This window comes from Triticum urartu, chromosome 6A (genome assembly GCF_056163025.1).
Source record: "Triticum urartu cultivar PI428250 chromosome 6A, HENAU_Tu73, whole genome shotgun sequence".
In the NCBI taxonomy this organism is placed as follows: Eukaryota; Viridiplantae; Streptophyta; class Magnoliopsida; order Poales; family Poaceae; genus Triticum; species Triticum urartu.
This window is the reverse complement of record NC_141878.1, coordinates 18206149-18349787: the sequence shown is the minus strand read 5'-3', so window position 1 is coordinate 18349787 and position 143639 is coordinate 18206149. Positions and strand designations below refer to the sequence as shown.

Below are 143639 nucleotides of genomic sequence, written 5' to 3'. Positions count from 1 at the left end.
CTGTTCGGGCGGCGGGGCGCCGGGGCGGTGGCGGGTGGTTGGGGCGACGGGGCGAGGGGCGGTGGGGCCAGGGGGCGGTGGCGGGTGGCGGCGGCGGCGGCGGGTGGTTAGGACGGTGGGGCGACGGGGCGAGGGGAGGTGGGGCAAGGGGGCGGCGAGGGGAGGGGGCGACGGGGCGAGGGGAGGTGGGGCTCGGCATTACTAACAATTTTTTTTTATTTTTTTTCAAAACTACTAATGGCGCACGGTGGGTGTGGTGCGCCATTACTATGTCAACTAGTAATGGCGCACTGTACCACGGTGCGCCATTAGTAACAATTTTTTTAAACTACGAATGGTGCACCACACACCAGGTGCGCCATTAGTAATATATTACTAATGGCGCACCAACACATGGTGCGCCATTAGTATATAGTAATGGCGCACCACATGTCTGGTGCGCCATTAGTGGCCATATCATCTATAGCCCTTTTCCTAGTAGTGATAGTCTGGTTATGCTCCATCTTCCCCACACAAAGTATTTAAATCATGCACAACCCCGATGACAAGCCAAGCAATTGTTTCATACTCTAACTTTTTCAAAACTTTTTCAATCTTCACGCAATACATGAGCGTGAGCCATGGATATAGCACTATAGGTGGAATAGAATGGTGGTTGTGGAGAAGACGAAAAGGAGAAGATAGTCTCACATTAACTAGGCGTATCAACGGGCTATCGAGATGCCCATCAATAGATATCAATGTGAGTGAGTAGGGATTGCCATGCAACGGATGCACTAGAGCTATAAATGTATGAAAGCTCAAAAAAAGAAACTAGTGGGTGTGCATCCAACTTGCTTGCTCACGAAGACCTAGGGCAATTTGAGGAAGCCCATCATTGGAATATACAAGACAAGTTCTATAACGTAAAATTCCCACTAGTATATGAAAGTGACAACATATGAGACTCTCTATATGAAGAACATGGTGCTACTTTGAAGCACAATATATGAGACTTGCTATATCATGGTGCTACTTTGAAGCACAAGTGTGGAAACAAGGATAGTAGCATTGCCCCATTTTATTTATTATTTTTTTGGGCCTTCTTTTTTTATTTGGCCTTTCTCCTTTGTTTGGGACAATGCTCTATTAAATGATGATCATCACACTTCTATTTATTTACAACTCAATGATTACAACTCGATACTAAAACAAAGTATGACTCTATATGAATGCCTCCGGCGGTGTACCGGGATATGCAATGAATCATGAGTGACAAGTATGAAAGAATTATGAACGGTGGCTTTGCCACAAATACTATATCAACTACATGATCATGCTAGGCAATATGACAATGATGAATGTGTCATGATGAACTAGATGGTGGAAAGTTGCATGGCAATATATCTCGAAATGGCTATGGAAATGCCATAATAGGTAGGTATAGTGCTGTTTTGAGGAAGGTATATGGTAGGTGTATGATACCGGCGAAAGTTGCGCGGTATGAGAGAGGCTAGCAAAGGTGGAAGGGTGAGAGTGCGTATAATCCATGGACTCAACATTAGCCATAAAGAACTCATATACTTATTGCAAAAATTTAGAAGTTATCAAAGCAAAGTATTACGCGCATGCTTCTAGGGGGATAGATTAGTAGGAAAAGACCATCGCTCGTCCCCGACCGCCACACATAAGGAAGACAATCAATAAAAAAATCATGCTCCGACTTCATCACATAAAGGTTCACCATACGTGCATGCTACGGGAATCACAAACTTCAACACAAGTATTCTTTAAATTCACAACTACTCAACTAGCATGACTTTAATATTATGACCTCCATATCTCAAAACAATTATCATGCTTCAATCTTTTCTCAGTATTCAAACACTCAAAAGAAAGTTTCACAAATCTTGAATACCATGCATATTATTATTAGGCAAATTACCATGCTATTAAGAGACTCTCAAATTAATTTAAGTGAAGCATGAGAGATCAATAGTTTCTTTAAAACATATCCACCACCGTGCTCTAAAAGATCTAAGTGAAGCACATAGAGAAAAATTATAACGCTCAAAAGATATAAGTGAAGCACATAGAGAAAAATTATCTACCTCAAAGGATATAAGTGAAGCACATAGAGAAAAATTATCTAGCTCAAAAGATATAAGTGAAGCACATAGAGTATTCTATCAAATTTTAATTCATGTATGGCTCTCTCAAAAGGTGTGTACAACAAGTATGATTGTGGCATACTAACAAAAAAAGACACAAATAACACAAGACGCTCCGAGCAAAACACATATCATGTTGGTGATTAAAAATATAGCTCCAAGTAAATTACCGATGGAAGTGGACGAAAGAGGGGATGCCTTCCGGGGCATCCCCAAGCTTTGACTTTTTGGTGTCATTGGATTATCTTGGGGGTGCCATGGGCATCCCCAATCTTAGGCTCTTGCCACTCCTTGTTCCATAATCCATCTAAAGAATTCACCCAAAACTTGAAAACTTCACAACACAAAACTCAGGATAGACAACTCGTGAGCTCCGTTAGCGAAAGAAAACAAAATACCACTTCAAGGTACTTTAATGAACACATTATTTATTTATATTGGTGTTAAACCTACTGTATTCCAACTTCTCTATGGATTATAAACTATTTTACTAGCCATAGATTCATCAAAATAAGCAAACAACACACGAAAAACAGAATCTGTCAAAAACAGAACAGTCTGTAGTAATCTGTAGCTAGCGCAACATCTGGAACCCCAAAAACTATAAAATAAATTTCTGGACGTGCGTAATTTACCTATTAATCATCTGCAAAAAGAATTAACTAAATAGCACTCTTCAAATAAAAATGACAGCAGTTCTCGTGAGGGCTAAAGTTTCTGTTTTTTACAGCAAGTTCAACAAGACTTTCCCCAAGTCTTCTTCTACTTGGCACAAACACTAATTAAACACAAAAAAACACAACCAAAACAGAGGCTAGATAATTTATTTATTACTAAACAGGAGAAAAAATCAAGGAATAAAAATAAAATTGGGTTGCCTCCCAACAAGCGCTATCGTTTAACGCCCCTAGTTAGGCATAACGAGCATGAATAGATCTAGGTATTGCCATCTTTGGTAGGCAATCCATAAGTGGCTCTCATGATAGTTTCATATGGTAATTTTATTTTATTTCTTGGAAAGTGTTCCATGCCCTTTTTTAATGGAAATTGAAATCTAATATTCCCTTCCTTCATATCAATAATCGCACCAACCGTTCTAAGGAAAGGTCTACCAAGAATAATAGGGCAAGAAGGATTGCAATCTATATCAAGAACAATGAAATCTACGGGCACATAATTCCTATTTGCAACAATAAAAACATCATTAATTCTTCCCATAGGTTTCTTAATAGTGGAATCCGCAAGTTGCAAGTTTAGAGAGCAATCATCAAAATTACGGAAATCTAGTAAATCACACAAAGTCTTGGGAATAGTAGAGACACTAGCACCCAAATCACACAAAGCATAAAACTCATGATCTTTAATTTTAATTTTAATAGTTGGTTCCCACTCATCATAGAGTTTTCCAGGGATAGAAACTTTCAACTCAAGTTTTTCTTCATAAGATTGCATCAAGGGATCAACAATATGTTCGGTGAAGGCTTTATTTCGACTATAAGTATGTGGAGAATTTAGCACGGATTGCAACAAGGAAATACAATCAATCAAAGAGAAATTTTCATAATTAAATTCCTTGAAATCCAATATAGTGGGTTTAGCAACATCTAGATATCTATTTCTTTCGATCCCACTTTCATCAATTTCATCATTAAGATCTAAACACTCCGAATTTTTAGAACGCCTTCTAGGTAAAGGAAGATCATATTCAGTTTCATCAAGATTCATATTGCAAAATAAAGATTTAATTGGAGACACATCAATAACTTTTAGATCTTCATCTTGATTTTCATAGGAATTAGAAGAACACGCTTTAATAAAGGCATCTTTGGAAGCATGCATCCTAGCGGTTCTTTCTTTACACTCATCAATTGAAATTCTCAGGGCTTTTAGAGACTCATTAATATCATGCTTAGGTGGAATATATCTAAGTTTCAAAGAATCAACATCAAGAGCAATTCTATCAACGTTCCTAGCCAAATCATCAATCTTAAGTAATTTTTCTCTAATCATAGCATTAAAATTCTTTCGCGAAGAAATAAATTCTTGAATATTAGATTCAAAATTAGAGGGCATCTTATTATAATTTCCATAAGAGTTGTTGTAGGAATTCCCATAATTATTAGATGGATTACTAGGATATGGCCTAGGATTAAAATTCCCTCTATAAGCGTTGTTACCAAAATTATTCCTACCAACAAAATTCACATCCATAGATTCATTGTTATTCTCAATCAAATTAGACAAAGGCATATCATTAGGATCAGAAGAAACACTCTTAGTAGCAAATAATTTCATAAGTTCATCCATCTTTCCACTCAACACATTAATTTCTTCTATCGCATGCACTTTTTTTATTAGAAGTTCTTTCAGTATGCCATTGAGAATAATTAACCATAATATTATCTAGGAGTTTAGTAGAATCTCCTAAATCGATTTCCATAAAAGTGCCTCCCATGGCCGAATCTAAAAGATTTCTAGAAGAAAATTTCAATCCAGCATAAAATTTTTGTATAATCATCCACAAATTCAAACCATGAGTAGGGCAATTACGTATGATTAATTTCATTCTCTCCCAAGCTTGTGCAACATGTTCATGATCAAGTTGTTTAAATTTCATTATATCGTTTCTAAGAGAGATGATCTTAGCGGGAGGAAAATACTTAGAGATAAAAGCATCTTTGCATTTGTTCCATGAACCAATACTATTCTTAGGCAAAGACGGAAACCAAGCATTAGCACGATCTCTAAGCGAAAAAGGAAATAGCTTCAATTTAACAACATCATTATTGACATCTTTTTTCTTTTGCATATCACATAAATCAACGAAGCTATTCAGATGAGTAGCGGCATCTTCACTAGGAAGGCCGGCGAATTGATCTTTCATAACAAGATTCAACAAAGCAGTATTAATTTCACAAGATTCAGCATCGGTAAGAGGAGCAATCGGAGTGCTAAGGAAATCATTATTATTTGTATTGGTGAAGTCACACAATTTAGTAGCATCTTGAGCCATCACGACAAACAAGCAATATAACACACGAGCAAACAAAAAGCAAGCGGACAAAAGAGGCAAATAGAGAGGGAGGATAGGGAGAGAGAGAGAGGGCAAATAAAACGGCAAGGGTGAATTGGGGGAGAGAAAAACGAGAGGCAAATGGCAAATAATGTAATGCGAGAGATAGGGATTGTGATCGGTACTTGGTATATTGACTTTTTGCGTAGACTCCCCGGCAACGGCGCCAGAAATCCTTCTTGCTACGTCTTGAGCTCGCGTTGGTTTTCCCCGAAGAGGAAGGGATGATGCAGCAGAGTAGCGTAAGTATTTCCCTCAGTTTTTGAGAACCAAGGTATCAATCCAGTAGGAGCCCACGCTCAAGTCCCTCTTACCTGCACAAAGCGATAGCTACTCGCAACCAACACGATTAGGGGTTGTCAAGCCCTTCACGGTCACTTACGAGAGTGAGATCTGATAGATAGAATATTTTTGGTATTTTTGATATAAATATGCAAAGTAAAAAGTAAAAGCAAAGTAAATAGCAAAACAATATAAAAGTGATAGAGATTGATATGATGAGAATAGACCCGGGGGCCATAGGTTTCACTAGTGGCTTCTCTCAAGAGCATAAGTTTTCTATGGTGGGTGAACAAATTAGTGTTGAGCAATTGATAGAATTGTGCATAATTATGAGAATATCTAGGCATGATCATGTATATAGGCATCATGTCCGTGACAAGTAGATCGAAATGATTCTGCATCTACTACTATTACTCCACTCATCGATCGCTATCCAGCATGCATCTAGAGTACTAAGTTAAAAACAGAGTAACGCCTTAAGAAATATGGCATGATGTAGAGAGATAAATTCATGCAATATGAAATAAACCCCATCTTGTTATCCTTGATGGCAACGATACAATACGTGCCTTGCTGCCCCTTCTGTCACTGGGTAAGGACACCGCAAGATCGAACCCAAAGCTAAGCACTTCTCCCATGGCAAGAACTACCAATCTAGTTGGCCAAACCAAACGGATAATTCGAAGAGACTTGCAAAGATAACCAATCATGCATAAAAGAATTCAGAAAAGATTCAAATATTATTCATAGATAGACTTGATCAACAAACACACCCCAAAAAGAAGATTGCATCGAATAGATCTCCACAATAGAGGGGGAGAACTTTGTATTGAGATTCAAAGAGAGAGAAGAAGCCATCTAGCTACTAACTATGGACCCGAAGGTCTGAGGTAAACTACTCACACTTCATCGGAGGGCTAGGATGATGTAGAAGCCCTCCGTGATGACGGCCCTCTTCCGGCGGAGCTCTGGAACAGGCCCCAAGATGGGATCTCGTGGATACAGAAAGTTGCGGCGGTGGAATTAGGGTTTTGGCTCCTGTTCTGATCGTTTGGGGGACGTCTGTATATATAGGAGGAAGGAGTACGTCGGTGGAGCACCGAGGGGTCCACGAGGCAGGGGGCGTGCCCTAGGGGGGGGTGCCCCCCACCCTCATGACCACCTCTTTGACCCCTTGTAGTAGGGTCCAAGTCTCCTGGATCAGGTTCGGTGAGAAAATCACGTTTCCGAAGATTTTATTCCGTTTGGACTCCGTTTGATATTCTGTTTATCCGAAACACTGAAATAGGCAAAAAACAACAATTCTGGGCTGGGCCTCCGGTTAATAGGTTAGTCCCAAAAATAATATAAAAGTGGAAAATAAAGCCCAATATAATCCAAAACAGTAGATAATATAGCATGGAGCAATCAAAAATTATAGATACGTTGGAGACGTATCACTCATTATTTGCACTTTCTAGGATACATGATTTTGAACGGAGCAGTTTTAGTTCTGCGTTCGCCCATTTCAGATTTTTCAGTTTACTTCTTTCTGTTGCACTGATATATGAGGCATCAGATGTTGTAGATACCTATAGGTTGTCATGCAGGTGCTTTCAGCCATTCATCTAATCACAGGTTCACAAGAACTTTGACTCACTTACAGTTGGTTTGCTCTGTGGTTTTTCATCTGTCATGTAAACGAATACAGTCGCCAATAAATAATGAAATTGAGCTAGAATCATTGCTCAGCACGACTTCGGAAGAAAGACTTGGCTTAACTGTGATTAATCTGTAGTGAAAAGAGAGAGGAACACAAGGATTGGGAACCTCATGTTGTCCTGTAATTCATGTTTTCAATAGGCAAGAGGATCCTTGCACTGCTTCCTGTCTAGGCCATCTATTAATTGAGGCTATGGCTGCCATAGCCAATGGCTATTACACGGTCGATATGCACTGCAGGGTGCCCGTGCCAGGTGCCACATTAACCCATGTGTGCTCTCACGTTTGCCTAGCTTTGTGCTCTACTACCATGGTAACACTAGTGCAGAAAAGGGCAATAGCACCGGTTCATAAGGCCCTTTAGTGCCGGTTCGCTAACCGGCACTAAAGTGTGGGCACTAAAGCCCCCCCCCCCCTTTAGTACCGGTTCAGCACGAACCGGTGCTAAAGGGCAACCACGTGGCACGAGCCAGCTCCCGGGGCGCGTAGGACATTAGTACCGGTTGGTAACGCCAACCGGTACTAAATGTTTGGGTGTGTTTTGGTTTTATTTTTTATTTTTTACTTTAATTTTGTGTTTTTAATTTAATTTAGTGATTATTTTACATTATAATGAGTTGTTAAATCATTAGGTGAAAGTACCGCAGATTAGTTTGACTGGGATGCATGTGGATCCTAGCAAAGTCATCAAGTATATGTCATATCCATATTATATATACTTGATCACCTAATTAAGTGATCGAGGTAATATGGATATGGCATATACTTGATCACTTAGCTAGAATCCATCCAGTTGAAACTAATCTGCAGTTTCTTTCATAAATGATATAATAACTCATCATCATCATATTAATATAAAAACTCTTGCATCATATATATCATCACTAACAACAGTTTTCATAACTAGCTAAAAATCATCATATAATAGTCGTCTCATTACCACTACTTAATCATCATATAATCATTACCGCTATCTAATCACCACCAACACTAGCTTAAAGAAGAAACATTCACTTGTACCAGAAGCCAAGATATCATTGAGTTCAACATGGTAATGATATTATAAGTGTTTCATAACACCACAAAAGCAAATCACTCTTTGAGATTAAGTTCAGGACGAAGAACACGGACATGAGAGGATAAGTACTAAGAGCATGAACTAGCTAATCACTCCTGCTGCTCTCTCTCGGGTAAAATAGCATAGAACATGTATAGATTTCCTGATTCATCATTATGAAGCATGCAGATGAACATGTCTCCTAATCGTGGGTTGCGCATCTGATTGCTGCCCCCTAGTACTTCTCTGCGATCGTTCACAATTTTGCTCCAGTCTTTTACTATTAAGCATTCCTCGCTATTAGAAATCTTGAATGCACTAAAGTTCATTATAGGATATCTTGGCCGTAAGCTAACAATATTCATGGTACCTTTAGTCTCGATCCAATCAGGCACAACATTCATCAGGAGTCCCTATTGAAGAACATCGTATAGTAACGTACTTAGCAATGAAGTTTAGCTTAAAAAAATAATGTATGCAAAAGATGCACTGAGGAGAAATAGTAGAAATCTTACCATCTTTCCTAAATATATGTGACCGTAGTTCAGTACGAACACTATTGGTCGCACGTTTTGAGTACTAACATTTCTAAGTGCAGGAAAAAAAATTGTCTTGACAGCATCAAGATCCTGAAGCCATGAAACATAATGAATTGTCTCCTCGCAGTTTAGTTCAGCCCCGGGACAGTGGACGGTCCTGTCTATCAAGCGTCGGACATGTTTGCTTGATTGGAAATAAGCTGTCAATATAAATTACTTGTCAACTCTTTTTGAATAAACAATATCAAAGACATAAATATGGTTGAGAAACTCACATAATGGTAAAACTGGAGGCGTCTGCACATCGACCCAGATGTCTCTATTACCTTCAATATCATCTTCCGGACGAATATCAAAGGTGATAACCATATCAGGCTCAAATGCATAAGCCTTGCATAGTGCTTGCCAAGTTTTGCATTCAAAATAGGTGTATGTGTCTGCATTGTATAATTTGATGTTGAAGGTATAACCATGCTCGGTCTTCAAGTAAACTCTTTTTACCTCCATAGTTTCGTTAGGACTGAAACCTATCTTATCCAAGACAAAAATTCTTGCATGGCAGGGGATACGCTAGTAAAATCACTACTAGAAAAAGGGCTGCTAGTGGCGCACCTATTTTCGCTACTAATGGCGCACTACTGGTGCGCCACTAGCATCACACCATTAGAATTTTTTTCTAATGGCGCACCTGCATAATGACCTGAGATTAAGAAAAAACCGAAAAAAAAAATTGAAAATTTTTGAAAAAAATTTAAAAGAAATTTTGAAAAAAATTGTTACTAATGGCGCACTTCTATGTGGTGCGCAATTAGTATACCAGATTCTAGTGGCGCACCCGTGGTGCGCCATTAGAATCTGGTATTTCGTTTTTTTTCTTAATCTCAGGTCATTATGTCGTGGTGCGCCATTAGAATCTGGTATTTCGGTTTTTTTCTTAATCTCAGGTCATTATGTCTTAATCTCAAGTCAAATCGCACTCCGTGGTCAAACTTCCCGAAAGGTCACCCATCTTCACACTACTCCAGCCCAAGCACGCTTAACTTCAGAGTTCTATCCAACTCCCGCAATAGATCACTTCACAGGCACTTGTTGATATATCTAGCATGTCAATCCTATTATACCTTGTTGATGTTTAGGACTTTGTTCATGTTCATGACTATGATGAAATTTTGAAAAATATTTCAAACTTCCCGGTCATATTACGTATCATTTTTTGAAAAAAAAAATTCAAAACCTTTTTTTTGAATTTTTTTGCCTCTAGATCTTGAAAGCCCCGTAACTTTTTTTGTGTTAGGTTTTTTGGGATTTTGAAAATGTTTAACGGGGTTCCCCCGGTTAAATTCGGATGTAACTTTTCGAGTAGATGATTTCTCATATATAAAACTTTTTAATCCGAGTTCGTATGCAAAAGTTATGCCCATTTTACAAATTTCCAGAGAGATTTTGCAAATAAAGTCGAAATTTATATTTGTAAATTTTCCCAACAACTAGACCACATATCACATTGCAAACTTATTTTCTTTTATTTTTTTGACATTTTTATCATTTTTTTTTATTTTTTTTAAAACTGAAAAGGCGGTCCACATGGGGGGTGCATTCGGTGGAAGCCGGGTAAACTAGTAATGGCGCACTGTGGGTGCGGTGCGCCATTAGTAGTTAAACTAGTAATGGCGCATCGCACCACCATTACTAGTTAAACTAGTAATGGCGCACCGCACCCACAGTGCGCCATTACTAGTTTTGAAAAAAAATTATAAAAAAATTTGAATTTTTTTTTTGAATTTTTTTTGAAAAAAACTTAGTAATGGCGCACCAATGGACAGTGCGCCATTACTAGTTTTTAACTAATAATGGCGCTGGTGCGCCATTACTAACAATTTTTTTATTTTATTTACTTTTTTTTCAAAACTTCTAATGGCGCACCGTGGGTGTGGTGCGCCATTACTATGTCAACTAGTAATGGCGCACCACACCCACGGTGCGCCATTAGTAACAAATTTTGTTTTTCTTTTTTTTTAACTTCTAATGGCGCACCGCACACCAGGTGCGCTATTAGTAATATATTACTAATGGCGTACCTGTATGTGGTGCGCCATTGCTATATTCTAATGGCGCACCACACACGTGGTGCGCCATTAGTGACCATTTCATCTATAGCCGTTTTCCTAGTAGTGAATAGTGAAAAATTAAAATTAAAAGTTGAAGCAAATGAAGCATAAGTCATGCTTAATGACGAAAAAAGACTTGTCGTTGTGACTTACTGTATCCACTTTGAAGTTCTCATCCAGCTTGATGCTGAAGCGTCTATCATCAAATAGAAAATTTCTGCCGCGCAGGTCTTCGCAGTATTCGCACATAATGAAATCGTGTTCGTCGTCAAACGACATTCCTATGTTCATAGGTGAAACATTAAACACTTATTAGTTCTATTAATTCAACTAAGTCTGTTAATTCAACTAGTTCAACTAATTAATTCAACTAATGCAACTAAGCACTTACGAAAATATACCTAAATAAAGTAGCTCAACTAATTTAACCAACTAGTTCAACTAATTCAATTAAACTAGTTCTATTAATTTTCTTACTAAAAATAAGGTAGCTAGTTCTATATAACAAAATGTTAATTAGATTATCAAATCTCATATAACTAAATTAAATATATGTCTAACATATAATTTATATCTAATTCATCTAACATTTGACATTATTATCTAACATATGTTCATATATAGGTGAAACATTAAACACTTACTAGTTCTATTAATTCAACTTAATAAACTAGTTCTATTAATTCAACTAAGCATTTACTAAAAATAAACTAGTTCTATTAATTTCTTACTAAAATAAAGTAGGTAGTTCTATATAGTAATATTTTGATTAGATCATCAAATCTCATATACCTAAATTTTCTTACTAAAAATAACTAGTTCTATTAATTCAACTAATTCAATTAAGAATTTACTAAAAATAAACTAGTTCTATTATTTTTCTTACTAAAATATATAAAGTAGCTATATATAGTAATATTTTAATTAGATCATCAAATCTCATATACCTAAATTTTCTTACTAAAAATAAACTAGTACTAATTCAACTAGCTAGTTCAACTAAGCATTTACTAAAAATAAACTAGTTATATTAATTCAACTAGTTCAAATAATCTCATATATATATACCTAATTATTTAATATCTAGCTAATTCATCTAACAAATGACATTAATATTTAACTTCTCTATCTAATTAATCTAACAATTGACATTAATATTTAACTTCTCTATCTAATTCATCTAACATTAACATTCTAACATTCTTATCTAGGTAATTCATCTAATTAACAATTTGACATGCATTAATCTAAAACACAGAAAACAGAAAATAAGTAAAAAAAATTGTGGCGTATGTGTGTGTGTATGTATGTGTGTGTACGTACGAGCAGGGGCGGGGGCATACGGGCGGCGGCGCGAGACGGCGACGACGGGGACGGCGCGACGGGGGCGGCGGCGTACGGGGGCGGGGACGGCCGGGCCGCGCGCAACGACGGCGACGGGGACGGCCGAGGCGCGCGCGACGACGGGGACGGGGACGGCCGGGGCGCGCGACGCCGAGGACGGCCGGGGCGCGATACGGGGCGGGGCGGGGGCGGCGATGAAGACGAACATGATCTAACTGAAATTTTTCGTAAGTGTTGTATATATAGGAGAGGCCTTTATTACCGGTTGGAGCCACCAACCGGTACTAAAGGCCAACTTTGGCCAGGCCAAGAGGCGGGAAGAGCACCCTTTAGTACCGGTTCGAGCCACGAACCGGTACTAAAGACCAGCCTTTAGTACTGGTTGGAGCCACCAACCGGTACTAAAGGTGGTGCGCTACCACCCGCGGTGCAAAAAGTTTAGTCCCACCTCGCCGGGCGAAGGGCAGCCGCACTTGTTTATAAACCCAACCGCGGCTGCCCTTTCGAACTCCTCTATAAAGCAGGCTTCTGGGCCTAACTACGGTGCGCTGCCCTGTGAGTCTATTGGGCCTTGTGGGCCTGAAATTGCGCGCCCATGGTCTAGCAGGCCCACAGGGCAGCGCCCCAAATTTTTTTATATAGTTTTTTTCTTTTCTGTTTATTTTTTCTACTATTTATTGCTGAATAGTTTTTTCTTTTCTGCTATATTTATTTTCTTCTATTTATTTCTGAGTAGTTTTTTATATAGTTTTTTTCTTTTCTGCTATTTTTTCTTTTCGGCTTTATCTATTTTCTTCTATTCATTTATTTTTATATACCATGCCAAGTTGATGGTTGAAAGTTGATGGTGTGGCTTTGAATGGTGCATATTGAATGCACAAAAAGTCTCGAGTTATAATAAGTTTAAAAAAATGAAGTGCCAGTGTAACAGATGAGTTCTCGTCCGAAACTCTGATACTCCGGAAGAGATTGTCCAGTTTGTACACGAAGTGCGTCCAGTTTTTGCCGTGACCCTCTCTACTCGTTCGCACATGCTATGCAGGTGAAATGATGATACCATGCCAAGTTTCAACATTTTCATAGTTCATTTTGTAGTGATTCTCAATTTCACGGTCATTTAGCTCTCTAAACAATTAGGTAATGACTGAAAAACAGCAAATGATGTCAGAACATGTTAGAAATTGATGGCGTGGCTTTGAATGGTGCATACTGAACGCAAAATACGTCCGGAGTTCAAATAAGTTTAAAAAACATTGAAGTGCCGGTGTAATAGATGAGTTCTCGTCCGAAACCCTGATACTCCAAAAGAGATTGTCCAGTTTGTACACGAAGTGCGTCCATTTTTTGCCGTGACGCTCTCTACTCTTTCGCACATGCTATCCGGGTGAAATGATGATACCATGCCAAGTTTCAACATTTTCACAATTCATTTTGTAGTGATTTTCAATTTCACGCTCATTTAGCTCTCTTAACAATTAGGTAACTGACTCAAAAACAGCAAATGGGATGTTAGAACATGTTGGAAACTGATGACGTCGCTTTGAATGCTGCATACTGAACGCAAAAGAAGTCCGGAGTTCAAATAATTTTAAAAAACATTGAACTGCCCGTGTAACAAATGAGTTCTCGTCTGAAACCCTGATACTCCGAAAGAGATTGTCCAGTTTGTACACGAAGTGCGTCCAGTTTTTGCCGTGACCCTCTCTACTCTTTCGCACATGCTATGCAGGTGAAATGATGATACCATGCCAAGTTTCAACATTTTCACAGTTCATTTTGTAGTAATTTTCAATTTCACGGTCATTTAGCTCTCTAAACAACTAGGTAAATGACTGAAAAACAGCAAATGATGTCAGAACATGTTGGAAATTGATGACGTCGCTCTGAATGCTGCATACTGAACGCAAAAGAAGTCGGGAGTTCAAATAAGTTTAAAAAACTTTGAAGTGCACGTGTAATAGATGAGTTCTCGTCCGAAACCCTGATACTCCGAAAGACATTGTCCAATTTGTACACGAAGTGCATCCAGTTTTTTCCGTGACCCTCTCTACTCTTTCGCACATGCTATGCGGGTGAAATGATGATACCATGCCAAGTTTCAACATTTTCACAGTTCATTTTGTAGTGATTTTCATTTTCACGGTCATTTAGCTCTCTAAACAATTAGGTAAATGACTGAAAAACAACAAATGATGTCAGAACATGTTGGAAATTGATGACGTCACTTTGAGTGCTGCATACTGAACACAAAAGAAGTCCGGAGTTCAAATAAGTTTAAAAAACATTGAAGTGCCCGTGTAACAGATGAGTTCTCGTCCGATACCCTGATACTCCGAAAGAGATTGTCCAATTTGTACACGAAGTGCATCCAATTTTTGTCGTGACCCTCTCTACTCTTTCGCACATGCTATGCGGGTGAAATGATGATACCATGCTAAATTTCAACATTTTCATAGTTCATTTTGTAGTGATTTTCAATTTCACGGTCATTAAGCTCTTTAAACAATTCGGTAAATGACTGAAAAACAGCAAATGATGTCAGAACATGTTGGAAATTGATGACGTCGCTTTGAATGCTGCATACTGAACACAAGAAGTCCGGAGTTCAAATAAGTTATTAAAAATAAAAAAGAGGTGCAATGCTGATTAATTTGCTTCAAGCCTTTCGGAATAGTGTAGACTGCACTTCACATAGCTCAATGCAATCTATGCTATTCCAAAAGGCTTGAAGCTAATCAACGTGCAGGTGAGCATTGCGCCTCTGTGTCATTGTCTCTGCAGTCACAGCTTATAAACCGCTCATACTGCCTCTCTCTTGGCGAGGTGGGACTAAAAATCAGCTTACTAAGAAACTCTAGTACCGGTTCATGCCATGAACCGGTACTAAAGGTCTTCGTGGGGGCCCCAGCGTGACCACAGCTGCACTGGCCTCATTAGTACCGGTTCGTGGCATGAACCGGTACTAGAGGTTGCCCATGAACTGGTACTAATGATGTCCGCCCGCCTAGCCATTGGAACCGGCACTAATGGTCACATTAGTGCCGGCTCAAATTCAAACCGGCACTAATGTGCTTCACATTTGACCCTTTTTCTACTAGTGTAACTGCTACTGCAAATCGTATCAACTGCAGCAAGCCTCCAATGCGGTCATATAATCTCTGCACCTATCGTATATTGATCCATAATGTCTCATCAAGAAAAACTTACTTTTTCCATGTCTATCTTTCAACACTTCTGTTTATCAGATTATATGGGGGAGAAGATGAGAGCCAACTAGGTGGTCTGCATCGCATAAAGTTTCACCAGGCAGTGAGAGTGTGTTTACTACATTTACATCAATCATGGAATCCATACTTTCTAGGTTCATTTCTAACAATATATGCATGATCTTTCTTTTGAAGTTCAAGGGTTCAGATTTATGGATGCTACGTATACAAGATATGATAATATATTTTTAGCTATGATATTAGAGTGCCCTTTTCGATTTCCATATTTAAAGTGGCGAGCTATGTATGTTTATAATGATTCAAATATTGTCAGCTAAACATGACAGTTGTGCCTACAGACAGTACTCTAAACTAGGAAACGTAAGAAAAATATATGAGCTAACTTAATCACTGACATATATACTATTTGTAGCTAAATTAAAAATATGATGTTTACTCTTTATCAAGAATTTTAAATTATTTTAACCACCTGCAATTCCAGTATTTTGGTTGATCACATTGCAACTGCTCCTGCTATTGCAGGTTTAACTTGAATTTTGGTTTATGTAGCCAAATTGACTGACCTCTCCATAGGTTTCTACCTCTCTATATTCCTCTTCGTGTTGCCATGTAATTACATTAATTTTTTGGGGAAAATCAATGTATAGATCCATTGTTTCTCTGTACATTAAACATGCACTAGTAGAAAAAGGGTCTTCTGTCCCGGTTGGTAAGGGCCTTTTGTCCCGGTTTTGGAACCGGGACTAAAGGGTCGTTACTAATTCCCTGCCCTTTAGTCCCGATTCAAACAAGAACCGGGATAGATGGGCCTCCACGTGGCCGGTGCGCCGAGCCCAGGCAGGAGGGCCTTTGGTCCCGGTTGGTGGCACCAACCGGGACCAGTAGGCATCCACGCGTCAGCATTTCAGGGGCTGAGGTTTTTGTTTTTTTTTGCCTTTGGTCCCGGTTGGTGGCATCAACCGGGACCAATAGGCATCCACGCGTCAGCATTTCAGGGGCTGAGTTTTTTGTTTTTTTTAAGGGGGGGGGTGGGGGGGTTGGGTGTTTTGGAAGGTTAATTTAGGTGTTTCATATATTATGTTAGCTGCAGGATTTAAAGATAAAGATAAAAGACTGCAATGATTTCTATTCATTGTGGGGTCTTCATGCTAACTGAAAAACTTTAGTGTGTTTCAAGCCATTCGAACTGAAGAAAACTCTGAAGTAGAGCATCGAAATTTGGATTTCAACTTGCATCGCCATTGTAGTAGGTAGAATGCTCACGGGGGAAAATTGTAGCCCTGCTAGTTATGTTGCGGAATGTGGCCGATATCTCCGTTTAAAGCTTTGGCATTTATAAGAGCGCCATTACAAGGCTTCCCTCTCTCTAATGTAGCGTGAGTTTGACATGCTTAGCTTTCCTATATAAACCAGAACATGCTTCACAAACTGGTAGAAACTTTATGCAAAATGCAAACTACTCGCAACAAAAAACAGCGCCCTATAATCAGAGCCTGTTAATGAATCCTGATTACAGCATTGGTTGTACAAGGATGGTTAGGCAGGTGCTACAAAAATACGAACTTCTCCTTGGCCATGTAGTTCCTGTAGTGTAGCGCCAAGGAAACTCTAGAGATAGGTCTAGCAAGCAATGTGCACGATGCGCACCTCTGCTTTTTTTCGAAAAGGGGTCATCCCCGGCCTCTGCATCAGAACGATGCATACGCCTACCTTTATTACCAAGCAAAAAAGTACGACGACAGTCTTAAAGTCTCAACAAAGTACAAAAAATGCTCACAAAGAGCAAAAGAACAAAAATCAAACCACAACCGGCTAGCAAGATAAAGATAGGGAAACTAATTGCCTATTCTATTACATGACCGCCATCCAAACCGATTTAAAATATCCCGTGCTACCATCTCCCATCGGATAGATCCAGTAACCAAACGCTCCCTAGCCTCTGTCGGAGTGAATAGTGACCACATACGAATCAACGCCGTAGCTCGGAAGATAACCTGCAAAAAATGAGTGTTTGTTGTTCTGTTAAAGACCAAATCATTTTGTGAATCAACCTGTGGTTGAGTTGGTTAGGTGCGAATCAACGATGTAGAAGCCCTCCGTGATGACGGCCCTCTTCCGGCGGAGCTCTGGAACAGGCCCCAAGATGGGATCTCGTGGATACAGAAAGTTGCGGCGGTGGAATTAGGGTTTTGGAACCTGTTCTGATTGTTTGGGGGACGTCTGTATATATAGGAGGAAGGAGTACGTCGGTGGAGCACCGAGGGGCCCACGAGGCAGGGGGCGCGCCCTGGGGGGCGCCCCCCACCCTCATGACCACCTCTTTGACCCCTTGTAGTAGGGTCCAAGTCTCCTGGATCAGGTTCGGTGAGAAAATCACGTTTCCGAAGATTTTATTCCGTTTGGACTCCGTTTGATATTCTGTTTATCCGAAACACTGAAATAGGCAAAAAACAACAATTCTAGGCTGGGCCTCCGGTTAATAGGTTAGTCCCAAAAATAATATAAAAGTGGAAAATAAAGCCCAATATAGTCCAAAACAGTAGATAATATAGCATGGAGCAATCAAAAATTATAGATACGTTGGAGACGTATCACTCATTATTTGCACTTTCTAGGATACATGATTTTGAATGGAGCAGTTTTAGTTCTGCGTTCGCCCATTTCAGATTTTTCAGTTTAGTTCTTTCTGTTGCACTGATATATTAGGCATCAGATGTTGTAGATATCTATAGGTTGTCGTGCAGGTGCTTTCAGCCATTCATCTAATCACATGTTCACAAGAACTTTGACTCACTTACAGTTGGTTTGCTCTGTGGTTTTTCATCTGTCATGTAAACGAATACAGTCGCCAATAAATAATGAAATTGAGCTAGAATCATTGCTCAGCACGACTTCGAAAGAAAGACTTGGCTTAACTGTGATTAATCTGTAGTGAAAAGAGAGAGGAACACAAGGATTGGGAACCTCATGTTGTCCTGTAATTCATGTTTTCAATAGGCAAGAGGATCCTTGCACTGCTTCCTGTCTAGGCCATCTATTAATTGAGGCTATGGCTGCCATAGCCAATAGCTATTACACGGTCGATATGCACTGCAGGGTGCCCGTGCCAGGTGCCACATTAACCCATGTGTGCTCTCACGTTTGCCTAGCTTTGTGCTCTACTACCATGGTAACACTAGTGCAGAAAAGGGCAATAGCACCGGTTCATAAGGCCCTTTAGTGCCGGTTCGGTAACCGGCACTAAAGTGTGGGCACTAAAGCCCCCCCCCTTTAGTACCGGTTCAGCACGAACCGGTGCTAAAGGGCAACCACGTGGCACGAGCCAGCTCCCGGGGCGCGTAGGACATTAGTACCGGTTGGTAACGCCAACCGGTACTAAATGTTTGGGTGTGTTTTGGTTTTATTTTTTATTTTTACTTTAATTTTGTGTTTTTAATTTAATTTAGTGATTATTTTACATTATAATGAGTTGTTAAATCATTAGGTGAAAGTACCACAGATTAGTTTGATTGGGATGCATGTGGATCCTAGCAAAGTCATCAAGTATATGTCATATCCATATTATATATACTTGATCACCTAATTAAGTGATCGAGGTAATATGGATATGGCATATACTTGATCACTTAGCTAGAATCCATCTAGTTGAAACTAATCTGCAGTTTCTTTCATAAATGATATAATAACTCATCATCATCATATTAATATAAAAACTCTTGCATCATATATATCATCACTAACAACAGTTTTCATAACTAGCTAAAAATCATCATATAATAGTCGTCTCATTACCACTACTTAATCATCATATAATCATTACCGCTATCTAATCACCACCAACACTAGCTTAAAGAAGAAACAGTCACTTGTACCAGAAGCCAAGATATCATTGAGTTCAACATGGTAATGATATTATAAGTGTTTCATAACACCACAAAAGCAAATCACTCTTTGAGATTAAGTTCAGGACGAAGAACACGGACATGAGAGGATAAGTACTAAGAGCATGAACTAGCTAATCACTCCTGCTGCTCTCTCTCGGGTAAAATAGCATAGAACATGTATAGATTTCCTGATTCATCATTATGAAGCATGCAGATGAACACGTCTCCTAATCGTGGGTTGCGCTTCTGATTGCTGCCCCCTAGTACTTCTCTGCGATCGTTCACAATTTTGCTCCAGTCTTTTACTATTAAGCATTCCTCGCTATTAGAAATCTTGAATGCACTAAAGTTCATTGTAGGATATCCTGGCCGTAAGCTAACAATATTCATGGTACCTTTAGTCTCGATCCAATCAGGCACAACATTCATCAGGAGTCCCTGTTGAAGAACACGTATAGTAACATACTTAGCAATGAAGTTTAGCTTAAAAAAATAATGTATGCAAAAGATGCACTGAGGAGAAATAGTAGAAATCTTACCATCTTTCCTAAATATATGTGACCGTAGTTCAGTACGAACACTATTGGTCGCACGTTTTGAGTACTAACATTTCTAAGTGCAGGAAAAAAAATTGTCTTGACAGCATCAAGATCCTCAAGCCATGAAACATAATGAATTGTCTCCTCGCAGTTTAGTTCAGCCCCGGGACAGTGGACGGTCCTGTCTATCAAGCGTCGGACATGTTTGCTTGATTGGAAATAAGCTGTCAATATAAATTACTTGTCAACTCTTTTTGAATAAACAATATCGAAGACATAAATATGTTTGAGAAACTCACATAATGGTAGAACTGGAGGCGTCTGCACATCGACCCAGATGTCTCTATTACCTTCAATATCATCTTCCGGACGAATATCAAAGGTGATAACCATATCAGGCTCAAATGCATAAGCCTTGCATAGTGCTTGCCAAGTTTTGCATTCAAAATAGGTGTATGTGTCTGCATTGTATAATTTGATGTTGAAGGTATAACCATGCTCGGTTTTCAAGTAAACTCTTTTTACCTCCATAGTTTCGTTAGGACTGAAACCTATCTTATCCAAGACAAAAATTCTTGCATTGCAGGGGATACGCTAGTAAAATCACTACTAGAAAAAGGGCTGCTAGTGGCGCACCTATTTTCGCTACTAATGGCGCACTACTGGTGCGCCACTAGCATCACACCATTAGAATTTTTTTCTAATGGCGCACCTGCATAATGACCTGAGATTAAGAAAAAAACGAAAAAAAATTGAAAATTTTTGAAAAAAAATAAAAAGAAATTTTGAAAAATATTGTTACTAATGGCGCACTTCTATGTGGTGCGCCATTAGTATACCAGATTCTAATGGCGCAGTATTTCGTTTTTTTCTTAATCTCAGGTCATTATGTCTTAATCTCAAGTCAAATCGCACTCCGTGGTCAAACTTCCCGAAAGGTCACCCATCTTCACACTACTCCAGCCCAAGCACGCTTAACTTCAGAGTTCTATCCAACTCCCGCAATAGATCACTTCACAGGCACTTGTTGATATATCTAGCATGTCAATCCTATTATACCTTGTTGATGTCTAGGACTTTGTTCATGTTCATGACTATGATGAAATTTTGAAAAATATTTCAAACTTCCCGGTCATATTACGTATCATTTTTTGAAAAAAAAATTCAAAACCTTTTTTTTGAATTTTTTTGCCTCTAGATCTTGAAAGCCCCGTAACTTTTTTTGTGTTAGGTTTTTTGGGATTTTGAAAATGTTTAACGGGGTTCCCCCGATTAAATTCGGATGTAACTTTTCGAGTAGATGATTTTTCATATATAAAACTTTTTAATCCGAGTTCGTATGCAAAAGTTATGCCCATTTTACAAATTTCCAGAGAGATTTTGCAAATAAAGTCGAAATTTATATTTGTAAATTTTCCCAACAACTAGACCACATATCACATGGCAAACTTATTTTCTTTTATTTTTTTTTGACATTTTTATCATTTTTTATTTTTTTTAAAACTGAAAAGGCGGTCCACATGGGGGGTGCATTCGGTGGAAGCCGGGTAAACTAGTAATGGCGCACTGTGGGTGCGGTGCGCCATTAGTAGTTAAACTAGTAATGGCGCATCGCACCACCATTACTAGTTAAACTAGTAATGGCGCACCGCACCCACAGTGCGCCATTATTAGTTTTGAAAAAAAATTATAAAAAAATTTGAATTTTTTTTTGAATTTTTTTTAAAAAAAACTTAGTAATGGCGCACCATTGGACAGTGCGCCATTACTAGTTTTTAACTAATAATGGCGCTGGTGCGCCATTACTAACAATTTTTTTATTTTATTTACTTTTTTTTCAAAACTTCTAATGGCGCACCGTGGGTGTGGTGCGCCATTACTATGTCAACTAGTAATGGCGCACCACACCCACGGTGCGCCATTAGTAACAAATTTTGTTTTTCTTTTTTTTTAACTTCTAATGGCGCACCGCACACCAGGTGCGCTATTAGTAATATATTACTAATGGCGTACCTGTATGTGGTGCGCCATTGCTATATTCTAATGGCGCACCACACACGTGGTGCGCCATTAGTGACCATTTCATCTATAGCCGTTTTCCTAGTAGTGAATAGTGAAAAATTAAAATTAAAAGTTGAAGCAAATGAAGCATAAGTCATGCTTAATGACGAAAAAAGACTTGTCGTTGTGACTTACTGTATCCACTTTGAAGTTCTCATCCAGCTTGATGGTGAAGCGTCTATCATCAAATAGAAAATTTTTGCCACGCAGGTCTTCGCAGTATTCGCACATAATGAAATCGTGTTCGTCGTCAAACGACATTCCTATGTTCATAGGTGAAACATTAAACACTTATTAGTTCTATTAATTCAACTAAGTCTGTTAATTCAACTAGTTCAACTAATTAATTCAACTAATGCAACTAAGCACTTACGAAAATATACCTAAATAAAGTAGCTCAACTAATTCAACTAACTAGTTCAACTAATTCAATTAAACTAGTTCTATTAATTTTCTTACTAAAAATAAGGTAGCTAGTTCTATATAACAAAATGTTAATTAGATTATCAAATCTCATATAACTAAATTAAATATATGTCTAACATATAATTTATATCTAATTCATCTAACATTTGACATTATTATCTAACATATGTTCATATATAGGTGAAACATTAAACACTTACTAGTTCTATTAATTCAACTTAATAAACTAGTTCTATTAATTCAACTAAGCATTTACTAAAAATAAACTAGTTCTATTAATTTCTTACTAAAATAAAGTAGGTAGTTCTATATAGTAATATTTTGATTAGATCATCAAATCTCATATACCTAAATTTTCTTACTAAAAATAACTAGTTCTATTAATTCAACTAATTCAATTAAGAATTTACTAAAAATAAACTAGTTCTATTATTTTTCTTACTAAAATATATAAAGTAGCTATATATAGTAATATTTTAATTAGATCATCAAATCTCATATACCTAAATTTTCTTACTAAAAATAAACTAGTACTAATTCAACTAGCTAGTTCAACTAAGCATTTACTAAAAATAAACTAGTTATATTAATTCAACTAGTTCAAATAATCTCATATATATATATACCTAATTATTTAATATCTAGCTAATTCATCTAACAAATGACATTAATATTTAACTTCTCTATCTAATTAATCTAACAATTGACATTAATATTTAACTTCTCTATCTAATTCATCTAACATTAACATTCTAACATTCTTATCTAGGTAATTCATCTAATTAACAATTTGACATGCATTAATCTAAAACACAGAAAACAGAAAATAAGTAAAAAAAATTGTGGCGTATGTGTGTGTGTATGTATGTGTGTGTACGTACGAGCAGGGGCGGGGGCATACGGGCGGCGGCGCGAGACGGCGACGACGGGGACGGCGCGACGGGGGCGGCGGCGTACGGGCGGCGGCGCGAGACGGCAAGGACGGGGACGGCGCGACGGGGGCGGGGACGGCCGGGCCGCGCGCAACGACGGCGACGGGGACGGCCGAGGCGCGCGCGACGACGGGGACGGGGACGGCCGGGGCGCGCGACGCCGAGGACGGCCGGGGCGCGATACGGGGCGGGGCGGGGGCGGCGATGAAGACGAACATGATCTAACTGAAATTTTTCGTAAGTGTTGTATATATAGGAGAGGCCTTTATTACCGGTTGGAGCCACCAACCGGTACTAAAGGCCAACTTTGGCCAGGCCAAGAGGCGGGAAGAGCACCCTTTAGTACCGGTTCGAGCCACGAACCGGTACTAAAGACCAGCCTTTAGTACTGGTTGGAGCCACCAACCGGTACTAAAGGTGGTGCGCTGCCACCCGCGGTGCAAAAAGTTTAGTCCCACCTCGCCGGGCGAAGGGCAGCCGCACTTGTTTATAAACCCAACCGCGGCTGCCCTTTCGAACTCCTCTATAAAGCAGGCTTCTGGGCCTAACTACGGTGCGCTGCCCTGTGAGTCTGTTGGGCCTTGTGGGCCTGAAATTGCGCGCCCATGGTCTAGCAGGCCCATAGGGCAGCGCCCCAAATTTTTTTATATATTTTTTTCTTTTCTGTTTATTTTTTCTACTATTTATTGCTGAATAGTTTTTTTCTTTTCTGCTATATTTATTTTCTTCTATTTATTTCTGAGTAGTTTTTTATATAGTTTTTTTCTTTTCTGCTATTTTTTCTTTTCGGCTTTATCTATTTTCTTCTATTCATTTATTTTTATATACCATGCCAATTTGATGGTTGAAAGTTGATGGTGTGGCTTTGAATGGTGCATACTGAATGCACAAAAAGTCTGGAGTTATAATAAGTTTAAAAAAATGAAGTGCCGGTGTAACAGATGAGTTCTCGTCCGAAACCCTGATACTCCAAAAGAGATTGTCCAGTTTGTACACGAAGTGCGTCCATTTTTTTCCGTGACCCTCTCTACTCTTTCGCCCATGCTATGCGGGTGAAATGATGATACCATGCCAAGTTTCAACATTTTCACAATTCATTTTGTAGTGATTTTCATTTTCACGGTGATTTAGCTCTCTTAACAATTAGGTAAATGACTGAAAAACAGCAAATGATGTCAGAACATGTTGGAAACTGATGGCGTGGCTTTGAATGGTGCATACTGAACGCAAAATACGTCTGGAGTTCAAATAAGTTTAAAAAACATTGAAGTGCCGGTGTAACAGATTAGTTCTCGTCCGAAACCTTGATACTCCAAAAGAGATTGTCCAGTTTGTACACGAAGTGCGTCCATTTTTTGCCGTGACCCTCTCTACTCTTTCGCACATGCTATGCAGGTGAAATGATGATACCATGCCAAGTTTCAACATTTTCACAGTTCATTTTGTAGTAATTTTCAATTTCACGGTCATTTAGCTCTCTAAACAATTAGGTAAATGACTGAAAAATAGCAAATGATGTCAGAACATGTTGGAAATTGATGACGTCGCTCTGAATGCTGCATACTGAACGCAAAAGGAGTCGGGAGTTCAAATAAGTTTAAAAAACTTTGAAGTGCACGTGTAACAGATGAGTTCTCGTCCGAAACCCTGATACTCCGAAAGACATTGTCCAGTTTGTACACGAAGTGCATCCAGTTTTTGCCGTGACCCTCTCTACTCTTTCGCACATGCTATGCGGGTGAAATGATGATACCATGCCAAATTTCAACATTTTCGCAGTTTATTTTGTAGTGATTTTCAATTTCATGGTCATTTAGCTCTTTAAACAATTCGGTAAATGACTAAAAAACAACAAATGATGTCAGAACATGTTGGAAATTGATGACGTCGCTTTGAATGCTGCATACTGAACACAAAAGAAGTCCGAAGTTCAAATAAGTTTAAAAAACATTGAAGTGCCCGTGTAACAGATGAGTTCTCGTCCGATACCCTGATACTCCGAAAGACATTGTCCAGTTTGTACACGAAGTGCATCCAGTTTTTGCCGTGACCCTCTCTACTCTTTCGCACATGCTATGCGGGTGAAATGATGATACCATGCCAAGTTTCAACATTTTCACAGTTCATTTTGTAGTGATTTTCATTTTCACGGTCATTTAGCTCTCTAAACAATTAGGTAAATGACTGAAAAACAACAAATGATGTCAGAACATGTTGGAAATTGATGACGTCACTTTGAGTGCTGCATACTGAACACAAAAGAAGTCCGGAGTTCAAATAAGTTTTAAAAACATTGAAGTGCCCGTGTAACAGATGAATTCTCGTCCAAAACCCTGATACTCCGAAAGAGATTGTCCAGTTTGTACACGAAGTGCGTCCAGTTTTTGCCGTGACCCTCTCTACTCTTTCACACATGTTACTCTTTCGCACATGCTATGCGGGTGAAATGATGATACCATGCTAAATTTCAACATTTTCACAGTTCATTTTGTAGTGATTTTCAATTTCACGGTCATTAAGCTCTTTAAACAATTCGGTAAATGACTGAAAAACAGCAAATGATGTCAGAACATGTTGGAAATTGATGACGTCACTTTGAATGCTGCATACTGAACACAAGAAGTCCGGAGTTCAAATAAGTTATTAAAAATAAAAAAGAGGTGCAATGCTGATTAATTTGCTTCAAGCCTTTCGGAATAGTGTAGACTGCACTGCACATAGCTCAATGCAATCTATGCTATTCCAAAAGGCTTGAAGCTAATCAACGTGCAGGTGAGCATTGCGCCTCTGTGTCATTGTCTCTGCAGTCACGGCTTATAAACCGCTCATACTGCCTCTCTCTTGGCGAGGTGGGACTAAAAATCAGCTTACTAAGAAACTCTAGTACCGGTTCATGCCATGAACCGGTACTAAAGGTCTTCGTGGGGGCCCCAGCGTGACCACAGCTGCACTGGCCTCATTAGTACCGGTTCGTGGCATGAACCGGTACTAGAGGTTGCCCATGAACTGGTACTAATGATGTCCGCCCGCCTAGCCGTTGGAACCGGCACTAATGGTCACATTAGTGCCGGCTCAAATTCAAACCGGCACTAATGTGCTTCACATTTGACCCTTTTTCTACTAGTGTAACTGCTACTGCAAATCGTATCAACTGCAGCAAGCCTCCAATGCGGTCATATAATCTCTGCACCTATCGTATATTGATCCATAATGTCTCATCAAGAAAAACTTACTTTTTCCATGTCTATCTTTCAACACTTCTGTTTATCAGATTATATGGGGGAGAAGATGAGAGCCAACTAGGTGGTCTGCATCGCATAAAGTTTCACCAGGCAGTGAGAGTGTGTTTACTACATTTACATCAATCATGGAATCCATACTTTCTAGGTTCATTTCTAACAATATATGCATGATCTTTCTTTTGAAGTTCAAGGGTTCAGATTTATGGATGCTACGTATACAAGATATGATAATATATTTTTAGCTATGATATTAGAGTGCCCTTTTCGATTTCCATATTTAAAGTGGCGAGCTATGTATGTTTATAATGATTCAAATATTGTCAGCTAAACATGACAGTTGTGCCTACAGACAGTACTCTAAACTAGGAAACGTAAGAAAAATATATGAGCTAACTTAATCACTGACATATATACTATTTGTAGCTAAATTGAAAATATGATGTTTACTCTTTATCAAGAATTTTAAATTATTTTAACCACCTGCAATTCCAGTATGGTCGCATTGTTGATCACATTGCAACTGCTCCTGCTATTGCAGGTTTAACTTGAATTTTGGTTTATGTAGCCAAATTGACTGACCTCTCCATAGGTTTCTACCTCTCTATATTCCTCTTCGTGTTGCCATGTAATTACATCAATTTTTTGGGGAAAATCAATGTATAGATCCATTGTTTCTCTGTACATTGAACATGCACTAGTAGAAAAAGGGTCTTCTGTCCCGGTTGGTAAGGGCCTTTTGTCCCGGTTTTTGAACCGGGACTAAAGGGTCGTTACTAATGCCCTGCCCTTTAGTCCCGATTCAAACAGGAACCGGGACAGATGGGCCTCCACGTGGCCGGTGCGCCGAGCCCAGGCAGGAGGGCCTTTGGTCCCGGTTGGTGGCACCAACCGGGACCAGTAGGCATCCACGCGTCAGCATTTCAGGGGCTGAGGTTTTTGTTTTTTTTTTGCCTTTGGTCCCGGTTGGTGGCATCAACCGGGACCAATAGGCATCCACGCGTCAGCATTTCAGGGGCTGAGGTTTTTGTTTTTTTAAGAGGGGGGGGTGGGGGGGTTGGGTGTTTTGGAAGGTTAATTTAGGTGTTTCATATATTGTGTTAGCTGCAGGATTTAAAGATAAAGATAAAAGACTGCAATGATGTCTATTCATTGTGGGGTCTTCATGCTAACTGAAAAACTTTTGTGTGTTTCAAGCCATTCGAACTGAAGAAAACTCTGAAGTAGAGCATCGAAATTTGGATTTCAACTTGCATCGCCATTGCAGTAGGTAGAATGCTCACGGGGGAAAATTGTAGCCCTGCTAGTTATGTTGCGGAATGTGGCCGATATCTCCGTTTAAAGCTTTGGCATTTATAAGAGCGCCATTACAAGGCTTCCCTCTCTCTAATGTAGCGTGAGGTTGACATGCTTAGCTTTCCTATATAAACCAGAAAATGCTTCACAAACTGGTAGAAACTTTATGCAAAATGCAAACTACTCGCAACAACGCCCTATAATCAGAGCCTGTTAATGAATCCTGATTACAGCATTGCTTGTACAAGGATGGTTAGGCAGGTGCTACAAAAATACGAACTTCTCCTTGGCCATGTAGTTCCTGTAGTGTAGCGCCAAGGAAACTCTAGAGATAGGTCTAGCAAGCAATGTGCACGATGCGTACCTCTGCTTTTTTTTCGAAAAGGGGTCATCCCCGGCCTCTGCATCAGAACGATGCATACGCCCACCTTTATTACCAAGCAAAAAAGTACGACGACAGTCTTAAAGTCTCAACAAAGTACAAAAAATGCTCACAAAGAGCAAAAGAACAAAAATCAAACCACAACCGGCTAGCAAGATAAAGATAGGGAAACTAATTGCCTATTCTATTACATGACCGCCATCCAAACCGATTTAAAATATCCCGTGCTACCATCTCCCATCGGATAGATCCAGTAACCAAACGCTCCCTAGCCTCTGTCGGAGTGAATAGCGACCACATACGGATCAACGCCGTAGCTCGGAAGATAACCTGCAAAAAATGAGTGTTTGTTGTTCTGTTAAAGACCAAATCATTTTGCGAATCAACCTGTGGTTGAGTTGGTTAGGTGGGCAGTGGTATCCCCAACCCACCAGGGTTCAAATCCTAGTGCTCGCATTATTCCTGAATTTATTTCAAGATTTCCGGCGATGCACTTTTAGTGGGAGGAGACGTTCCCGTCGACGACGAGGCGCCTACGGTGACTTCGTAAATCTCAAGATGATATGCCGGCTCAGTCTCTCGGAGGTGCTCATAGGGGTAGGGTGTGTGTGTGTGCGTTCATAGGGGTGAGTGTATGCGCGTGTATATGAGCGCTTGTGTCTGTACTGATGCTCAAAAAAAAAGACCAAATCATTTCTACAATTCCAGATAGCCCATAGTAAAGCACATACTCCTACGTGAACGTGTCTCGCTGTTTGGAGCTCAACCCCATCAAGCCATGTCCCAAATAACGTGTTGATATTATTCGGCGGAGTAATATTAAAGGCTATGTGCACAGACTGCCAAAGAATTTTTGCCAAGGGGCAATCAAGAAAGAGATGTTTGATGGATTCATCCTGATCACAGAAGCTACATCTAGTGGATCCATTCCAGTTGCGTTTTATCAAGCTATCCTTAGTTAAAATGACTTGTTTGTATACAAACCACATAAACACTTTAACTCTCAAGGGAACTTTGACATGCCAAACATGTTTCGAAATAGGAATAGAGCTAAAATTCATAACATCCAAATACATGGATTTAACCGCAAACTCTCAATTCCTAGTTAGCTTCCAACACAACTGATCGGGCCGTTGAGTTAGTTGAACATCCATCAATCTTCTCACAAGATGGAGCCAGGCTTCCCAACGGTTTCCGGCTAACGCTCTCCTAAAGTGAATATTAAGAGGCGTGGACTGACATGCTGTCTCAACGGTTGCATCTCTCCGTTGAACAATGCTATAGGGAGAAGGATATTGAAGCGCGAGCGGCATATCCCCTAGCCACGTATCCTCCCAGAATCTCGTAGAAGTATCGTTCCCAATAACAAACTTCGTCCGATTAAAAAAGACCGATTTAACTCTCATCAGTCCTTTCCAGAAAGAAGAATCCATCGTCCTTACTGTCACCTGGGATAAATTTTTGGAATGAAGGTACTTATTACGCAGAATATGTGCCCATGTAGCCCCGGTCTCACTAGATAGATTATACAGCCACTTGCTGAGAAGACACTTGTTCTTGACCTCAAGATTTTTGATGCCGAGACCCCCTTAGTCCTTGGGTCGACAAATAATGTCCCATTTCATGAGTCTATATACTTCCTCTTGAGATCATCACTTTGCCAAAAGAAGCGGGAGTGATAGAAATCAACTCTTTTCCAAACTCCAACTGGAACCTCGAAAAAAGACAGAAGAAACATGGGCATGCTTGTGAGAACTGAATTAATGAGAATTAAACGGCCTCCATATGACATCAGTTTGCCCTTCCAGCATCCCAGTTTCTTCTCAAAACGATCCTCAATGCTCTTCCATTCTCTGTTTGTTAGCTTACGATGGTGAATTGGTATACCCAAATAAGTGAAAGGTAAAGCCCCTAATTCACATCAGAACAATTGCTTATATGCCTCATGTTCCTCATTGGCTCTTCCAAAACAGAACAATTCGCTTTTGTGGAAATTAATCTTTAATTCGGTCAATTGTTCAAATAAGCATAACACCAGCTTCATGTTTCTCACTTTTTCCAAGTCATGCTCTATAAATATGATAGTATCATCGGCGTACTGTAGGACAGATACACCTCCATCAACTAGATGAGGTACCAGACTGCCTACTTGACCAGCATCCTTCGCCCTACCTATTAGAATCGTCAACATGTCAACTACAATGTTGAACAGAATAGGTGACATCGGATCTCCTTGTCTCAGGCCTTTATGTGTTTGAGAATAGTGACCTATGTCATCATTTACTCTAATTCCAACACTCCCTTTTTGCGTGAAAGACTCTACCTGTTGTCTCCAGGCTTGATCAAAACCTTTCATACGCAAGGCCTATTGAAGAAATGACCATTTAACTTTGTCGTACGCCTTTTCTAAATCCACTTTGAAAACAACCCCGTCTAGTTTTTTCGTATGAATTTCATCCGACTTTGTGCGCACCTCTGCTAAGTTGTGAATTCAGACCTGATGAGTTGTACAGATGGGAGTGATAGATCTGAGCATGACAGAAGGCGAAACCGATGTACCCCTAAGACTGATTTACTCCAGGCCTAGGAGGTGGAGCTCAAAGGAAGGGGGCAAATCGATTTCAGCTTTCTAGCAGTAGTATCTCAAAGCTCACCAAGAAACTAACTTGAGAAGTGCATGTTTATAACTGAAATGCAGAGAGGAGCCGATGGAAATACAGAAGCTATGGCAGTGAGCAAGCAGAAGAAGGTACACCGATTCGCATCACAGGATAGGAGGAATCCGCTCGGCCAGCGGCGCCATCTTTGGGGGCGCTGCCGCGGCTGAGTGTTGGTTCTACTTCTACGGCAGCAGAACTCAGCGCCGTCGGAGGGGCGGCGGAGTGCCTCGCCGCCGACGAGACGCGGAGGGGCGACCCACCCCACGTCGGCAGCTCTGACGGACGAGGCGGCTGGCGATATCTTCCGGGCAGGAGGAACATGGCCCAATGCAACCCACCCTTTCCGCACCATGCCTGGCCCAAGAGCAGGACCCAAACACCTTGCCTTTTCCCCTGTGGTGGAACCACATCTAGTCCATTTGCATGTGAGACTTTTTTCTTCTGTATTTTTTTTTCTTTTGCATGCAAGAGATACAAGTAGAGTTCATAGGCGTGGGACCCTGGCATCAAGCTCCTGTTGGTCTCCGCCACCGCCAGGTACTATATTCTTGGATCGTCTGATGCAGCTATCTTCTCCGAGCGAGGCGGGTCTAGTGCGGGGGGTTGTGGTGGCACTGGACTGGACCAGGACAGCTGGTACATTTGCCGTATGCAATGATTCCATCCTTGGAGCCCTGGTACCTGAGCTGGTGGAAGCCGTGACACTCCATGGAGCTGTTTATCTGGTGCATGAGGAGAAGTTCAATGCAGTAATATTTGCCTACTCTGCTTGTCTCTCTTAGGTGCAACACATCACCTCCTTTGTTTGTGGTCGCTTGCTCATAGTATTAGTGATAGGAAGGCAAGAATCTAGTTCTAGGAAAAGCTCTATGCATTCATGTTCCACACACTTTTGTTTGTGTTTGTGATGCACAATGTTTGCGGTTTTAGGCTTAAATTCTAACTTAAAGTTGAAATAGCAGGGGTTTGAAATGTTGTTGATTATGTGTGGTGTGATGTTGCAAAGTTTTCATTGCCATCATATTTTAGGTCTCCAGTTTTAGGCATGTTGAAAAAGCAAAAAAAAACTAGTTACCTAAATTTTTTCTCTCCTCAACTAAAGTTGGATTTAGGCAGCCAGAAATTTCTTCTGATGTTGGAGATGCTGTTAGTATGCAAGTTGCATATGACCATGTGTTAATTGTTGCAGTCTTGCGAGATGATAAAAGTAATTTTATTGCTGGGAAACTTAAGAATTGATTGGCGTACATATGTTCTGATGTCTGAGGCCTTGGCTTTAAGATTTGGATTGTGTCTCATGCAATGCAATCAACTAGTTATCAACTTAGATAATATGGGGTCTTTGAGATCATGCAGAATGGAGGGAAGTATGCGGGCACGGCGCCAGCTGTTTTTGATGATTGTTACTACATGGCTTGTGACTTCCCTCTCACTAGTTTCAAACATTGTAATAGGGAAACCAATAGGATTGATCATGAGCTTGCGAGGGTAGCTACGTCTTCTAGAGCTCGGGATTGGTTTGACCCTCCTCACAAACGATGTAACTATTGTTTCAGTTTAATAAAGGTCTCTTTTCGTCCAAAAAATACTAGATGCAGGTCCTGGGGTACATGTTGCTAGCGCCGTCTTGAGGAGGTCTACCGCCTTGAGGCTGACCTGGTAGGCCGGACTTCCGGTATGCTGGTGTAACCTGGTACATAGCACCGTTAAGAAATGTGTGTGTCTTGTATCTATTTTGGACCGAACATTACTTGATCTATGAGACATGCAATGAAATTATGCCAGATTTCTTGTCATTTTTGATAAACAACGCACTCACATTAGCACAACCCAACTGAAATTATACATTTATATGGTCAGGTAGATCGCCAAGTTGTATTCGCATGAGCCCAATGAGCCGAATTACTCTGAAAATTGCTAACTTTTCTTTAGGAAAGGCCATCATGCGTAGCTTTATTAAAACTCAAATAGGGTTACATCGTTCGTGAGCACACTGAATACAAAATCAAGGGGCTCACCTAACCAAATAGAAGAATTTTTATTATGACTTAATGATATCGATCTGCTTGCTTCGCTTTCACTTGCTGTGTATTTTGTGTTTCATCCTTGTCTCCTCCAGGACATATGGGTTAGCTTCGCTGACATTTGGTCGGCCAATCGTGTTAGTGCCCCCACATTTCCTTCAGTTCCCTGCTTCGGATTGTTATTTCCCTTTCTTCGGTGTTTATTTCTTCATCAGAGTGTTTGGATGCAAGAGTTTTGAACTATTGAGGACAAGTCTAGCGTCATTAATCAAAATACCGGCGTTGACAAAAGGCTTACTAAGATGATCAAGAATTGCCGCTTCCCTCGGCAGAAAATTGCTGTTGGAAATCCTGAATATAAAAAGATCATTAAGAGAGATTGGTGAGTATAAGTTGCTGGTTTTCCTATACTTATTGTACAACCCTGATCGCCATTTTTGCTCTGACTTCCTCCAGAAATACCGTGCCTGTATACTACAGCCCTGATGAAGTTAATGTGGGGGGTTCAAAATTTCATGGAAGGTTGCCTGGAGAGAAATCACAGCTGGCTAGAGAGGACCGCCTCCCGATGAGTCTAGGACTGCTAAATGTCATGCGTCGTTATGGCTGTAAGGTCAAACCCGAGATGGTGAGTTAATTAACTACTCCCTCTGTAAACCAATATAAGAGCATTTAAATCACTAAAATAGTGATCTAAACGCTCTTATATGATATATAGCTTGTATCATTTATATGCGAGAAAGTTGCAGTGTAGCTGGAGCTCCACGGTACCCTTTATCCTGGCCCTCAATTTCTGCGTCGTGATTTACGGAGGGAGTAGTTGCCATGCTTTTTGCTTTATAGCTTTATAGCTCTTATATTAATTAACTACTCCCTCTGCCATGCTTATGTGTCTCGCATCAAGTGTGAGGGTTGGAGCTTACTGAAAATTGTAACAGCTTTGAAGATGATATGGTGGCCTGAATTTGGCGATTCCTGTGAGGTAAATTGTACATATTACTTATGAATATATTTCCAGCTGTATAATATTTTGTTTGTTCCCATTTCTTACAAACTTGTCACTAAATCCAAACCATTTTTTTTAGATTTCAAAAGATGAGGTATTAAGGTTGGTGAATGATGCAGATGTATATGAAGTTGACCTGAATAAGGATGCTTGCTTGCGAGTCTACAACGCTATGGTGAAAGCCCATGATGTTAGGACCTCGAAAAAAGAACTACTGAAATCATTGGTTGAGCAGGCTAAGAAAGCATACGAAGCTGGATAGGCAGACGAAGTGCCTGAGAAGAATATGAACCATTAGCTCACGGCTAGCTGAAACTGTTGTAGCTATAACTAATTTTGCGTTGGTCTGAAGGGAGTTTTTGGTACACATGCATGTTGGTTGATAGGGTATTACTGAACACATGTTGATCCTGGTTAACTCTGTTACAAACTCAGTCTGAGATGGTCGGTACGAAAAAGTGTAGTGCTAATTAAGTTGGAGCAAATGTGTTTAATTGGCCCATTAGCTGCTAGTGTTTTGCTTAAATCCACCTTTTGAAGTGTTATTTTTCTGGTCATATCGGTTGCATCTATAACAAATGGGATGTCACATCAGTTATGCCTAAGTATGTGTTTTGTGAAGGATTCGGTTCACATATGTCAACGAAGGACAGATACCGAGCTAATTTTCACATGCATGGTGAGAATCATTGTTTTCATCCGCAGCCAGTGCCACTGCCACCTACTTCCTTGGTTCCTAAATATTTGTCTTTTTAAGATTTCAAATGAAATACCACATACGGATGTATATAGACATATTTTAAAGTGTAGATTCACTCATTTTACTCCGTATGTAGTCATTTGTTGAAATCTCTAAAAAGCCAAATATTTAGGAATGGAGGAAGTACTTCAGTACCATGCTACGTGACCTTTGCCGCCGCCGCTGCTGTCATCGTCCTACTTGGCTACTTGCACAAAGTAGTGCATGGTGTCGGATGAGGTGCCCCCATGTCTGCAGATACTTATGAATCATGATCTTTCTCTTCCAACTTGCAACAGGTTCTTTGTGGAAGCGTCGATCCTGTCCTTGGTCGTTATGCTCACTCATGAACTCATCACTTATCAGGACTACAGAAGCACGATCATACGCCCTCCCAGTGTGCATGTTTAAGGCAGGCAAGTGAGCAACATTCGCGCGACCTCCTGGTCCTACAAGTACGGCAGCAGATCGGTGAGCACTAAGCAATGAGTCTCTTGTTCCACCGATCCCTGTCTCCATTGCCTGTGGTTCAAACTGCGTATTTCTTTTAGAGAACGAGATCCACCGTGAGGTCGAGAAAAGACAAGGGAAGGGGATATCGTGATCCCAGAGAAAGGGACATTCTTCAAGTCAACTTGTAACACATTCAAGCTTTTCGTATATGTACGTAGGTGACAACTTGTTGCACTAAAGTTATCAAATGATCCAGATGGAGATGGGCCACCAAACCATGTGTTCTATTTCCATCGACATGAGACCCTGACGACTCCGTAGTAGTGCTTAGTCACTACCGGAATCGCACCCTATGCCGACGGCCAGGGCCGTCGGCATAGCCCTGAATGGCCGTCGGGACAGGCCTATGCCGACGGCCGTGGGGTCAGGTGTGTCAGGGTGTAACTTCAGATACGCTTCGGAGTAGGCCTTCTTCCTCCCTGCGGTCTTCTTGCCGTAGTACTTGGGCTCGCCAGGCTTGGGGTCCTTCCGCGTATGGGCGATCTCCCACGCCTGCATGTGTGAGAGCGACCGCTTTAGTTTATCCTCCTGCACCACCAAACAGAGATTAGTCATACATAAGAAAGTGATGGTAAATAGAAGAAGACCTCCCCACCCGGTTGTGTTAGGTCATCCCATAGGAACACTTTGGAGCAACATCCGGGCCAGACCCACAGCAAGATCCCCTCCGTGTAGACCCCACGCGTCCGTTTCCCCCCTCCAGGTGCCGGCGGCGACGCCGTCCGTGAGGGGGGGCACACCCCGGACACGCGTGCCAGGCATTTGCAACCGCCACAACACTTCCAGACTTGTGAGAGGCCGCCTACGCAAGATTTGGCGGCATGCTAGCCCCCGGAGGCCGCCGGCCACAGCCGTAGACGCGCGAAGGGCAATCCGTGTAGAGGGAATTTTTTGGATACTTCTCCATCACCAAAAATTATGAAAAATACCATCGTTCCTATAGCACATGTGCCCACATCGTGAAAAAAAACTCATGATTTTATCGCGCTCCAAGTATTTAGTAATATTGACGCCGCATCGTTACCGCAGAACGTCTACTACCGTGTCATCGCCGTCCGTGAGGGGGGGCCACGCACCGGAGACGCGTCCCGCCTCTTTGGACATGCCACCACACCACCCCGCATGTATGAGGGCCCGGTGCGACGCTCCGGTGGCATTGCTACCCCCCCCCCCCCCAGTGCCCTCGTCCCGCCTAACCCTGTAGCATTTGACCACGGGATCTAGCCCTTTGACTTTGCACGGACGGGCTTTGACCAGTGGACCTCCCCACCCGGTTGTGTTAGGTCAGCCCATAGGAACACTTTGGAGCAACATCCGGGCCAGATGTTGCCGTGGGCCTATGGGCTGACCTTACACAACCGGGTGGATACGTCTACTGCTCAAAGCCCGTCCGTGCAAAGTCAAAGAGGTAGATCCCATGGTCAAACGCCACAGGGTTAGGCGGGACGGGGGCCCTAGGGGGGTAGCAATGCCACCGGAGCGTCGCATCGGGACCTCATACAAGCCGCGTGCCGGGTGCCTACGCCTGCCACCATGCTTATATAACCGTAGGAGGGCCACCGCAACACCTGGCGGCATTGCTACACCCCAGGTACCCTGTCCCGTCTAACCCTGACACAGACGACCGCCGGGTCTATCCCTTTGACTTTCGCTGGACGTGGTTTGACCGGTGGACCTTTTCACCTTGTTGTCATAGCCCAGCCATAGCTACACCCCCCAACACAGTCCCGACACAACCCACCCCAAGATTCCCTCTGTGTCGGCCCGACGTGGCCGTTTCCCCCCTCCGGGGCACGGCGGCATCGACGCCCATGAGGGGGGAGGGGGCACACCTCAGAGCCGCGTGCCTGCGCCTGCCACCACGTTTCCACAACCGTAGGAGGGCCCACCGCAACACCTGGCGGCATTGCTACCCCCCACAGGTACCCGGCCCGTCCCGTCTAACCTCTCTGTGACACGACGGAAGAAGGCCCGCGTGGGGGGCAATCGATATATGTTTTCTGTACATTTAAGTTAATGAAATTAGTATTGGAAAAAAATTAAAAAAAATAATAAGAGAAAATACAAAAAATATAAAAATATTATTAGAAATCTATGCCTACGGCAAAGCCGTCGGCATAGCTACGGCCACGGAACGGTAGAGCCCTGGATCGATGACGTGGCGTAGGGCGGGGATCAATGACGTGGCAAAAACCATGGGCCAGGCCTAGCCGTCGGCATAGAAATTCCACCCCACGGGATCGGCGAACGACGCGGATCGATGACGTGGCGGCGCGGCGGATCGATGACGTCGGCATAGCTAGGCCGACGGCTAGTCCGTCGGCGTAGCTATGCCGACGGCCACCGTTAGCCCGTCGGCGTAGCCTGACGCCGTCAAACTGCCGTCGCCGCCCGGGTAGACGTGCCCACGCGATATGCCGACGGCCTGCTCTATGCCGACGGCCCCCGTCGGTATATTCGGAGAAACGCCGACGGCTTATCTATGCCGACGGCCCCCGTCGGCATAGATGGCTATACGCCGACGGCCTTTCTACGCCGACGGCTTTAGTTGGGCCGTCGGGGTATGCCCATATATGCCGACGGGGGCCGTCGGCATAGATACAGCCGTCGGCAAAACAAGTTTTTCTGGTAGTGAGTGTTCCATCTGGTGTTTACTAGGTGTTTGTTGGGGTGGTGTTGCCGTTTTCAGCGCCCTTGTATGCAGCCTTGGGTGTGTCTGTGTGCGCGCGCGCGCGCGTGTGCGTGCGTGCATGCGCGTGTGCGTGCGTGCGTGCGTGCGTGCGTGCGTGCGTGCGTGCGTGCGTGTGTGTGTGTGTGTGTGTGTGTGTGTGTGTGTCAGCCAGTTTCAACTTGTTCGGTGATGGTGCTTTATATATAAAGCGGGGGAAACCCTTTTCGGAAGGGAAAGAAGGAAAACGGTGAAGTTTGGTATCGGCGCCAATTACTTCTGTTTACCTTCAATTTGGTCCGGTTCTGGTCTCATCTAAAGAAAAAGCATTGATGCAATCATAATATCTTGAGGGTTGGAGATTGCTGATCTGTATCTAATTGTTATATGTTCCTTTTTAGGATTCGAGACTACTGATGGGTTACATGTAAAAACATGCTTGTGAAATGCGATATTTTGCTGATTATCTGCCTTAGCTACACAATTGTCCATGCCTGTCTCCAATACACTCAAAAACATACACATTATTAGATCTGGACTAACTGAACCTCGAGTCCTCGACACACACTTAGACAAAAACAACTAAGGCACATAGGATTGGAGATGTTCAAAGAAATAAAATGGAAGTGCATGGGACACTAGCCGGCCAACTAGAACTTGGAATGCAGTATATCGTCGAACTTGGCATAAAACAAACGCTTGAACTCCGTGAGAATTGCAGCCTCTGTATAGATGACTAGCTGCACGCTGCCATCCCCCTGTGTGCTGTTCATCAGGTGCACAAGACCTCCGCGGCTTGATTCTGCACGCATCACAGCCAATGGCTTTCCCCAGCTGAAATCCAAATCATACAACGGCAAGCCAAGCCAGTTGACCACTCTAATGTCCGTCACCGGCAAGTTGCCCATCGCCGGGGTATGGCGGTTGTCCCTCTCTGCTAATGCTAGCTCGACGTAGTCGACCGCCGAATGCACTAGCTCATCGTCCACCCGGGTGATGGTGTCTTTGATACGGCGTGCCACAAAGGCTAGGTCGCCAGACGTGATGCTCTGTGCTTCTTCAGCGACATTTATGTTTATTATCGCGTTGCCGAAGTAACCGTCCGGGAGCGGTGGCGTCATTCTGCGTCGGACATTGGCCATGAATGTGAGGCGTGTTGTGGAGTCTGGTGGTAGCCTCCGAGCTAGACACATGCATTGCCACGTGTGGGCGGTCAGTGCACTGAAGGTGCTCACACCACCGCACGTGAGCTTAAGAGTAGAAAGATGGTCCTTACGGACGGTGAAAACCTCAAGCTTGTTGACAATAGAGGTTTGTGATAGGATCATCTTGGGGCAAAAAACGGAGAGGGCATCGGGATGAACAACAGGTGGATCGCGCGCATACAAGCGGGAGCGGTCATGGCAGGGGAGGTTCACCAAAGCTCGGTCGCCATCCCTAGAGAAAGCAGTCCATGTCTGGAGGAAGTGGAACATGGCAGTGCCATCCAAGGCGCCATGGTGGGTTGCCATCCCTAAGACCACGCTGCCACACTTCAAAAATGTCACCTACATATATGGATTTGCGGCACAAGTTTTACATTTGATTGTTTTTGAATGAATGAAAAACTTGTAAAGGAGGTCCTAAAAAAACTTGTTAAGAAAGAACCAGATATACCTGAATAGCGCACAAGAGGCCGGCTGAGCCGTCGATGTGGGGAACAAACAGCCTCCTTTGCTTTGGCAATGGCTCGAAGTTGCTAAAGTCATCGACGGCAAGGCGAGAGTGAGCCACCAGGAAGAGAATGCCTTTTCCGTTGCAGTCGATCTCCATCCTGCCGTCCACGCCCTCCTTGAAGCGGCCGGCCAACGGATAGAAGGGCACAAGAGCCATGCTCAACGCCGTCTTCAACCTTGTCACGCCGAAGAAGTCACCGGAGGTAGTTTCATCGCCGGTACGTGGACGGTAGAAGTGGACGACTGGGGTGTAGCCTCCGTGGACTAGCATGAGGTCCAGCGGCGACAGACGGAGCGCTCTGCTCGGCGTGTCCGCGGCCGGTGTTACAAAGCAAGACTCTACCACCCGCACCTCCTCCTCGCTGGCCATTCTCCTTCCTCTCCCCTCACCTATCTTCTCTCTCTCTCTCTCTCTCTCTCTCTCTCTCTCTCTTCTAGCGTTAGCTACTGTGTTGGCAATGGAGCAAAAGCAGCACTAAAACATGTTGAAGTAGAGATGGTTTCCTCTTAAAAAAAGGAAAGAGATGGCATCTTCGCAAGCAATTATTGATGGAGCGATCAGATCTCACCATTTTCTTTGGCTGCTGCCAGCAGCATGACCTATGGATGGACGAGAATCAAATCGCAATAACGCGTGCCACCAAACAATGGCGGGACGGTGGTCCGCCATTTCCCACTGAACGAGCATCAATGGCTGGAGACGAGCATCAATAGCTGGACCTGCGCCTGCCACCAAACAATGTCTTTAATTTCCTTGAATATGTAGGAGTAGGAGACAGCATCATGGTGAGGACTGAGGACACAGCTGTAGAGAAAGAAAACGACGAGATTTGATATTAACGCCATGAATGTCCCCATCAACCAGATCGACCTCCTTTCTTCACCATTATCAGGTCTAAATTTTATAGGACTGGAGACCGCTGAGTGATCACATGCCAAAGGATATGCGATCCTTGCTCATCAGTCCTCACTGCCCATTTCCAACTCGGTAGGAAGAGAAAAGAAAAGAAAGACAGTAGGTAGAGCAACAAGGAGAGAAACAACTACTACTCCAGAATGGCCGGCGAGGAGGAGGTGCAGGTGGTCGAGTCCTCGTTCGTCACGCCGGCGGCGGACACGCCGAGCAGAGCGCTCCCGCTGTCGCCGTTCGACCTCATGCTAGCCAACAGAGGCTACACCCCACTCGTCCACTTCTACCGCCGACCAGAAACCGCCTGCGACGACTTCTTCGACGTGACAAGGTTGAAGACGGCGTTGGGCAAGGCACTTGTGCCCTTCTACCCCCTGGCCGGCCGCTTAAGGGCGGGCGCCGACAGCCGGTTACAGATCGACTGCAACGGCAAGGGCATGCTCTTCCTTGTGGCTCAGTCTCGTCTCACCATGGATGACTTCAACGACTTCAAACCATCCTCAAAGCAAAGAAGGTTGTTTGTTCCCCACGTCGACAACTCAGACGGCCTCTTGTGGGCTGCACAGGTCCGTTTGATTCCTAATTGCTCCTTTTTTTTCTACTATCCAAAATCAATTACAATTAACAGTACTAACATTTACTACTACGAAGCAATTAGTAATATGTACCACAAATTAAGCCATACATCTATGTATGTAGGTGACATTTTTGAAGTGTGGTGGGGTGGTCTGAGGGTCGGCAACGCCCCATGCTGCAATTAGTAATATGTACCACGAACATGTCTATGTATGTAGGTAACATTTTTGAAGTGTGGTGGGGTGGTCTTAGGGTCGGCAACGCACCATGCTGCCATGGACGGCTCTGTTGTATTCCACTTCTTCCGGACGTGGTCAGCTTTCTCCAGGGACGGCGACCGGGCTATGGTGAACCTCCCCTGCCATGACCGCACACGCTTGTGTGCGCGTGATCCACCCGTTGTTCATCCCGAAGCACTTGCTGTTTTTAGCCCCAATATCAACCTACCTCCACAGCCGGGGCATGTCGTCAACGAGGTTGTTGTCTTCACCCTTTCCAAGGACCAACTTTCAACTCTCAAGTGCATTTCTGGTGGGGATGCCGTGAGCACCTTCAGTGCAGTCAGTGCCCACCTGTGGCAATGCATGTGCTTAGCCCGGATGCTACCGCCGGACGCTACGACCCAGCTTATGTTCTCAGCCAACATCCGTCGCATCATGAGGCCACCACTCCCAGACGGCTACTTCGGCAATGCTATAATAAACCTAAGTGTCACCGACAAAGTGCGTGACATCAGTTCGTGTGAGCTGACATACATCGTGCGGCGAATCAGAGACACCCACAGCCGGGTGAACAATGAGCTAGTGCATTCGGCAATTGACTACCTCGAGCTAACAAAGAGAGACGACGAGCGCCCGGCTGCAGGCAATTTGCCGGTGACCGACATAAGAGTTGTCAGCTGGCTTGGCATGCCGTCGTACGATGCGGATTTCAGCTGGGGGAGGCCATTGGCTATGTTCCGTGCTGAACCAAACCGTGGAGGTTTTGTGCACCTGATTGACAGTGCAGAGGGTGATGGCAGTGTGCGCATCATCATGTCTATAGAGGTTGCAATTCTCAGTGAGTTCAAGCGTTTGTTGTATGCCAAATTCAACAACATGTTGTATTCCAAGTTTTAACCTGCATTTACCAGGTGTGTTCGAGACATGGATCTTTGATATTTGTACCCTGTAGGGTGTTTGTACCCCGAGAAATAATCTGAAGCAGCTGCGCTATGCTTATCCAATTGAAGTCAAACCTTTTGGTAGCAGCTGCAGAGTAGAGTAGTTGCTCGTGGAATGCATGATTTTGTTTAGTGCGATGAACCGAATTAATGCAAATGGAATGGTTTACGTGCTCAGTCACTCTTGGTTCTTTTTCTTTAGTCCCTGTGCTTTATCTGTGGTGGTGCTTCAATCTGCCATGTCAGGCGGTCACCTTCAGCCATGGCAGCGAAAGTTAAATTTATTTGAATCCATCTATATACTGAGGGGGAGGAAGGTCGCTGAACTCGGTGAGGGACTAATTTTTACCAATGTTTTAAATAGCGGCAGACCTCCAAATCAGCTATAGCGGGCTATAACGGGCTATTTGCACATGAGACCATTTAGTGGCACCCTACTGAAAAGACTATTTCTAAAATTATGATTTTCCTTGTAATAATGTATGTAATGTAAATTAATGTTGTTTCTACCCAAATATCATATGGGTCCAGCCAGGCAGGATCAATGTCTTCACCAAAATTTGACACTTGTTCGAAAAAGAACTAGAATTTGATACTGCTGGCAGAAACTATTAAGAACATTGATGCTTGCCCCTAGTCTTTGTGTCAGGTTGGACCTAGCCTCCTTTGGATATTCACTAGTCCAGCATACAGTAGTCGTAGTAAGAAACATGTTGTGAGTTAACCGAGACACTGAGGTAGTACTAGTTGACCATGGAGATGGGCCACCAATGTCTTTGATTTGCATCAATGGGAGACGCATCATCGTATGGTACGTACAGCTGTAGTGAAAGAAAATGATGGGATCCCAAATCGCCATGAATGTCTCCATCAACTTTTATTTACCTTTAATTGTCTGGTCCTGGTTGATACAGATCATATATCGAAAGAAGGATGCTTTTAAATAATTGCTGCTTGTGGAATGCGATCTTCTCTTCAAATAATTGCTCCATGATCGGTGCCCATTTATAACCGGTACTCCCTCCGTCCGGATTTATTAGGCCTAAAGACAACTTTTCTTAGACCAAGACACATAGTAAATTGCTCACATTAATTCTTCCATTCCACTCCCAATGCACTCTTTCACATGCATGCAGCCAATGAAAAAATATGCATGAAGTGAATTAATTTTCCAGCCATGGCACCAACAACAATGGCTTTCAATACAACCAATGAAATGGTTGCATGCATGCACCTTTCCAAAGCAAGGCCTTATAAAAAGGGACATGCTTGTGATGCTGAGAGGCTTAATAAATCCGGACGGAGGGAGTAGTAGTTAGCAGTAGAAGGAAAAAGAAGAACTGGAGGGAGAGAGCAAGAAGGCGAAACAACTAGAATGGCCGGTGAGGAGGAGGTGCAGGTGGTAGAGTCCTGCTTCGTAACGCCGGCCGTGGACACGCTGAGGAAAGCGCTATGGCTCTCGGCACTCGACCTCATGCTAGCCAACAGAGGCTACACCCCGCTCGTCCATTTCTACCGTCGATGTCCCGGCACCGAAACCACCGACGACTTCTTCAGCGTGACCAAGTTGAAGACAGCGCTAGGCAAGGCCCTTGTGGGCTTCTACCCCATGGCCGGCCGCCTCAAGGTGGACGCCGACGGCAGGTTAGAGATCGATTGCAACAGCAAGGGCATGCTTTTCCTCGTGGCTCGCTCCCAACTTACCATCGACGACTTTAGCGATTTGAAACCATCACCAAGGCTGAGGAGGTTGTTTGTTCCCCAAATGCTCTCAGCTGAGGTGTGTGCCACCCAGGTCAGTCTGATTCTTACATAAAGAGCTAGTTTTTATTTTTGTCCGTCTTTTTTTCTTTCTAACCAACTCAACTATATTATATATGGTAGTGCACTACTATATGTATTACATATACATGCCTACATGTGTAACAAACTAATCCATGTATGTATGTGTAGGTGACATTTTTCAAGTGTGGTGGGGTGGCCTTAGGGACGGCAGTGCACCATGGCACCATGGATGGCATTTCCACGTTCCACTTCTTCCAGACATGGTCAACTTTCTCGAGGGATGGCGACCGGGCAGTGGTGAAGCTCCCTACCATGACCGCACCCACTTGTGTGCACGGTACCCACCCGCTGTTCATCCTGACACCCTCTCCCTTTTTTGCCTCAAGATCAACCTATCCCAGCCCTTGGGGCCCGTGGTCAATGAGGTTTTCACCCTTCGCAAGGATCAACTTTCCACCCTCAAGCGCATCTGCGGTGGCTCCGGTGTTAGCACCTTCAGTGCCGTGAGCGCCCATTTGTGGCAGTGCATGTGTCTAGCTCGACAGCTCCCACCAAACTCCACGACGCGCCTCGCGTTCGCCGCCAACATCCGGCGCGCCATGACGCCACCGTTCCCGGACGGTTACTTCGGCAATGCGGTGATAAACGTCAGTGTTGTCGATGAAGCGTGTGGCATCACCTCGGGCGACCTGGCCTACATCGCGCACCGGATCAAGGACACCCTTGGCCGGGTGGACGACGAGCTGGTACGTTCAGCGGTCGACTACCTCGAGCTCGACCAAGCAAAGAGGGACAATAGCCCTGCCATAGGCAATCTACTGGCGACGACATGAGAGTGGTCAGCTGGCTCAGCATGCCGCTGTACGACGTGGATTTCAGCTGGGGAAAGCCATTGGCTGTGCTGCGCGCCGAATCAAACCGTGGAGGCTTCGCACACCTGGTTGACAGCGCGCATGGGGATGGCAGCGTGCACATCGTCATGTGTATAGACGCTACCATCCTCAAGGAATTCAAGCGTTTGTTGTATGCCAAGTTCGAGAGCATGGTGTATTCCAAGTTCTAGCCGGCCGGGGCTAGTCTTTTCTCACACCTCCGTTTCTATTTGTGTTCTTCAAGCATCTCATATGTGCCGAGACTATTATTTTGATGGTCTCTGTCGAATAATATAATTTCAGTTGGCCTAGATCAAATAATTTTCATGTCCTGGAGTGTGTTAATGACACGGATGTTTGATGTTTGTAACCTATTGGATGTTTGTACCCTGATTAATAATCTTAAGCAACTATGCTAGGCTTATCCAATTGAATTTACTCTTCTGGTCTCAGGTGCAGAGTAGAGTAGTTGCTCGTGGACTGCTCGATTTGTTTAGCGCGGTAAAGACAAATAATTCTAATGAAATGGACTTTTACGGGCTAAAGCATTTTTGGTTCATTTTATTTAGTCCTTGTGCTCTGTCTGTGATGGTGCTCACTCTGCTCGGTTACCTTAGCCATGGGCCATGGCAACAAAGGTTAAATTATTGGAAAACTTACTTTTTCCATATAATCTCTGCACCTATCGTATATTGATCCATAATGTCTCATCAAGAAAAACTTACTTTTTCCATGTCTATCTTTCAACACTTCTGTTTATCAGATTATATGGGGGAGAAGATGAGAGCCAACTAGGTGGTCTGCATCGCATAAAGTTTCACCCGGCAGTGAGAGTGTGTTTACTACATTTACATCAATCATGGAATCCATACTTTCTAGGTTCATTTCTAACAATATATGCATGATCTTTCTTTTGAAGTTCAAGGGTTCAGATTTATGGATGCTACGTATACAAGATATGATAATATATTTTTAGCTATGATATTAGAGTGCCCTTTTCGATTTCCATATTTAAAGTGGCGAGCTATGTATGTTTATAATGATTCAAATATTGTCAGCTAAACATGACAGTTGTGCCTACAGACAGTACTCTAAACTAGGAAACGTAAGAAAATATATGAGCTAACTTAGTCACTGACATATATACTATTTGTAGCTAAATTGAAAATATGATGTTTACTCTTTATCAAGAATTTTAAATTATTTTAACCACCTGCAATTCCAGTATGGTCGCATTGTTGATCACATTGCAACTGCTCCTGCTATTGCAGGTTTAACTTGAATTTTGGTTTATGTAGCCAAATTGACTGACCTCTCCATAGGTTTCTACCTCTCTATATTCCTCTTCGTGTTGCCATGTAATTACATCAATTTTTTGGGGAAAATCAATGTATAGATCCATTGTTTCTTTGTACATTGAACATGCACTAGTAGAAAAAGGGTCTTCTGTCCCGGTTGGTAAGGGCCTTTTGTCCCGGTTTTTGAACCGGGACTAAAGGGTCGTTACTAATGCCCTGCCCTTTAGTCCCGATTCAAACAGGAACCGGGACAGATGGGCCTCCACGTGGCCGGTGCGCCGAGCCCAGGCAGGAGGGCCTTTGGTCCCGGTTGGTGGCACCAACCGGGACCAGTAGGCATCCACGCGTCAGCATTTCAGGGGCTGAGGTTTTTGTTTTTTTTTTGCCTTTGGTCCCGGTTGGTGGCATCAACCGGGACCAATAGGCATCCACGCGTCAGCATTTCAGGGGCTGAGTTTTTTGTTTTTTTAAGGGGGGGGGGGGGGTGGGGGGGTTGGGTGTTTTGGAAGGTTAATTTAGGTGTTTCATATATTGTGTTAGCTGCAGGATTTAAAGATAAAGATAAAAGACTGCAATGATGTCTATTCATTGTGGGGTCTTCATGCTAACTGAAAAACTTTTGTGTGTTTCAAGCCATTCGAACTGAAGAAAACTCTGAAGTAGAGCATCGAAATTTGGATTTCAACTTGCATCGCCATTGCAGTAGGTAGAATGCTCACGGGGGAAAATTGTAGCCCTGCTAGTTATGTTGCGGAATGTGGCCGATATCTCCGTTTAAAGCTTTGGCATTTATAAGAGCGCCATTACAAGGCTTCCCTCTCTCTAATGTAGCATGAGGTTGACATGCTTAGCTTTCCTATATAAACCAGAAAATGCTTCACAAACTGGTAGAAACTTTATGCAAAATGCAAACTACTCGCAACAACGCCCTATAATCAGAGCCTGTTAATGAATCCTGATTACAGCATTGGTTGTACAAGGATGGTTAGGCAGGTGCTACAAAAATACGAACTTCTCCTTGGCCATGTAGTTCCTGTAGTGTAGCGCCAAGGAAACTCTAGAGATAGGTCTAGCAAGCAATGTGCACGATGCGCACCTCTGCTTTTTTTTTGAAAAGGGGTCATCCCCGGCCTCTGCATCAGAACGATGCATACGCCCACCTTTATTACCAAGCAAAAAAGTACGACGACAGTCTTAAAGTCTCAACAAAGTACAAAAAATGCTCATAAAGAGCAAAAGAACAAAAATCAAACCACAACCGGCTAGCAAGATAAAGATAGGGAAACTAATTGCCTATTCTATTACATGACCGCCATTCAAACCGATTTAAAATATCCCGTGCTACCATCTCCCATCGGATAGATCCAGTAACCAAACGCTCCCTAGCCTCTGTCGGAGTGAATAGCGACCACATACGGATCAACGCCGTAGCTCGGAAGATAACCTGCAAAAAATGAGTGTTTGTTGTTCTGTTAAAGACCAAATCATTTTGCGAATCAACCTGTGGTTGAGTTGGTTAGGTGGGCAGTGGTATCCCCAACCCACCAGGGTTCAAATCCTAGTGCTCGCATCATTCCTGAATTTATTTCAGGATTTCCAGCGATGCGCTTTCAGTGGGAGGAGACGTTCCCGTCGACGACGAGGCGCCTACGGTGACTTCGTAAATCTCAAGATGATATGCCGGCTCAGTCTTTCGGAGGTGCTCATAGGGGTAGGGTGTGCGTGTGTGCGTTCGTAGGGGTGAGTGTATGCGCGTGTATATGAGCGCTTGTGTCTGTACTGATGCTCAAAAAAAAAGACCAAATCATTTCTACAATTCCAGATAGCCCATAGTAAAGCACATACTCCTACATGAACGTGTCTCGCTGTTTGGAGCTCAACCCCATCAAGCCATGTCCCAGATAACGTGTTGATATTATTCGGCGGAGTAATATTAAAGGCTATGTGCACAGACTGCCAAAGAATTTTTGCCAAGGGGCAATCAAGAAAGAGGTGTTTGATGGATTCATCCTGATCACAGAAGCTACATCTAGTGGATCCATTCCAGTTGCGTTTTATCAAGTTATCCTTAGTTAAAATGACTTGTTTGTATACAAACCACATAAACACTTTAACTCTCAAGGGAACTTTGACATGCCAAACATGTTTCGAAATAGGAATAGAGCTAAAATTCATAACATCCAAATACATGGATTTAACCGCAAACTCTCAATTCCTAGTTAGCTTCCAACACAACTGATCGGGCCGTTGAGTTAGTTGAACATCCATCAATCTTCTCACAAGATGGAGCCAGGCTTCCCAACGGTTTCCGGCTAACGCTCTCTTGAAGTGAATATTAAGAGGCGTGGACTGACGTACTGTCTCAACGGTTGCATCTCTCCGTTGAACAATGCTATAGGGAGAAGGATATTGAAGCGCGAGCGGCATATCCCCTAGCCACATATCCTCCCAGAATCTCGTAGAAGTATCGTTCCCAATAACAAACTTCGTCCGATTAAAAAAGACCGATTTAACTCTCATCAGTCCTTTCCAGAAAGAAGAATCCATCGTCCTTACTGTCACCTGGGATAAATTTTTGGAATGAAGGTACTTATTACGCAGAATCTGTGCCCATGTAGCCCCGGTCTCACTAGATAGATTATACAGCCACTTGCTGAGAAGACACTTGTTCTTGACCTCAAGATTTTTGATGCCGAGACCCCCTTAGTCCTTCGGTCGACAAATAATGTCCCATTTCATGAGTCTATATACTTCCTCTTGAGATCATCACTTTGCCAAAAGAAGCGGGAGTGATAGAAATCAACTCTTTTCCGAACTCCAACTGGAACCTCGAAAAAAGACAGAAGAAACATGGGCATGCTTGTGAGAACTGAATTAATGAGAATTAAACGGCCTCCATATGACATCAGTTTGCCCTTCCAGCATCCCAGTTTCTTCTCAAAACGATCCCCAATGCTCTTCCATTCTCTGTTTGTTAGCTTACGATGGTGAATTGGTATACCCAAATAAGTGAAAGGTAAAGCCCCTAATTCACATCAGAACAATTGCTTATATGCCTCATGTTCCTCATTGGCTCTTCCAAAACAGAACAATTCGCTTTTGTGGAAATTAATCTTTAATTCGGTAAATTGTTCAAATAAGCATAACACCATCTTCATGTTTCTCACTTTTTCCAAGTCATGCTCTATAAATATGATAGTATCATCGGCGTACTGTAGGACAGATACACCTCCATCAACTAGATGAGGTACCAGACTGCCTACTTGACCAGCATCCTTCGCCCTACCTATTAGAATCGTCAACATGTCAACTACAATGTTGAACAGAATAGGTGACATCGGATCTCCTTGTCTCAGGCCTTTATGTGTTTGAGAATAGTGACCTATGTCATCATTTACTCTAATTCCAACACTCCCTTTTTGCGTGAAAGACTCTACCTGTTGTCTCCAGACTTGATCAAAACCTTTCATACGCAAGGCCTATTGAAGAAATGAACATTTAACTTTGTCGTACGCCTTTTCTAAATCCACTTTGAAAACAACCCCGTCTAGTTTTTTCGTATGAATTTCATCCGACTTTGTGCGCACCTCTGCTAAGTTGTGCATTCAGACCTGATGAGTTGTACAGATGGGAGTGATAGATCTGAGCATGACAGAAGGCGAAACCGATGTACCCCTAAGACTGATTTACTCCAGGCCTAGGAGGTGGAGCTCAAAGGAAGGGGGCAAATCGATTTCAGCTTTCTAGCAGTAGTATCTCGAAGCTCACCAAGAAACTAACTTGAGAAGTGCATGTTTATAACTGAAATGCAGAGAGGAGCCGATGGAAATACAGAAGCTATGGCAGTGAGCAAGCAGAAGAAGGTACACCGATTCGCATCACAGGATAGGAGGAATCCGCTCGGCCAGCAGCGCCATCTTTGGGGGCGCTGCCGCGGCTGAGTGTTGGTTCTACTTCTACGGCAGCAGAACTCAGCGCCGTCGGAGGGGCGGCGGAGTGCCTCGCCGCCGACGAGACGCGGAGGGGTGACCCACCCCACGTCAGCAGCTCTGACGGACGAGGCGGCTGGCGATATCTTCCGGGCAGGAGGAACATGGCCCAATGCAACCCACCCTTTCCGCACCATGCCTGGCCCAAGAGCAGGACCCAAACACCTTGCCTTTTCCCCTGTGGTGGAACCACATCTAGTCCATTTGCATGTGAGACTTTTTTCTTCTGTATTTTTTTTTCTTTTGCATGCAAGAGATACAAGTAGAGTTCATAGGCGTGGGACCCTGGCATCAAGCTCCTGTTGGTCTCCGCCACCGCCAGATACTATATTCTTGGATCGTCTGATGCAGCTATCTTCTCCGAGCGAGGCGGGTCTAGTGCGGGGGGTTGTGGCGGCACTGGACTGGACCAGGACAGCTGGTACATTGCCGTATGCAATGATTCCATCCTTGGAGCCCTGGTACCTGAGCTGGTGGAAGCCGTGACACTCCATGGAGCTGTTTATCTGGTGCATGAGGAGAAGTTCAATGCAGTAATATTTGCCTACTCTGCTTGTCTCTCTTAGGTGCAACACATCACCTCCTTTGTTTGTGGTCGCTTGCTCATAGTATTAGTGATAGGAAGGCAAGAATCTAGTTCTAGGAAAAGCTCTATGCATTCATGTTCCACACACTTTTGTTTGTGTTTGTGATGCACAATGTTTGCGGTTTTAGGCTTAAATTCTAACTTAAAGTTGAAATAGCAGGGGTTTGAAATGTTGTTGATTATGTGTGGTGTGATGTTGCAAAGTTTTCATTGCCATCATATTTTAGGTCTCCAGTTTTAGGCATGTTGAAAAAGCAAAAAAAAACTAGTTACCTAAATTTTTTCTCTCCTCAACTAAAGTTGGATTTAGGTAGCCAGAAATTTCTTCTGATGTTGGAGATGCTGTTAGTATGCAAGTTGCATATGACCATGTGTTAATTGTTGCAGTCTTGCGAGATGATAAAAGTAATTTTATTGCTGGGAAACTTAAGAATTGATTGGCGTACATATGTTCTGATGTCTGAGGCCTTGGCTTTAAGATTTGGATTGTGTCTCATGCAATGCAATCAACTAGTTATCAACTTAGATAATATGGGGTCTTTGAGATCATGCAGAATGGAGGGAAGTATGCGGGCACGGCGCCAGCTGTTTTTGATGATTGTTACTACATGGCTTGTGACTTCCCTCTCACTAGTTTCAAACATTGTAATAGGGAAACCAATAGGATTGATCATGAGCTTGCGAGGGTAGCTACGTCTTCTAGAGCTCGGGATTGGTTTGACCCTCCTCACAAATGATGTAACTATTGTTTCAGTTTAATAAAGGTCTCTTTTCGTCCAAAAAATACTAGATGCAGGTCCTGGGGTACATGTTGCTAGCGCCGTCTTGAGGAGGTCTACCGCCTTGAGGCTGACCTGGTAGGCCGGACTTCCGGTATGCTGGTGTAACCTGGTACATAGCACCGTTAAGAAATGTGTGTGTCTTGTATCTATTTTGGACCGAACATTACTTGATCTATGAGACATGCAATGAAATTATACCAGATTTCTTGTCATTTTTGATAAACAACGCACTCACATTAGCACAACCCAACTGAAATTATACATTTATATGGTCAGGTAGATCGCCAAGTTGTATTCGCATGAGCCCAATGAGCCGAATTACTCTGAAAATTGCTAACTTTTCTTTAGGAAAGGCCATCATGCCTAGCTTTATTAAAACTCAAATAGGGTTACATCGTTCGTGAGCACACTGAATACAAAATCAAGGGGCTCACCTAACCAAATAGAAGAATTTTTATTATGACTTAATGATATCGATCTGCTTGCTTCGCTTTCACTTGCTGTGTATTTTGTGTTTCATCCTTGTCTCCTCCAGGACATATGGGTTAGCTTCGCTGACATTTGGTCGGCCAATCGTGTTAGTGCCCCCACATTTCCTTCAGTTCCCTGCTTCGGATTGTTATTTCCCTTTCTTCGGTGTTTATTTCTTCATCAGAGTGTTTGGATGCAAGAGTTTTGAACTATTGAGGACAAGTCTAGCGTCATTAATCAAAATACCGGCGTTGACAAAAGGCTTACTAAGATGATCAAGAATTGCCGCTTCCCTCGGCAGAAAATTGCTGTTGGAAATCCTGAATATAAAAAGATCATTAAGAGAGATTGGTGAGTATAAGTTGCTGGTTTTCCTATACTTATTGTACAACCCTGATCGCCATTTTTGCTCTGACTTCCTCCAGAAATACCGTGCCTGTATACTACAGCCCTGATGAAGTTAATGTGGGGGGTTCAAAATTTCATGGAAGGTTGCCTGGAGAGAAATCACAGCTGGCTAGAGAGGACCGCCTCCCGATGAGTCTAGGACTGCTAAATGTCATGCGTCGTTATGGCTGTAAGGTCAAACCAGAGATGGTGAGTTAATTAACTACTCCCTCTGTAAACCAATATAAGAGCATTTAAATCACTAAAATAGTGATCTAAACGCTCTTATATGATATATAGCTTGTATCATTTATATGCGAGAAAGTTGCAGTGTAGCTGGAGCTCCACGGTACCCTTTATCCTGGCCCTCAATTTCTGCGTCGTGATTTACGGAGGGAGTAGTTGCCATGCTTTTTGCTTTATAGCTTTATAGCTCTTATATTAATTAACTACTCCCTCTGCCATGCTTATGTGTCTCGCATCAAGTGTGAGGGTTGGAGCTTACTGAAAATTGTAACAGCTTTGAAGATGATATGGTGGCCTGAATTTGGCGATTCCTGTGAGGTAAATTGTACATATTACTTATGAATATATTTCCAGCTGTATAATATTTTGTTTGTTCCCATTTCTTACAAACTTGTCACTAAATCCAAACCATTTTTTTTAGATTTCAAAAGATGAGGTATTAAGGTTGGTGAATGATGCAGATGTATATGAAGTTGACCTGAATAAGGATGCTTGCTTGCGAGTCTACAACGCTATGGTGAAAGCCCATGATGTTAGGACCTCGAAAAAAGAACTACTGAAATCATTGGTTGAGCAGGCTAAGAAAGCATACGAAGCTGGATAGGCAGACGAAGTGCCTGAGAAGAATATGAACCATTAGCTCACGGCTAGCTGAAACTGTTGTAGCTATAACTAATTTTGCGTTGGTCTGAAGGGAGTTTTTGGTACACATGCATGTTGGTTGATAGGGTATTACTGAACACATGTTGATCCTGGTTAACTCTGTTACAAACTCAGTCTGAGATGGTCGGTACGAAAAAGTGTAGTGCTAATTAAGTTGGAGCAAATGTGTTTAATTGGCCCATTAGCTGCTAGTGTTTTGCTTAAATCCACCTTTTGAAGTGTTATTTTTCTGGTCATATCGGTTGCATCTATAACAAATGGGATGTCACATCAGTTATGCCTAAGTATGTGTTTTGTGAAGGATTCGGTTCACATATGTCAACGAAGGACAGATACCGAGCTAATTTTCACATGCATGGTGAAAATCATTGTTTTCATCCGCAGCCAGTGCCACTGCCACCTACTTCCTTGGTTCCTAAATATTTGTCTTTTTAAGATTTCAAATGAAATACCACATACGGATGTATATAGACATATTTTAAAGTGTAGATTCACTCATTTTACTCCGTATGTAGTCATTTGTTGAAATCTCTAAAAAGCCAAATATTTAGGAATGGAGGAAGTACTTCAGTACCATGCTACGTGACCTTTGCCGCCGCCGCTGCTGTCATCGTCCTACTTGGCTACTTGCACAAAGTAGTGCATGGTGTCGGATGAGGTGCCCCCATGTCTGCAGATACTTATGAATCATGATCTTTCTCTTCCAACTTGCAACAGGTTCTTTGTGGAAGCGTCGATCCTGTCCTTGGTCGTTATGCTCACTCATGAACTCATCACTTAGCAGGACTACAGAAGCACGATCATACGCCCTCCCAGTGTGCATGTTTAAGGCAGGCAAGTGAGCAACATTCGCGCGACCTCCTGGTCCTACAAGTACGGCAGCAGATCGGTGAGCACTAAGCAATGAGTCTCTTGTTCCACCGATCCCTGTCTCCATTGCCTGTGGTTCAAACTGCGTATTTCTTTTAGAGAACGAGATCCGCCGTGAGGTCGAGAAAAGACAAGGGAAGGGGATATCGTGATCCCAGAGAAAGGGACATTCTTCAAGTCAACTTGTAACACATTCAAGCTTTTCGTATATGTACGTAGGTGACAACTTGTTGCACTAAAGTTATCAAATGATCCAGATGGAGATGGGCCACCAAACCATGTGTTCTATTTCCATCGACATGAGACCCTGACGACTCCGTAGTAGTGCTTAGTCACTACCGGAATCGCACCCTATGCCGACGGCCAGGGCCGTCGGCATAGCCCTGAATGGCCGTCGGGACAGGCCTATGCCGACGGCCCCCGTCGGCATAGGGCCGTCGGCAACATATCCGTCGGCGTAGCCAGGAAGGCCGTCGGCATAGAAAGGCCGTCGGCATAGGCCCTATCCCGACGATGTCCGTACATCTATGCCGACGGCCCTGGCCGTCGGCAACGTTATCGCCTAACGGTGGCCGCCGTCAAGTGCTGACCAACGGTTGCTCACCATGTGGCACATCTATGCCGACGGCCTAGCCGTCGGCATAGTTTCAAACTAAGCCGACGGCTAGGCCGTCGGCATAGACGTGCCACGTGGCGAGCAGGCGTCACCCCTGGGGCGGGTCTATGCTGACGGCCTAGCTGTCGGCTTAGTTTGAAACTATGCCGACGGCTAGACCGTCGGCATAGACCTGCCACGTGGCAACCACCGGGAGCTCCTGGAGCAGGCCTATGCCGACGGCCTAGCTGTCGGCTTAGTCTGAAACTATCCCGATGGCTAAGCCGTCGGCATGGACCTGCCACGTGGCAGGCACTGGGAGCTCACGGCAGCTCTATGCCGACGGCCTAGCCGTCGGCATAGTTTATGTCTGTTTTTTTTCTTTTTCTGTTTTGTTTCAGCTCAATTCATTTGAATATATACAGCATCACACAACAAATATATGCATCACATAACAGCTGGCCCAGCAGCATCACACAACAAATTCATCATCACACATCATAAGAAGCATCGCAAAGCATAAACATATAAGTATCATCACCACCAAGCATATAAGAATCTCACAAACAACAATAAGAAACATCACAAGCATATAAGTATCATCACCACCAAGACCGCCACAATGTGACCCAAAGGCTTAAGCGCTAGGACATCGAGCACCACGGAGGTCGTCACCGCCAAGACCGCCGAAGCCCAGGTCGTCACTGCTAGCGGCAGCGCTACCGCCAAGACCACCTCCGCCTCCGTGGATCGGAGTGGTCGGGCTCCGTGTCTCCGGAGTGCTGCGAAGACCACCGCCAATGGTAGATCCACCTGTTCCCTGGATGTTGAAAAGACATATACACGGGATATGTGACTGTGTTGAAAGGCATGACATGCTTTGGGTGAATAGATTGGGGATGAACTAACCGGCGAGGGGCCAGCGTTCTGTGCCACAAACTCCTCAAAGCTCATCAGCACTGGTTGTGCTGGAGGGCATTGTGCTGGAGGGAACTGAGGACACCTGCCGGCCGCCATATCCTGAAAAGCCTGCTGCATCTGGCTATCCCTCTGCACTTGGTGTTCATAAAGCCTCTGATGCCACGCCATGGTCACCTGGCGTGTGTACTCCAGGTAGGCCTACGGTATGACATGATGGAACTCACAAAACTACTAAATGCGGAAAATGAAGTGAGCAATGAAGATAAGAGGGAAAATACTTACAGATTGTTGCTCCTGAAAGAGGGACTGTGTACTGGTCACTGGCTGGCTCGTGCGCTGGCTCAGGCTCGGGTCGATCCGACGAAGCTGTGTGTAGGAGATACTAGAAGTGATCACAGCATCGAGAACCGCCTCCCGACCGTGCTCCTTGGGCCCCATCCTCACCACCGCCATGTCGTCCAGAGGCGCCGCAATGGGGTCAGGTGTGTCAGGGTGTAACTTCAGATACGCTTCGGAGTAGGCCTTCTTCCTCCCTGCGGTCTTCTTGCCGTAGTACTTGGGCTCGCCAGGCTTGGGGTCCTTCCGCGTATGGGCGATCTCCCACACCTGCATGTGTGAGAGCGGCCGCTTTAGTTTATCCTCCTGCACCACCAAACAGAGATTAGTCATACATAAGAAAGTGATGGTAAACAGAAGAAGACCTCCCCACCCGGTTGTGTTAGGTCAGCCCATAGGAACACTTTGGAGCAACATCCGGGCCAGACCCACAGCAAGATCACCTCCGTGTAGACCCCACGCGTCCGCCAGGCATTTGCAACCGCCACAACACTTCCAGACTTGTGAGAGGTCGCCTACGCAATATTTGGCGGCATGCCACAACCGTAGACGCGCGAAGGGCAATCCGTGTAGAGGGAATTTTTCGGATACTTCTCCATCACCAAAAATTATGAAAAAATACCATCATTCCTATAGCACATGTGCCCACATCGTGAAAAAAAACTCATGATTTTAGCGCGCTCCGAGTATTTAGTAATATTGACGCCGCATCGTTACCGCAGAACGTCTACTACCGTGTCATCGTCGTCCATGAGGGGGGGGCACGCACCGGAGACGCGTCCCGCCTCTTTGGACATGCCACCACACCACCCCGCATGTATGAGGGCCCGGTGCGACGCTCCGGTGGCATTGCTACCCCCCCCCCCCCAGTGCCCCCGTCCCGCCTAACCCTGTAGCATTTGACCACGGGATCTAGCCCTTTGACTTTGCACGGACGGGCTTTGACCAGTGGACCTCCCCATCCGGTTGTGTTAGGTCAGCCCATAGGAACACTTTGGAGCAACATCCGGGCCAGATGTTGCCGTGGGCCTATGGGCTGACCTTACACAACCGGGTGGATACGTCTACTGCTCAAAGCCCGTTCGTGCAAAGTCAAAGGGGTAGATCCCGTGGTCAAACGCCACAGGGTTAGGCGGGACGGGGGCCTTAGGGGGGTAGCAATGCCACCGGAGCGTCGCATCGGGACCTCATACAATCCGCGTGCCGGGTGCCTACGCCTGCCACCATGCTTATATAACCGTAGGAGGGCCACCGCAACACCTGGCGGCATTGCTACACCCCAGGTACCCTGTCCCGTCTAACCCTGACACAGACGACCGCGGGGTCTATCCCTTTGACTTTCGCTGGACGTGGTTTGACCGGTGGACCTTTTCACCTTGTTGTCATAGCCCAGCCATAGCTACACCCCCCAACACAGTCCCGACACAACCCACCCCAAGATTCCCTCTGTGTCGGCCCGACGTGGCCGTTTCCCCCCTCCGGGGCACGGCGGCATCGACGCCCATGAGGGGGGAGGGGGCACACCTCAGAGCCGCGTGCCTGCGCCTGCCACCACGTTTCCACAACCGTAGGAGGGCCCACCGCAACACCTGGCGGCATTGCTACCCCCCACAGGTACCCGGCCCGTCCCGTCTAACCTCTCTGTGACACGACGGAAGAAGGCCCGCGTGGGGGGCAATCGATATATGTTTTCTGTACATTTAAGTTAATGAAATTAGTATTGGAAAAAAATTAAAAAAAATAATAAGAGAAAATACAAAAAATATAAAAATATTATTAGAAATCTATGCCTACGGCAAAGCCGTCGGCATAGCTACGGCCACGGAACGGTAGAGCCCTGGATCGATGACGTGGCGTAGGGCGGGGATCAATGACGTGGCAAAAACCATGGGCCAGGCCTAGCCGTCGGCATAGAAATTCCACCCCACGGGATCGGCGAACGACGCGGATCGATGACGTGGCGGCGCGGCGGATCGATGACGTCGGCATAGCTAGGCCGACGGCTAGTCCGTCGGCGTAGCTATGCCGACGGCCACCGTTAGCCCGTCGGCGTAGCCTGACGCCGTCAAACTGCCGTCGCCGCCCGGGTAGACGTGCCCACGCGATATGCCGACGGCCTGCTCTATGCCGACGGCCCCCGTCGGTATATTCGGAGAAACGCCGACGGCTTATCTATGCCGACGGCCCCCGTCGGCATAGATGGCTATACGCCGACGGCCTTTCTACGCCGACGGCTTTAGTTGGGCCGTCGGGGTATGCCCATATATGCCGACGGGGGCCGTCGGCATAGATACAGCCGTCGGCAAAACAAGTTTTTCTGGTAGTGAGTGTTCCATCTGGTGTTTACTAGGTGTTTGTTGGGGTGGTGTTGCCGTTTTCAGCGCCCTTGTATGCAGCCTTGGGTGTGTCTGTGTGCGCGCGCGCGCGCGTGTGCGTGCGTGCATGCGTGCGTGCGTGCGCGTGTGCGTGCGTGCGTGCGTGCGTGCGTGCGTGCGTGCGTGCGTGCGTGTGTGTGTGTGTGTGTGTGTGTGTGTGTGTGTGTGTGTCAGCCAGTTTCAACTTGTTCGGTGATGGTGCTTTATATATAAAGCGGGGGAAACCCTTTTCGGAAGGGAAAGAAGGAAAACGGTGAAGTTTGGTATCGGCGCCAATTACTTCTGTTTACCTTCAATTTGGTCCGGTTCTGGTCTCATCTAAAGAAAAAGCATTGATGCAATCATAATATCTTGAGGGTTGGAGATTGCTGATCTGTATCTAATTGTTATATGTTCCTTTTTAGGATTCGAGACTACTGATGGGTTACATGTAAAAACATGCTTGTGAAATGCGATATTTTGCTGATTATCTGCCTTAGCTACACAATTGTCCATGCCTGTCTCCAATACACTCAAAAACATACACATTATTAGATCTGGACTAACTGAACCTCGAGTCCTCGACACACACTTAGACAAAAACAACTAAGGCACATAGGATTGGAGATGTTCAAAGAAATAAAATGGAAGTGCATGGGACACTAGCCGGCCAACTAGAACTTGGAATGCAGTATATCGTCGAACTTGGCATAAAACAAACGCTTGAACTCCGTGAGAATTGCAGCCTCTGTATAGATGACTAGCTGCACGCTGCCATCCCCCTGTGTGCTGTTCATCAGGTGCACAAGACCTCCGCGGCTTGATTCTGCACGCATCACAGCCAATGGCTTTCCCCAGCTGAAATCCAAATCATACAACGGCAAGCCAAGCCAGTTGACCACTCTAATGTCCGTCACCGGCAAGTTGCCCATCGCCGGGGTATGGCGGTTGTCCCTCTCTGCTAATGCTAGCTCGACGTAGTCGACCGCCGAATGCACTAGCTCATCGTCCACCCGGGTGATGGTGTCTTTGATACGGCGTGCCACAAAGGCTAGGTCGCCAGACGTGATGCTCTGTGCTTCTTCAGCGACATTTATGTTTATTATCGCGTTGCCGAAGTAACCGTCCGGGAGCGGTGGCGTCATTCTGCGTCGGACATTGGCCATGAATGTGAGGCGTGTTGTGGAGTCTGGTGGTAGCCTCCGAGCTAGACACATGCATTGCCACGTGTGGGCGGTCAGTGCACTGAAGGTGCTCACACCACCGCACGTGAGCTTAAGAGTAGAAAGATGGTCCTTACGGACGGTGAAAACCTCAAGCTTGTTGACAATAGAGGTTTGTGATAGGATCATCTTGGGGCAAAAAACGGAGAGGGCATCGGGATGAACAACAGGTGGATCGCGCGCATACAAGCGGGAGCGGTCATGGCAGGGGAGGTTCACCAAAGCTCGGTCGCCATCCCTAGAGAAAGCAGTCCATGTCTGGAGGAAGTGGAACATGGCAGTGCCATCCAAGGCGCCATGGTGGGTTGCCATCCCTAAGACCACGCTGCCACACTTCAAAAATGTCACCTACATATATGGATTTGCGGCACAAGTTTTACATTTGATTGTTTTTGAATGAATGAAAAACTTGTAAAGGAGGTCCTAAAAAAACTTGTTAAGAAAGAACCAGATATACCTGAATAGCGCACAAGAGGCCGGCTGAGCCGTCGATGTGGGGAACAAACAGCCTCCTTTGCTTTGGCAATGGCTCGAAGTTGCTAAAGTCATCGACGGCAAGGCGAGAGTGAGCCACCAGGAAGAGAATGCCTTTTCCGTTGCAGTCGATCTCCATCCTGCCGTCCACGCCCTCCTTGAAGCGGCCGGCCAACGGATAGAAGGGCACAAGAGCCATGCTCAACGCCGTCTTCAACCTTGTCACGCCGAAGAAGTCACCGGAGGTAGTTTCATCGCCGGTACGTGGACGGTAGAAGTGGACGACTGGGGTGTAGCCTCCGTGGACTAGCATGAGGTCCAGCGGCGACAGACGGAGCGCTCTGCTCGGCGTGTCCGCGGCCGGTGTTACAAAGCAAGACTCTACCACCCGCACCTCCTCCTCGCTGGCCATTCTCCTTCCTCTCCCCTCACCTATCTTCTCTCTCTCTCTCTCTCTCTCTCTCTCTCTCTCTCTTCTAGCGTTAGCTACTGTGTTGGCAATGGAGCAAAAGCAGCACTAAAACATGTTGAAGTAGAGATGGTTTCCTCTTAAAAAAAGGAAAGAGATGGCATCTTCGCAAGCAATTATTGATGGAGCGATCAGATCTCACCATTTTCTTTGGCTGCTGCCAGCAGCATGACCTATGGATGGACGAGAATCAAATCGCAATAACGCGTGCCACCAAACAATGGCGGGACGGTGGTCCGCCATTTCCCACTGAACGAGCATCAATGGCTGGAGACGAGCATCAATAGCTGGACCTGCGCCTGCCACCAAACAATGTCTTTAATTTCCTTGAATATGTAGGAGTAGGAGACAGCATCATGGTGAGGACTGAGGACACAGCTGTAGAGAAAGAAAACGACGAGATTTGATATTAACGCCATGAATGTCCCCATCAACCAGATCGACCTCCTTTCTTCACCATTATCAGGTCTAAATTTTATAGGACTGGAGACCGCTGAGCGATCACATGCCAAAGGATATGCGATCCTTGCTCATCAGTCCTCACTGCCCATTTCCAACTCGGTAGGAAGAGAAAAGAAAAGAAAGACAGTAGGTAGAGCAACAAGGAGAGAAACAACTACTACTCCAGAATGGCCGGCGAGGAGGAGGTGCAGGTGGTCGAGTCCTCGTTCGTCACGCCGGCGGCGGACACGCCGAGCAGAGCGCTCCCGCTGTCGCCGTTCGACCTCATGCTAGCCAACAGAGGCTACACCCCACTCGTCCACTTCTACCGCCGACCAGAAACCGCCTGCGACGACTTCTTCGACGTGACAAGGTTGAAGACGGCGTTGGGCAAGGCACTTGTGCCCTTCTACCCCCTGGCCGGCCGCTTAAGGGCGGGCGCCGACAGCCGGTTACAGATCGACTGCAACGGCAAGGGCATGCTCTTCCTTGTGGCTCAGTCTCGTCTCACCATGGATGACTTCAACGACTTCAAACCATCCTCAAAGCAAAGAAGGTTGTTTGTTCCCCACGTCGACAACTCAGACGGCCTCTTGTGGGCTGCACAGGTCCGTTTGATTCCTAATTGCTCCTTTTTTTTCTACTATCCAAAATCAATTACAATTAACAGTACTAACATTTACTACTACGAAGCAATTAGTAATATGTACCACAAATTAAGCCATACATCTATGTATGTAGGTGACATTTTTGAAGTGTGGTGGGGTGGTCTGAGGGTCGGCAACGCCCCATGCTGCAATTAGTAATATGTACCACGAACATGTCTATGTATGTAGGTAACATTTTTGAAGTGTGGTGGGGTGGTCTTAGGGTCGGCAACGCACCATGCTGCCATGGACGGCTCTGTTGTATTCCACTTCTTCCGGACGTGGTCAGCTTTCTCCAGGGACGGCGACCGGGCTATGGTGAACCTCCCCTGCCATGACCGCACACGCTTGTGTGCGCGTGATCCACCCGTTGTTCATCCCGAAGCACTTGCTGTTTTTAGCCCCAATATCAACCTACCTCCACAGCCGGGGCATGTCGTCAACGAGGTTGTTGTCTTCACCCTTTCCAAGGACCAACTTTCAACTCTCAAGTGCATTTCTGGTGGGGATGCCGTGAGCACCTTCAGTGCAGTCAGTGCCCACCTGTGGCAATGCATGTGCTTAGCCCGGATGCTACCGCCGGACGCTACGACCCAGCTTATGTTCTCAGCCAACATCCGTCGCATCATGAGGCCACCACTCCCAGACGGCTACTTCGGCAATGCTATAATAAACCTAAGTGTCACCGACAAAGTGCGTGACATCAGTTCGTGTGAGCTGACATACATCGTGCGGCGAATCAGAGACACCCACAGCCGGGTGAACAATGAGCTAGTGCATTCGGCAATTGACTACCTCGAGCTAACAAAGAGAGACGACGAGCGCCCGGCTGCAGGCAATTTGCCGGTGACCGACATAAGAGTTGTCAGCTGGCTTGGCATGCCGTCGTACGATGCGGATTTCAGCTGGGGGAGGCCATTGGCTATGTTCCGTGCTGAACCAAACCGTGGAGGTTTTGTGCACCTGATTGACAGTGCAGAGGGTGATGGCAGTGTGCGCATCATCATGTCTATAGAGGTTGCAATTCTCAGTGAGTTCAAGCGTTTGTTGTATGCCAAATTCAACAACATGTTGTATTCCAAGTTTTAACCTGCATTTACCAGGTGTGTTCGAGACATGGATCTTTGATATTTGTACCCTGTAGGGTGTTTGTACCCCGAGAAATAATCTGAAGCAGCTGCGCTATGCTTATCCAATTGAAGTCAAACCTTTTGGTAGCAGCTGCAGAGTAGAGTAGTTGCTCGTGGAATGCATGATTTTGTTTAGTGCGATGAACCGAATTAATGCAAATGGAATGGTTTACGTGCTCAGTCACTCTTGGTTCTTTTTCTTTAGTCCCTGTGCTTTATCTGTGGTGGTGCTTCAATCTGCCATGTCAGGCGGTCACCTTCAGCCATGGCAGCGAAAGTTAAATTTATTTGAATCCATCTATATACTGAGGGGGAGGAAGGTCGCTGAACTCGGTGAGGGACTAATTTTTACCAATGTTTTAAATAGCGGCAGACCTCCAAATCAGCTATAGCGGGCTATAACGGGCTATTTGCACATGAGACCATTTAGCGGCACCCTACTGAAAAGACTATTTCTAAAATTATGATTTTCCTTGTAATAATGTATGTAATGTAAATTAATGTTGTTTCTACCCAAATATCATATGGGTCCAGCCAGGCAGGATCAATGTCTTCACCAAAATTTGACACTTGTTCGAAAAAGAACTAGAATTTGATACTGCTGGCAGAAACTATTAAGAACATTGATGCTTGCCCCTAGTCTTTGTGTCAGGTTGGACCTAGCCTCCTTTGGATATTCACTAGTCCAGCATACAGTAGTCGTAGTAAGAAACATGTTGTGAGTTAACCGAGACACTGAGGTAGTACTAGTTGACCATGGAGATGGGCCACCAATGTCTTTGATTTGCATCAATGGCAGACGCATCATCGTATGGTACGTACAGCTGTAGTGAAAGAAAATGATGGGATCCCAAATCGCCATGAATGTCTCCATCAACTTTTATTTACCTTTAATTGTCTGGTCCTGGTTGATACAGATCATATATCGAAAGAAGGATGCTTTTAAATAATTGCTGCTTGTGGAATGCGATCTTCTCTTCAAATAATTGCTCCATGATCGGTGCCCATTTATAACCGGTACTCCCTCCGTCCGGATTTATTAGGCCTAAAGACAACTTTTCTTAGACCAAGACACATAGTAAATTGCTCACATTAATTCTTCCATTCCACTCCCAATGCACTCTTTCACATGCATGCAGCCAATGAAAAAATATGCATGAAGTGAATTAATTTTCCAGCCATGGCACCAACAACAATGGCTTTCAATACAACCAATGAAATGGTTGCATGCATGCACCTTTCCAAAGCAAGGCCTTATAAAAAGGGACATGCTTGTGATGCTGAGAGGCTTAATAAATCCGGACGGAGGGAGTAGTAGTTAGCAGTAGAAGGAAAAAGAAGAACTGGAGGGAGAGAGCAAGAAGGCGAAACAACTAGAATGGCCGGTGAGGAGGAGGTGCAGGTGGTAGAGTCCTGCTTCGTAACGCCGGCCGTGGACACGCTGAGGAAAGCGCTATGGCTCTCGGCACTCGACCTCATGCTAGCCAACAGAGGCTACACCCCGCTCGTCCATTTCTACCGTCGATGTCCCGGCACCGAAACCACCGACGACTTCTTCAGCGTGACCAAGTTGAAGACAGCGCTAGGCAAGGCCCTTGTGGGCTTCTACCCCATGGCCGGCCGCCTCAGGGTGGACGCCGACGGCAGGTTAGAGATCGATTGCAACAGCAAGGGCATGCTTTTCCTCGTGGCTCGCTCCCAACTTACCATCGACGACTTTAGCGATTTGAAACCATCACCAAGGCTGAGGAGGTTGTTTGTTCCCCAAATGCTCTCAGCTGAGGTGTGTGCCACCCAGGTCAGTCTGATTCTTACATAAAGAGCTAGTTTTTATTTTTGTCCGTCTTTTTTTCTTTCTAACCAACTCAACTATATTATATATGGTAGTGCACTACTATATGTATTACATATACATGCCTACATGTGTAACAAACTAATCCATGTATGTATGTGTAGGTGACATTTTTCAAGTGTGGTGGGGTGGCCTTAGGGACGGCAGTGCACCATGGCACCATGGATGGCATTTCCACGTTCCACTTCTTCCAGACATGGTCAACTTTCTCGAAGGATGGCGACCGGGCAGTGGTGAAGCTCCCCTACCATGACCGCACCCACTTGTGTGCACGGTACCCACCCGCTGTTCATCCTGACACCCTCTCCCTTTTTTGCCTCAAGATCAACCTATCCCAGCCCTTGGGGCCCGTGGTCAATGAGGTTTTCACCCTTCGCAAGGATCAACTTTCCACCCTCAAGCGCATCTGCGGTGGCTCCGGTGTTAGCACCTTCAGTGCCGTGAGCGCCCATTTGTGGCAGTGCATGTGTCTAGCTCGACAGCTCCCACCAAACTCCACGACGCGCCTCGCGTTCGCCGCCAACATCCGGCGCGCCATGACGCCACCGTTCCCGGACGGTTACTTCGGCAACGCGGTGATAAACGTCAGTGTTGCCGATGAAGCGCGTGGCATCACCTCGGGCGACCTGGCCTACATCGCGCACCGGATCAAGGACACCCTTGGCCGGGTGGACGACGAGCTGGTACGTTCAGCGGTCGACTACCTCGAGCTCGACCAAGCAAAGAGGGACAATAGCCCTGCCATAGGCAATCTACTGGCGACGGACATGAGAGTGGTCAGCTGGCTCAGCATGCCGCTGTACGACGTGGATTTCAGCTGGGGAAAGCCATTGGCTGTGCTGCGCGCCGAATCAAACCGTGGAGGCTTCGCACACCTGGTTGACAGCGCGCATGGGGATGGCAGCGTGCACATCGTCATGTGTATAGACGCTACCATCCTCAAGGAATTCAAGCGTTTGTTGTATGCCAAGTTCGAGAGCATGGTGTATTCCAAGTTCTAGCTGGCCGGGGCTAGTGTTTTCTCACACCTCCGTTTCTATTTGTGTTCTTCAAGCATCTCATATGTGCCGAGACTATTATTTTGATGGTCTCTGTCGAATAATATAATTTCAGTTGGCCTAGATCAAATAATTTTCATGTCCTGGAGTGTGTTAGTGACACGGATGTTTGATGTTTGTAACCTATTGGATGTTTGTACCCTGATTAATAATCTTAAGCAACTATGCTAGGCTTATCCAATTGAATTTACTCTTCTGGTCTCAGGTGCAGAGTAGAGTAGTTGCTCGTGGACTGCTCGATTTGTTTAGCGCGGTAAAGACAAATAATTCTAATGAAATGGACTTTTACGGGCTAAAGCATTTTTGGTTCATTTTATTTAGTCCTTGTGCTCTGTCTGTGATGGTGCTCACTCTGCTCGGTTACCTTAGCCATGGGCCATGGCAACAAAGGTTAAATTATTGGAATCCATCTAATATACCGAGGAGGGGAGGAAGGTTGTTGAGCACTCGTTATGGCTCGGGAAAGAGACCGGCGAAAGGTCTGTGCTTTGGCGCCAGCACGGGTGTCCGTTTTCTCTTGATAATTTTGTTGTGATTATCTTTTTCATGCCAGGGCGTCTGGTGAAAACCCATGTCCGCTATGGACTCCACAGCGGTGACACCCTGTGCGACTACCCTCTTGGGGTGCTGTTGTGCAGTCCATGTGCCCTGGGTCATGGTGCTGTGTCTCCTACTGGACTTTCTCTGCTCTTGCTCAGTGGCGTAGTCATGTCGTTTTTGCGCTCTTAAACAGTTTTTCGTGCGATTTATATTGTCCATTTATCCTTTGTTTTGATGTGTATGAGATCTTCGTCACTAATTCGTATCGATCGATCGTTTACTATCGTTGGTGCTTTATATATAAAGTAGGACGAAAGCTTGTTTTGAGAGAGGAAGCTTTTCATATATGTACGCATGTAGGTGACACCTTGTTGCACTGAAGTTATCAAATGATTCAGGTAGAGATGGGCCACCAAAACCATGTGTTCTATTTCCATCAACATGAGACACTCCGCTCAAGGGAAAGAGGGAAAACCGTTATATTTGTGTCGAATATTATGTACGCAAGGGGTTACGTAGACTTGGAGTTGTAATTGGTGTGGTTAGGTACGAGTTGTGTAGGAGTCAGACACTTGTATCCTAGGCCTCTTATATACGGAGGGGCAGCACACGTTGTAACCTATGACGACTTGATAGCAACAGGTACGCGGGGGAGCCGACGGCTTGTGCCGGCGCCCGGGCGGCCGGTGTTGTGGTATCTTGGGGAGGAGCGCCCGTAGTCATGCCCCGGGGATGTAGCCATATTGGTGAACCTCGTTAACAAATATCGTGCCTCGGTGTGTCGTCTATGATCTTGCATTAGCGTTTTATTCTAACAAAAACGATGAAGTTTGGTATCGGCACCAACTACTTCTGTTTTCCTTCAATTTGGTCCGGTTTTGGTCTCCTCTAAAGAAAAAACACCTATGCCATCATAATATCTTGTGGGTTGGAGATTGCTGATCTGTCTCAAATTTATTTATGTTCCTTTAGGATTAGAGATCACTTGATCTATTACATGACAAACGATGCTTGTGAAATGTGATCTTTTGCTGCTTATCTGCCTTGGCTAAACAATTGTCCATGCGCGTCTCCAATACACTCAAAGACACCCACATTATTAGATCTGGACTTATTTTGAAACTAGACATACACTTAGACAAAAACAGCTAAGGCACATACGATTGGATATGTTCAAAGAAATAAAATGGAAGTGCATGGGACACTAGCCGGCCAACTAGAACTTGGAATGCAGCATGCCGTCAAACTTGGCATAAAACAAACGCTTGAACTCCTTGAGAATTGCAGTCTCTGTATAGATGACCAGGTGCACGCTATCATCCCCCTTTGTGCTGTTCATCAGGTGCACAAGACCTCCACGGCTTGATTCAGCACGCAACATAGCCAGTGGCTTTCCCCTGCCGAAATCCAAATCATACAACGGCAAGCCAAGCCAGTTGACCACTCTGATGTCGGACACCGGCAGATTACCTGTCGCAGGGGTACGGCAAGTTCAGTGGCGGAGCTACCCAACCAAAGCTGGGCGGGCCAATATGAAGGAAGATCACTATATTTTTTTCTCGTGGCTCAGTTTACTTTAATCCTACACTGTATTAGCTTTGGAATGGGCGGGCCATAGCCCATTTTCATTACATGTAGCTCCGCCAGTGGGCAAGTTGTCCCTCTCTGCTAACGCTAGCTCAACATGGTCGACCGCCGAATGCACCAGCTCATCATCCACCCGACTGATGATGTCTTTGATACGGCGCGGGACGTAGGCTAGGTCGCCGGAGGTGATGCTATGTGCTTCTTCGGCAACACTTATATCTATTATCGCGTTGCCGAAGTAGCTATCTAGGAGTGGTGGTGTCATTCTGCTTCGGACGTTGGCCATGAACGTGAGGCACTTTGTGGAGTCCGGCGCTAGCCTCCGGGCTAGAGACATGCACTGCCACGCGTGGGCGCTGAGGACACCGAAGGTGCTCACGCCAACGCCGCCGCACATGTGCTTAAGAGTGGAAAGATGGTGCTTATGGAGGGTGAAAACCTCAAGCTTGTTGACAACAGAGGTCTGGGATAGGATCATCTTGGGACAAAAAACAGAGAGGGCATCGAGATGAATAGCAGGGGGATCACGCGCATACAAGCAGGAGCGGTCATGGCATGGGAGATTCACCAAAGCCCGGTCGCCATCCCTAGTGAAAGTGGTCCATGTTTGGAGGAAGTGGAACATGGTTGTGCCGTCCATGGCGCCATGGTGCGTTGCCGTCCCTAAGACCAAGCTGCCAAACTTCAAAAATGTCACCTACATATATGGATTTGCGGCACAAGTTTTTTATGAAGTATATGTCAGTATAACTACAATTGATTGTGTTAGAATGAATGAAAAACTGGCTGGGGCAGTGTTTGGGAAGAATTAAAGGCCCGTAAGAACAAACATGCCCTCCGATGGCAACACAAGTCATTCCCATACTATAATGATCTATTTGCTCTATACGATGGTGAGTTTTAAATCCTTAACTCGAGTTACGGTTTGTCTTGTACAATGATCTTAAGTGAGATTCTTCTGGACATAATCCATGCAGGGCGCTACACTCAAGGAAGGAGTTGTCGTGGCATGGACTATTATGCAAGCAAGGCCACAAAATTCTCTCAGGTCACTACATCATATTCGCAGCAGTTGGAAGGTCCCGAGGAGCATTTTTGCTCACCTACACCAAACCTACCTGCTCCTGGGGATTCATGCATGCATACTGATACTGAAGAGGACAATGGAAGCACTGATTGGTTCTGCACAGATGATCCATTAGACCTAGAAGTTGTGAACTCAACTCAGGTGAAAGATTCCGTATTACATGTTCAATCACAAGATGCACTACCAACACATAGAAATTGTCAACCATCTCATTCTGCTCCTGAGCTTACTAGTGCTAAGCGGGGGAAAAGACAGAAGATTAATTCTAGTATTGATGATTTCCATGAGAGGTACCTGAACCTCAAAACAGAAGAGATGGAATGGTTTGCAAGCCATCGAGGAGAGGAAATTGGAGGATCCCTGTAGCATACAAAAATGCATTGTTGCACTTGAGGGGTTGCCGAATTTACAAATGGAAGATATGGTAAAAGCAGCTGACCTCTTCACCGTCAACAAGGACAACAGGGAAGTCTTCCTCTCGGTTTCAACTAATGCATTATGACTGGGATGGTTAAGAAATAAAATTCAAAACACCTCAAGAAGTGGCTTTGTATGTTGTTGCAGGCACTTGTAGTACTACTAATGCAATTTTAATGGTAACAAATTATCATGTAGTGCTAAGGTACTAGGCTAGGAAAGGGTACGTGACTTTTGTGTATGTGTTCCTGGTTAGATGTGCTAGTACTAATGCAATGTTAAATGAAACTTGATCACAAATCCTTTTGATTGACTAGAATTACTTCCAATACAAACCAAATTGTTTTACCTTTATTACATAGGGCTCATCGCCTTGCATTGTAGTCAGCCCACATTGCATTTGCCATGGCATCTCGCATGTCATTCCCAGCTTGCCGCATGCTATCAAATAAGGGCACATCAACATTGTATTTGGTATCTCCATCTGGTACATCTTCCATATTGCTTTCATTTATAATCACACAACAAGCCATAGAAATATCAACCTGAGTGTCAATATCATATGACGTAGCAGCCTTTAGTATGGGATACCTCTTTTTTAATATACTGACAATTCTCTCAACATGATTCCGAAGCTGAGCATGGCGGAGGTTGAACAATTCTTTGGCGGATTGCGGCCTCTGCTAGACTTTTCCTTGTTCTTGCAAATGATACCTTGTTCCCCTATATGGAGCAATGAATTCAGGTGTGTTTGCATAGCCCGCATCTACAAGATAGAATTTACCAGGGTATACACTAAAACCATGCTTAAGTGAGTCTTGCAGAACTCTTGCATCTGAAGCAGAACTCTCCCAACCAGGATGTACATGCACGAACTTTAGATCAAAGTCGCATGTGACCATGCAATTTTGTGACAGTCCTTGTTTTCTATTTCTATATGGATCTTGCTGTCCAGGTGGAATGGTCATGGGAAAGTGAGTGCCGTCAATAGCTCCAAGACAATTCTGTAAATTTCATGCTGAAATTAGAGATATGCACACATCAAATTTCCCTAGTATGAATTTACCATGTCAAAATAGAACATAAGTAGTACCTGAAAGTATGCAAATTTTCGCTGTCTTAAGATGCGATGTGGGCGTAAGGATGGCAAGCGTATGTAGTTGCATGATAGTGATGTTATCGCGTTGAGCACAACTCGAAGATAATAACTGACCGTTGATCAACTATGTTGGAATATATCTTGCACCGTCTCATTGCTTGCATTCTTTGATATTGGGTATAGAAATATACCTACTTGCTCTTCCACGGATACACATGTTCAGTCTTCAAGATTGCACTTCTCACACAATTTTTGAACTAAGGCTTGAAAGATCTCTCTCTCTCTCTCTCTCTCTCTCTCTCTCTCTCTCTCTCTCTCTCTCTCCATGTGGAATCGTCTTTGGCACAGGACCTCATGGCCGGCAAGTGTTTCATGCATGTATGTGGATCCAGTGAGGATGGATGTATGTATTGGCATTTTTGTGGATGAGCTACTGCCATCTAATGTAGGGTGTATGAGAAAAACGAATTCATCTTCATTTTCTGATCGCCTACGGTAGTTTGGATTCATTGGCTGTTACTGGAAACTAGCAAAGTGGCCCGCTCGATGCGCGGGCTAGAACTTCAGAAAGTTTATAATGAGCATATTATTTGATTTCTGAAAAAAAAATCAGACGGAACTGTGAATATAAAATATCATTTCTGTAGTTACAAAAACAATACCCAACGAATAGTTGATTTACATTTATGAAGCGCATTTGTACTTTGGGCTAAATGCAACTACATTTAATGTCAAAACTGTTATACAACATCATTCACTGGCAGATTTCATTAAACAATATCAAGATACATAGGAGAACATAATTCGTATACATATATGGTTATCACAAATACTACAATAATTCTCCAAGTGTCCAAACATTCTCCCCCGACTTTGATTGCTCGTGCGGATAATAATCAAAATGATTCAAACAGTTTCAAATATCCAACATGCCGAGGTTAAATATAACTTAGAATAGATGATGCAACTCAGTGCATGTCTTGACAACTGTGCTAAAAGCATGACTTATTCAACCTCTTGCTTGGCATAAAAACACATTATCCTGAGCTTGATCGGCACTTCTAACATTACAAGAGGTATCCATATAGTCTTTTGGCGAACATGCATGGTCACTAATAGAGATAATACATGGTGGAAAAGATCCAAAATGTACATCACGTGAATAAACATATGTGTTCCCGGCAAAAGAAAGGATTAAACATATGTGAACCTAATTGAGCAGATAATAAATCTTTAGCTCTGTATGACCTCTGCCCACAAAAGGAAAAGATGCTTCTATACTTTTATAACAACATGGTCACACGACACCAATATAAGATTAAAAATTGCCAGAAAGTGAATTCTCCTTCACAATATGTAAAAGTCGAACGCTAAGATTTAAGTGTAGTGCTTGCAGTTCTCCAGAAAATCCCAATCTTTTGAATTTTATTTTGGCGTCGATAAAACATCTTCTCAAACCATAGGGATCCCACTGCAAGTGTGATTTAGAGATGCAAGGAATAACAGAGCTTCTCCTTCGAAAAACATATGTTGGTCCCCAGTATTACCGGAACATGTATTACTTCAATATAAGAATAGCAAAATAATCTCGCGCACCTTCTAACTAATAGCAATGAATCAAAGCCTGCCACATTAAATATCAAAGACAATATGTAGGAGAAGCATAAAGAACATATAGAAGATACATGTCTCCATGAATAGAGCTTCGAATTAACTTACATAGAACATATCACATGTGAATAGTGTGTCATGTATATATCCTTACATGAAAACATTGAAAGTTTAGTAGCAAAATATATCATCCATCGAGAAAAATTGCTACTTCTTGTGAGATCGTATTGTCATGCAATTTTCCGCTTCCACCTGATTTATAAGAAGCTCTAAAAGACTTATTGTTTCTCTATCACCACTACTTTCAATTCTACATCCCTATTGGACCGAGTACCAGTTCGATCCATGTCTTGCTGAAACACTGATATTGTCAACCCAAACTTATTCTCATGTCACTATTCAGTTCGCAATGTATTCCTATATTATAAGTTATTTAGAAAAATCTTTTGATGTAAATACATCCAAGATGGTGTGTATTCATTAAGGCTGAAGTCAATACAAATGGGAGGGATCATATTACATTCCAAGACGACACACTCGTCTCGTAGACTGCATAGTTAAAAAAATGACACCAAAATTTACAAATAAATAATGCACTCGGTAAGGGAGAAAAGTGCTTTTCAACATACAAAATAATTTTCTCAAAGCTACAGTAGTAAAATTTTCTATATAGGTTGCAGTGGGAAAGGTGAAGCGAAGCAAATATTAGAATATTATCTTTGATGGTTGAGGCCCATTTATCTCATGTCCCTGTGCGGCCATGCAACTAAGAGCTGAAATCTTTCAAGTGTGACGCAAGATAAATTACCAATGCCAGGCATATTAAAAGTATATCCCGCAAAATTTTAGACAAAAATGTTGATAATGGCAATGTAAACAATTGCACAGTTTATTCTATTTGAAGGAATGGATGAAGCCTGTAATATCTCACGTATCAGCATGAAAAATCTGATAGAATTGTGACATGAACTCCACACACTTGTGTAGGTTTATTTAAAGCTTGCAATGCAGATCATGCAAATGCAATTAACATGTCCATCACATGAAAAGTAGGGAAAATAGAAATGAAATTAGTAAAGTTACAAGGATAAAATTGATCATAAAATATTCTCCTGAAAAAAGGTACCTAGTTACGGTGCGATTATATCAACACTTTCATTCCTTCTGATAAACAGAAGAGAGAGAGAGAGAGAGAGAGAGAGAGAGAGAGAGAGAGAGAGAGAGATGTAGCATTCATATGTATATATACTGACTGCTTGCTTGAAAATTTATATCAGAGATGCTCCCTTTCTTCCATGTGAACTAATAATGTACACCGTCAACATGAATATCAAGGCCTCTAGTTCAGTATTCAACTTAAGCACCATAATTTTATTTATTATTTGCATGACGACGCAGTAGGTAGTTCAGTATATTTTGATGTGTTGGGTGGAATGTATGACTGGGAGCGTTTTTACCCTCGGTGAGGCTGCTTGGGTCATGTGCAACATACGACCTGAGAGTATGACACAAACTATCAAGCACTATGTACAGCGTTCAGGTGCTAGTGTCCTCGCATCACTAAAATTCCCTTACATACACGTGCATGTACACTACACATCTCATGTTGGCCTGTTTTTCAAAGATTTTTTTTTCTGAATCCATGAAATCATTAATTGACCGGTAAAAAGAGAGAGAAAACATGTGTATCCATGCCACTGGAGCGTCTACACATGCAGCCATACTGGATCGATGTCCACGTACTCCAGCTATGTGGGGTGCATGCTGCAATTGTCCTCCTCAACCTCTACGGCTGCATATGTTTCCAAATATTTTAGGCGGCGGTCTGCCCTTTTTTTTTTGCAGGCGGCAGTCTGCATCTTTGATAACTTGACAATAAAATAAACTAAGTAGAGGTGGGTTTATACCTGATCCTGCATCCAGTGAACTGTTTACACAGTCGACTCATGCTGGTTTGATAGATACATGAGAAAGGAAGCAAGATTTTTACCCGCCTTGGAGAGTGCTCTACTTGCTCAAAACCTGAGCTTTCTGCAAGGACAATTGTAGCCTTAGCCAAATGACATGATCGTTCCCTGTGCTAGCTAATAGAAATTGGATAATGATTGAGAAGTTTTTACTACATACAATGATTGAAAGACTGAGAATAACCAATTCATGTATTCTTGCTGAGACAAAATAATGTGAACAATTACCTCATGGAATACTTGCAACTTTATCTTGATGAGACTGCACGTACACGCATAGGCAGTCCTTAGGCAATTGAGGAAAACTAAACATGAATGTATCCAATATGCAAATAACTTGGGAACAGGGAGGCTGCAAGGTCACAGTGGATCCTATTCACTACCCGTGATCAATCATGAGCCATACCTCTAACTTAGGCAATGAAGGAAGAACTATTCCCAAATCTCTTCGTCAGATCATCTGCAAAGTTCCATCCCGCCATGGATCCTGCAGCCCATCGCTGTCATGTTGCTCTTCCCCCCTTCCTCTGCATCATGCTTCCTTCCTTCTATAGTCCCTGCTACCTTGCCAGGAGACCTTCTGTAGTCTATGGATAGTCTATGGAGCGGGAGCTGCGTGAGAGATCTTGACATCGCAACGGCGGCGGCAGTAGAAGGTCGTAGGGCAGCCTCCACGTTTATGTTTTCCAAGCCCACGAAACAAATTTTTTTTTACCTATACGGGAGAATTCAAGGATATATATTTTTGTAATGCAATGAAAAGAGGATGGCAGTGGTGGGTAATTTCTTCCGCTTTAATGTGGATCTGACGGTTATGGTTATCTTTTTTTTTACCTAATTCCTTGTATGCGGGGCAAGAGGGGAGGACAGCAATAGAGATTGAGACTTTAAAAAAAAAAGCAATAGAGATTGAGATTTTAGACGTGAAATAGGTGCAGTTTTTTTTTGTTAAACCAAGGCCAATTTCCATGTAAGTAATGGCAATGGTGGGTAATTTTAATCACTTAAATCGAATGGCTATTAATCGTTAATCCTCCAAATAGATGGTTAGATCTTTCTAATTATTGTGGGAATTTTAATCTATTTCTCTTTTTTGTGGTTAACCCGTCAATTACTTTTTATATATAAATAGATGGTGTGGTATTGCTTGAATGAGGAAATGTGATGTTCAAATGAACTCAACAGTAAGGAACGGTTGTGTGAATGGTTTGGCTGTGTGACGTGAACGGCTGTGTGGTGTGTGTTGTTCGTAAGCTTGTGGTTTATGTATGTATATATAGAGCAAACGGAGTGCAACAGCTAGTATGTGCAAAGGCTAGAAAGTTTTTTCTTGTGATCCGAACACACCATATTTTTTTTATTCCTCTACTTTGGAGACCTGTGATTTGCACTGTACATCCAACTTCACTTCCTGTACCTTTTCCCATTCCTTTGCTTGGCTCTCCTCTAGTCCGAACACAGCCTTAAGAAAGAACCACACATATATACCTGAGTGGCGCACAAGAGGCCGGCTGAGCCGTCGATGCGGGGAACAAACAGCCTCCTTTTCTTTGGCGATGGCTGTCTGTGAGACGAGAGTGAGCCATGAGGAAGAGCATGCCCTTTCGGTTGCAGTCGATCTCCAACCTGCCGTCCCCGCCCTCCTTGAAGCGGCCGGCCAAGGGGTAGAAGGGCACAAGGGCCTTGCTCAACGCTGTCTTTAGCCGGCTCACGTCGAAGAAGTCGCCGGTGGCTGTTTGGTCACCGGAACGGCAATGGTAGAAGTGGACGAGCCGGGTGTAGCCTTCATGGACTAGCATAAGATTGAGCGGCGACAGCCGGAGTGCTTTACTCGGCGTGTCCCCGGCCGGCGTTAGAAAGCAGGACTCTACCACCTGCACCTCCTCCTCCCCGCCAGCCATTCTGCTTGCTCTGCTCTCCCCTGCCATCTCTAAGATTTGAAAAATAGTGCGCTATAGCATCACTAATAGCATGCTATAGCGTTTTGAGAATTGTCTCGCTAAATAAATCGTGTACAATGGCACGCTAATAGCACGCTATAACACGATATAGCATGCTAATAGCGTATTTCAAGGCCCGCACTATTTTGCTGTATCGCGCTATTTTTTTCACTGCTTCTCCTCCCCCCCTCTCTCTCGTAGCGTTAGCTACTGTGTCTGTGTTGGAAATGGGGCGAAAGCTCAAAAGAATATGGAAGAAGAGATCGTCTTCGTCTTAAAGAAAAAGGAGAGATATTCACAAGCAATTATTGATGGAGCGATCACTTCTCGCTGTTTTCCCACTGACCGGTCCGTCCATCTGTGTGTCTGTCTGTCTTCTCGCCTCTTCTTCCGGCGTCTATCTCTCCCTGCTCTGCCTCTAACAGGGCCCGACAGAGAATCAATGGCGGGACGTGCGCCTGCCTCCAAACAATGTGTTTAGTTTCCTTCAATGGGTAACACAGCAGCATGGTGATGGTACTACAAAAATGCTAAGCTCTGCTCACTATCATACAACTATAGGGAAAGAAAACGACGAGAGTTGATATCGCCATGAATGTCCACATCAACCAGACCGCTTTTCTTTACCATTATCATGTCTAGAAGATATGCAATCACATGCCAAAAGATATGCGATCCTCACTGCCCATTTCCATCTGGGTAGCTAGAAGTAGCAGCAGCGCTAGAAGAAAAGCAAGACAACATCCGGTAGTAGCTAGAGCAACAAGGAGAAACAACAACACAACTACTCTTAGGAATGGCCGGCGAGGAGGAGGTGCAGGTGGTGGAGTCCTGCTTCGTGACGCCGGCGGCGGACACGCCGAGCAGGGCGCTCCGGCTCTCTCCGTTCGACCTCATGCTAGCCAGTAGAGGCTACACCCCACTCGTCCACTTCTACCGCCGACCAGAAACCGCCGGAGACGACTTCTTCGACGTGACCAGGTTGAAAACGGCGTTGAGCAAGGCGCTTGTGCCCTTCTACCCCCTGGCCGGCCGCTTGAAGGCGGGCGCAGACGGCACGTTGGAGATCGACTGCAACGGCAAGGGCACGCTCTTCCTCATGGCTCACTCTCGTCTCACCATGGATGACTTCAGCGATTTCAAGCCATCAACGAAGCAGACGAGGCTGTTTGTTCCTCACGTCAGCGACTCAGATGACCTCTTATGGGCAACCCAGGTCCGTTTGATTCCTATCTAGTCCTTTCTATCCAAATCAATTACTAACTACACATACAATTAACAGAAGTAATATGTAGGAGTGTACTATTCAGAAGCAATTAGTAGTATGTAAAACAAATTAATCCATATATGTATGTAGGTGACATTCTTAAAGTGGGGTGGGGTGGTCTTAGGGTCGGCAATCCATCATGCTGCTATGGACGGATCTGCTGTATTCCACTTCTTAAGGACATGGTCAGCTTTCTCCAGGGACGGCGACCGGGCTATGGTGAACCTCCCCTGCCATGACCGCTCGCGCTTGTGTGCGCGTGATCCACCTGTTGTTCATCCCGACGCACTTTCCATTTTTAGCCCCAAGATAAACCTACCGCCGCAGCCAGGGCCACTCGTCAGCGAGGTTGTGGCCTTCACCCTTGGCAAGGACCAACTTTCCACTCTAAAGCACATATCTGGTGGCGATAGCGTGAGCACGTTTAGCGCCGTGAGCGCCCACCTGTGGCAATGCATGTGTTTAGCCCGGCAGCTACCCCCGGATGCTGCGACACAACTTATGTTCTCGGCCAACGTCCGCCGCATCATGAGGCCACCACTCCCAGACGGCTACTTCGGCAACGCGATAATAAACCTAAGTGTCGGCGACAACGTGCATGCCATCGCCTCGCGTGAGCTGAGCTACATCGTGCAGCGAATCAGAGACACCCACAGACGGGTGAACGACGAGCTAGTGCATTCGGCAATCGACTACCTCGAGCTAGCAAAGAGGGACGACGAGCGCCCGGCTACAGGCAATTTGCCGGTGACTGTCATTAGAGTTGTCAGCTGGCTTGGCATGCCGTCATACGATGCGGATTTCAGCTGGGGGAGGCCATTGGCTATGTTCCGTGCTGAACCAAACCGCGGAGGTTTTGTGCACCTGATTGACAGCGCACAGGGTGATGGCAGTGTGCGCATCATCATGTCTATAGAGGCTGCAATTCTCAGCGAGTTGAAGCGTTTGTTGTATGCCAAATTCGACAACATGTTGTATTCTAAGTTTTAACCTGCATGTACCAGGTGTGTTCGAGTCATGGATGTTCGATAATTGTACCCTGTTAGGTGTTTGTACACCAAGAAATAATCTTAAGCAGCTTACACTAGGCTTATACAATTGAATTCAATCCTTCTGGTCTCAGCTTCAGAGTAGAGTAGTTGCTCGTGGAATGCACGATTTTTTTTACTGGGATGAAGATAATTACTGCAAATGGAATGGTTTACGTGCTCAAGCACTCTTGGGTTATTTATTTTTAGTCCCTGTGCTCTGTCTGTGGTGGTGCTCACTCTACCCGGTCACCTTCAGCCATGGCAGCGAAAGCTAATTGATTTGAATCCATCTATATACTGGGAAGGGAGGAAGCTTGCTGAGCTCGGCGAGGGAGTAATTTTTAGTTGTAACAATGTAAGTAATGCGACGCGGTCACTCTGCATACAGGTCCAGATGTGCCCAGGTGTGATCAAGAAATCGTTTAAAATAACTGAAAACTTTATAAAATTTATGATTTTTTTATGGTGCAAGATGATCGAATGCGTGATGCCCGTGCCAAATTTGGTGGAGTTTGGACATTCGAGGAACTCATGGCAAAAACGAAAAAATTTAGGTCTGTGAGAAAGTTTGAAAAAGCGCAGTGTTCATAGCTGATATTGTCCGTTTTGGCGCGAGCTCCACGAATGGCGTTTACCCGTGAATTTTTGCATGCACCTGGCGCATTGAAGCATTTTGCACGCAAAAAGGTTTCAGATTTTTTGAATTTTGTTTACTATTTGTTTTGATTTTACTTTTCCCTAGGTATAGATGAGCTCGAGCTCCGAACTGAATTATCTAAATTAATGTGGTTTCTACTCAAGTATCATATGGATTAGAATTTGATACTTGTTCTGAAACAAGAATTAGAATTTGATACTGTTGACGGAAACTATTAAGAACATTGAAGCTCTGCCTCTAGTCTTTGTATCAGGTTGGACCTAGCCCCCTTTGGATGTAGACCCTGATGACCATGTCTCCATTTGCTCAAGTAAGATATTTACAATGGAACCGTGCTAGTGACCCTTAATTAATTTTCCGAGATTATTTTATTTTATCCAATCAAGACCATAATCTAGATGCTTTCGTTGGATCTGCTTTTTCCCCTTATCACAATAATCTTTTTTTTAAATGCTTGCTGAGGCAAAGGCGGGAGCTCTGCCACATCATATAATAAGAGAGTTGGCCGGGTAATTTAAAAAGAAACTGGCAAAAATGGGTGAAAACCGAAATACAGACACTAAAGATAGAAAAACAAAATTAAAGGTTGGGGGTAGGGTTTAAACAAGCACACACATAAACATCAGGGAACATTGTTTGACTTTGAGCCAGACACAAGAGTGTCAACGCCCAAAACCGTAAGGCACAATTGTTGTGCAACCAAAACGACCACCACCCTATAAAAAGATGTCATCCACCCGGAGACATGGCCCGGCCTGTCTATGCAAGAATCATGGACTAACATTAGCTGCGGGGAGCAACCTGGGGTGTCGGAATCACCCAATCATGGACTAACATTAGCTGTGGGGAGCAACCCGGGGTGTTGGAATCACCTATCTTGGTTAAGCCCATCTTTGACTTTTCGTTAATGCCCGCCAAAGTGTGGATCGCCGCGATTGCCTGACAAGAAGGTGGCTTATTGTACATATCGAGGTAACTTACATCTTGTTTTTGCGGGCTCATCTTTGTTCATCTCTGACAACTCACCAAAGGCCTCCATACCCCTGAATTCCGCACGCTTGGCTGTCGGGATAGTTCACTCTTTCTTCTACTTATCGAGACACCCGCTTCGTCATGTAATGTTACATAGAGGAATCATCCGTCGCCACCTGCACGGGCGTCAGGGTCGCACTTACCATAATCTTTAATGTCTTACAGTCTTAGTTGGACCAATTATTTTTTTTCCTCCTAAACAGTTCACCACGCCTCTCAATCACTCACACCTTTATACAGTATACAACTCTACCTACAGAAACCAGAAGCTTGACCTTACCAAACTAGGTGAAACAAACATGTATATGTTGATTTGTATCTAGCTATAGAGGTTATTAAGAATATACATATATAGACACCTGATTTCCATCTTCACAATGCAGTACAATGTACACACACACACACACACACACACACACACACACACACACACACACACAAACACCGCTATCTCTTTGTGGTTCTATACGCATGTGTGTAGGGTTTTTTTATTTTCTATTTTTGAGGAAAGGTTTACTAGAGTTATCAGAAGGAGATGGGCCACCAAACCATGACCCATCAATAGGTGACAGCAGCATGGATGGTATCAATGTATCATACAGCTGTAGGGAAAGAAAGAAAACAACCAGATCTGCTATCTCCATGAATATCTCCATCAACTACTTTCGTCTACCTTTGATTTGGTCTGGTTCTGGTGCCGTCCAAAAAAAATGCTGATCCTTATCAATTTATATATATGTACTGTACCTTCAGGATTGGAGATCACTGACCGATCACATGTCCAAAGCCATTCTATTATATATGATCGCTCCTACGTGCCCATTGCTTACACACTTGGAACCCCAGTAGCAAAAGAAGAAAGAAAGAGCACGGTATGGAAAGGAGAGCAAGAAGGAAAGCCAACAACGTTGCGGCTAAAATGGCTGGTGAGGAGGAGGTGTGGGTGGTAGAGTAGTGATGCCGGCCGGCGACACATCAAGGAAAGCGCTGCAGCTCTCGCCACTCGACCTCATGCTAGCCAAGAGGTCTCACTCCAGTCGTCCGCTTCTACCGTCGGTGTACCACCGACGACGCCTTCTTTGATGTGACCAGTGATAGATTGAGATATTGGAGAAATAATTGTTGTATTGATTGGGGCCTCAAGGGCTGTTTATATAGATTACAAAGCTTGGGCTCCAAGACTAGACTAATAGAGATAGATTACAATACGAATAGACTTATACTCTAAGATCCCCCCGCAGTCTCAACGTCAGGTGAAACAATGTTGAGACTGGAGCGTATGTCGGTGAACGATGCAGTCGGGAGTCCTTTGGTAAAAATGTCAGCAAATTGGGCACTTGTAGGAACATGAAGAACGCGAACCTTGCCAAGAGCCACCTTTTCACGAACAAAGTGAATGTCAATCTCAATGTGCTTTGTGCGACGATGTTGAACTAGATTGGAAGCCATGTAGACGGCAGAGATGTTATCACAGAAACAATGGTAGCACGTGGGAGCGGACGATGAAGTTCAATGAGAAGTTGCCGTAGCCACACCGCCTCGGCCACAGCGTGAGCAACCGCCCTATACTCAGCCTCAGCAGAAGACCTGGAAACTGTTACCTGCCTTTTTGAACACCAAGAAACAAGATTATCACCCAAATAAACGCAAAATCCGGATGTAGATCGTCGAGTATCTGGACAACCTGCCCAGTCTGCATCAGAATAAACTGTCAAGCTTGTAGGTGAAGAAGAATTAATAAGGAGACCGTGATCAAGAGTGCCTTTTAAATAGCGGAGAATGCGTCTGACATGAGCCAGATGAGGAGCACGAGGATCATGCATAAAGAGACAGGCTTGCTGAACAGAATAGGAGATTTCAGGATGAGTAAGAGTGGCATATTGAAGAGCGCCAGTGATGCTACGATATAAAGTGGGATCAGAAAGAGGATCACCATCAGCCGACAGTTTAGCACCAACGTCGGCTCGAGTACGAGAGGGTTGACAATCAGACATACCAGAACGAGAAAGCAAGTCCAAAATGTATGACCGTTGAGAAAGAAAGAGTGAAGATTTTGTGCGAGAAACATGAATACCTAGAAAATGATGAAGAGGACCAAGATCAGTCATGGAAAACTCCCGATTGAGAGAAGAGATGGTATGTTGAAGAAAAGAATCGGAACTAGCCGTGAGAATGATATCATCAACATAAAGCAAGAGGTAGGCAGTGTGAGTAGGAGACTGATAAACAAAAAGAGAAGAATCGGATTTGGAGGGAATAAAGCCTATGGTTTGAATAAAAGTAGAAAAGCATTGAAACCATGCACGAGGAGCTTGTTTAAGGCCATAAAGAGATTTGTTGAGGAGACAAACAAAATTTGGAGAGGAGGGATTCTCAAAACCAGAGGGTTGCTGACAATAAACAGTTTCATTGAGAGTGCCATGAAGAAAAGCATTTTTAACATCAAGTTGATGAATAGGCCAAGAAGAGGAAACAGCAAGACTAAGAACAACACGAATAGTGCTTGGTTTAACAACAGGAGAAAAAGTCTCATCAAAGTCAATACCATGCTGCTGGGAGAAACCACGACACACCCAACGAGCTTTGTAACGAGCGAGAGTGCCATCGGAATGAAATTTATGACGAAAAACCCATTTGCCAGAAACAATGTTAACACCAGGAGGTTTGGGAACAAGAGTCCATGTATTATTTTGCTGAAGAGCTTCAAATTCATCGCACATAGCGGAAAGCCAGAGAGGGTCAAGAAGAGCTCGCTTATAACTGGTTGGAATAGAAGCGATGGTTGGGGTGGCGGTAAGATTGAGACGTTTGGTGGGGAGAAGAAATCCTCGTTTTCCACGGGTGCACATGACATGATCATTGGTGAGCGGTGGTATAAGAACGGCATTGGGTGGCAGTGGGTTTTCGGTTGAAGAAGATGGTGAGGAAGAAGAATCAGAGGTGGTGGGTGTCGAGGTGGTTGTCGTGGTAGGATGTGGTGAGGAAAAGACGGCTGGGGTAGAGGATGCAGTCGCGGGAGAGGTGGGGGACGGGGCAGGAGGGTGGCTGACGGTGGGCGATTCCGGCTGAGAGACGGAACAAGATTCCATGGCAGCGGAGATGACCGAAGGACGAACTAGGGAAGGGGTTTTGGTGGTGGCGGATTGTGGTGGAATTGGTGTTGTGGTTGTAGTGACGGAAAAAGGGAAAGTATTTTCATCGAATGTGACATGACGAGAGAGAATGATACGACCAGAAGATGGATCGAAACAACGATATCATTTATGATCATCAGAAAGACCAAGGTGAATGCAAGGTAGTGAGCGTGGTTCTAGTTTGTTGGAGGCGGTAGAGGCGATGTTGGGAAAGCATAGACAGCCAAAAACACGCAGAAAAGAATAGTCAGGGTGGGAGAGAAAAAAAGATTGGAAAGGCGAATAAAGAGGGCAAGTTTTAGTTGGTCGAATATTAAGAAGTAGTGTGGCGGTACGAAGGGCTTCAACCCAAAAACGGGAAGGAAGAGAAGCTTGTAAAAGCAATGTGCGAAGAACATCATTAATAGAGCGAAGACATCGTTCAGCTTTGCCATTTTGAGAAGATGTATAAGGGCATGAAAAACGAAGAAGAATGCCTTGAGAGAGAAAGAAGGTGCGGTTTTGGGTGTTATCAAATTCACGACCGTTATCACATTGAATAAATCGAATTGGCAAGCCAAAGTGGGTGATTACATATTGTCGAAAGTTGAGAAAGATTGCAGGTACTTCAGATTTAGCGCGAAGAGGAAAGGTCCAAGTATAGTGAGAATAATCATCCAAGATCACAAGATAATATTTATAACCAGAAACACTAGGGACTGGAGAGGTCCATAAATCATAGTGAAGTAACTCAAAAGGAAAAGTACTAATGGTAGTAGAGGTTCCAAAAGGTAATCTAACATGTTTGCCGCATTGACATGCATTACAGAGAGAGGGATTATGAGGACTGCTAGAACTAGGGATACAAAATTCTTGGAGTAAAGACGTCAAAGTGTTTTTGCTGGGGTGACCGAGACGACGATGCCATAGATCAATGGATGCGAGCATGCACTAGTAGAAAACAGGGCTTTGGTCTAGGCCGGGTCAGCCCATTAGTCCCGGTTCAGTCTAGAACCGGGACCAATGTGGGCATTGGTCCCGGTTCGTGAGCCCAGGGGGCCGGCCGGGCCACGTGGGCCATTGGTCCCGGTTCGTCTGGACCTTTTGGTCCCGGTTGGTGGAACGAACCGGGACCAATGGGCCTCGCTCCTAGCCCACCACCATTGGTCCCGGTTGGTGGCTTGAACCGGGACCAAAGGCTCCCCTTTAGTCCCGGTTCATGCCACCAACTGGGACCAATGAGGTGCCTATATATACCCCCTCGCGCAAGAGCAGAGCACAGTGCTCTATTTTTTCTGGCCGAGGGGGAGAGGGCTTTGTGGTGCTCTAGCTCACCTCCTATGCACATGAGGTGTTCGATGGAATGCCCGAGCCACACTACTTAAGCTTTCTCCTCTTGAAGCTCGACCTCCAAGCTCCATTTTCCTCGAGATTTGTCTAGATTTAGCGGTCCGTCACGCCCTGTCCCCGTCTTCACCGCCGTCGATCACCCGCACCGATCTCATCACCGACACCAACGTGGTGAGCCTCTTGTTCTTATCTTCTTTCTGAAAGGAAAAACATTCTTACTTGTATGTTTAGATAGATACTTGTATCATTTTCTTACATTTATTATTGCATCTTATATAGTGCGATGGTTTTGGTATCCGCCCCCATCGGCCCTCGTCCTGTCTATGATTCGGATGTGGTATGTATATTATCTTTATAACTATTGGTTCATTTATTGTTTATGAAAATTATGCCAACCAACGTGACATAGATTTTATTTATCTAGGATGTATGTGAATCGGAAATGCCAACCGACCCTATTGTCGAGAGGTTAAATTTAGTTGAAGAAGAAAACAATTTGTTGAAGGAAAAAATAAAAAAATTGAGGAGGAGAAGATGATATTGGAGTTGCATGTTGCGGATGTCGTCGATGATCACAAGATCAAGATGGATGCAATGCGCTTGAAGATTAGAAAGATTAGAAAATATGCCATTCATACCGAGGCTTGGTATCATTATGCCGTTGGATCAATTGTTACCTTGGTTGCGATTATGATCGCATTTGTTTTCGCATTGAAATGTTTTACATAGTTTCAATGTATGGTTTAATTAATTAGATGCTCTGGAGAGCTATATGTTGTTAGATGAGAACTATGTATGCACTTTGGTTTTAATGTGATGATGAACTTCTATTAATTTGGACACTTAATTATATATAATGCACGCAGATGAACCGGCAATGGATGTACGGTGACAGACACACCCGCGAGTACATTAAGGGCGTGCATGAGTTTCTCGATGCGGCTGAGGCAAACAAGCAGAATGGTTTTATGTGTTGTCCACGCACTGAATGTGGGAATACGAGGTCTTACTCTAACCGGAAAATCCTTCACTCCCACCTACTTTACAAGGGTTTCATGCCACACTATAATGTTTGGACGAGGCACGGAGAAATAGGGTTATGATGGAAGACGGCGAAGAAGAAGAGTACGATGACAACTATGTGCCCCCTGAATACGGTGATGCTGCAACGGGGGGAGCTGGTGAAGATCAAGAGGAACCAGACGATGTGCCCAATGATGCTGCAACGGGTGAAGCTGCTGAAGATCAAGAGGAACCAGACGATGTGCCCGATGATGATGATCTCCGCCGGGTCATTGTCGATGCAAGGACGCAATGCATTAGTCAAAAGGAGAAGCTGAAGTTCGATCGCATGTTAGAGGATCACAAAAAAGGGTTATACCCCAATTGCGAAGATAGCAACACAAAGCTCGGTACCGTACTGGAATTGCTGCAGTGGAAGGCAGAGAATGCTGTGGCTGACAAAGGATTTGAAAAGCTACTGAAAATATTGAAGAAGAAGCTTCCAAAGGATAATGAATTGCCCGACAGTACATACGCAGCAAAGAAGGTCGTATGCCCTCTAGGATTGGAGGTGGAGAAGATACATGCATGCCCTAATGACTGCATCCTCTACCGCGGTGCATACAAGGATCTGAACGCATGCCTGGTATGCAGTGCATTGCGGTATAAGATCAGACGAGATGACCCTAGTGATGTTGACGGCGAGCCCCTCAGGAAGAGGGTTCCTGCGAAGGTGATGTGGTATGCTCCTATAATACCACGGTTGAAACGTCTGTTCAAAAACGAAGAGCATGCCAAGTTGATGCGATGGCACAGTGAGAACCGAAAGAAAGATGGGAAGTTGAGAGCACCCGCTGACGGGTCGCAGTGGAGAAAAATCGAGAGAAAGTACTGGGATGAGTTTGCAAAGGACCCAAGGAATGTGTGGTTTGCTTTAAGCGCGGATGGCATTAATCCTTTCGGGGAGCAGAGCAGCAATCATAGCACCTGGCCCGTGACTCTACGTATGTATAACCTTCCTCCTTGGATGTGCATGAAGCGGAAGTTCATTATGATGCCAGTTCTCATCCAAGGCCCTAAGCAACCCGGCAACAAAATTGATGTGTACCTAAGGCCATTAGTTGAAGAACTTTTATAGCTGTGGAATGGAAACGGTGTACGTACATGGGATGAGCACAGACAGGAGGAATTTAACCTTAAGGTGTTGCTGTTCGTGACCATCAACGATTGGCCCGCTCTCAGTAACCTTTCAGGACAGACAAACAAAGGATACCACACATGCACGCACTGTTTAGATGACACTGAAAGTATATACCTGGACAAATGCAGGAAGAATGTGTACCTGGGCCATCGTTGATTTCTTCCGACCAACCATCAATGTAGAAAGAAAGGCAAGCATTTCAAAGGCGAGGCAGATCACCGGAAGAAGCCCGCCATGCGCACCGGTGATCACGTGCTTGCTATGGTCAATGATTTACACTACGTAATCTTTGGAAAGGGTCCCGGTGGACTAGCTGTTCCGAATGACGCTGAGGGACACGCACCCATGTGGAAGAAGAAATCTATATTTTGGGACCTACCCTACTGGAAAGACCTAGAGGTCCGCTCCTCAATCGATGTGATGCACGTGACGAAGAACCTTTGCGTGAACCTGCTAGGCTTCTTGGGCGTGTATGGGAAGACAAAAGATACACCTGAGGCACGGGAGGACCTGCAACGTTTGCACGAAAAAGACGGCATGCCTCCGAAGCAGTATAAAGGTCCTGCCAGCTATGCTCTTATGAAAGAAGAGAAAGAAATCTTCTTTGAATGCCTGCTCAGTATGAAGGTCACGACTGGCTTCTCGTCGAATATAAAGGGAATAATAAATATGCCAGAGAAAAAGTTTCAGAACCTAAAGTCTCATGACTGCCACGTGATTATGACGCAACTGCTTCCGGTTGCATTGAGGGGGCTTCTACCGGAAAACGTCTGATTAGCCATTGTGAAGCTATGTGCATTCCTCAATGCAATCTCTCAGAAGGTGATTGATCCAGAAATCGTACCAAGGCTAAGGAGTGATGTGGCGCAATGTCTTGTCAGTTTCGAGGTGGTGTTCCCACCATCCTTCTTCAATATCATGACGCACGTCCTAGTTCATCTAGTCGACGAGATTGTCATCCTGGGGCCCGTATTTCTACACAATATGTTCCCCTTTGAGAGGTTCATGGGAGTCGTAAAGAAATATGTCCGTAACCGCGCTAGGCCAGAAGAAAGCATCTCCATGGGCCATCAAACAGAGGATGCTATCGGGTTTTGTGTTGACTTCATTCCTGGCCTTAACAAGATAGGTCTCCCTAAATCATGGTATGAGGGGAGACTGACTGGAAAAGGCACTCTTGGAAGAGACTCAATAATATGCCGGGACGGATATTCTTGGTCTCAAGCACACTACACAGTTCTACAGAACTCTACCTTGGTGACCCCGTATGTCGATGAACACAAGAACAGTCTGCGCTCCAAACACCCGGAGCAGTGCGACGACTGGATTACATGTGAACACATCAGGACTTTCAGCAGTTGGTTGGAAACACGTCTCAGAGGTGACAATACTGTTTGTGATGAGTTGTACTTGTTGTCCAGGGGACCATCTTTGACTGTATTGACTTACAAAGGATACGAGATAAATGGGAATACATTTTACATGATCGCCCAAGATCAAAAGAGCACCAACCAAAACAGCGGTGTCCGCTTTAATGCAGCAACCGAGAGCGGAAAGGATACATATTATGGTTACATATTGGACATATGGGAACTTGACTACGGACCTGATTTTAAGGTCCCTTTGTTTAAGTGCAAATGGGTCAATCTGTTAGGCGGCGGGGTACAGGTAGACCCACAGTACGGAATGACAACAGTGGATCTGAAGAATCTTGGGTACACTGACGAACTGTTCGTCCTAACCAATGATGTGGCACAGGTTATCTATGTGAAGGACATGTCTACCAAACCGAGAAAAAGAAAAGATAAGGAAGCGAATACATCATACGATGAGCCAAAGCGCCACTTAGTTCTTTCAGGAAAAAGGGACATCCTGGGAGTGGACGGCAAGACAGACATGTCTGAAGATTATGAAAAGTTTCATGAAATTCCTCCCTTCAATGTCAAGGCTGACCCAAGCATCCTGATAAACAATGAAGATTATCCATGGTTACGGCGCAATAAGCAAATGACATAAACGAAGAAAAAGTGAAGACTTTCTCCCGCAACTATTATGATGATACCATGCCAAATTTGTAACAGACGAACATGCTACCATTGTCCGTTTTGTACATGCACATGCTATGTGGGTGAAATTATGATACCATCCCAACTTTCAACTTTTTCAGAGTTCATTTGAAATGCTTTCATGTCTTATGGTTCAAGGTTTTATGTGTTGAGGCAAATGGATCAATATGTCAGGAGGCGGGGTACAGGTAGACCCACAGTACGGTATGACAATAGTGGATCTAAACAATCTTGGGTACACAGACGAACCATTCGTCCTAGCCAATGATGTGGCGCAGTTATTGTCCGAAACTTTGATACTTCGAAAGTGATTGTCCATTTTGTACACGAAGTGCATCAAGTTTTTGTCGTAACCCTCTCTACTTTTTGGAACATGCTATGTGGGTGAAATGATGATACCATGCCAACTTTCAACCTTTTCAGAGTTCATTTTTAAATGCTTTCCAATTTCAGAGTCATTTAGCTCAAAGAATGAATTAATAGCAAACAGAATGAACTACAAAACTTTTATGAAAATAAAAACAATCAATTAAAATATTATGTTATGATCAACTAAAATAAAACTATAATATTCTTTAATAGCAAAAAGAATATAATTTTTGTGACCTAAAATCAAACTATAAGTATTTAATTGTAAGTATAAATAAAAAATAAATAGCAAAAAAGAAAACAAATTCTATTTTTATAGTAAAGTTATTCATAAACTAGTGATTCACACAAATTTTAAAAAATATAAATTTAAACTATTCAAAATTTTAAAACTAATGGCACTAACAGAAAGTTTATAATTTTTGTGACCTAAAATCAAAAAGAAATCACTAAAAAACTATAAGTATTTAGTTGTAAGTATAAATAAAAAATAAATAGAAAAAAAATCTATTTTTATAGTAAAGTTATTCATAAACTAGTGATTCACACAAATTTTTAAAAATTCAAATTTAAACTATTCAAAATTTAAAACTAATGGCACCAACAGAAAGTTTATAATTTTTGTGACCTAAAAGCAAAAAGAAATCACCTAAAAACTGTAAGTATTTAGTTTTAAGTAGAAATAAAAAAATAAAAAACCAAAAAAATGTAGAAATAAAAAAGAAAAAACCAAAAAAAATGCCACCTACTGGGCCTCCACGGCCTGAATACGACTAGAAACCCTACATGGGCCAGGATTCAGGCCCGCAGAAGGCCCAATAGGCCCACAGGCAGTAGCAAGTTTAGGCCCGAAAGCCTGCATTAGAGAGGAGCTCGAATGGGGAGGCAGACCAGCGCTTATAAACAAGTGCCGGCGCCCTTCAGCTAGCGATGTGGGACTAAACTTTTGGGCGCGGGGCAGCACAAGGCCATTGGTCCCGGTTGGTGGCACCAACCGGGACTAAAGGGGGCATCGGTCACGGTTCCAACCGTGACCAATGCCCCCTTTAGTCCCGGTTGGTGCCACCAACCGGGACCAAAGGCCGCCGCTTCCCGCCCTTTGGACTGCTGAAAATTGGCCTTTGGTCCCGGTTCGTGGCACCAACCGGGACTAAAGGGAGCATTAGTCCCGGGTCGTAGCACGAACCGGGACCATTGCTCTGGCTATATAAGCCAACACTTGTGAAATTTTGGCCAACCGCTCCCATTCGCCCCGATGCCCCCAGGCCGTTCGTCGTCGCCGCCCCGAGGTCGCGCCGCCCCAGGCTGCCCGTGCTCGCCGTCGCCGCCCCGAGGTCGCCGTCGCCGTCACCGCCCGCTCCTCGTCGCCGCCGCCGCCTGCTCCTCAAGCCCGCGCCGCCCCCGAGCCCTTGCCGCCCTCGAGCCCGCGCCGCCCTCGAGCCCGCGCCGCCCCGGAGCTCGCCGTCGTCCCCGAGCCCTCCTCCCCGAGCTCACGCCGCCCCTCGAGCTCGCCATCGTCCCCAAGCCCGCGCCGCCCCGAGCCCGTGCCGCCCCTGATCTCGCCGTCGTCCCCGAGCCCTCCTCCACGAGCCCGTGCCGCCCTCGCCGCCCTCCTCCCCGAGCCATCCGCTGCCCTCGCCGACGCCCTCGCTGCCCCTGCCGTCGCCCTCGCTGCTGTGAGCCACCGCCACCCCGGTTTATCATTTTTTTATTTTTTTAATCGTATATATAATGTATATATGTATGTCGCTATATGTATGTATAGATGTTCATATATGTGTATTTGTTTTGTTCAGAGCATTTTTTGTTCATATATTTATTTTTTTTGTTTATGTGTATTATTTTTTTTGTTTATGTGTATTTTTTTTTTGTTCATATTTTTTTTCATAGCATTATTTCCATGTATATATGTATGTGGCTATGTATGTATAGATGGATAGCATTTTTTTCCATGTATGCATGTCATTGTCGATATAACCCCTCCCCGTTAACTTCGACAGGAGGGGGGGTCGACATAACCCTCCCCGATAACTTCGACATGAGGGGGGGGGGTCGATATATCCCCTCCCTGATAACTTCGACATGAGGGGGGGTCGAGAACTAGTTTAGGGGGTTGAGGGTTGAGAACTAGTTTAGGGGGTCAAGGGTCGAGAATGTCGGACATTCATGAGAGAGGCGAGGAAGAAGGGGAAGAAGAGAGAAGAAGAGGAGAGGAAGAAGAGGAAGTCTTCTCCTCTATTCTTTCTTCTCTTCTTTTTTCTTCTTCTTCCTATATGTATTAGTTTTTTTTATTTAGGTTGTTAATTAGTAGATATTAATTTGGTTCATATCTGTATGGATGCATGTGATATGTATGTATGTATCGGGTATGTTGTTGTCGATATACCCCCTACTCGATAACTTCGACATGAGGGGGTCGAGAGGGGGTCTAGGGTCGCCGAGGGTTCGAGGGTCGTCGAACATGAGAGAGGCGGGGAAGAAGGGGAAGAAGAGGGAGAGGAAGAAGAGGATAAAAAAGATCTCCTCTATTCTTTCTTCTCTTCTTTTTTCTTCTTCTTCCTCTTCTTTTTTTATCGGGAACGAGGGTCGTCGAGGGGTCGAGGGGGGGGGGGGACGGCGAACATTCATGAGAGAGGCGGGGAAGACGGAGAAGAAGAGGAGAGGAAGAAGAGGAAAAAAAGAAGAGGAAGAAGAAGAATAAAAAGAGGAGAAGAAAGAATAGAGGAGAAGAAGTTCTTCTCCTCTATTCTTTCTTCTCTTCTTTTTTTATCGGGAACGAGGGCATGTCAAGAGTGTCGTCGAGCGGTCGAGGGTCGGGAAACTAGGGCTTACCCGAAGAAGGAGAAGAAGAGAAGAGGAGAAAAAAAGAAATGGAAAAAAAGAGGAAGAAGAAGAAAAAAAAGAGGAGAAGAAGAAGGAATAGAGGAGAAGACTTTGTCAGTTCTTCTTCTCCTCTAGCTATTCCTTTCTTCTTCTCCTCTTTTTTCTTCTTCTTCTTCTTCTTCTTCTTCTTCTTCTTCTTCTTCTTAATTTTTATCAGGGGTTCGAGGGTTCGAGGGGCCGAGGATCGCCGAGGGGTCGAGAGAGGTTTCCTAGTGTCAAAGTATTGAAGAAATCCATGCCTTCATCATTAGCCGGAAGTAACCAGGGCATGTTGGTACGAAGTTCTGCAAAGTTGTTCTGGAATGGAGTCCCGGATAGAATAATCCGCCTTTTGGTACGAATTCAGCAAAGGCCTTCCAAATAGCGATATTCGGAAGGCTCTTGCTGCACTTTCTACCAAAAAGCGAATTATCCTATCTGGGACTCCGTTCCAGAACAACTTTGAAGAGCTTCGTACCATCATGCACATGTTACTTTCGCCTAATGATGAAGACATGGTTTTGTTGAATCCTTTGACACTACGCAACCTCCCGACCCCTCGGCGATCCTCTCGAACATGAGAGGAAGAAGAGGATCGCCGAGGGGTCGAGGGTTCCAGGGTCGTCGAGGGTTCGAGGGGTCGAGGATCGCCGAGGGGTCGAGAGAGGTTTCCTAGTGTCAAAGTATTGAAGAAATCCATGCCTTCATCATTAGCCGGAAGTAACCAGGGCATGTTGGTACGAAGTTCTGCAAAGTTGTTCTGGAATGGAGTCCCGGATAGAATAATCCGCCTTTTGGTACGAATTCAGCAAAGGCCTTCCAAATAGCGATATTCAGAAGGCTCTTGCTGAACTTTGTACCAAAAAGCGAATTATCCTATCTGGGACTCCGTTCCAGAACAACTTTGAAGAGCTTCGTACCATCATGCACATGTTACTTTCGCCTAATGATGAAGACATGGTTTTGTTGAATCCTTTAACACTACGCAACCTCCCGACCCCTCGGCGATCCTCTCGAACATGAGAGGAAGAAGAGGATCGCCGAGGGGTCAAGGGTTCCAGGGTCGTTGAGGATTCGAGGGGTCGAGGATCGCCGAGGGGTTGAGAGAGGTTTCCTAGTGTCAAAGTATTGAAGAAATCCATGCCTTCATCATTAGCCGGAAGTAACCAGGGCATGTTGGTACGAAGTTCTGCAAAGTTGTTCTGGAATGGAGTCCCGGATAGAATAATCTGCCTTTTGGTACGAATTCAGCAAATGCCTTCCAAATAGCGATATTCGGAAGGCTCTTGCTGAACTTTCTACCAAAAAGCGAATTATCCTATCTGGGACTCCATTCTAGAACAACTTTGAAGAGCTTCGTACCATCATGCACATGTTACTTTCGCCTAATGATGAAGACATGGTTTTGTTGAATCCTTTGACACTACGCAACCTCCCGACCCCTCGAAGAATAGAGGAGAAGAAAGAATAGAGGAGTTATTCTCCTCTATTCTTTCTTCTCCTCCTTTTCTTCTTCTTCTTCCTCTTTTTTTTATCGGGAACGAGGGTCGTCGAGGGACATAGATGTAGTGTCGTCGTTGTCGATATATACCCCCTCCCGATAGCTTGTTATGATTAGGTAGCTAGTTCTACGTTTGGCACTAATATATCCATCTGTCATGTTTGAATAATAATTGCCATGTTGTAAATATTTGTAGAAACTATGGACACCGCCTGAGACGAAGCAAAAGGAGCGTTGTTGAGGGACATAATCGCAGAAGGAAGTGATGCCGTCTCGTTGTTTCTCAACGACACCGATGGTCTGGAAGGAGAGGGTGAACAAGCTGGCTACGGTGACCTAATGCCGGTGCAAGAAGAAGAACATGAGGACGGCTCCGGTGACCCAATGCCGATGCAAGAAGGAGACCATGATGACGGCTCCGGTGACCGAACCGAGTCTGGCCAGGTATATGTATTAGTTAAGCCTGTGCTGACGAGCTGATTGATGCATTCATTGTTTTGGTATGTACACATATTAATTAAGTCTTTGTTCTTTTTTCTAGCCCTCCGGATCGAGCACAACTTCGGTAAAGAGACGAGGCCCGAAGAAAAAGTTGAGCTCGGATGAAAAGTTAGAGATCATAGCAATCGCGCCCGACGGCCAACCAATTGAACCCCTCCGGACAAAGAGCGCATTTGTTGCTCAGTGCGGGGTTCTGGTTAGGGACAAGATCCCGATAAGCATCCAGCAATGGTTTAAGCCGGCTACAGAAGACCCTGAGGTGTCTTATGTCAATGATATGCAGAAAAATGATCTTTGGACTGAGCTGAAGTCAAATTTCACCCTACCCCCAGAGGATGATCCGGAGAAGCCAGTTAAAGAGCAATTAATCAAGTCTTTTGCTCTTAAGAGGATGGCAGATCTATTCAGGAGGTGGAAGAAAGAGTTGAATAGGTTTGTCGATAAAAAAGAGACACCAGAATTCAAGGGCAGATATGAGAAGATCAGAGATCACTGGCCCGCATTTGTGGCCCACAAGACATCGGAAAAGAGTAATAAGATGTCGGCGACAAACAAGCAAAATGCTACGAAGAAGATGCTTCACCATCGCACGGGGTCAAGTGGCTACCTCGTAGCCCGGCCTAAGTGGGCCAAGACTGAGAATGATATGGTTGCTAAAGGGATTGAACCAGAGACAATTAGCTGCCAGACCGTTGCCGGACTTGGTTCTTCGGGGCTGGCGGAACCTTGGACCCTGTAACAGGGAAGTGCATTTGGACGAACGATCAAATGGACATACCAGTCAGGAAGCTTAAGCAGTATATCGAAGCAGCGCAGCAAGGGAAGTTCTTTCCAGACAGAGAGAACGACGAGCTCACAATGGCCCTCGGGAATCCTGAGCACCCTAGACGGACACGAGGCACGCCAGGCTCCATTCCGTGGAAGGTTGGGTTTCCGGACGCAGGCGGTTACAAATCCCATGAGAGGAGGAAAAAAGTGCAGCAGACCCAAATGCAGGCGCTGCAAGCAAGGGTAGACGCGATAGAGGAACGAGAAGCAAATCGCAGCAAACGTACTGCCGAAGCTTCCCCTGAAGCTACCCCGCCATCTCAGCGCAGAAGCAGCGTGGCTTCCACCGAGCTGCTTCAGCCGGAGCATGCCTTGACGGCTCCTGCCAGCTATCCCGTGGATGCTATAACGGAGTCTCAAAATTGCCACCTTATGACGCAATGGATGAATTTGAAGGTCAAGGCGGCTGTTGGCTCTGTTTATCCTACTGAACCCGGCGCAACTTTTCACTGCCGGCCGATTCCAGAAGGATATGCTAGGGTGATGGTGGATGAGATAATGGAGGGATTTGAGGACCTCCAGCTTGACCACCCTACCGGTGAAGGGGAGACTCGGCTGGGGTCTGCTCTGAAGACTCCATTCCTATGGCGGAAGGAGCTCATCAACCTTCCGAACTGGACGCCTCCGCCTCCTCCTCCTCCTCCTCCGGCAAGTCAGAGCACTCCGCCTCCTCCACCGCCTCCTCCTCCGGCGAGTGACGATCAGGGCCCTCGGCCAGCTCCTTCTCCGGCGCGTGGCGGCACTCCGCCTCGTTCTCCGCCTGCGCCGACGCGCCCGAGCAGCCAGCCTCCTCCTTCTCCGCCTCGTCAGCAAGGGCGGAAGAGACCCGCCGCCGCTCCAGCTGCTCTGGCGCGTTGTAGTCCTTCTCCTCCGCCTCTTAAGCAAGTAAAGAAGACAACCGCTCCGTCTGCTCGGTCGGCGTCTAGCAGTACAACCAGAGGCGGGAGGACATACAGATTCGGTCCTTCTCTGAAGACTCCAGAGAAGTTACCATATGAGAGGACCCCGGAGGAGAACGCCGAGATCGCGCGAACCGAAGTGGATGACTGGTTTCAAGGGTTGAGAGCAAAGAGACATCCATCTCCGGAGGAGAAGGTAGATCCGGTGAAAGTGAAGCGCACTCTGGCTGCCCTGACAAAACCACCGAAGTCTCCGCCGAAAGGAAACTATGACCGCATTATTGGAAAGGAATTTGCCGAAGCGGAGCGGTCGGGAAGTACTGTCAGTGATCAAAGGCTGAAAGAACGACGAGCTGGGAAACAAATTTTCCAGCTCGGCGAACAAGCGAAGCAATCGTGCCCCCCGCTCAAGGTGCCTAGCCACAACGTCGCTAATGATCCGAGGATGGTGCCCGGTTATAGCAATCTTGCAGATTACCTGCCCGATGAAGTACATTATGAACCCATGGACATGCAGATACAAAGATACGAGTACGGGAAGCCTCTCGTCAAAGATGAAAGATCTCTATCAACGATGATGCGAAGATTGCATGATTAGTACTTGAAAATCTGCAGAGACTCTGGGGGGAGGAGTACTTTGTATGTGAAAGTTAAAAAGGAGCATGACCTCGTTGGAATTGATCTGTTGCCTGTTCCATTTGAGGAGTTCTATCAATTTTTCAATCAATTGGCCCTCGATAAAACAACGGTCGCCTGCTATTGTCTGTAAGTAGTATTACTTCTGTCATTAAGTTTCTCTATATAGCTTAGCTCTTTCATTGATGTATTTATAATCATCCTCACTATATTATGCAGATTGAAGATCGCCGAATTGAAGAAAAGACAAGTCGGTGATATTGGGTTCATTAACACATATCTCATAGATGCAACTCAGGTTAAATTTCATGTCGCAGCTACGGAGGCCAACTTGCTACGATCGTTCGTAATAAATGAAAACAAAGATATAATACTCTTTCCTTACAACTTCAAGTGAGTGTTACTGTCTTGTGCGTATTCGGTTTCCCTTATATATTAGTCAAGGTTATAGTAATGTAATTGATGAGTTATGCATGTGTGTGCAGTTTCCACTATATTCTCCTAGAGATTAAGCTTGAGCAGGGACTAGTAACCGTCTTAGACTCAAGACGAAAAGATCCCCAGGACTATGCAGACATGACTCAAATACTCGAGAAGTAAGTTAAATCGATCATTATCCACCATATCAGCAACTTTGTTCATTTCCTGATATATCAAGTAATTGTTTTCTTTGTCCGGCAGGGTTTGGAGAAAATTCACCAGAAAAGCTCCGGGACTGCCGAAGGAGCTGCAATTTAGACACCCGAAAGTAAGTACTATAGTAGCATTTTAAGCGCATCTACTAGTCATTCAAGCGCTAGTTTCATCAATACCATTTGGCATTCTTGCTTATCAGTTTGATTAACCTCTATTTCTTGTAAAGTGGTTGTGGCAGGAATAAGGGAATGATTTCTGTGGATACTATGGTTGCGAGTCCATCCGCCACACGACCTGTGAGCGGGGCTACACTGACGAACAATATGAAGTACGTAAATAACAACATTCACAAATTTATTTTATTACCATCATTTGTGTTGAGTTTCATTCATTCATATATATATATATGTATTGACCCCCTTCTTTAAATTAGATGTTTCGGAAGCGGGATGAACTCCTAGCACCAGCTCGCATGCGAGCAATTCAAGAGGAATTGGCGGCATTCTTTCTTGACCACGTGATCCCTGAAGACGGAGAATTCTATGTGGACCCTGAGTCCGTATGATTATATTTGTAAGAGATAATTATTGTATATATGTAGCCGGTAGTGTCAGATAGATATACGAGAACTTGTTGTTCGACCAATCTCTCGGAGAAGGAGAGGTGGTCGATATCACTTCTCTCTGTATGCATATATGTTCATGACGATCTTCTGTTTCCTTCGTTTGCTTACTAGCTAGCCAGCGTGTCTAGTCCTCTCTATACGTATATATAGTACGTAGCGTCGGCCAAGCACGGACATAAGAGAGGACACTTCTCTCTATTAATTATAGCTAGCTAACACAATATATGAAACACCTAAATTAACCCCCCAAAACCCCCAAACCCCCCCCCCCCTTCAAAAAAAACAAAAACCCCAGCCACAGAAATGCTGACGCGTGGATGCCTATTGGTCCCGGTTGGTGCCACCAACCGGGACCAAAGGGTCTTCTGCTTGGGCTCTGCGCACTGCCCACGTGGAGGCCCATCAGTCCCGGTTCAATTCTGGATTGAACCGGGACTAAAGGGTCGGGGCATTAGTACCGACACTTTAGTCCCGGTTCAGGAACCGGGACTAAAGGCCCTTACGAACCGGGACTATAGGCCCTTTTTCTACCAGTGATGGCATGAGGGGTGGATGTGGGCGCGCCATGAAGAGGATAAAGGTCGCCCGTGCTATTGTACCGAGGGAGGACCGCCTCCATTGTCAGATCCTTCACAGACAAACCAAAAGGGTCAAAGGCCAGGATAACTTTGTTGTCAATGCAAAATTGTCTAACAGAAATAAGATTTTTGATGATGGAAGGAACCACAAGAATATTGCGTAGAAGAAAATTGGCATGAGAGGAAGGGATGTAAGAGTGACCGGTGCATGAAACAGGGATGGTGGAGCCATCGCCAATGGTGATAGTGGAAAAAGCAGAAGGAAAACAAGCTGACAATAAATTCATATTTGAAGACATATGCATTGATGCACCAGAATCGAAAATCCAATCCGTACCTGCGTCGTTGAGGACAAAATTGTTCATGGCGTTGATGAAGGCGGCTTGGTCCCAAGCCGGCTGTTGGGGAGGAGCAGAGGGGCCAGGAGCTTGCATGTTGACGTAGGGGATAGCAGATGGGTAGTATACGATTGGGGCCTCAAGGGCTGTTTATATAGATTACAAAGCTTGGGCTCCAAGAGTAGACTAATAGAGATAGATTACAATACGAATAGACTTATACTCTAAGAACCAGGTTGAAGATGGCGTTGGGCAAGGCCCTCGTGGCCTTCTACCCCCTGGCCGGCCGTCTCGGGCCGGACGCCAAGGGCAAATTGGAGATTGACTGCAACGGCGAGGGTTTACCTTTGAGGCTCGCTCTCGTCTGTTGACGACTTTAGCGACTTCAAGCCATCACCAAGGCTAAGGAGGTTGTTTGTTCCCTCGTCAACGAATCAGCAGGCATCTTGTGCGCCATTCAGGTCGGTGTGATTCTTTCTTAATTAGTTGTTCTTTCTATCATTTTGTCTTGCTTTCTAGCCACATCAACACTATACTGGTACACTACATTTTGTTTCTGCCAGTTTGTAATGAAAGGTCGGAGCCGCTCGAAAAAAAAATATAGTACCACACTACAATAGTACAAACTTGTACTCCATGTAATGTGTGCCAGAAATCAATATATGTAGGTGACATTCTTGAAGTGTGGCGGTGTGGTCTTAGGGACGGCGACGCACCATGGTGCTATGGATGGAACCGCCGCATTCCACTTCTTCCGGACATGGTCAGCTTTCTCTAGGGACGGCGACCGGGCTGTGGTGAACCTCCCTTACCATGACCGCACCCGCTTATGTGCACGCGACCCACCCATTATTCACCCCGACTCACTCTCAACTTTTTTTCCCGAAGATAATCCTATCCCACACGCTGGGGTCTGTTGTCAACGAGTTTCCACTCTTAAGCACGTTTGCGGTGGCGGAAGCGTGAGCACCTTCAGTGTCGCGAGTGCCCATGTGTGGCAATGCATGTGTTTACCCCGGCGGCTACCACCGGACTCCACAACACGCCTGGCGTTTGTGGCCAACATCCGGCGCAGCATGATGCCGCCACTCCTGGATGGCTACTTTGGCAACGCCCTAATATATATAAGTGTTGCTGATGAAGCACGATGCATTGCCTTGGGTGAGCTGGCCTACATCGCACGCCGAATCAGAGACACCATCAACCGGGTTAATGGTGAGCTAGTGCATTCAGCGGTCGACTACCTTGAGTTAGCCTTAACAAAGACAGACAATCGCACTGCTTTAGGTAGTGTGCCTGCGACAGATATGTGAATGGTCAGTTGGCTTGGCATGCCGTTCTATGATTTGGATTTTAGTTGGGAAAGCCATTGGCTACATTGTGTGCTGAATGGAACCGCGGAGGCTTTGCGCACCTCCTGGAGAGCGCGCTGGGGGTGGCAGCATGCACGCCATCATGTGTATAGAGGCTGGAGTTCTCAATCTGTGACATAAATAATAGAGGACATAGTATATTTGAAACTCAAGCTGCGCACAAACCGGAGATTTAAGTTAGGGAAAACTTGAGCTCGAACCCATGTAAAGACTCAAATAATCGAACATCAAAGATATGCGATCCATGTTGGTTTGACCTAATGGCTAAACAGGCAAAAAGATAATGTTAAGAGAAACAGGTCCACACACGGATGTACGTAACTCCTCGTCCCTAACTAATGTGCGTACGGTTCATAGTTCACTCTTCTCCCCACATTCCCAATACCCTATCCAATCCAAAGGGACGCTGCAATACAGTGCCGGTGGCGGCCTGAAGGGATCAGGACGTCCAGGAGATGGACTGCATCGACAACACCATCACACCACCTCGCCTTCAACGAGCAGGCGATCATGTTGACCTCCATGACTTGTAATCCCCCCCTAAAGCCTCTCTGTTTAATGTTCATCGTGTGTTCTAAATGCAATCTGTTCATGTTCACAGCATCCTAATGATGCGAAAGATCCAACACTCTAAGGTTGCTGCAAGCTGCAACATGAATGATGCATGACCAACGTACCGTTCCTTCTTCCAGAAAGAAGGGATGCGCATGATGCTGTATACGGTAGTACAAAATAATCAAGAGAGAGTGGAAACAAAGAGAACTGAAATGGGGAACTGGAAATTTAAAATTGAGAGATTCAGCTGGCACCCAGAAGTAAGAAAGGTGCGTAAAGGCTCAAATAATCGCGAAACAAAGAGATGCACATAGAAAATGGACGGATCCGAACAAAGAGATTCACTCCAAAGTTGACATGAAGCAAACAACGCAGCCGGATGCATGTCCACTCTTCCATTTCCTCCTCCAGAAAGAAGAGAAGCACATATGATGCATGCGCGACTCATATACTTAAATGTTATGTGCTACAAAGCCTCGGGAAATGTGGGAATTGGGCACTGGGGAATTTCATCATCTTGTCCGGTTGCAAAACTATACATACATGCTGCCGATGTGAATGAGAAATTATACACTATTTTTCAATCATGATTCTGCCACAAAAATTACGTCACGTGCAATATCAGTGCTGGAGAAGACGATGCCTCACACTCCAGAATCCAGATGCTTCAACAGTGCCGACAAGATTGTTTGAGCTGCTAGAGAAGCAACGGCTTTAGGTACATGATGACGCTGCTCATGTTTGGCCGGAGGTCCGCCTTCGACTGTATACAGCATGCCGCGATTGCAGCCATCTGGTTGCAAGAGTGTGTCGATAATCATTAAAGGAATTGATATTATTTTCAGAATTAATAGTAACATGAGGATAATAACATGTCTGAAAATTCCAACAAAGAGTATATATATTCTTTCTAATTCTAATAACCAAGCAGGGGTGTTGGCAGCGGGTGTGATGTTGAAATATGTTATTGGACTGGTCCGAGGACCAGGAGTGCTAGCACCGCTGGACAATTCCTCCCTATGCAGATGTATTACTTTAATTTGCTCTAAAAATGGACATTTCACTCCTGGAGTTCTCTCACAAGCTAATTGTACAACCCTCTATGCCCTGCCTCTTTCAGCACATGCCTACGAGGAGTTCCAACAGGTTGAGGATATTGTCAGTCAACTTAAGAAAGTGTAGACATGGCTGCGCCTGATTCCAGGAGCTTTCCTTTGCGGCCAAAACGAGAGATTTAATGCAGAGGAAAAACTGGTGCTTTGGTTCTTGGCCGGGTTGTGCTAGTGCTCTCAGAACGTTACTGAAACAAGGAATTGTCTCTCTTTTTGGACTGTTCATTTGCTCATTGTTGTTGGTACTACTCGGGGATATGATAGATTATTGTCTGTGCTCATCAGAATTTACTGTCCATGTTTTCGGGAGATCTGTGTCTTGGTCTTATGAAATATTTGGAAGGAGAAAAATGGCCTTACTTTTCAGCAGTGCACTCCTTCCTTTGTCAGATGGAAAGTGCTTTTTAACATTTCATGCATCAGCAGCCACAGGGATAACATTTTGATAAACCAGCCTTGTTAGCTTGGTTAAACCCCCGACCATTTTGTCTTTCTCTTTTTCTTTGTAATCCCTCATGTAATTACTCCTTTTTCATACTGTATACAATAATTTAACCATAAGGGGCTCCCCTGCTGTTTTTGGTAAAAAAGAAGGGGGGGGGGGGGGGGGGGGGGGGGTTCAAGAACATACCTTGGCGATAGCCTCGGGAGGGTAATCTCCTCCAAGCCTCGCATCAACAATTTCTTGCACCTTGCATTTATCAAGTCTTGGTCTAGCCTGCATGATGATGTCATTACAGTTTTGCTATTGCATCTTCTGAACAAATTATATCGGCGAACGCAATGCATACGTACCCATGTCACAAGAAAGTGTTGGGCATATGGTAGTGTACAATCAAGTTCCTTTCGACCGGTTAAAAGTTCTAGCAGGACAACCCCGAAGCTGTGGACATCGCTCATCGTAGAATGTTGACCGCCCATTACAGTCCTGAAAGAACAAAAGACTAGATAAGTAGGAGTGTAATGATTTTGCAAACCTGGTTGAGGAATCTGACAGCAGGAAACATTTTTTTTTGCATACTCAGGCGCGTCATAACCACGAGAAACAAAACAGACAGCTTCTGTGCAGTAGTTAGCCTGTCTGGAAACACCAGGCCAACCAATGTTTGCAACGTCCCTGTCAAAGAGAAATATGTTGCTGGACCTGATGCAACTGTGGATTATGCAAGGCTGTGCTTTCTCGTGGAGGAACTCAAGCCCAGCTGCAGCATCCATGGCAATCCTCATGCGTTGCGTCCATGATAGAACAGGTCCTCGTTCAGCTCCCGAAACATTGCTTTTACCTGTGATCATAAACCACAAGAATATCAGTTTTTTGGCGGGAGGAATTATTTTCTTAATACAATATTCATAGCAGTTGATCAATTTGGTGTTACATGTTACATTTGAGATTTTTTTTAATTGACTCATAGAAGTCCCATATTGATATGACACAAACGTGAGCACAAACATAACAAAGTGCCCCCCTCCCCTAAGGCCTTGCTTGGACTGATTGTAAAATTTGTTTGCTTCCCAGTATTTCAGTTCAAAGTTGAGCTAAATACAAGAGAGCACGAAAAAATCTTTTAGTAACAACTCACCATGAAGAATATCTTGCAAGGATCCCCTGGATGCATACTCGCAAGCAAGAACCCGGTTGTCTCCTTCAACACAGTGTCCGAGAAGCTGGAGAACATTCTCATGTCTGAATCTTGAGACCACCGGAACCTGCAGCAGAAGGGTGATAGTTAGAATGTACTGATAAACGAAGAGCATTAACTGGAATGGGGAAGAGGCAAGGTATGCGGCCATGACCTCCAAAACAATTTCTGTAGTAGGCCTAATCTTCATGATCATGGATTTACGTCCATCTTTCAGCACTCCAAAAAAGAATTTAATCTGTAAGCTCTGTCCTATTAGAGCATCAATGCTAAAGTTCCTGGTTACTTCCTTCAGTTCATCCATGGAAATGGATGGTACCACTAATGGTATCACGTCCTCTGCCTTTCCACTTTTAGGAAGTCCAGAGTTGCTACCTTCATTAAGGGAAAATTGAGAAATTGTTCAAGAAAGATTTGATTATCCAGTTCTACCATTTAGCACAACGAATATTTATCAGCAAGTTTCTAATGTGATAAATCTGAATGAAATTGGGCTCTATCGTAGATGATCCTGTAGACGGAACTACTAATAAGACACATTTTAGCACAAGAGGGATGAGAATCACCAAACATGTTTATGGCATACAAGGAAATTTTACAATATTTAAATCTTATAATATTTTAAAATAAAAAATGATGCATTTTTATTGCCTCACAAACTATTGAGTTCACTATTTTAATTGAATTTAAATGTGATATATATAATTGAAGGAGAGAGGAACTATTAAAATTGACACACAAATTGGAAAGGGCCATACTGATTCCTTATTACCTGTAGCATTTATACCCTTGTGGTGGCGGTAGGCCTTTCTAATTGTCCTAAGTCTGTCCGCGACTTCAACCATTTCTGGACGCATTTTATCCTCCATTTTCAAGCATTCAGCTGCTAGTTTTGCGACATCTTCAAGAAATTTCATGTTCTTTTTATCATTCGCAATTTCCTCATCAAACATTTGTCTCACCTTTTTCCCTTTTCTCAGGGCTTCGGCAAAATTTTGAGCAAGGATGATAGTCCCATCCACAGCTTTCTTTCGGGTGATGATTTCCAGCAAAACAACTCCAAAACTGTATACATCACTCTTGGGAGTTAGAATCCCACTCTGACAAAACAATGGGTCCACGTAACCTATGCAACCAATGACAGATCTGGTATGCTGAGTCTCGTCAGCAGCAAGCAATCTTGCTATCCCAAAATCCGATATCTTTGGCCGAAGATTTTCATCTAGCAGTATATTAGTGGGTTTGATGTCACCATGAAGAACAGGACTATACATTGAATGCATGTATGATAATACTTCAGCTGACTCAATAGCAATGTCCAAACGTTTGTCCAAAGGGAAGGGGACAGAACCATTAGCATCGCTGCTGCAGTGAAGGATGTTGTAGAGGTTGCCATTGCATACAAACTCCATTACGATCATAAGAGCATTCTCCTCCGTGCAGCAACCAAACAGTCTAACAACATTCTTGTGATTTATCTGGGAATGCACTATCACCTCTTTGGCAAACTCCTCTTTCTTGGTTCCATTTTTGTATTTCTTTACTGCGACTGGACGAAGATAATCTAATTTTCCCTTGTAAACCTTACCGAAGCCCCCTTCTCCCAGCAGGGTGCTATACCCACCGGTGATGCCTTCTATCTCTTTTTGAGTGAAAGATCTTAGGCTATGGTTGTTATCCACTCTTTCTAGCACGACCTTTCCATTAGCATGAAGGAAATCCCTAACATTGGTACCCTGGTAATCCATTTGCAAACCAAGATCAAATTCGTAAAACAAGCAGAGGTGTGGCTTGCCTGTGTCAGAATGTGAACCAATATCAGTGCTCTTACTTGAGTATGTCTTATGAAAGGGGATTTTAGCTCCACAGCTAAGGACATTGTAAGATTGGTTGAACTTCGATTTACTGCAAGTAGGTTAATTTCATAAAAATAGAAGACTGTAAAATATACCCCAGACACAGTCCATTGAAAAAATGTTGATATCAATGAGACCTATGCTTTTGCATGCATATCATTACAAGTAGGACAGAGTAGGAGTGCTCTGTGCTCAGCATGATGCAAGAACACAAGATATTACTAGAATTACCAGTTTGGAATTGCGTTCGTATGGCAGAGAAGCAATTCTCCCCTCTTGCTGAGACGGGGGCAAGGGAAAACTGAAAAGGCCAAGGCGAACCAGGACGAAGGGAATCGGGATCCTGATTTGTTATACCTCACACATGTGCATTATTTTGGTGTCATGCCCTTGATTTTAGCCTTCAAAGATCTGAGGGGCTGCCCCTGTCCTAGGTAAAGCTACCCTTGATTGTTGAGAAATTGCCGCCCCCAAAGCAATGATTTTGAAGCCAAGCCCCTCAAAGCATACTACTCCTACTTATTATGCTAGTCTATGAGGCAAGATTCATTCAAAAATATGTATCCCCAGAATATCGCATGCAGAACCATGATTAGAAAAAAAATCAGCGGTGGACAACGAAGACACATAATGATCTCACAAACTGAGCATGTCTGATTGAGTCAAGCAGCGTTTACCTGTTGATTCCTCTGAGGCAGCCTTGCTTATCTGAGGCCGAGATGTTCTTCCTCCCTTTGCATATACACACGCGTTAGTTTGCAGTGCGGGATGAGGGAACGCGGTTATGAAGTCAAAGTCAGCAGCTGGAGGTTGCAGCGGCCGGCCCAGAAGAGTTTTCAACTCACCACAGGTTGATTATCCACATGCCGGGGCGCCTTCCCCTCTTCTTCTTTTTTGAGAACCTTTCCCTCTTTTTTTTTTTTGAGAATCTTCCCCTAAATTATTGGCCATACGCTGGCGACGAGCTATCCGCTGGAGAGCATTCCAGGGACAAAAGCATCCCACCTGCACGGAATATATGGCAATCCCTTGGAAACAGGTACCCGAGGAGAAATCTACCAACCGATCCAGAAATAAATATCAGACTCACCACGATGTGGCGAATAGGGCAAGCGGCGCCCTGAGCCGCCACCAGCGAGTATAGGGCGCGCGCACCGGGTTCGAATCCCCAGCGGTGAGGCATGGCGGCGTGCTTCGGCCATGGACGTGGTGGGCCAGAGAAAAGGTGCGTACGCGGGGGTTAAGCTTTTGACCGCTAGAGACGACAACGACGACGACGACTCCGGGGTGGACTCGACGATGTGGGGCCCTGTGTACTGTGCACATGGGAACAGCTACAACCTTGAATATTTCCTTTTTCTTTTTCTTCAAGGACACTATTAAAGGTTTGCCACATGGGAGCGCGGGCTCCGGAACGAATATATCAATGTGCGGAAAAATTCCAAACAGAAATTTTGGTGTATACATCTCGACATTATATTGTGTGCACATCAAGTTTCGGAGAAAATTGACGTTGGCTTGTGTAAAAAAGACAAAAAGAAATGTCTCATGTAAAGCACTTTTTAACATCATGTTTTGTCTTCGCGAAACGACTTTGTGAGCATGTACAATATGGAGATGCACGCGCCAAAATTTTGTTTGCAATTTTTTGACATATCAAAATACGTTCAAAACACATTTTAAAAATGAGGAGCGCGCACTCCCGTGTGCCAAAACGTCACTCTCATCATCTCATCCTATATACTTAAAGAAGTTCATCACCACTACTGCTGGAAATATCAGCACCTTTTTTATTAGACTAATCACAAGTAAATAGTAAGCATGGCAAATACAATGCACAACTCACACCGATATTGTAACGCCCCGGATCCGATGCGCCAGGTGTCCGCCAGTTATCCGCCGTCGTTGCCTTGTCAGCTGCTTGCGTGTTGCACTTTGCTATGTCATTATGTGCATCTCTTTTTGCATACGTGTTCGTCTCATGCATTCGAGCATTTTCCCCGTTGTCCGTTTTGCAATCCGGCACTCCTATGCCCTCCGGCGTCCTTCTTTTGTCTCTTGTTGTGAGCGGGTGTTAAACATTCTCGGAATGGACCGAGGTTTGTCAAGCGGCCTTGGTACACCACCGGTAGACCGCCTGTCAAGTTTGTTCCATTTGGAGGTCATTTGATACTCCAACGGTTAACCGGGTAACCGCAAAGGACTCTTTTGTGATGCAGCCCAACACCCCTCCAAAACAGCCCAATAACCCATCCAAACCCCCTCCATGCTCTCGTTCGTTCGATCACGATCGTGTGGGCGAAAACCGCACCTCATTTGGAGTCTCCTAGCTCCCTCTACCTATATATTTGCACCTCCCCCCGAAAATTCGCACACAAACCCTAACCTTCTTCCTCTCCGCGCCGCCGGACAAAGATCCCGTCGCCCGGACATGTCCGCCGTGCCCGGCCACCTCACTCCAGCCAATCCGGAGCCGCTACCTCTGCAGCGCCGCCTCCCTCCTCCTCTAGCGCGCCGCCACGTGTCCCCCCAGCGCCCCACTTCGCTGCGGGCCCGCCGAGCCCATCTGAGGCCCGCTCGGGCCCGGACGCCGCCGCTGCTCGCTCGCGCGAGCCCGAGGCGCCACCACCGCCCCGCGTCTCCCGCCGGCCGCCCGGACCTCGCCGGAGGCCGCGCGTCCATCCGTGCTCGCCGCCGACCTCCTCCGCGCTGCTCGCCCGACGTCGCCTCCACCCCGCCACCTGCTTGTCGGCGTCGCCACCGCAGCACTTCCGCGTCGCCCGCTCCTTCGCCTGACCTCGCCGCCGCTCCGGCAGAAGCTCGCCGGAGCACGAGCTCGGAGCCTGCGGGAAGCCCCGCCGCCGCCGACCTCGCCCCGGATCCGCCGTCTCCCCGCTGTAGCTCCTCGTTCCGGCCCTCTCCGGCGTCCTCCTCTCGCCGGAGCAGCTCCCCGGCAACGGAGCCTCGATCCGCCGTCGTTCGGTCGTCGGGAGGACGACGACGCCTAGCGCCCCGACCGCGTCGCCAGCTGCTGGGCCCCATGGTCCGGCCCAGATCCGCCGGCCCGCCTGGCCTCTTTCTAGATGGGCCGAGCCCATGGTGAGCTACCCCTCAAAATCCGCCTGTGCGCATTTTGTCTATTCTACGCTCACCTGTTTTTTCTGCGAAGTCCCTAAGTCTGTGATATTTTGTGCCCATGTTCATCGCATCATAACTTCGTGCATACTGCTCCGTTTTGTGTGTGTAATATGTCGAAATGTTCATCATGAGATGCTCTTCACTTTGTTCAATTGGGCGTTGACTGTTTGAGTTCATCTTCATGCCCTAATCATCGTTGCAAGAGTGCTATGTGATGTTAACTGCTGAAACTTGTTATAACTTGATGATTTGTCATTTTTGCATCTTTTTGTGTGATTTTCTTTCGAGCATGAAGTCTATATGTGTTATGAGCATCTCCATGCCTTATTTACAGTGGTGCAAGCCATGTATTTCTTTTATGCCCTGTAGTGAGTGCATCAAGCTTGTGAAGTGGGCTACTTGCTGTTAATGTTCTGTTATGCTGAAACTGCTATATCATGTTGCTATCTTTGCTTGATGCTACCAACTAATCCATGCATAATGTGGAGATGCTTATTTTACATGTTTTGTTGTACATGTTATGCTTTATCATTCCATGCCTTTTGATGCCTCATATATGTCCTGTAGCATATGTTTTCATTGCCATTAACTTGCCTAAATGATGTTCCAGTTTTTCTGTTAACTTCATGATGCCATGTTATGAGCTTGATATTGTTTAATCTATGCCTCTTTTGGAGTTTCTCCAATTACTTGATTTGAAGTATGCTATGAGTACTCTGTTCACATGCCATGTTTGTTAATTTTGGATATCATATGCGTCTGTTCCATGCTTGCAAACATGCTATCATAATGTTGTTGTTTTACACTTGCTGAAACTGTTATTATTTGCAATCTTGCCATGTCCTTTTGAGCATGTTCTAGTAGTTTCTGGAGATAGCTCACTGTTCATGTTTTGTTAAGCTTCAGTTGTAAATCATGTCCATGCCATTTGTTTTCATGTTGTGGTACTTTAGAATGTTGTTTTGGTGCTTGCAATATGCCTAGTTGCTGTTTTGGACAGCTTGTCCTTTAAACTTGTTTAATGTGTATGTGTTGAACCGTTGCTCCGTTTTGAGTGTGCTCAACATGGAACTTGCTTAGTTTTGCATGTAGTTTCATGTTACCTTGTGGCATTCATGTTTTGAGTGTGTTTGCTTGATCTTTGAATGTATTTTGCGTCAATGCCATGTTTAACTTGTTTTGCTCATATCTTCTAGGCCGTAGCTCCGAATTAAATGAACTTTATATGTAACTTGACTAGAATTTCGTGTAGATCATCGTTCGGGATATCTTTTGAAAACCTTTTCTCTGAAAAGAAAAGATGTTTGCGATCCCTTGCCCGCTCGATTAAAGAAAGTGGGATCTGGCCTTGCATTTTTTAGATAGGGCTCCCTCACGGCATTCTTGCTCTTGCATTTGAACCTGCGACCAACGCTAGAGCAAAGGGAAAGGACAATGAAGCAGCAATAAACAGATTGAAGAGCTATTAGTATAGCAAGTATTAATTCAACAATTAGTTAGTTTGGGAAGACTGCTTTGCCTGGATTGATGGCGAGCCTGGAAGCCTTGCTTCTCCACTGGGGGCTAATTCCATAAACAAGTTGTTCTATCTCAAAAATCATTTTAGGAATGAATGAGAATGGTGCATCTTAACTTGCTGTTTAACAACTTGAACATAAGATTTATTCAGATCTGGATCAATTTCGAAATTTGCATATGAGGACTTACCGGAATTATTATATGATGTTTCCGGCCTCATTTAAACTTGCTTTGATGTGTTGTTCTCGTATGCATCATCTCTTGCCATGAGTAGCTTCATGTAGCCTTGTCATGCATCATACTTGGTTGAGCATCATGCCTTGTTCATGTGTGGTGTGTTTACCGTGTTGTGTGCTTCTTCTCGATAGTTCCCGTTTCGTTGCGATCGTGAGGATTCGTTCGTCTATGCTTGGTTCGCCTTCGTGGTTTCATCTTCTTCATGGACTCGTTCTTCTTCCTAGCGGGATTTCAGGCAAGATGACCGTCACCTTGGATCTCATTACTATCATTGCTATGCTAGTTGCCTCGATGCTATCGCTATGCCGCGTTACCTACCACTTGCTTATCAAGCCTCCCAAATTGCCATGAACCTCTAACCTTTGTCACCCTTCCTAGCAAACCGTTGTTTGGCTATGTTACCGCTTTTACTCAGCCCCTCTTATAGCGTTGCTAGTTGCAGGTGAAGATGAAGATTGCTCCATGTTGGATTATGTTTATGTTGGGATATCACAATATCTATTATATTATTAATGCATCTATATACCTGGTAAAGCCTTATGCCTGGTGTTTTGTTCCACTCTTGCCGCCCTAGTTTCCGTCATATCGGTATTATGTTCCCGGATTTTGCGTCCCTAACGCGGTTGGGTGATTTATGGGACCCCCTTGACAGTTCGCTTTGAATAAAACTCCTCCAGCAAGGCCCAACCTTGGTTTTACATTTGCCTCACCTAAGCCTTTTTTCCCTAGGGAGTCGCGCTCCTAGGGTTCATCTTTATTTTACCCCACCCCCTTCCCCCCGGGCCAGTGTTCCTCTGAGTGCTGGCCCAAACCGAGCGATGTCGGGCGCCCCCTGGGCAATTAGGGTCTATGCCAACCCAACGTCTTGCTCATCCAGTGTGCCCTAAGAACGAGATATGTGCAGCTCCTATCGGGATTTGCCGGCACATTCAGGCGGCTTTGCTAGACTTATTTTACCATTCTCGAAATGTCTTGTAACCGGGATTCCGAGACTGATCAGGTCTTCCTGGGAGAAGGAATATCCTTCATTGATCGTGAGAGCTTATAATGGGCTAAGTTGGGACACCCCTGCAGGGTTTGAACTTTCGAAAGCCGTGCCCGTGGTTATGTGGCAGATGGGAATTTGTTAATATCCGGTTGTAGTAAACTTGAAGTAAACTCTTCTAAAATACATCAACCGCGTGCGTAACCGTGATTGTCTCTTTTCGGGGTTGTACGAGAGGAGAACACGGTTTTTGGGTTATGTTTGACGTAAGTAGGAGTTCACGATCACTTCTTGATCATTACTAGTTGATGTCCGCCTGTTCAGCTCCTCTTCTCGCTCTTGCTTCGTAAGTTAGCCACCATATATGCTTAGTCGCTACTGCAACCTCACCACTTTACCCCTTCGTTACCCCTTTAAGCTTTGCTAGTCTTGATACCCATGGTAATGGGATTGCTGAGTCCTCGTGGCTCACAGATTACTACACAACAGTTGCAGGTACAGGTTATGCGATGATCATGACGTGAGAGCGATCCTTATTTGTGTTGGAGTTTTTCTTCTTCTTCGTCGATCAGGGGATAGGTTCCAGGTCGGCAGCCTGGGCTAGCAGGGTGGATATTGTTTGAGTTTCTGTTTATGTTTCATCCGTAGTCAGATGTTGTTCTCATGTATATTGATGTATTCTTGCGGCATTTTTAAGCCTTGTATGTATCCCCGTCTATTATATAATGTTGATGTAATGATATCCACCTTGCAAAAGTGTCTTCAAGATGCGCTTCTATCCTTGGTGGGACCTGTCGTGGTTCTAACTCTGACAGTAATGTAGGGGGGTATGAATGGATAGGCTAGATCTTAGCTATGGAGGAGTTGTACGCACACGAGGTTTACGAGTTCAAGCCCTTCTCGGAGGAAGTAACAGCCCTACGTCTCGGTGCCCAGAGGCGGTCGATTGATTTATGTGCGTATGAGTAACAGGGGTGCGAACCCTTGATACTAAGGAGGGGGGTGGCTTATATAGAGTTCGCCAGGCCCCTCCAGCCCTCAGTAATGCAGGGTTTAAAGTACATTAAGGCTGGGCGTTACTGGTAACGCCCCTAATAAAGTGCTATGATGACCATAAAAGCTACTTAATGACCGACTGTTTGCGTGCGGAGTGACTTTAGATCTCCTAGCAGTCGAGTGGTTGGTTTCGTGGTCGAGTGATAGCTTCGTGGTCGAGTGTCTTGAATTCGTCGAGTGGGATACCTCCAAGTCGATTGAAAGGTGACTTCTTCTAGGGATGTCCTTGGGTAGGGCACTTAGGACAGGTCCATGCCCCTACCCTAGGTACATAGCTTCATCATTAGCCCCCGAATGGATCGAGGTTCGAGTGGGGAAGGAGTTGGGGATCCTTCCGACTGGTTCTTCGTGCTATATGAACGTCTTGCTCTGGATCAATTGTCACAGATGACGCTGTCAACTTCTTTCAGTCGCCTTGATCCATTCTTGGCCTCTTGTCAAGTGAATTTCTTTACTTGTGAAGTTCCGAGTGATGGTGTGAAAAGGATCTTCCGTTTGACGAGTTGTTCTATAGCCCGCGGATTTTGCGGGATTTGAATTTCAGGAAGCGCGCGGGACGGGAGTGGCTGCAGTAATCGGATGGGATAGAACGGAACCTCCTCGATCTCCGTGCCACCTTTTTCGCCACGTACAGCGCGCGCGCCTGTTGCGGGATTTGGCAGGATTGCTTGGGCCTACCAGTCAGTCACTCGGAAGCGACCCCTTATAAGCTGCCGGCTCGAGACCCCCGAACAGTGCGCCTTCACTTTTCCCCCTTCCTTCACAAGATCCTCCGCCACCTCCGCTCTCACCTCGGTGCAGCAGGTCTGTTCGAGCTTCGCCGGCGACGATGGTGAAGGAGAAGACGTCGGCTCTGGAGCGCGCGAAGAAGGCGGCGGTGCAGGGGAAGGCGAAGAAGTCCGGCCGGGGCGGATCTTCTTCGAGGACCGCTCTGCCCAAGGATTGGATCCAGGGCAACTGGATGCCGTCAGCGATTCGACAGGATGATCTTGATGATCTGGTCGAGGGGGGATTCATTCCCCACGAATCTGCACGTCTTCCGGGGAAAGAAGTCGAACCCCAGCCTCGTGATGGCGAGTGCGTCCTCCTCACCACCCATATCGATCGCGGATTCTCTCTGCCTCCTCATCCTTTTTTCCAGAGCTTCTTGAACTTCTTCGGAGCGCAGCTCCATCATTTTACTCCCAGTTCCATTGTGTATCTTGCTGCTTTCGTTTCCTTGTGTGAGAACTTCTTGGGTTGCCGCCCCCATTGGGGACTCTTTAAGCACATCTTCACTTGTCGCTCCCAGTCGGTCAAGAAAGCCAAGTCGTGTGACGAACGGACGCAGGTGATCCAGCTGTGCGGGGGCCTGGCGATCTAGATGAGGGGAAAAAGCTCTTTTCCGTCTATCACTTTTCCCGAGTCGGTCCGTGGGTGGCAGTCGACCTGGTTTTACTGTAAAGACCAGGTGACCCCAGGACAGTCGACTGGGCTTCCCCCTTTCTCTCTGAACCGAGCACAAAAACCTGCCTCTCTGAAAGTGACGCCAGAAGAAAAGGCGCAAGTCAAGGTGCTGGTCGGCGAGTGGTTCAGCTTGTCCGCGAGGGCGTGACTGGCATGGATTTGTTGGAGGTCTTCCTTCGGAGGCGCATTCAACCGCTTCAGGCTCGTGACCACCCGATGTGGATGTACTCGGGTCTCGAAGACACCACTCGGATTCACCCGGAGGAGGTCACTGACGAGATGCTGGAAGGGTGGCTGTCAAGTATCACAGGGAACAAGGACAACTCCCGAGGAGCCAGGAGGATTCCTCCACTCGACCAATCATACGAAGTGGACAAGGTCTGACTTTGCGTTTCCGACTGTAAGCTTGCTTTCTTTGTTTGTTCTCTTTGAATCAGTCGATTAACTTTTGTCTTGTTTGTTGTCTTCCAGACTATTACTGAGATGTACTCGACACCCAATGGAGCGCAGGAGCAGGCCGAGGAGGGGGAGGCGAGCGGGGGCGAAAGTGGAGAAGAGAGAGAAGAGTGGGAATCTGACGGCGAAGGAGAAGGGGATGACGACGAAGACTCCAGTGAAGAGGAGGAGGAAGAAGAAGTCGAACCTCCCCGCTCGGAAAGGAGATCCAAGCTTACACACGACCCTGTGCGGGAACGTGGTAAGGCGACCGTCCCTGTTGGGCAGTCGTCGAAGCGCCCTCGGACCTCTTCTCCGGCGCCGACAGAAAAAGCTCCCAAGCATCCACGAGCGACGCCGTCCAAGCCGCCCAAGGCTCTGCCCAAGATGAAGATGACTGTTCCCACCATTTCCGGGTAATAGTAGAACTTGTTTTTCTTTGTCGACCGTGGACAGATCCTTGGTCGATTCATTGAATTAATCCGACTGATTTTCGAAATTTCCAGTGCTGCTACCTCAGAGATCTCTGCCAAGGACGATGATCAAGAGATGGAAGATGCTGTTACCTCCAACCCTTGTATGATTTCTGATGCTCCGCTTTTAGTCGACTGACGATCTCTTCCGGTCGATTGGATTTTTCATCTTTAACTTAGGACTTTTCTTATAGCTCCCCCTCATGTCATTGATCTCCCTGATGATGATGATGAGGTGCCGCTGAGGGCGAGAAGGAACAGGAAGGCACTGGCTAGCAAGACCTCACAAACCGCATCGGCGCCTGAGGCCGTAGTTCAAGAGGGTGGTAATACCACTCGGGCTTCTGTGACCTTCGTTGTGCCTCTGACAAGTGTCCGGCCTTCATCGTCGACTGCAGATCCTCCTTCGCTTTTTGCCACGCACCACGTCCCTGAGGATCAAGTGGGCGCTGCTAAGGAGGCTATACGCCAGGCGGTAATCATGATGGAGCAAGTGAAGGTGGTCCGGGAAGCCAGCCAAGCAGCTTATGATGCAAGTTCAGCCCTTCAGAGCAATGTCCAGGTCAGTCGATCACTGCTTGTTCTATTAGGATATGTCACCTGAAGGCTCTCTTTTCCGAAGATCTTTATATATGTACACCCACTGGGTGTGTCGATTGAATATTTTGGACGAGTGGGGGCACCCTAAGTGCACCCACTGGGTGTAGTCCCCGAGACTACGGTGGACTGCTAGCAGTCGACTGTAGTCTTTATATTGTGTTGCTTGATTTGAACTTCTTCACTTCGTCTGGACATGCCATGTCGAATGGAATCTTTGAACTAGTGGGGGCACGCTGAGTGCGCCCACTGGACATGGTCGACTGCGAGCAGTCAACTTCTTCTTTTTCTCTTTTTTTTGAACCAGTGGGGGCACGCTGAGTGCACCCACTGGGTGTAGTCCCCGAGACTACTGTCGAATGTTTTTGATTCGGCTGTAGTCTTAGAGATGTCGCAATTTTTCTCTTAGTTGCTCGGAAGCAACCTACCTTTGACATCTGTCGACTGATTATTCGCAGAAATCTTGCGAGCTTGTGGCTCACTATACTGAGTTGGAAAACAAACAGATCCAGCTCAACCTTGACTTGAAGCTTGCTTAGGAGAACTTGCAGAAGGCGAGGGACGAAGCAAAAGGTATGGCTGGTGAGCTTTTGACGCCTGTCTTTTCTTTCTGACCATTCTCGATGTTGATCTCACTTGCTGTTCCACAAACAAAATGGAGGAGGCTCTGAAGAAGAAGGACCTTGACCTTGCAGAAGCGCAAAAGACGGCCTCGGACAAAACGAAGCTTGCAGAAGAGAAACTAGCTTCAGTCGGAAACCTTGAGAAAGAAAACTCCAGACTGAAAGCCGCTCTTGACGCAGCTAACCAAGAGGTCAGCCGTCTGAAGAATGATAAAATAGCTCTGAATGACAAGGCAAGTGAACTGGCGGGGAGGAGGAATGATCTGGAGGCTTATCTCAGTGGACTTGCCAAGAAGCTATTCGTCATGCTTGAGGGTAACCACTCCTACTCGACTGAATCGTTGTCACCAATATTCATGTAGAGCCACTGACTTATCTTTGAATTGAGTTTGCAGAATTCTGTCAGAACTTCGAGGAGGAGACCAGTCGAGTGGAGACGGGTTTGGACCCCATCAATTCTCCAGTGAAGGATGAGGCTGCTATGAACGTGCTCCAACTGGAATCTCGTGTTGCTGGCGTGGTTGACTATCTTGCTCGACTGAAGGTTGCCATGTCACGGATCGACACCTCGCTCTGGCCTAGGACGACGCTCCAAAACGACCTCGAGTCCCTGATGACTCGACTGAATGAAGTCCCAGGTTGAGTGACGGAATGGAAGAAATCTTCTGCTAGATGTGGTGCTGACGTCGCTCTGTCCTTGGTCCGCGTTCACTGCAAGGAGGTGCGGGAAGACAAGTTGGCTGCTATCCAAGTTGCCAATACCAGGAAGCACAACTTTCAAGACTTCATGGAGACTTTCATTGCTGCTGCCACTCGCATTGCAGACGGGATCGACTTGGATGAGTTCGTCGCCCCTTCCAGTCCTCCGCCTGAGGAATAAAACTTTACGCTTCACTTTAAATTTGCCTCGGAATGCCGAGTGGATTTTGTAACCGTTAAACTCTATCGAGCTGAAGGCTCGAGTACTTTGATCTGCGGTCTGGGACCTTTGGGTTTTATCCGAACTTGATTTATCGTTGAATATCTTCATGACTTGTCTGTCGAGTGGAACTTGTTCCTCACTCGAAATAATTTTGTATTTGTGGTGCAGCTCCAAAGGAGAAGGTAGCAGTCGACTTGCACCTCGTCGTCCTTGCGGATTGGGATGTGTTTCGTACTTAGGCGAGTACTGGACTGCAGCTAAGCCCCCGAGTGGGAGGTTTGCTCACCACTCGGTAGGATTTTAAACACTTAGGCGAGCACTGAGCTGCAGCTAAGCCTCCGAGTGGGAGGTTTGCTCACCACTCGGTAGGATTTTCAAAAACTTAGGCGAGTACTTGACTGCAGCTAAGCCCCCGAGTGGGAGGTTTTCTCACCACTCGGTAGGATTTTTTCAAACTTAGGCGAGTACTGGACTGCAGCTAAGCCCCCGAGTGGGAGGTTTGCTCACCACTCGGTAGGATTTTAAACACTTAGGCGAGCACTGGGCTGCAGCTAAGCCTCCGAGTGGGAGGTTTGCTCACCACTCGGTAGGATTTTCAAAAACTTAGGCGAGTACTGGACTGCAGCTAAGCCCCCGAGTGGGAGGTTTGCTCACCACTCGGTAGGATTTTTTCAAACTTAGGCGAGTACTGGACTGCAGCTAAGCCCCCGAGTGGGAGGTTTGCTCACCACTCGGTAGGATTTTTTCAAACTTAGGCGAGTACTGGACTGCAGCTGAGCCCCCGAGTGGGAGGTTTGCTCACCACTCGGTAGGATTTTAAACACTTAGGCGAGCACTAGGCTGCAGCTAAGCCCCCGAGTGGGAGGTTTGCTCACCACTCGGTAGGATTTTTTTCAAACTTAGGCGAGCACTGGGCTACGGCTAAGCCCCCGAGTGGGAGGTTTGCTCACCACTCGGTAGGATTTTTTCAAACTTAGGCGAAGTGGGTTCGCAGCTAAGCCTCCGAGTGGGAGGCTGTCTCACCACTCGGTAGGATTTTCAAATACTTAGGCGAAACGGGTTCGCAGCTAAGCTCCCGAGTGGGAGACTGGCTCACCACTCGATGGGATTTTTTTATAGACTTAAGCGAAACGGATTTGCAGCTAAGCTACCCACTGGGGGATTTCACACGCAAACAAAAGCAACAACAATTACTGGAAAAATTGTAACACTCTTGTATTTGATAAATAGACTACAGAAGTTTTTCTTATTACATCTCATCCGAGTGAGAATTCAAGTGTAAAAGGGGCGGAGAAGTTCCGCATTCCAAGCTCGTGGCTCATCGATCTGGCGATCGACATTGTAAAGGTGATACGCTCCATTGTGGAGGACTTTGGTGATGATGAAGGGGCCTTCCCAAGTAGGAGCGAGCTTGTGTGGTTTCTATTCATCCACTCGGAGGACCAAATCTCCTTCTTGGAAGGCTCGACTCTTCACATTTCTGGCATGGAATCGACGTAAGTCTTGCTGATAAATGGTCGATCGGATCATAGCCATTTCTCTTTCTTCTTCCAGGAGGTCGACAACGTCTTGCCAGGCTTGCTCTGCTTCATCTTCGGTGTAAAGCTCGACTCGGGGTGCATTGTGAAGTAGATCACTCGGCAGAACTGCCTCCGCTCCGTAAACCAGAAAGAACGGGGTTCTTCCAGTCGACCGATTCGGGGTGGTCCTCAATCCCCACAGAACTGACGGAAGCTCGTCGACCCACGCGCCTACTGCGTGCTTGATATCACGCATCAGCCGAGGTTTTAGCCCTTTGAGAATCAGATCATTTGCCCTTTTCTGCTTGTCTATTCGACTGGGGGTGGGCGACCGACGCGTAGTCGACTCGCGTGCCTTAAGAGGCGCAAAAAGCTCTGAACTCGTCTGAATCAAAGTTCGGTCCATTGTCAGTGATGATGCTATGCGGGACTCCATATCCGAATGTTAACTCCCTGATGAAACTGATGGTCGTGCAAGCATCAAGATTCTTGATAGGCTTAGCTTCAATCCATTTGGTGAACTTGTCGACTGCCACAAGCACATGTGTGAAACCGCTCCTGCCCGTTATCAATGGCCCAACCATATCCAGTCCCCAAACAACGAAAGGCCAGACGAGTGGAATGGTCTTCAGGGCTGATGCGGGTTTGTGCGACATGTTGGAGTAGAACTGGCACCCTTCACACTTGTCGACTATCTCTTTTGCCATTTCGTTTGCCCTTGGCCAGTAGAATCCCGCTCGGTATGCTTTAGCCACGATGGTCCGAGAGGACGCATGGTCACCACAGGTCCCCGAGTGGATATCATCAAGGATTATCTGACCTTCTTCCGGTGTTACGCACTTCTGGCCGACTCCAGTCGCGCTTTCTCTATACAACTGTCCCTTTATGACTGTAAAGGCTTTGGATCGACGGACGATCTGTCGAGCCTCTTCCTCGTCCTCCGGGAGTTCTTTCCTCAGGATATACGCGATGTATGGTATCGTCCAGTCGGGAGTGACTGCCAAGACTTCCATGATTAGGTCGACCACTGCTGGAATTTCGACTTCAGTCGGATCCGTGGCACTCTTTGGCTGCGGGGCTTCTTCTGTAAAAGGATCTTCCTGGACTGACGGCGAGTGGATATGTTCCAAAAACACATTGCTGGGAATGGCTTCTCTCTTGGAACCTATCTTTGCCAAATCATCAGCTGCTTGATTTTTCAGTCGGGGGATATGATGAAGCTCTAACCCCTCGAATTTCTTCTCTAACTTTCTCACTGCATTGCAATAACCAGTCATAGCTGGACTTCTGACGTCCCACTCCTTCATCACCTGATTAACCACCAAATCTGAGTCACCATAGACCATGAGGCGACGGACGCCGAGTGAAATGGCCATGCGCAACCCATATAAAAGCGCTTCATATTCTGCTTCGTTATTGGAGGAATCGAAGTGAATCTGGAGAACATATCTGAGCTTATCTCCTCAGGGGGAAACCAATACTACCCCAGCACCGGAACCATTCAGCATCTTAGATCCATCGAAGAACATGGTCCAGTGCTCCGAGTGAACTTTTGTCGGAAGTTGCTATTCAATCCACTCGGCGACGAAATCTGCAATTGCCTGGGACTTGATAGCCTTCTTTGCTTCAAACTTGATATCTAGGGGAAGGAGTTCAATCACCCATTTTGCCTCTCGACCAGTTGCATCTCTGTTGTGCAAAATCTCTGACAGTGGGGCGTCGCTGACGACTGTAATGGAGTGGTCAGAGAAGTAATGTGCAACCTTCTTCGTGGTCATATAAATCCCATATACAAGCTTCTGGTAATGAGGATATCTTTGCTTTGAAGGAGTCAGAACTTCAGAAACATAGTATACTGGGCGCTGAACTTTGAAGGCCTTTCCTTCTTCTTCCCGCTCGACCGTAAGTACTGTACTAACAACTTGTCCCGTGGCTGCAATGTAAAGCAGCAAAGGCTCTTTGCTGATTGGGGCAGCAACCACCGGCTGGGTGGAGAGCAGGGCTTTGAGCTCTGCAAACGCTGCATCAGCTTCTGGAGTCCACTCAAACTTGTCAGACTTCTTCATCAGTCGGTAAAGAGGCAATGCCTTTTCACCGAGTCGAGAGATGAATCGACTTAAAGCGGCCAAGCAACCTGTAAGCTTCTGGACATCGTGCACGCGCACAGGACGCTTCATCCGAAGTATAGTTCCAACCTTTTCAGGATTGGCGTCGATTCCTTGTTCAGAAACGAGAAAACCGAGTAACTTTCCACCTGGAACTCCGAATGTGCACTTTGATGATTGAGCTTGATATCGTACCTTCTGAGGTTGGCAAAGGTTTCAGCAAGGTCAGTCAGCAGGTCGGAACCCTTCCGTGACTTGACCACAATATCATCCATGTACGCTTCCACATTCCGACTGATTTGAGTGAGCAAACACTTCTGAATCATCCTCATGAACATGGCTCCGGAATTCTTGAGGCCGAATGGCATGGTGACATAACAGAAGCACCCGAATGGAGTGATGAAAGCAGTTTTGATCTCATCGGGCCCATACAGACGGATCTGATGGTACCCTGAGTAGGCGTCTAGAAAAGACAATCGCTCACACCCTGCAGTCGAGTCGACTATTTGGTCGATGCGAGGGAGAGGAAAATGATCTTTCGGGCAGGCCCGATTGATATGCTTAAAGTCAATGCACATGCGAAGTGACTTGTCCTTCTTGGGGACCATGACAACATTGGCGAGCCACTCGGAGTGGTAAATCTCTTGGATGAACTCTGCTGCTAGGAGCCGAGCCACCTCCTCACCAATAGCCTTCCTCTTCTGGACGGCGGACCATCGAAGATGTTCTTTCACAGGTTTAACTTTTGGGTCGACTCGTAGACGGTGCTCAGCCAGCCCCCTGGGAACTCTAGACATGTCAGAAGGCTTCCATGTGAAGATGTCCCAGTTCTCATGGAGGAACTGGATGAGCGCTTCTTCCTATTTGGAGTCGAGCGTCGTTGAGATGTGAGTCGGAGCAGCATTTGGATCGGTCGGGTGAATGTGAACTGGTTTCGTTTCACCGGACGACTGAAAAGCTGATTCTGAAGCAGGCTTCTTAGCTCGTAGCAACTCACTCGGATCTGTAGTCTTCTGATACTTTTGCAGCTCGACCACTGCCATCTGAGCATCAGCAATCTTCGAGCCTTTCTGAAAACACTCTTCTGCTTTCTTCCGATTTCCTGTAACAGTGATCACACCTTTGGGACCGGGCATCTTCAATTTGAGATACACATAACATGGTCGAGCCATGAAGCGTGCATAAGCTGGCCTGCCCAAAATAGCGTGATAAGCACTCTGGAAATCCATCACTTCAAATGTTAACTTTTCCTTGCGGTAATTCTTGGAATCACCGAAAACCACATCAAGAGCAATTTGGCCGAGTGACTCGGCTTTCTTCCCAGGAATGACTCCATGGAAATTCATGTTACTGGCACTGAGCCTGGACATCAGAATGCCCATCCCTTTCAATGTTTCTGCATACAGTATGTTCAAACCACTGCCACCATCCATCAGGACTTTGGTCAGTTGAGTGCCTTCGACAACTGGGTCGACCACCAAAGCTTGCCTCCCAGGGGTGGCAATGTGCGTAGGGTGATCAGATTGGTCGAATGTGATGGCAGTCTGAGACCACTTCAGATAACTGGGTGTTGCCGGAGCAACCATATTCACCTCACGGTTAATAACCTTCAGTCGACTTTTGCTTTCAACATCAGCAAAAATCATCAAGGTGGAATTGACCTGGGGGTATCCATCGTCACTATCTTCCTTGTCCTCAACTTTGTCCGACTCCTTTTCCTTATCTTTGGGCTGCTTGCCCTGAAACTGCTGGATCAAGAGCCGACACTGTCGAGTGGTATGCTTTGGGTAAATGAGTTTACCCTCTTCATCTTTCTTGGTGTGGATGTGACACGGCAGATCCAAAACATCATTTCCATATTGGTCTTTAACTTTCTTGGGGTTCCAAGGTCCTTTGGGTTTTCCCTTAAACTTTCCCTGGGTTACGGCCAGGGCCTCCCCGGGAGCGGCTGGCTCGGCTTTCCGCTTCTGTTTCCGACTAGAATTTCCTCCGGTTTCCTGGGCGACTGACTTATGCTTGCCACTCTAGAGTCGATCCTCATCTTCACCATTAGCGTATTTGGTGGCAATCTCCATCATCCGATTCAGAGACATCTCTCCGGTTCGACCGAACTTCAGATTCAATTCTCTATACTTAACGCCTTCTTTAAAGGCACAAACTGCTTGATGATCTGGTACATTTTCAACTGTGTGATGCAACGTGATCCACCTCTGGATGTAATCCCTCAGAGTTTCATTCGGCTTCTGCACGCAAGACCGCAATTCCGTAAGACCTGCAGGTCGCTTGCATGTTCCTTCAAATGTTGTAACAAACACTCGAGAGAGATCCTCCCAAGTGTAAATGCTGCTGGGTGCTAACTGATTCAGCCACGCTTTGGCCGAGCCCTCTAACATGAGAGGCAGGTGCTTCATGGCTACCTCATCATTGCCACCGCCAATCTGGACAGCCACTCGGTAGTCTTCGAGCCAAGTATCGGGCTTAGACTCACTGGTGAACTTACTAACTCCAGTCGCCAACCTGAAGTTGGGAGGAATCACAGCGGCTCTGATGGCTCGACTGAAACACTCCAGCCCTGAAACATGCACTCTACTACTGGTAGGCGCATCTCTGTCGTGGCCTTCTCCGTGAGCTCTGTTCCTGTCGACCAAACCTTGAACGAGAATGGATCTCGCATCAAAGCCCGGTTCCCTGGGGTCAACTGGAATTCTCCGCCCAACACTATGAGGGCGTCTGTCATCCTGCTGTCGAGGCACATATGATCCACTCCTCAGGGGAGGGGTTGGCACTCGACGTCGATCATCACGATCGAATCGGTGATCATACTGCTCATTCCTTCTGTGCTGATCAGGCCGGTCTGCACGCCCCTCACGCCTCGGGGGCGATCTTGGGCTGTGAGCCGACTGGACTGTATCCGCTGCAACGGATCGGCTATGGATCCTGTCCCGCGACTGAGAAACAGCGGAATTCTGGTCTCCCGCTGCCCGGAGCAACGCTCTGATTTGCAACAAGCCTCTGCCAGCCTTTGACTGGGAGGGATGAATTGATTCTGCTATACGGGCTGCAGCTGCCAAATTCTGAATCGGAGTTCGATATACCTGCGGGGGCGGAAAGAGCTGGCGTCGACTGTATTCTGGAACCCGTTGACGTGCTCGCTGGAAATTCTCCAGTCGAGTGCGCTCGGCCAAGTTAGCCAAGCGCGCATCCTCCAAGGCCCGGGCCTCGGGGGTTTCTCCAATGATAGGAGTGTGAAGTGCATCCATGTTCCGGCGGCGGAGCTCCGCTCGCTGCAATGACGTGAGAGGCTCGGGGAGATACTCCTCGTGGGGATACGACGGGTCATCTCCATCTGCGCCTCCGTCAGTGCGGGGAAAACCGGGAGGACTGCGTGGCCCATCGATCACCAGAACCTCCGCCGCTGGGTCACTGCTGTCGCATTCGGATGCGGTCTCTGCGGAGCCAGTCGACAGGTCGAACAGGCCGTAGAGGGATTCGTCGGGCTCGATCGCCGCGACTTGTGGGGTGGCCGACTGGCGGGCCACTGCATGTCTCACCCACCTCTGAAGCCTCGACTGACCAGAGCGCTTGCGTCGGTGAGAGACAGGGCTGGGGGATGCCACAGGAGCCGACCGATACTGAGTCGACGGCTGCCGCAAGAGGACACCATGGACGCATGCGCGAAAGTGCGTCACCCCGCGGACGGGGAGCACGTCGACGTCGAGTGGAGCCTCCTGAAGCCAAGCGGAGTCGTCGGCGATGAACGTGAGCGTGCCGAGACGGATCTCGCGGCCCTCCACCAAAGCTCCGCCCGAAACTATGATCAAAGAGATCGGGAAAATCGCAACTTCTCCAACTAGGCGCTAAGACTCCTACCCCACGGTGGGCGCCAACTGTCGTGGTTCTAACTCTGACAGTAATGTAGGGGGGTATGAATGGAGAGGCTAGATCTTAGCTTTGGAGGAGTTGTAAGCACACGAGGTTTACGAGTTCAGGCCCTTCTCGGAGGAAGTAACAGCCCTACGTCTCGGTGCCCGGAGGCGGTCGATTGATTTATGTGCGTATGAGTAATAGGGGTGCGAACCCTTGATACTGAGGAGGGGGCTGGCTTATATAGAGTTCGCCAGGCCCCTCCAGCCCTCAGTAATGCAGGGTTTAAAGTACATTAAGGCTGGACGTTACTGGTAACGCCCCTAATAAAGTGCTATGATGACCATAAAAGCTACTTAATGACTGACCGTTTGCGTGCGGAGTGACTTTAGATCTCCTAGCAGTCGAGTGGTTGGCTTCATGGTCGAGTGATAGCTTCATGGTCGAGTGTCTTGAATTCGTCGAGTGGGATACCTCCAAGTCGATTGAAAGGTGACTTCTTCTAGGGATGTCCTTGGGTAGGGCACTTAGGACAGGTCCATGCCCCTACCCTAGGTACATAGCTTCATCAGGACCTTCGAGTTCCTTTAGCATAGGGTCACATCTTGGGCGTGACAGATATCTAAGCATGTGAGCACGTACAGTGCACAGAACCGAAGCATCTATGAACAACATATATACAACTAGCATATGAACGAGCAAATAGGGGATGAATGAATCATACCCTTCGGTTGGCGAGGCGGGCAGTGGAGGAGGAGGAGCGCGTGTACAGCTCCTCTTCCCAAGCTCCCAATGGCATGTTATAGAGTAGCCCTTATAAAGAGGTCACACTCTTCTTATTGTAGCAGTATGATGCTAAAATTTTCACCATTTTTCATGCATCTTAATGGGCCTTAGAGATTAACCATGGATTATTATCATATCCATGTATAATCCAACAACTACTTGATTTATCTTAACATGCACCCTATCCACCTCAGCAGCCTAACCACATCAACAACTCTATTTTTTCAGCTAATGTCATTTGTTGCATTTAGTTACACAAATAGTGGGATTCAATTTTCATTAGCACGCAACAGCAACCTTGATCAATGAAACATGTTGTTTCCTCTTCGTAACAGAAGCCCACTGGAATACAAGTACCCCCACTCATCCTCTCCCACCTCCATGCTCGTCTTCTCATCTTCTCTTCTTTCCCCTAACATTGCGTTTGGATGTCCGTATTGGAGAGCTCCGTATTGAATTGGATTGAAATTCCAATTTAGTGAGGAAATTGAAATGGCGCGAATACGAATTCGCTTGTTTGATTGTTCACTGAATTGGCCCTTGAAATGTCTCTGAGGTTTAAATACTAAATCCGGTTTGGATGACAAACTTTGGAATTGCATAACTACATTACCATACCTTGTTCAACATGACTCAAAACTGAAATCTATTCACATGTGACTATAATTGAATGAATATATAGCAGTAATAATTAATAAATATTCTGGAATAAATCACAACAAGACAAATGGTCACACAACAACAATCTTCTCTTACAAACATAACACAAATTTTAGGAGATACACCATCAAGATGGTTCGTCGATTTTATCTATGGCATAGGTACATAGACTGAAATATGATAGTTCCAAACAATATTTCAGCCTCAAATCAGGGTTTCCTATGTTTCCAATAACTTCAAGCTGCGGAAAATAAAGTTGCAATTTCAAAGCTCAAAAACATGGAGGCAATAAATGATTTAGCATCTTCTTCAAAAATAGTTCTCATAAGGAGAAGCAACATATGTCAACGGAAGATACCAAACATAGATAGGAAAACCTACTGTCTTCCTCGAAAGACTGAGACATGAGAGTAACCAGTGCAACTTTATTGCTCAACCAAGGATGGGATGGTGGTTGCAGACGCCGCCGGACGGGGTGGTGGTCGCCGTCGGGCATCCTCTCGTCCATCTCCCGATCGGGATGGGGATGGAGACCGGTCTCCATGGTGGTCGTTGTTGTAGATGGAGACCGGGAACGGAGTCATGCAGGAGGTGATGGGAATGTTGCATGAAAATCAAAATTTCCTACGAACACCCAAGATCCAATCTAGGAGATGTGTAGCTATGAGAGGGGAGTGTGTCTATATACCCTTGTAGACCGGAAGTGTTAGTGTCCTAACGCGGTTGATGTAGTCGTACTCTTCACGATTCAATCGCGTTTATGTAACAGGCGCTACTGCTACCCCTAGATAGTAGTAGCGCGGGCCAACGCGGCTACCCGCGCTACTGCTAGGCATATGACACGCGCTACTGCTAGGCTTCCCTAATAGTGGTGGGTGGTCAGTGGGGGAAGTGATGCGGGTGATGTTGCTTGATCGAGGCAGTATATATGCTGGATATATAGCGGTAAGGAACGCAGGGGCTGTTTGGTTTGTAACTAACTTTGTTAAAGGTTGCCACACCTAAGGTTAGGCAAGTTTAACTAACTTAGATGAGTGTTTGGTTCAAGCCACACCTTAGACAAGCCACACTAGGGCCCCACATAGCATGTATACAAAAAATGTGGTAAGATTCCCTTAGGCTTGCCAAATTATGGCTTTCATTTTGATGAATTAATCTTAAACAAGCTTGGCAAAAATGTGTGATCTAGAATCAAATAGCCTAGTATATGAGCTAAGTTCCGACCTAAAGGGAAAAAAAACGTTTCCGTGAAAAAATGGGCTTTAAGGGGAAAAGTTCGGGCCTCATTTTTTTAGTCAGTGTTTGGGCTTTATTAATGGGCTTGCCTGGGCTGGGCGTCTGACGCGTGGAACCTCGCGCATGGTGGGCCGTATTCCTCAGAAGTTGCCGGTCCGAGCCGCCCCCTCCCTCCGCGTACCAGAAGCAGCACCCCACGGAGCCCAACCCTCTGTCAGAAACCGGTGTGCCTGCCCCTGCTCCTTGCTCACTGCTGTAGCTTTTTTTGTTTCCACCGGCTCTATGCTCAAATTTTTCACTTAAACTGAAAGTTGCGCGTTGTTCTAGATTGACTATGCAATGTTTCTGACCGTATCTGACAGATGTGTAAATGCTGCGTGTAGTGTGTTTAGTACAGTTCAGACAGTATCTTCAGAATGGATATTTTCGATGGCACACTGTTATGTGCGTGTACTGCTATCTGTCAAGAACACGATCTATTTGTTTTGCTTGTCTTACCAATCCTTTCGACATAAAAACAGTCAGCAAAAGTGTATTCTATTTTCATGTAACGGCAGTTATTATGCTTACTCTCTGCACCATGCCTCTTTCTTATCGTGTTGTGACATCTCCTAAGCATCTAAGAAATGTACTCCCTCCTTTACTAAATATAAGACTTTTTAGAGATTCCAATATAAACTATATACGGAGTAGAATCAGTGAATCTACACTCTAAAATATGTCTATATACATCTTCTGTATGCATAACTCACGCCGAAACCAGCTATTTAACTTAAGTTTTTTTTTGAAAAGGAGGATAACCCCCGGCCTCTGCATCAAGATGATGCATGCAGCCATATATTATTAATAGACCAAAATCCAGCAGCCAAATATTATCGACCCGGAAAAAAAAGCGAAAAACAAAGCCTGAGGTCATATACCTCGCGACAGTAATTCCTCCAGATAACCACTGACCCTATGATATAAGACACAACATATACGAAAAATACACAATTCCTTGGCTACGCCTTCAAAAAGGAATCGCCGCACGTGCACCGATGATGGCGAGTCCACCACAAGGTTGAACTTCGGATTTTCATCCCCAAAGCAAAGCTTCAATCCACCACCTTCAGGAAGGACACGGCGCAGGCGCGCGACGACATAGCTTGATCGGAGATCTTGTATTTTCACCAGAGTGCATAAGCTCGTCATTGAAGCTGTCTGTACCATCCGCCTTTATCCGTCTACCGACACCTCGATAGTTGGATACCTCTGGAGGAGACAACAGAAGACAAAGACGTCTCATACCGCCTGCCTCCCGCTACTGTCGCACCACCTTCGATCCAACAACAATAGGCTAAACTTGACAACTCCGCCAGAGCCTCTGTGCATCACCTTCCGGTAGCAGGCATGACTTGACGTCTCCGTATAAGACGTCGTGCGTAGCATCCGCCGATAGCACATCCACCGGTGACTTCACCTGCCGATGACAAGCACCACCCGACAACTCCGAGTGAGGCTCATGTGTCACATGTCGAGCCGCATTGAACCCGGTCTGTTGATGGAAGGGACGTCCCATACCGCCACCAGCCTCAGAAGGCCGTCACCATCTCGAGATCTGGACTCCGAGTGGCCCACACGACCCCAGAGTCCGCCGCCGTTGATGAAGAGGGGCCGCCGCCCCGATTGCGGGCGCTACAGGGAGCACCCACCATCGCGCCAGTCGCTGTCGTCGCCCATACAACGGCAACCGCCGCCACGATCCCGCATCAAGCACCGTCGACACTGGCGGAAGCTCCGGCCGCCACGCACATCCTACGACGAGCCCGGACATGGGATCCCAAGATCCGTTGCCACCGGTGTCGCCACAAGGACCCACTTCCTGGTCCGTCGTCCCCGGTGGAAGGGACGCCGCCACCACCATGGCCGGATCCGTGCCAGCTGTCGCCGCCGACGCCACCGGCCACGCCGAACCCCACCTCCATCCTCGGGCCACGCCCAGCCGATCTCCATGCTGCGCACATCCGAAAAACACCCGTGCCGCCAAGCACCGCCGCCGGAAGCCGTCGTGGATCAAGGGAGAGCCCTCCTCCCCCCCTCACGGATCTAGCCCCCTCGCCACAGATCCGGGAGAAGGAGGAACAACCCTCCGCCACCGCCGGCCAACACACGAGCTTAGCCCGGCGCCAACCCCAGGCGGCGACGGAAGGGGAGGAGGGAGGTCGAGGGGTCGCTGGCGGCTGGGCAGTCGCCTCTCGTGTCGCCCGCGAGGGGGGCGACGCGAGAGGGTCGTGGGTCGTGGGATATATTTAACTTAAGGTAACCCTAAAACATTTTCAGGTGCGGCAGTTGCAGTATAGCCGCATTCCACAACATAACAAGTAGCATGTCTTACCTTTCCCCGATGGCAATTTGCAAGTTAACCGACATCTGTATGCCATACTTCGGAGTTTCTTCCAATGTAGTGCCTTGAAATACACAAAAGATTGGACAGTGAATGGACAGCCTTTGCAATCTTTCATCTTTATCTTTAAATCCTGCAGCTAGCCACCCACAAGCAAAGAACTGATTTCGGTCTTTAGTGAAAAGCAAAAGGTAATTCTCTCAATGAAACAGCAAAAGGAAAGGGATCACCACTTTCTTGTATTCTGTCTAAGGCATTTGCGCGCGCGCGCACACACACGCACACACAAAAGCATGAAGCACGCTAATTGTCCCTTCTTGGCTCTCCATCCGGCCATCTTGTACTAGCACCTGGATAATCTATTTGGCTTCAATCGAGCTATGTACTCTCCAGATAATTCCAGATGTTCAACTTAACCAAGGTATATAGTATTAAACTAGCTCATCTCACATGCTGCCTGCTTCTTCAGATTTATGAAGCTAGTTTTATTTATTGTGCCTTCTTGCATATCAATGTATACAGGAGGTTAGGATATTGTTGAAGAGCTGACCGGATCTTAAGCCGAAAATTGAATCAACTTAGAGGCAATATAGATTGATAGATCTGGCAAATTCGCTATGCGTACAGAGGTATTTTTACATCTACTTGAGCCTAGTTTGTAAAATATTTAATTGTGGTACATTTGGGTAGTTTTCTATATATCAGCACGGTCATTAGTTAGTTCAGATCATGTGTGTGCATACTAATATGCATGCCCAGTTAATCATCAATCGACTTATTGTGTGTTCTGTCATTTAGTATTGGTTACGTAGTTTTAAGAGTGAATTCCGGCTTTTACCCCCTATTTTAACATTTTTAACACTAATTACTCCATTTAGCGAGTTTTCATCCGTTTTACCCCATTTAGCAAAACTGTTGCCATAATTTACCCCGTTTAAAATTTTGTGAGCGTTCTGATTTGTGTGTCACAATTGTCGGGTCCAGCTGGCATGCCACATCAGTAGTTTTTCCTGGCTATTTTTCTCACCGCTGAACCGGGCCGCGCAGCTTCTCCTGACCGGCCCGGCCCGATGAAGGCCGCTCATGTCGTGTCCAACACACAGCGCTCGAGTCAGCCACTCGCCTCCAGTCGCTTCTCGCTTGTGTTGCTCACCCCCAATTGATGCATCGCCCGTCCAAGCTTCCGCTGCACGCTCCCGCCAGGCTCGCTCGAAAATACATGATTTCATATTATATCAGTATATTTACACCACTTTAATCTGATCCACAAAGTCATGCATATATTTACATCACTTTAATCTGATCCACAGAATCATCCATACTTAAGGTTATATATGATAATACTGAAGAAAAACATACATGACTTCAGATTATATCATTAACAATTTCTCCTGTAATTTATTCAATGGTAACATGTCATGCTAATCAAGTTCAGTCATCTCATCAGAATACTTCTTCAAACCTAACTACCAAGGGTGAGAAACTGGGAATGCGGTCATGCATATGGGAGTGGAGAAGACATGTCATATACCGGCTGCCACCCATTGCCTGCCGTTCGTCGGCTACGTCATCCTGCCCCATCCTAGCAAAGGAGGCAGTGGTTTGGGGCAGGATTGTGTGTGTGATTGGAAGGAGTTAATACGAGTGATGTGTGCAGTGAATAATGGAGGCCAACATGGTGCGGCCCAACTCGAGGGTTGTGCATTGGACATGAGCGACCTGATCTGGTGAGCTCATATCAGGCCGGACCGGTCGGGAGAAGCTACAAGGACACGTTCAGCAAGGAGAAAACTGTCAATCTGACGTGCTAGCTGGACCAGATAATTGGGATCCGCTGATGATAACACACACAAAAAAATTAAACAGGGTAAATTGTGGCAACAATTTCGCTAAATAGGGTAAAACGGATGAATTCACGTTAGATGGGGTAAATGCTGTCAAAATTTTCAAAATAGGGGGTAAAAACCGGAATTCACTCTAGTTTTAACATTGAACTGATTCGCAAGTCCCCTCTGCACACACATCTAGGTCATCAAGGCGGACTCCATTGACGTGGCTGTCGAAAGGATTCTTCATGAACTTGGGTCGGACACTAGAAGAAGCAGCAATAGAGAGAATGTACGGACAGCAGCAGCGGTAGCACTGGACTTGGGGTCGATGTCCTCGCCGGCCATGTCGTCGAGGAGGTTGTCGACGTCGGGGAAGAACTCGTCGTCGGAGTCCGGGGCGTCCGTGACGAACGAATCAGTCAGTAGTCAAGCAGAGCGCTCCCCCAAAACCTCCACTTTCGCAAAAATCTTTTAGATATCGGCTCGCCTCATTCCCGCAACCTGCGGCGGGGCGAGGCGGCGGAGGAGGAGCGCGCGTGGATATCCCTCTTGTTCCCATGCTCGTACAAGTGGGGAAAGAACCTCCCTTATAAGGAGGTCCAACTCCCACTCAACTAGCAATGTGGGAGTAAACTTTAGTAGTATCCCTTACCTTACACAAATGGGCTAAGTGGGCCTCTAGGATTTATTAGGAATTTCTGAAATAGTTATTGGGCTGCCCACAATAGACTAAATTCCAGCAGGTATGCCAATAGCAAGATGCTGTGGACTTTCCGAGGGAGATTTCGACTTGACCCCAAGGTGATAGACAATGTGAAGAAGAGCACAACAACACATGTTGTTATTTCAGCTACCAGTGGTGGGCGAGATCCACAAAACCTTTGGTCTTATCTAGTGCACCATGAGGCTGCACAAGTTTCCCGCAATAAGGATGGTCATTTCATCATTGATCCGGCAATTGCTGCTGAGTGTGCCAAATATATGCTGAAACGATGCTGCATTGGCCCTCACATCGTTGACTACGACTGGGTTGTCCACACCAGTAACTACTGGGTATGCGATGGGATCATCACACTGGCAGACATTGAGAGAGCTTGGCAAGTTGGAGATGTTCTACAGCGTGAGCTGCGTTTGTTGGGCACTGAAAACCGGCATAATATTGGTGATTTAATAATAATGCCTTCCTCTCACCTGTCAAGGTCTACCGAGCATATTCCGTACTGGATTTCAAAAGCAACTTGTCGATTTGTGCTCAACCCCTCTGGAGTTATGCCCGATGACATGTTTCAGCACTCACACGGGCTCGGCGTGCTCAAGCTCTCAAGGTGTACCTTTAGCTTCTCATTGCCTCCATTCCTATGTTGCCACAGCCTGAGATTCATGTGGCTTGATCACTGCCAAGACATCCAAACAAGAACGACATAGATGCAGAAAAGGAGGAGGAGTCGGACCACAACACCACAATGTTGTGGGAATGCTTCCAAAGTTTGTGGGTGCTTGACCTGCGCCACCCGGATTGTGATCAGATCTTGTCCGCGAGGGTAATGGATCTCATGATCCAGCTGAGGGATCTAAACGTGATGGGAGCCAGGAACTGGGACATGAGCCATCTACAGGGACGACTGCATAACATTCACAAGCTCCGAGTAACAAAGTCCACCTGCTACTTCAACAACAATGTGTTCTCAGATATGGGGAACATGGAGCTTCTTGATTTTTCTGGAAATATCATCAGACAAGGCATGAAAACCTTATCTGGGCCAGAAGACAACAATAGCCTCAAAACTGTGATTATTGGTGGATGTGATGGGTTAAAGATTATCTCTTTTAGGGGATGCAAAGAATTGAAGAACCTGTTCTTGAAAGGATCATTGGGGAATCTCAATGAGCTGGACCTCTCAGGCACAAGAGTAAAAACGCTCGACTTTGGAGGAGTGGAAACCAGTTCAATCCCCAAGAAGCTTATCTTGCTAGGCTACGAGAAGCTCCGGGCAATATTGTGGCCTCAAAAGGTAGTAAGGGAAGGATGGTTTGGTGTGCTGCTGAGTATCGACACCATGTCGACATCAACATCAGCTGACGGAGGGGAAGCACCACTTGCTCATCCACATGTCGATCCATCCATCCAACGACAAAAAGAAGAAATATTTAAGGCTCGATGGCGGATTTCTCTCATGGATACAAGGTTCCTTAGGTCGCTTTCTCCTGTAAGATGGTATTTAGGAGGCTCATCCATACATATTGATGTCTGTGATGCAGCTACCGTCGGTGGTAGCAACATCCAAGGAACAAGCAGTGACGAACTAGTGCAAGTCCAACCGCATACAAGTACCTTAATGGACTCGAAGTATAGAGATATACTGAAGGGCGGCCCAGTTGCAACAGTGATGATGCGGGACTGCCCCAAGATATTTGTAAGGCAATGGACCCAAGTGGTTGCATGTATCATAAATGTGATCATGCACGGGCAGAGCAACAAACTCTTGGAGGATAACCCGTCCATCACCAGTATCCCTGGACAGGCAGATACTTGTGCTTTATTATTGCCTCATTTTTTATGTGAAGCGGCTACATCACTGCATGTGTACGATAACCCGGCCATCACCAGTATCCCTGCACCACCCCAAGGATCAGGATGGAGAAGTATAAGATGGTGTCGAATGGAAAGGTGCCCCAAGTTACACACGGTCTTCACTACTCCTGAAGGCAGTAATGTGAAGAGCTTTTTCTGGCTGGAGACATTCTGGGCCTCCCAGCTCCTCTCTGCATGCTACATCTGGGACAGGCCAACCCAAAGCTACTTTTATAACCTGAACCTCTTGCATCTGAACCATTGCCCCAGGCTCGTACATGTTCTCCCCTTCTCCAAATGGGAGGGATACACCTTGGGTGCACTGGAGACCCTCGAGATAGTGTACTGTGGTGATCTCAGGGAGGTCTTCCCTTTGGACCCTCAGCTTCAAGAGCAGGATAAAATTCTAGAATTTCCAAAGCTGAGGCACATCCACCTGCACGAGCTCCCCATGCTGCAGCGCATTAGTGGGTGTAGGATGTGGGCGCCTAAACTAGAGACCATCAAGATCAGGGGCTGTTGCAGCCTCAAGCGTCTGCCATTCGTCGGACGCAACACCATGCCGCCCAAGGTGGATTGCGAGAAGGAATGGTGGGACAACCTGGAGTGGGATGGGTTGGAGAAGTACCACCATCCTTCCCTCTATGAGGCGAGCCACTCGTTGTACTAGAAGGCCCAGCTGTCCTGAGGTAGCCTACTCAGGTGATCTATACATATATATATATAGCTCTATCTTTCTTTACTCTGCAAAGAAACTTACCTATTTGTATGTCGAACCAAGTTACCACCTTTTCTTTTCTAGAAAGTGCAAGTATATGTGGTTAATGTTTTGTACCATTGTTTCTTTTTTTTGCTTTAGGTAATGCATCATTTCCGTGAGTTCATCTTCAGCACTTCGTTCAACACAATATGCGTAAACCAAGTGCTACCTACCTGAAGCTTTCTGCCTCCTGTTTGATTGGTTTGTTAGTTCTCTACATCGACATTGCCATGATGTCGTATTGTGCATTCTATTTTGGTTTGATTTGATTTGGTTTGTTCTAGTTATCCCTTGCTCGATCCATCCAAGTACTTGTCATCTGGTTGCATAGATGAGGGTGCAAAAGCTTTCGAGCAAATGGGAAATAAATTAAAGTGGACATTCAACTTAGGCAGTTATCAATTGACTATGATATGTACACTAGTAGAAAAAGGGTTAAACGTGAAGCACATTAGTGCCGGTTTGTATTTGAGCCGGCACTAATGTATACATTAGTGCCGGTTCCAACGGCTAGCCGGGCCGCTTTCATTAGTACCGGTTCGTGGCGAACCTTTAGCACCGGTTCGTGCCACGAACCGGTACTAATGAGAGTGGTGGCAGGATGTTGTCAGACTGGGGCCCCTCCATCCCCTTTAGTACCGGTTCTTGGCACGAACCGGTACTAAAGGTCGTCCTACATAAACCCTTCGTCCACCCGAGCTCGCTCTGTTCTTCTCCTTTCCCCTCTCCTCTCTGTTCTTCCCCTCTTCCTCTCGAGCTCATCACACATTTTGCCCAAATTTTGTCAAGATTTGAAGGCCCCCATCCATTGAAATGATCACAAAGGTTAGCAACTTTGTCCTTTCATCTCTCATTGCTAGATTTACTCTTGCAATGATTCGGATGTGGTATATATATTCTCTTTTAAAACTAGTTGCATTTCGTGTTTATGACAAATTATGCCCATCAAGTTGACATAGAAATTTTTTTTAGGAGGTATGTGAACCGGAAATTCCAATCGACCCTATTGTCGAGAGGTTAAATTTAGTTGAAAGAGAAAACGAGTACTTGAAAGAAAAATTGAAAAGAATTGAGGGGGAGAAGATGGAATTGGAGTTGCAGGTTGCCGATGTCGTCGATGATCACAAGATCAAGATGGAGAAAATGCGCTTGAAGATTAGAAAGATTAGAAAATATGCCATCGATAGTGAGGCTTGGTATCATTATGCTGTTGGATTCATTGTTACCTTAGTTGCGATCTTGATCGCATTTGTTGTTGCATTTAAATGCTTTAGCTAGAGAGTTATTTGTTTGTTGCATTTAAGTGTTGTATGAACGTTATGTATGAACTTGTATTAATTTGGTCTATTCGGTGTTGTGTAATGAAGATGAGCCGGCAATGGATGTACGATGACCGATGCTCTCCCCAGTTCGTTGAGGGCGTGCATACTTTTCTGATTGCGGCTGAGGAAAACAAGCGGGCGGATGGTTTTATGCCTTGTCCATGTGCTGGCTGTAAGAATGGTCACAATTACTCTACGTCAAGAACCATTCACGTCCACCTGTTTGAGTCCGGTTTCATGCCCCACTATAATGTTTGGACCAAGCACGGAGAAAGAGGGGTTATGATGGAAGACAATGAAGAAGAAGAGGACGATGATAGCTATCCTGGCCATGGGTTCCCTGAATATGATGATACAACAATGGGGGAAGAAGCTGAGCCGGCAATGCGGGGCAAAATGAAACAAACAAGTAATAGAGTTATACTCCTTATAGTCCAAGATATCCTGAATATTACGATTCAAACCACCTAAAAATCTAGCCATCATAGCATCTTCGGTTTCAACTAAACCACATCGCACTAAGCCAGTTTGCAATTCTTGATAATAATCCTCTACAGAACTGCTACCTTGTTTTAAACGTTGCAATTCATTTAGTTTGTCACGAGCATAATATGAAGGAACATAGCGTTGTCGCATAGCTTGTTTTAAACCATCCCAAGTAGTAGGTACATTATTCGCATTAATACGACAATATTCACTCCACCACATGGAAGCAAAGTTTGTAAATTCACTAGTGGCTGCCCTAACTCTTTGGTTCTCAGGAATATCATGACATGCAAATTTTTGTTCAACAGAAAGTTCCCAGTCAAGATAAACATCTGGATTATATTTACCATTGAAAGCAGGCATAGTAAATTTAATTTTAGCACTAGGGTGTTCATAATCTCTAGCATCATACCTGGGTTGACCTCGTGCCATACCTTGACGGTTGAAACGTAGTTGCCGATGACCACGGCCATTGTGGTGGTTGACCATTTGGTCGTCTTCGGTGTCACCAGAATAATCCTCATAGTTGTCCCCATGTTGTTCAACGCGGGGAGGAATTTGTTGGTGCTGGTTTATGGTGGCGGCATCAGTGGCAGTAGCTGGGTGTTGTGGATGACCCATGGGCACACGCCGAGCTCGTGAAATAGCGGCAACACCCGCGGAGTTGCGAGGATCAACGTTGGTGTTGACGTGGGGTGCAGCCTGCAACTCATCCAGACGTGACAAGATGTCCTGTAGATGTGTGTTGGCAACACCCTGTGCATCCTCGATGGCCTTGAGCCTCTCTTCGGCCGCAATTTGGGCACCCTCAAGTTGGGCGAGACGCTCGCTGGTGACTTTCACATCTGCGGTGAGGCCCTCAAGTGTGGGTTGTTCGTGGGCCATTGTTAGCGAAAGAGAGAGAAAAAACACAATGTATAATCCCTACCAACTAGTAGGACGTGGTGGAGAAAATTCGCTCACACTCAAGCTTAGTATCAAATTCTTACTTGTTCTTACCAATGCAACAGGTGGTGATCGGCGCGTTGGTGTTGGCTTCAAACTACCAATGGAGATTGAATGGAGCGATAACCAGGAATCAGTAAAGCAGGGACCTGTACTTATTGGTAGGAAAAAGTGTAGCTTGGCAAATGCTTCTCAACTCACAATATTAGTGGCACAATTTAGCAAAAAGCAATGCAAGTTGAATAATTGCTCAAACTCCTAACTAGTGCTGGCAGTCGACTAGTAAGAGATAAAATAATCTAAGCCCAGATACTGAATCAAATGAGTGAAAGCCGGTGAAAATATGTGACAGCTCTAAGTAGCTAGATATAAGTGAAGTACAAATGAGTGTATGACAAAGCTCGAAAAGATATAATAGATGGAGTGCCAATCACAGCAAAAATAATGTCCAGCGTAGCTAATAGAATAAAGCAGTCCAAAAAAAATTGCTAGCCGGCCTGATCTTTTTTTTTCAACTTTTTTTTGTTTTTTTCTTTCTTCTTTTTCTTTTTTTTATATCTTTTTTTTGCGTTTTTTTATCAAGCCGGTTACTAGCGACCGATGCTTGCGCAGTCTAGGCTAGCAAGCAGTGAAAAAGCTACCGGACCCTGTGCTATTGGAGCTGGCAAAGCAAACCAGACCAAAGAAAATCAAGGCACAAGTGATGGAACGTGGGTTGCATGCATGCGGAAGTAATCAAGTGAGACGTACTGAGGGAACAGCGGCGCGGCAGGGAAATTGTTGCTGCAGCAAAAGAGAAAAAAAAGTGGCGTAAACTCCAAGGATGGAAAACAAAGTGGATTGCGTGGGCAGGGGGAAAGGGTATGACGCAGAAAACGATGGACACGGACACGTAACAGAACAAGATCTAATCTTGACTTCTTTTTTTTTTTTTTGCAGATGAACAACCAACTCGCCGAAAGAAATTTTGGTGGACAAAAACAAGTATGATCTAGTAGATAGTTTTCTCCCAAACGAATCTATACCAGCACTAAAATTAGGATGAATGCAACCAAAAATTCAACAAAGCAAATACTAAATGCAAAAATTGCTAAAGGCTAAAAAGATAGGTGCAGTAGATGAACTAATCTAATTTTTTTGGCTTTTTGTGGGTTGTAGGACTAAAATCAATCTAATCTAATAAAACTGTAAATCTCTCACCGATGAACCTGAAAACTGGTACCACTTGATGTGAACTGGGGACCCGATCTTTCGAGGAGAGGGAGATAACTACGATTTTGGGTGGGACTTGACCCTCACGATCCGGCTACCAACCGTACAGGAAGAACCGTACACGACTGATATCCACGGCAATCGCTGAACCAACTCCACGGCGTTATCGACCGAGCCAACGACGCGATCGACCTATCCACGAAGGATTTTTCCTGTAAGCAAATCGAAGAACATGCAAGAAAATAATAGCTAAGCAATCTTAAAATTGCGAATATGCTAGATGGGATTAATCTCACAAAATGAGATTCCGATATGATGTCTTAACGGTCGCACTAGCCGCTACAAGCAAGCAAAGACAAATAAAAGTAGCAATATAGCTAAACTTCTCTAAACAAAACCAGGGTCTAAAACATAATCTAAGGTAACTATTTATTAGAGGCAGACGTGCAGTCGAGTCGGTTCGCTGTGTTCCATCCGGACTCTGCTTCGGGCGTACGTGCACGGGCCGACGTGTAGAGGCCGCAGCGTTCCAGGGCCAGACTGAGAGTCCACGTTCTGATTCCTAATCCAAGTGCTTCGGTCCTGGTGCCCTTTGTCCTTGTGCACGTAACATCAAATGATGGTTGTGATGGATCATGGATGGTTCGATGGTGCATGCATGGCATGTACATGCATGTGTATGTGTTCCATGCATATGAACTGCTCCTCATTTTCACACGGCTGTTGTAAAAATATTCTGGTATTCTGCATACAATAAAAGAACGTGTTATATTTCTACTCCGAGTAACAAAATTATAATTTATATAATTATTAATAGAAATCACCTGATTATTGAATATGAAGATAATATTTTTTGTCTCATCGGTGGAGGCTATGTCCACATCACTGGAGGAGTAATTAAGGGTAGCTAAATATAATCCTTCCTGACGGCCTGTATCAGCGACCTGACGGCCTGAACTGGCTCGCCTGCGTAGTTTGCTTGTAGCTTATTTTGTACACTCTGGGTGCTGTGCTGTAATGTGGTGTAACAGCTCTAGTTCTCCTAGACTGTTACCGTCCTGTACTATCTCTTTCTTCCCTATCTAATAAAATACGGCCAGCGGCCCTTCGTTAAATATAATCCTTCCTGTTCAAAGGAGGGAGGGGGAGGGGTAGAATTAACATCTACTGGGTTAGAAAGGAATACACTTCTGCTTCGGTACAACCCCTAAATACAAGAATGGCTGAGATTAGTCTATACCTCTTCATAAGAAAAGGTATGATAGTCATATTTTAGAAACTCTTCATCCGCCATATACATTTTTCTAGCACAGCCCACCGTATACGTATACACTATACTAGCACATATGCCCGTGCGTTGCAATGAAAAAAAAAAACATATCACATGCCCCTAACCCAATAACCATGACTTAAGACTCTAATAGGTTTACGTCCTCTTTTCAGCACATGGCATCCCATCAGTGTTTTTGCTTATCCTCCTCCCCACCCTCGCGACGGTGGCCATAGTGCTCACACAGTCACAACGCATATGGATACGGTCAATCCTAAGGCGTCTCTCTTGACATAACATGAGCAATTTACTTTTTTTCTGGGAGGTTTTGACAAGGTGTGTATGTGTGGTTATAGATGCTTTCTTTTGTTTCCAATCAGGTTTTTCTTAGGTCTTCATTTCCAATTCGGATAGGCACTGGTATGAAAGAAGGACGGATCAAGCACTATTGATCAAGGTTGCACCCTTAATAACATTTTAAAATTAGACAATATGTAAACTAACATAATATTAAGATGTTACATATTTTTCTAATCAAAACACACACATAATATGTTAAGTTTGGAGTTACTGTTTAAAAGATATGAATATTTTTTTAATGTGTATTTAAAATTAACGAGTATTGTATGTACAAAACGTAAATGTGGTTCATACAAAATTCCGCCTTTACCAAGATTGTGGTAACATGATTAATTTTTTAACAATCATCTTATTTATTTGATTTTTAGTAATGGGATTATTTTTTGCTGAGTAATACATATAGATAAAAAATCTGGACATATACCATTAGAACTTGATGGTGAAAATACTTGAAGCAGTAGTAGAGAAGCTAAAAGTAACAAACCCATTGACTGATTGAAGCTTGTCGAGTAATTATTTCAGTGCAATCTAGAGAGATGGTGCTAGAAAAGGATAAGGACTAACTGAAATATTTGTATCACATATTTCATTAGTCAAGTGAAAATATTCATTATGAATATTGCAAGCGAGCAGCATGATGTGCTTTGGTGTAGGTGGCTGGCCCTACGTCACGCCCTTGACCGAGCTCAGCTAAAGCCTAAATCACACCTTCACTATCATTTTAGACGTTCGACACGGACTTCATTATGAAGCCAACCAAAATTTCAAATCAGCTCACTTTCATCACACCATGAATCAACATTAACATTTTGTTATTAATAAATTATTTACTTTAATATTTCCTCATTAATGTCATTTGGGGTCAAATGACCCTAGCGGCACAATATGGGTACTGTTCCGCATTGCGCTGCTAGCAGCAAATATGCACCACGCTATTTCGTCATCTTTTAAATGATTTTCGAAAATGTTAACGCCCACACGTGTGGGCGTTAGCCAACTCGCCCACACGCTTACATCACCGTCCAACGTCTTTTGCACGAATCTTGGCATAAAAAGGTTGATTTTATGTGCCATGTAGGACCACTCGTGTGTGTGGCATGTGGGGGAGTTCGCCCACACGCCCGTTTTCTCTTCGCGGCCAACGTTCGCCAGTCGGGGCGTGCGATGGAACTGCTGTCGCGCCCGCACGCCACGCACCACTCCTGTTCCCCATCTCCCACGACTGCCATTCACCCACTCTCCCACACCTAAGCTGTTATTTGCCATGTTTTTGAAGGGTACATGGCAACTGCCCTATTTGTGATTGTAAGCATATGGCAACTCTCTTTTTACCTGAACATGTTATTGTTGCCACGTCTGTTTTGCAGCGTTACATGGCAACTGTCTAGTGTTAGTAGGTGGCAACTCCTAAAGATACCACCGTCACCCACATGCCCGTCTCCTCTCCCACACACCAAAAGCCATCAGTTGCCATGTGTTTTGCAGGATACATGGCAACTGCCCTCCCGTCTCCTCTCCCACACACCAAAAGCCATCAGTTGCCATGTGTTTTGCAGGATACATGGCAACTACCCTAGCGTGCTTGTAAGCAGATGGCAACTCTCTTTTTTACCCGCAACATGTTTTTTGCCATGTTTTTAGTGCTACATGGCAACTGTTCAGTGTTAGTAGGTGGCAACTCTTAAAGTTTTCCAAAATCATGATAACTGTAGTTGTCCGACATGGCAACAACTGCAGTTGCCCAAAAATGGCATCCGGCACTTGACCTAAGACGGCAACTGCAGTTGAGCAACCATGGCAACTGTAGTTGTCCGACATGGCAACTGTAGTTCAGCAACATGGCAACTGCAGTTGAGCAACATGGCAACTGAAGAGGGTCCGGACCATGGCAATCGCGGCGGGACGCGTGGTTACTGACACGCGGGGCGTGTGGCTCGCAGGCGGGGAGGGGCGACGGCCGAGGCGGGTCGTGCGGGCCGCGTGCTCGCTCGCCCGGACGTGCTCGTGCGGGGCGATCGTGCTGCGCCGGACGTGCGGGGTGTGGCTGCGCGCGCCCGGACACGGTCGTGTGGGCGGGGTCGTCTCTGTGCCACACAGGACGTGCGGCACAACCACCCGATACACCACACGTGTGGCAGTTATCGGGGTCCATGATTTTTTATACACAAATGATTTTTTGTATTTTAAGGTGTTTTTAATATTTTTCTCATTGGGCCAAAATAAAGATATAAGCACAGGCTATATATCTACTGATAATGAATTATTAACAATCCAACACTTGCAGATAATCACTGTTAATGCAAAAAGTTAAAAGATTACCACTCATGTTTCGTCTAAACAACAAAAGTAAATTATAGAGAGAAATCATATTGTATAAGCGCACGGTGTATTAATTAAACAGTAAAGAAGTCAAATCATCTGACCTCTTTAGAATATGAGTAAAGCAAACATGCTTGATGATGGAAGTTGATACCCCTCACCCCTCCCCTGCGCCCCCCGCGTCGCTCCGCTTGGGGCGACTCGGGTGGCAACGAACCCTAGCCGTCGAACCTTCCCTCCCGCCTCCCCCTCCCCCCCTCGCCGCCGCTCGAGGAGACCTCCGGCGACGTCCGCGGGGTCGTCAAGGACGGCGGTGGCGAGGATCTGCTACTCCCGACCGGAGGGCTCCGGACGCCGAGGCGGCGGCCTCGGGTGGCAAGGCGGCGTTGTCTCTTCTGCAAGCGGCGTCGCAGGTGGTGGCCCTCCGTTTCCTCGGCCGCGGGAGCTGTCGCCGATCACAGCGGGTGTTGCGCCCTCCTCGCTCGCGGCTGTATCTGAAGGCAGTCTCCTCCCCCACGCAGCACTTTGCCCTGCCGGATCTGGTCGTCGGTGGCTTCTGGCCGCCGGATCCGTTGTCGGGCTGCCTGGAGGTGCGGTCCGAATCGGGAGAAATCCTTGGCTGGTGTGCTCTAGCCACGACGGCGGCAACACCGGCCGGTGCCGTTCCCCTCCTCGGAGGCGCCGTTGAGGTTCGTGCCCTCTCCCTCCCACTCCATGCCCCAGAGAAATCCCATGTCTTGGTGAGACAGGTCGACAACGGCGCGGCGTGCGCCGCCTCCTTCTTGAAGGTGCCGGCTTGGGCAAGGTGGGAGAGTGCTGTGGTGCTGGGCGGTGGTGGGTGGGTTGTTGCGTCTTTGGCGAGGGATTTGGAACATGGTGCTTTGTCTCTGAATTAGTGTTGGTCCGTTGTCCTCTTGATTGGCCGTTGGCCGATCTGTGCTTGCTTGCTCAACGTCTTTGCCTTGGGCAGGGAGGGGATAGGGATCCTCTCCTTTGTGTTGGCAGCAACCAGATGCAGTTGCAAGGTCACGGAGCTGATTCTGCGGGTTGATCTGATTCCAGTTATGGATGCTCCATTTTCTCCTTACTGTTTGTTTGTTCAGTGACAGCTCCCTTGTGCAGTTTTTTCTCTTCGTGCTTGTATCAGTGGGCTGCGGTGTGGACTTTCATCTGGTACCCTTCGTGCAGCCGCGTGTCGAGCTGAGTATCTCCCTTGGTGCCCAGAATCATGCCCTTTCCTTGCTCTAGGGAGGGCAATTCCATCTTCCGGCGGTCCGGTGCCTTTCGAGCCAAGGCGAGGGGCAGGGGTCCCCTCCGGATTTGGAGAGGAGCGGCATGGTTTCAATGTGCACCTTCCAGGGTAGATGAGGGCTCGGTTCATCGACGTTGGGCAATGGCTCCGCCCGAAGTTCCCCTCTGTTTGTCCTACTGATTATAGTTCACTTGGAGGACTCCGTCGACTACAAGCTAGTGCTTATTCTGATTATTTCTATAGGGCGTGTAATCTTTGGTGCTTGTAAGCTGCTTCGGCATCACCGTGTACCTGCAGTTTGTTTTCTTTTCTGTTTCCAGTTGGTTGTATTGGTGGCCTTGTGCAATCCCTGGCCGGTTGATGATTTTGTTAATTCAAAGTCGGGCTCT

The 143639-nt window shown here is 45.5% G+C and overlaps 7 protein-coding genes and 5 pseudogenes across 10 annotated transcripts; 7 read left to right on the top strand and 5 right to left on the bottom strand.

Annotated features, from left to right (window-relative positions):
• Positions 1-38286: 38286 nt before the first annotated feature.
• On the bottom strand, positions 38287-40242 carry LOC125528072 (hydroxycinnamoyltransferase 4). The gene is made up of 2 exons (XM_048692587.2): positions 39507-40242; positions 38287-39397 (listed from the first exon to the last, which is right to left on the bottom strand). The coding sequence occupies exons 1-2, from the start codon at positions 39933-39935 to the stop codon at positions 38501-38503; spliced, it is 1326 nt and encodes a 441-aa protein (XP_048548544.2). The 5' UTR covers positions 39936-40242; the 3' UTR covers positions 38287-38500.
• Positions 40243-40482: 240 nt separating this feature from the next.
• On the top strand, positions 40483-42394 carry LOC147963290 (putrescine hydroxycinnamoyltransferase 1-like). The gene is made up of 2 exons (XM_087527965.1): positions 40483-41041; positions 41270-42394. Exons 1-2 carry the CDS (start codon positions 40622-40624, stop codon positions 42167-42169), a joined length of 1320 nt encoding a protein of 439 aa, XP_087384091.1. The 5' UTR covers positions 40483-40621; the 3' UTR covers positions 42170-42394.
• A 270-nt stretch (positions 42395-42664) lies between these two features.
• On the top strand, positions 42665-45181 carry LOC147963289 (putrescine hydroxycinnamoyltransferase 1-like; annotated as a pseudogene). Its single transcript, XR_015608191.1, has 2 exons — positions 42665-44008; positions 44167-45181. The product of XR_015608191.1 is annotated as a putrescine hydroxycinnamoyltransferase 1-like (transcript).
• A 10082-nt stretch (positions 45182-55263) lies between these two features.
• LOC147963288 (hydroxycinnamoyltransferase 4-like) lies at positions 55264-60783 on the bottom strand. Of its 3 annotated transcripts, none has more exons than XM_087527963.1 (4): positions 60049-60783; positions 55961-56320; positions 55667-55876; positions 55264-55577 (listed from the first exon to the last, which is right to left on the bottom strand). In XM_087527963.1, the coding sequence occupies exons 1-4, from the start codon at positions 60475-60477 to the stop codon at positions 55395-55397; spliced, it is 1182 nt and encodes a 393-aa protein (XP_087384089.1). In that variant the 5' UTR covers positions 60478-60783; the 3' UTR covers positions 55264-55394. The 3 variants fall into 3 exon arrangements, with proteins under 3 accessions (XP_087384089.1, XP_087384090.1, XP_087384088.1); XM_087527964.1 differs by having other exon boundaries at positions 55961-56284; XM_087527962.1 differs by lacking the exons at positions 55264-55577; positions 55667-55876; positions 55961-56320 and adding an exon at positions 58829-59939.
• A 229-nt stretch (positions 60784-61012) lies between these two features.
• On the top strand, positions 61013-62936 carry LOC125528073 (putrescine hydroxycinnamoyltransferase 1). Its single transcript, XM_048692589.2, has 2 exons — positions 61013-61583; positions 61812-62936. Exons 1-2 carry the CDS (start codon positions 61164-61166, stop codon positions 62709-62711), a joined length of 1320 nt encoding a protein of 439 aa, XP_048548546.2. The 5' UTR covers positions 61013-61163; the 3' UTR covers positions 62712-62936.
• Positions 62937-63590: 654 nt separating this feature from the next.
• On the top strand, positions 63591-65856 carry LOC125528074 (putrescine hydroxycinnamoyltransferase 1). The gene is made up of 2 exons (XM_048692590.2): positions 63591-64550; positions 64709-65856. Exons 1-2 carry the CDS (start codon positions 64131-64133, stop codon positions 65603-65605), a joined length of 1317 nt encoding a protein of 438 aa, XP_048548547.2. The 5' UTR covers positions 63591-64130; the 3' UTR covers positions 65606-65856.
• Positions 65857-67418: 1562 nt separating this feature from the next.
• LOC125528071 (putrescine hydroxycinnamoyltransferase 1-like) lies at positions 67419-75898 on the bottom strand (annotated as a pseudogene).
• LOC147963287 (uncharacterized) lies at positions 69659-74603 on the bottom strand (annotated as a pseudogene).
• A 657-nt stretch (positions 75899-76555) lies between the features above and the next one.
• LOC147963286 (putrescine hydroxycinnamoyltransferase 1-like) lies at positions 76556-82645 on the top strand. The gene is made up of 2 exons (XM_087528672.1): positions 76556-77126; positions 77268-82645. Exons 1-2 carry the CDS (start codon positions 76707-76709, stop codon positions 78165-78167), a joined length of 1320 nt encoding a protein of 439 aa, XP_087384798.1. The 5' UTR covers positions 76556-76706; the 3' UTR covers positions 78168-82645.
• Positions 82646-98284: 15639 nt separating this feature from the next.
• On the top strand, positions 98285-99976 carry LOC147963285 (putrescine hydroxycinnamoyltransferase 1-like; annotated as a pseudogene).
• Positions 99977-100711: 735 nt separating this feature from the next.
• Positions 100712-105778, bottom strand: LOC125513529 (wall-associated receptor kinase 4). Its single transcript, XM_048678658.2, has 9 exons — positions 105617-105778; positions 104915-104988; positions 103856-104819; positions 103238-103458; positions 103024-103150; positions 102465-102726; positions 102239-102371; positions 102075-102161; positions 100712-101124 (listed from the first exon to the last, which is right to left on the bottom strand). Exons 2-9 carry the CDS (start codon positions 104960-104962, stop codon positions 101029-101031), a joined length of 1938 nt encoding a protein of 645 aa, XP_048534615.2. The 5' UTR covers positions 104963-104988; positions 105617-105778; the 3' UTR covers positions 100712-101028.
• A 24642-nt stretch (positions 105779-130420) lies between these two features.
• On the top strand, positions 130421-134030 carry LOC147963284 (uncharacterized; annotated as a pseudogene).
• The last annotated feature ends 9609 nt before the right edge of the window (positions 134031-143639 follow it).

Coding starts and splice junctions, on each gene's coding strand:
- LOC125513529 (XM_048678658.2), bottom strand. CDS start 104,962: ATGTCCTTAGCTGTGGAGCTAAAATCCCCTTTCATAAGACATACTCAA. Junction 103,459..103,855: donor CAAGGGTATAAATGCTACAG/GTAATAAGGAAT, acceptor CCCTTAATGAAG/GTAGCAACTCTGGACTTCCT. Junction 102,162..102,238: donor AACACTTTCTTGTGACATGG/GTACGTATGCAT, acceptor ATCATCATGCAG/GCTAGACCAAGACTTGATAA.
- LOC125528073 (XM_048692589.2), top strand. CDS start 61,164: ATGGCCGGCGAGGAGGAGGTGCAGGTGGTCGAGTCCTCGTTCGTCACG. Junction 61,584..61,811: donor GCCTCTTGTGGGCTGCACAG/GTCCGTTTGATT, acceptor CTATGTATGTAG/GTAACATTTTTGAAGTGTGG.
- LOC147963286 (XM_087528672.1), top strand. CDS start 76,707: ATGGCCGGCGAGGAGGAGGTGCAGGTGGTGGAGTCCTGCTTCGTGACG. Junction 77,127..77,267: donor ACCTCTTATGGGCAACCCAG/GTCCGTTTGATT, acceptor ATATGTATGTAG/GTGACATTCTTAAAGTGGGG.
- LOC125528072 (XM_048692587.2), bottom strand. CDS start 39,935: ATGGCCAGCGAGGAGGAGGTGCGGGTGGTAGAGTCTTGCTTTGTAACA. Junction 39,398..39,506: donor GCCTCTTGTGCGCTATTCAG/GTATATCTGGTT, acceptor CCATATATGTAG/GTGACATTTTTGAAGTGTGG.
- LOC125528074 (XM_048692590.2), top strand. CDS start 64,131: ATGGCCGGTGAGGAGGAGGTGCAGGTGGTAGAGTCCTGCTTCGTAACG. Junction 64,551..64,708: donor CTGAGGTGTGTGCCACCCAG/GTCAGTCTGATT, acceptor ATGTATGTGTAG/GTGACATTTTTCAAGTGTGG.
- LOC147963288 (XM_087527962.1), bottom strand. CDS start 60,477: ATGGCCAGCGAGGAGGAGGTGCGGGTGGTAGAGTCTTGCTTTGTAACA. Junction 59,940..60,048: donor GCCTCTTGTGCGCTATTCAG/GTATATCTGGTT, acceptor CCATATATGTAG/GTGACATTTTTGAAGTGTGG.
- LOC147963290 (XM_087527965.1), top strand. CDS start 40,622: ATGGCCGGCGAGGAGGAGGTGCAGGTGGTCGAGTCCTCGTTCGTCACG. Junction 41,042..41,269: donor GCCTCTTGTGGGCTGCACAG/GTCCGTTTGATT, acceptor CTATGTATGTAG/GTAACATTTTTGAAGTGTGG.